The 121421-nt window shown below is 40.1% G+C and overlaps 2 protein-coding genes and 1 pseudogene across 5 annotated transcripts; 1 reads left to right on the forward strand and 2 right to left on the reverse strand.

Moving 5' to 3' along the window:
- The first annotated feature begins 1008 nt into the window (after positions 1-1008).
- METTL21C (methyltransferase 21C, AARS1 lysine) lies at positions 1009-11553 on the forward strand. Its single transcript, XM_077854785.1, has 5 exons — positions 1009-1069; positions 3203-3343; positions 6899-7050; positions 9732-9849; positions 10886-11553. Exons 2-5 carry the CDS (start codon positions 3214-3216, stop codon positions 11278-11280), a joined length of 795 nt encoding a protein of 264 aa, XP_077710911.1. The 5' UTR covers positions 1009-1069; positions 3203-3213; the 3' UTR covers positions 11281-11553.
- A 1387-nt stretch (positions 11554-12940) lies between these two features.
- Positions 12941-17031, reverse strand: LOC144287757 (short transmembrane mitochondrial protein 1 pseudogene; annotated as a pseudogene).
- A 153-nt stretch (positions 17032-17184) lies between these two features.
- Positions 17185-87647, reverse strand: TPP2 (tripeptidyl peptidase 2). 4 transcript variants are annotated; one of them, XM_077855034.1, is made up of 30 exons: positions 87398-87647; positions 79985-80113; positions 71408-71503; positions 69605-69709; positions 67084-67208; positions 62475-62638; positions 59404-59558; positions 58684-58760; positions 55325-55452; positions 53235-53334; positions 50097-50245; positions 48137-48252; positions 47422-47590; positions 46556-46713; positions 46180-46256; positions 44318-44424; positions 42425-42579; positions 41126-41242; positions 40784-40884; positions 40092-40188; positions 39127-39264; positions 37566-37810; positions 37230-37308; positions 35062-35100; positions 29611-29762; positions 27406-27502; positions 26571-26701; positions 21839-22046; positions 19850-19969; positions 17185-18180 (listed from the first exon to the last, which is right to left on the reverse strand). In XM_077855034.1, exons 1-30 carry the CDS (start codon positions 87560-87562, stop codon positions 18091-18093), a joined length of 3789 nt encoding a protein of 1262 aa, XP_077711160.1. In that variant the 5' UTR covers positions 87563-87647; the 3' UTR covers positions 17185-18090. The 4 variants fall into 4 exon arrangements, 3 of the variants coding, with proteins under 3 accessions (XP_077711160.1, XP_077711162.1, XP_077711163.1); XM_077855036.1 differs by lacking the exon at positions 35062-35100; XM_077855037.1 differs by lacking the exons at positions 17185-18180; positions 19850-19969 and having other exon boundaries at positions 21845-22046; positions 26560-26701.
- Positions 87648-121421: the final 33774 nt, after the last annotated feature.

Here is a 121421-nt window from a genome sequence, read left to right on the forward strand (position 1 = left end):
TGGACCACTCGGGGATATGTAAGCTTTGCAATGACAGATTTGGGCAAGGCTCCAGGTTGCCTCTCATTTAAGGGAGCGGGAAAGAAAACTCAATGGTCGTGGGATCACAGCACATCCAGATGCAGATCCTAACCCAAAAGAGATGCACACAAAGGAAAAAACAGTGACAGCAGAGAAGAGAGTACCAAGGTGGGGTAAAATGAAAAAAATAGGCTCTTGTATCCACTCAAGCTCAATTACTAGTCTCTTATCCCCTCATAAACGTGAGTGATAGTTTAAATCCCATCTGCCAAGGTTTTAATTTACATGCCCTATATTCTATTTTAAGGGTTTCCAGGCTTTCCAAATGAGTACACGATTTTCTTCCTTTTTAGCGGCCCCTTTTTCCCCCATTGAAATACATTGCAACGGCTTGCTTTTTTTTCTTGGAAGTTTTTCTGGTTTCCTATTCCCTGTTGCCCCAACAAAATACTCCTCAAGCAGCTTAAAAGCCGTTAACTCACATCCCTTCTAGTTAGATGTTCTCCTGCCTTCTCCCGGTAGAGTCCTGTGTTCTTTCTGGCTGCTGGAAGCAGAGTCCAGGACAGTCCACAGCAGGCACGAGTCCTCCCTTTGGCCACAGCAGGTTGGCTAATGAGCACAGAGAAAGTCTGCAGGTCTGTTCAAAACCCCAACCACCCCAACCCCCACTTCTTTTTAAAGCGAAATGTGTCTACATTTCAAACTCTATCATGGCAGCTGGATACCAGAGAGGAGAGCCTCTGTTCTGCTGGAGGCATTTTCTGGATCTTTTGAGGGTGATTCCATTTCACGTTGCAAGGATTACGTGTCAGTATGTAGGAAAGAGAGAGAGAGAGAGAGAACATTGAGAATTGGGAGAGGGAGAGAGAATGGATATTCTAGCAAAGTAATGTGTCTGAGTCCTGGTCGGTCATGCTACCCTAAATAACTTGGACTTGCACTGGCTGGCTTTTGTTCATAAAATGCTAATCCTTTCAGGTACAGATCTATATAAAACATTGTGGATTCAAGGGGGCACAGAAATCTCACATCTCTTCTGCTACGGAAGGTAATGTTTAAACTAACAGCTTGAAATTATTTTGAGGGGACTAACACGAACTCATTTGAAAAACTTCCCGAATCTTTAGCAAATACTGATGCACGCTATGTAGCAGACGCTACATCCCACTGACAGTACCAGGTAGAGCACTGTCGATACTTTCTAGATTGCCTTTCAACGCACAGATGGCAGGGGGGAAATTAATTTCTCGTGTCAACTATGGTGATGGGGGAGGGAGTCGTTTCCTTTCATAAGGAAAGGCACACTTAGGATTGGAAAATAATTCTCCTTTGCTTGCATGCAACGTGAGGAACTGCCTTAAATTTAATGCTCAGAGGCCCCTGGTGCTGCGTGAGCATGGTTTGCATGGCCACCCTCCTAGGTTCAGACAGAATGGTTGCTGCCCTATGTGAGATGCTGTGCATGGCTTACCTCTCTTAATTCCCACAACCACCATTGGAGTAGGTGTCCCCATTATCTTCCTCTCCAACGAGAGGCCTACCTGGCGGGGCGGGGTGTGCTGAGATTCAGAGGCAGGCTCCTCACCCAGCGTGGAGGCTTGCCCACTGAAGACGCCGTGCGTACTCATAAACAACCAGGCTGCATCTCTTAGGGGAACAGTTCATTTCCTGGAGTTGGGGAAACTTGAAAGGAATGAACAATTATCTGCAAGAGAAAGAACTTCTGCTCGGAGGCACAGACCCGCAGAGCACTCCGGCTGGTTTGGTTAGCTGGAGAAGTGGGGCAAACATTGGATCGTTGGGTCCTAAAATGTTAAATCACTTTCACAGGGATCTCATTTGTTTGTCGATGCTGCTGCGCATTAACGCATTAACGGGAGGGACACTCGACCTGCCCAGGTGCAGAGCGGAATGACATTTGCCTCAGGGGCTGTGCTTTCTTGCATTTTGTCATTTTGTCTGTTTGCTCACGGATCAAGCCAATTCCCCGGGGGCTTCTGGTCAGCTAGTCGGGAATGGTACTGCCCGTGTGTCTGGTTGCTATCCCCAGGTGGCGGGGGTGTGGAGACTAACTCAGGAAGGTAAACACAGGCGAGGAAAATCATTCATATTTTGTGGGGAAAAAAAAAAGACTAGAAAATATCCCTGTGGCAGCTAAGCATTATGAGTAATTTCAGGGCAAAGTAGGCAAGGGCAGCCCAGGCTGAACAAGCCCACCCAAGGTGCACCTGCCGGGTGGTTTAGGACGGAGATTCTGCAGCTGACCCTCCTGGGTTGGATTCTGGGCTTCGCCACTGCTCTTGGGCTGCTTTTCAAGCTCTCTGTGCCTGGATTGCTCGCATCTGAGAAAAGGCATAAGAATAGCATCTACTTCATAGGGGCTATTGCTAGGACTAGACGAATCGATACACTTAAAGCACCGGGCCGGGCCGGGCACCAGCACACGCCCTGCAGTGATGTCATGGGTTACTATTTTGATGCCGATCAGTGATCCCCACAGCCAGGTCTCCTCTCCTAAATCAAGTGCTTTTCATCTCTGTACGCATCACTTTCCCCCTGCTGTTTCCCAGCACAGCCCTAGGAGGCCCTAAGAAGTCGCAGCAGACACTTATTATCCCGTGTTCGCTGATGAGGAAATGTCTCAGGAGGGGATTAAGTGAGCTGCCAAGTGCCCGAGTGGGGAACCGGGCCAGGCTCCTGGCTCAACCCCCAGCGCTTTCTTGCAATATAGCCTCAGATGAGAAGGGAGCAGCCCTGTGTTTGGTTCAAATCCTGCCTTCTCATCCACGATGTCATTAACCCCTCAATCCACACGGTAGCCCCGATGGCAGATGCGCTGCTGGATCAGAGTTTCTTCATTAAGATTCAGTTCCAAAGGCTACTGGAAATACATTTTAGACCCCAGCGACGTCGCGCCTGTCCTCCGGCGACACTTGCTCTGTTTTTGCATTTCTTGGTGCACAGAACAGGTGCGGTGATGTTTAATGGTCCCCCTCTCCTTTGCTCTGCAAAACGAGGGTGGCAGCTCCTTGGGTAGCTGCTTTGCTCACCCGGGGATCTAAGCTGAAAAGCAGGGGTTCTTTTCGGCTCAGCAGATGCTAAGGCGATAAGCTGCACCTTTTAGAGCCTCTGGGAGGCTCAGCCAGCCGGGGCTGAGCCTATCCGGTTCTCTGCTCTCCAGCGGCTGCAGGTATGGACGTGTGTCTGAGCCCCGAGCAGCAGCCCGGGCGCCTGCGGGAAGCACCATGCACCCCAGATGGCTGCTTGGAGCCGGCAGTGGAGGGGTCTCTCCAGGAGGATGGCACCGGGGGACACCCAGGAGGTAACATCCTTCCTCTGTTGCTTTCCTGGCCATGATATTTTCCAATTAACTTCAGTGATAAGAATCCCCATCTCCTTTTAACTCTAGATTGTTCCTGTAGTGAAGCTTAGTAGAAAAGTGCCTTATGCAAGCATAAGCACGGCATTAAAAGTAATCCCTATTTTTTCATTATTTTCTTATCTAAGTCCACAAATTTGTCTTAGCCTGTGTGTAAATCTCAGATAGTTATATTTTTGTAACGAGCCCTTTAAAAAAAAAAAAAGACTTTATTTACTTATTGATGAGAGACAGAGAGAGAGGCAGAGGGAGAAGCAGGCTCCCTGCAGGGAGCCCGATGTGGGACTCATCCCAGGACCCCAGGATCATGACATGAGGCAGATGCTCAATCACTGAGCCACCCAGGTGTCCCTGTAACAAGCACTTTTAAAAAGCAACAAAATCTTGAGTCATGTCTGCTTTTCGCCAAAATTCTCCTGGCAGATGGGTTGCATTTCTGGACAGGGACTCAGTAGTAACAAATAATAGACATAACAAATAACGTCAGAAAAGCCCAGATATGGTATTTTAAACATGTATAATCATTTAACATGGTAAAATTATGTTCCAACTCAACTAAGACAGGCTTTTACTAAACTAATTTTCGTAAAAAAAGGCAACTCTATCTCTAACGACTGATCTAAAACTCTCAGACTAACATCGATACAATAAATTAAAACATTTAACGTGCAATAAACATGAATTTATTTTTGTTGAACATAGAAGGGTCTTAAGGGAGAATATTTATGCACCTGCGATTCTTTACAATGTTGACTGGGGACATATATCTACTAGCCCAGTCACCTGTGAAATGATGAGCCGTTCCAAATCAACCATTGACTTTTTCTGTCATCTTGAGAGAAAAATAGGTCCCCAGCTGGTGAGACGTGGGAGGAAGGACCTGTCTGAGCCATAGTGGGGGAGGCAAGTCTGCAGGAGCTGGCCTGAGTCCTGGCTGGTCTGGCTGCTCCGAGTCACCTACCCCAGTGACAAAACCTCAGAGGGAAAGGAACAGCCCTGTCCCGACTCCTTGCACTGTGACAGCCTATCCCAGCTCTTGAATTTCAGGGCTTTTTTTTTTTTTTTTTAGGGTTGTCGTTAATCATGGCCATTATTTTTTTTTAATTTTTATTTATTTATGATAGTCACAGAGAGAGAGAGAGGCAGAGACATAGGCAGAGGGAGAAGCAGGCTCCATGCACCGGGAGCCTGATGTGGGATTCGATCCCGGGTCTCCAGGATCGCGCCCTGGGCCAAAGGCAGGCACCAAACCGCTGCGCCACCCAGGGATCCCAATCATGGCCATTATTGAAATGTAATGTAAGTTATGAAAATGTACCACTAAATATATTACATAAAAGCCAGAGGTATATTAAAAAACCAAGGTAATAAATACAACTCATTGTGACTTACTTTAATACATTTTAAGATTATCTTTAAGATTGTCTATGCTCTGGAGCTCACTGGTGTCCGTTGCACTGCCTGGTGGAGAGCACTCGTGATGGTGTGCACACCTCTTCCTGGGGGCGTTGGCTGGTGGCTGGAAATCACCATGGTGGGAGCATTCACACCATGGTAATCCTCGAACCCTACAAAACAGGGCATCTTCTTTTTTTTTTTTTTTTTTTTTTAAGATTCTATTTATTTATTCATGAGAGACACAGAGAGAGAGAGAAGCAGGCTCCATGCAAGGAGCCTGACGTTGGACTCGATCCCAGGACTCCAAGATCACGCCCTGGGCAGGCGCCAAACCACTGAGCCACCCGGGCGTCCCTCCTCGACCCCCTATAAGACAGGGCTTCTTTCCTGGCAGGCCCCGGTCTCTTCCTCTGCCTTTTTATCTTCTCTCCAATGGTTCAATCGGCCTCTCCGCTCGCGGGAAGAAGCGAGAGCCTCTTGGGTCATTCCCAGATAATGCGTAGGGGGTGTTCGATGCCAGGAGTCAGGAGCGGCCGAGGCAGAGCTGGCCGAGGGTCAGCGGCCTCCTTCCCGCCCCTGCAGCCTCCCACAGCCCCTACCGGGACGCCGGCCCGCAGCTGCCTCGGTCACTATTATTAGCAGGTTCCTGCAAGCTCGTGAAGGCCCGGGTCTCTGGAAGCTCAGCATTTAGGTCAGGGCACAGACCTCTCCCCCAGGGGTGCAGCTCACACCGCATCACGACCGGGGAGCCAAGAGCAGCGCTGCTCCGCGGGGCTGTGGACGTCCGTGATGCTTGATGACAAACCAGCCACTGCGCTCCACGGCGCTCAAAGGCCGCTCCTCAATCTACTGCACGCCGATCCTTTTTTGCTAACATACAACCAAAATTCAATCCTAGGAAAAGCAAAATGCAAATGCATGCGAGGACAAAATGCAAGCCCTGTTTTTTGTTGTTGTTGTTTTGTTTTGTTTTGTTTTTTGTTCTTATTTGGTAATTGGACATGGTCAAATTGAACTAGAACTGCTCTAGCTAGCACGTGTGCTAATCAGGGACACCCGAAATCGCCTGCCTCCGAGGGGCAGACTCCTGATTCGGTTTCTCCAAAGACCCCCTACCGTTCACCCTGTATTCGCACCCCGCCTCCTCCTCTTCCACCTGGAGGGTACTCTGGTTAGAGCGCCTCAGATGTTCACTGGCCACTCCTTTTAGCTATTTTCCAAAGCATCCCCCAGGGGTGCCACCTGCGGTTAAAAATGTCCCAGGCGGATCTCAGGGAGCAAAGGCAAGTTTCGTGCAGGTTTCCCTCCAGCTCCTTGCTGCTAATGCCTCCTCAGTGCTGGTACCACAGCCGCTGGGCTCGGCCGGCCCCCCGTGTGCATGTGCTCAGCATCCCCACTTCTGACATTTCCACGCAGCACAGCTCTTTTTATTCTCAAACACTCAGCAAAATCTGCACAATCTCTGCTCCCATGATGTCAGCCCCGATCAGGTGCTCTTTTCCTCTCATTTTATATGATATTTGAGAGCCGCTCATGAGTTCAAAGGGTATTTAAAGCAATTGTAACTTAATAGTCAGAGCTCATCTGACAACCTCCCCCAGCACTGTGGAGCTGGCTCGTCTTTGGGTGACCTGTACCTTTTGAGGAGCTGTTGTAGGAAGGACTTAAGGAACATGCTCCAGCCAACATGCCGGAATGTTACTTCACTTCAAGACCTAAAAATAGTCAGGTCTGTGTTTGCTTAGGTCCTCATCCAGACAGCTCACTCCTGCCATTCTGTTGGCAAGCTAGCTTTCCCCTGCCATCAAAACACGGGGGTGAGGATGGAGCCACACCTCTCTGTCCTCTGCTACATAGCGGAACGGACCCAGGGCATCCTCTGGCATTTCGTCATCTCACGAAAACATCGCATCTGAACTTCACGTCCCTATCACCCCATATCACTCAGGTTCGTGTTAGTTTGTGGCCACTGTCCTTGCCAGCATCACCTCCTCTCTGTGGGAAAACCACCCACTCCATTCCCATCTTACCAGTTGTAACTCATGTGTACTTGCACTCGATCAACAAATCGTGGAACCTATTTTATTTTCTGCCCCACAGATTCTAACGAGATAGAACCATCTCTTCATAGCCTCCAGAAATTTGTTCCTACAGATTATGCCAGCTACACTCAGGAACAATACCTGTTTGCAGGCACGAAGATTGTTATCCAAGAATCAATAGAGAGCTACGGAGCCGTGGTGTGGCCAGGGGTGAGACAATCATTACATCTGGCATGTCGGGGCTTCTGGGGGCACATTTCCACACTTTGGGGTTGCCTTGGACAGTTGGCCAAGTGCTTTCACGTTCTGGGCTTCTCCGGGGCGGGGGTGAGGGTGAGCGGGCGCTTGGCCTTGCAAAAGCAACGACATCTCCCCAGGAAGCCATCCTTCCTCTCCGTGCCATGTTTTCTGAAACACTATTTACATTAAGATAAACCTGAATATATCGGGAAGGAAGATGAGGAATTCATACGAATTTTGGGAATAAAGCCAATCGGAGCCAGTGTTCGTTTCCCGTCCATGCTGTGGGTGTTCCCAAGGAAGCGGGTAGGGAGCCGCCTCCCGGGCTCCCCGCGGCAGCCCCCAAGGGGCGCATGGACATGGGGGAGGCGCCCTGAATCTCCAGTGGGTCCGCTGGCCCCTGGCTTGTGGTCCTGGCTGCTGGCTCCGCTTCTCCCAGCTCCGGTCTGTCCTGGGACGCGGCCGTGTGCTGTCACCCCAGCATGACCCGAGCACCGGCCGGAGCGCTGCGGGTGGGCGCCCCCCCCCACCCCCACCCCCTGGGGTTACTCACCGACGCCGCGCGGGCCAGATGGGGGCTCAGGTTGGTTCGCCTGGGAGGCGGTGCCACTGACCGGGGACAGCGGCCCTCCGGTGCCAGTTTGCTCTGTGAGAGGCTCCGGGTCCGAGCTGCTCCGCGGTTGCTGGGCAGTGGCCCGGGGTGTGGGTGCAAACGCAGACGGAGGCCTCGGAGGTGCGGGGGCTGTGCCTCTGCCCGGGGTGCTGCTGGCAGGTGGGACGACGGGGGCGAGCGGCGAGGGTGGAGGTGCCAGGGAGCTCCCCGGGCGGGTGGCCTGGGCGCCAGTGGAGGTGATGGTGGGTGACGGCAGGTGAGGACAAGGAGGAGGGACAACAAAGGGCTCCAGGCTCCTAGAGCTGCCCCCCGCCCCCCAGCTCAGGAAGCTCCGTGTTGGCCCCCGCGTGGCGAGCGTGATTCCCTCATGCGGAGTCCTCTTGTTTGGCGCCCCGCGGGGCTACTAGTGTATCCCGCGAATGGGCAGCCGCGCCGAAGGACACGGGGGGGGGGGTGCTCCTGGCACCTGCTCCCCCGCCAAGGGCGGCTTGTGCGGGTGGGGACACGCCTCCCCGCGTGAGCGCAAGGCCCCGGGGGCAGCTGGGGAAGCCGTCGAGGCTCCACGTCCGGCGGCCCCGGGGGACACTCCTCCTGCCGCCGCCTTCCCTGCCCGCCTGGGCCTTGGGGGCTCTTGGCCGCCAACCTGTGTCACCGCAGGGGCAGAGCAGCCGCACGGAGGCGCGACGCCGGGAAAACACCCCCCGCAGACCCGCGATCGTCTGCTTCGCATCTCAGGATGCAAGTGGCCACCCCGGGGCGCGTCCTCTCGCGGAGCCCTGCCCGGCCTCCCTGCCCCGCGGCGCAGACCCCGCCCTTGGTGCCCCCGTGGGGGGTCGAGGGAACCTTGGAGCTTCTCTCTCTCTTTTTTTTTATAAATTTATTTTTTATTGGTGTTCAATTTGCCAACATACAGAATAACACCCAGTGCTCATCCCGTCAAGGGCCCCCCCAGTGCCCGTCACCCACTCACCCCCACCCCCGCGCTCCTCCCCTTCCACCACCCCTAGTTCGTTTCCCAGAGGTAGGGGTCTTCATGCTCTGTCTCCCTTTCTGATATTTCCCACTCATTTTTCTCCTTTCCCCTTTATTCCCTTTCACTATTTTTTATATTCCCCAAATGAATGAGACCATAGAATGTGTGTCCTTCTCCGACTGACTTACTTCACTCAGCATCATCCCCTCCAGGTCCATCCACGTCGAAGCAAATGGGGGGTATTTGTCGTTTCTGATGGCTGAGGAATAGTCCACTGTGTACATAGACCACAGCTTCTTTATCCATTCATCTTTCGATGGACACCGAGGCTCCTTCCACAGTTTGGCTACTGTGGCCATTGCTGCTAGAAACATCGGGGCGCAGGTGTCCCGGCCTTTCACTGCATCTGCATCTTTCTCTATGAAAAGTCCTCTGAACTCATTCGCCTGCTGTTTAGCATCTCGCTGCTCCTCAGGGTGTGGTCCGTGGGCCGCGACCCTGCTGTCGCCCAGCGGCTCCCGGAGCCCCCGCACCCCGCACCCCGCGCCCCGCCCCGCACCCCACGCCCCCCGCGGGCGCTGCAGCCTGCGCAGCGGGGCGCGGACCGTCTGGTCTGCTTCTTACCCGACCGCTTAAAAAGACGGGCCGCCGGGCGGTCGAGGCAGCCGACCAAGTTCCAGCCGACCCGAGCTTGAGGAAGGGAGTCAGGAGGGACGCGGTGAAGACGCCCGGCACCGTCCAGGAGCGGGGGTGCGGGCGGCGAGGCGGCGCCGAGGCAGAGGTGGCCGCCCCCGGCCTCCTCCGGGACCTGCAGGAGCCCCGCGGACCGTCCTCTCCGCGGCCCGCTCCCAGCCTCGGGCAGAGGTGGCTTGGCCAGGCCGGGTGTCCAGCCCGGGCCCAAATAGGGCGTGGAGGGCCTGTTGGGATTCTCATGAGCCCCTCAACACGCTGCAACCATTACTAGCATCTCTTGTGGTGTTTCGCGTGGGGAACTGGAAGGGGGGTCCGGTGGCCACTGCTTTCCCGTATTCCGATGCTCAAGTGACAACTGCAAATTTTTTTTAGGCTATGGCTTTGTGTCAGTATTTGGAGGAACACACAGAAGAACTCAATCTCCAAGATGCTAAAATACTTGAAATCGGTGCTGGACCAGGCCTTGTGTCCATCGTGGCCAGTATTTTAGGTTTGTCAGTTTCCTCCTGACTTTGTCTCAGAGCACCTGGACTTTGACAGCAGTGATAGCAGCGCTTTCCGCGTGGCCAAGTGTGACTCAGGTGCTTGGCCATGATTTCACTTACTGAATCCCCCAAAATGTCATGAACTAGGAATTAGTACTGTGAACCCAGAATTAAGATAATCGCACATTAGAGAGAGGTCGGGGGACTTGCCCACCTCACCAATGACTGTGTGAGGAAGTGGAGATTCTGGGGCTGTGACTCCCCCACCCCCTGTTGTAAACAGCTGTGTTAGGCTGTCTCCTGTTTTTCCTTGCAAATATTGTAACTAACATTTTGAAGAAAAATAAGTGGGTTAATCCAAGGTGGAGGCAGATTGATGACCCAAATGCAGGTTGTGAGTTCCTGGGTGCTAAGCAAGAGGTGGGTACAGATGTGGTGTACTTTTGCCTGCGCTACTACAGATCCTCTTCTATTAAAATCAATCTGGAAATGGGGTGGTCCACTTAGTGAACTATTGTCACTAGCTTTAAAACATCTAGCAATTAATTTAACAAATTTATGTTGGAGACAGTCATACACAATAGATGAAATCTTCAGGTAAGGAGAGTTTTACAAGGGAAAACATGATAGATTATTATATTAAGCAGCTAATTATCCTGAAATCTCTCAACACCGCACCACTGTTTTATTCTATGTCAGTGGTTCACAACCAAATGTGATTTAGCCCAGAAGGACATTTGCCCACGTCTAGAGAAGACATTTTTGATCTTCATGACCTGGGGGTGGAGTCGGTGGGGGGCGGGGGGCAGTGGTGGGAGTGGGGTAGCGACCCCAGACTCTGCATCGGACAGTGCACAGGGCAGAGCTATCGCAGGAAAGAATTACCCAACGGGATTGGGTCAAAATGTCCTGCCCACCTGTCAAAGGGGACAAAGCTGAGAAAGCGCAGCTCCATTTCTTGTGTTCTCTCTGAGTGCATCTGTCCACTGTGGTGGCCTGAGTGTCTCCTGGTAATTATTAGTTTCTCTCTTTATCTCTTAGGGGCTCAAGTCACAGCAACGGATTTGCCTGATGTCCTAGGAAACCTTCAGTATAATCTTTTGAAGAACACAGTAAAGCGTACGGCACATCTGCCGGAAGTGAGAGAACTGGTTTGGGGAGAGAGCCTGGAGCAGCACTTCCCCAAGTCAACGTTTCATTACGACTACGTTCTGGCCTCGGATGTGGTTTACCACCACTACTTCCTGGACAAGCTGCTCACCACCATGGTGTACCTTTGTCAGCCAGGCACGGTGTTGCTTTGGGCAAACAAATTCAGGTTCAGCACCGATTACGAATTCTTAGATAAATTCAAGCAAGTTTTTGATACAACACTCTTGGCTGAATTTCCAGAGTCATCAGTCAAAGTTTTCAAAGGAATACTAAAATGGGATTAAATTAAACAAAATGCCTTTCAAAACATTCAGTGTCTTTTGAGCAGTGTTGGAAACTGTACTGTCAACAAAAGACTGTGAGATCGAGAAGGTAGTGCATACCTAGAATAAGCATAGTTTAATATTCTGGCATCTTTCTAAAATAACCCATTTAAGATTATTTTAGGCCAATCTAAATATCTACAATGAATAATATGAGAACATAAAAGTAGCTGTGCTGGTTTCCAAAAACTCTCAATTGTTCAATAAACTTTACATGTATAAATTTGTAAACAAGTGGATTTCCCCCGTTATTTCCACTGTGAATTTGTTAACACACGTTTGTCACAGGCTTTTAAAACTGAGGCTGATAGGATCCTTCTATCTGTTTTATACAGATTTTAGCTGTAGCAAAAGGAATGGCTACTGAGTGATGAAACCAGTAACAGGCTTACCATTGATTAAAAGTGAAAAATACGGGAATGGAACCGGAATAAGGAAATGGATACTGTCTTAGGAACTTCCTGAGAATCCACTCTATGGATACTCTGCTTCTGTGCCAATGAATTGGCCGGACCATTTCAAGTTAGATGTCTGGATTGTCTGTTTCCCACACACACAAATTTACGATTAGTTTCTAGAAAAGTAGGAAAGAATCAAATTTTTGTCCCGATAAAAGAAGGCTACAAAAAAAATCTAAAACAAACATCACGATTATAAAATGTTAAAAGCTTCTTCTCTGATAAGGGAAAAAAATTAAAAATCCAGCTACCACCGTTTCTCATGCTAGAGGCTTTGGGCAATGTAGGAAAGCAGAGGAAGAACACGCACATTTAGAACGGAAGGGATGCTATTTGTGGATGATGCAATTGTTTACGTAAGCCAGGGTCAGCAAACCTTTTCTGTAAAGGGCCAGCCAATAAATATCTTCAGGCCACATACCCTCTCTACAGAATATGTGTATATGTGTGTGTGTATATATATATATATATATATATATATATATATATATATATATATATTTACAGCCATTAAAAAAAATTCAAGACCCACTCTTAGCTTGCAGACACTGTGAAAAGCAGGCTACAGATCAGATTAAACGCGTAGGCCCTGGTTTGCTGACCCTGGGGCTGTGGATCATCTACAGTGGAATTCCTGGGACTCATATAAGTTGATCAAGGTTGCCAAGTGTCAATATAGAAAGCTCAGCAGTATTACAGCATGGGACCTGATGCCTAAATCTCTTCTTAGACTTCTAAGTGGATTTCTTTCACATTTCCAGGACAAAAAGAGATGATGATCATATGCTTATTCCATTATGTTCTAAATGGATAGAAGTCTACCCTTTTAGAAAAGCCAGACTACAATTATAAAGACTCTTTCTTCAAGCTTTTATAGAAAAACTTAAATATATTGAAAGTTTGAATCATACACTTTAAATCATACACTTTAAATGTGTGCAGTTCATTGGTATGGCAACTATAACAATAATGCTGCGTAAGGAAGTAGGTGAAAGAATCATGGCCCCCCACCCTCACCCCATATGGATTTTTAATTCCCGGCAAATCTCCTTTTATGTGTACCTCCACCTACTTCTCCAGTTCTGTATTAATTTGACAGAAATAATAGATATCCTTTCTTCTGTATATTTGGTTCACATACATAGGACACATAACCATAATGGTTTATCACATTTAAAAATATATTTTATTTAATATAAAATTTTATACTAAGTATTTTGGTATTACATAGTAATATGTTGAAAAATGCAGTGTTCCAACTTCCATGTGTTTCTTAAATGTCATGATATTTATTTTTGGGGTTCGTCTGAATCGAGACCCAGATGAGGTCCATGTCTGACTCACTGACTGGCTGGCATGTATCTGAAATCTCTTTTGACCTGCGGCTTCTCCCTCCCTCTTGCTTTTTCCTCTGGCAACTTATCTGCTGAAGAATACGAGTTGTCTGTCCTGCAGCATTTCTACCCGCTGCATTTTGCTGGCTGCATCACCAGGGTATATTTCAGAATGTCCCTCCACCATCCTGTCCTTCCTGTAAATTGTACATTTTATTTTATTTTTATTTTTATTTTTATTTTTATTTTTTTTAATTTATGATAGTCACACACACAAAGAGAGAGAGGCAGAGACACAGGCAGAGGGAGAAGCAGGCTCCGTGCACCGGGAGCCCGACGTGGGACTCGATCCTGGGTCTCCAGGATCGCGCCCTGGGCCAAAGGCAGGCACCAAACCGCTGCGCCACCCAGGGATCCCTAAATTGTACATTTTAATGACAGTTTTGGGACTACCCATGCCAAGCTCAGCTTGGACCAAACTCCAGCCAAGTTATACTGAGTGAAAGAAATGATTGTTTTTGGAAGCCATGGAGTTTTGAAGTTTGGAAGTAGCTCGGTAGACAGATCATTGAGGCACATAGGTTAGTGACTTTTAAAATCACACATGAGAGGAGAATTATAGAAGACATTTCCAGCTGTCTACTCACATTTTGGATATGATGTGGCATCATAGTTGGAGTCTACAAGAACTTTCATTTCATGACTGGAAATGCAGGCAGTCTCCTAACCGCAGAGTGGAAACAGACATCTGGCTTTGATACTGCAACTGTAATTATTCATGTTTCACCCTTGAGAGGATGTGGCTTCAGTAAATTATGCACTTGCTTGTTGATTCTTTGAAATCCTCTCACAAAAGCAGGGGTTCTAAGTGACACTAACACGGTACCTTTGCGGGAGGGGTGCGGCTGGCCTGTTGTCGGGTGCTGTGCAGTGAGCCTTGGCCCTCCCACTGCCTGCGCGCTCTGGGAAGGCTGCTACTGCAGGTGAGACACCCTGGGCCCTTCCCCAGAGAGCAGTGCTTACACCTCCTGCTTCTTTCCAGCTTCCTCATTCAATTATTGCTAATATAGTTTTTTCCTCTTGTTAACTATGTTCATACTAATGAATTTTGGAGCTTATTCTTCCTTTCTTATTCCTTAAGGAAGTCTCTGTTCAAGGGTTTTTTGGTTTTGTTTTCTTTTTTAAGATGGGGAAATCAAAAGCATTTCTCCTTTCCATCTCTATGCATATACTTCTCTGACCTAATTCCTACAGAGAAAGACAAAAACATACCTTTTAATGCTGGGCCACTGAGAATACAGAGAAAGAAACACTGCAGAAGAAGACTCAATTTAATTCAGATTCAATAAATTTTGAGTTGGAACAGACACACTGAATATATTGCCTGAATTTTCTGGATGACACCCATGGAGGTCAAGTGATGTGGCTCATCAGGGCCTGAGCCAGGACTAGAGAGCAGAGACCTGGGCTGGGACTCCAGCCATGTGGTCTAGACATCTCATCATCAGAGGAGAGAAGGAGGGGACCAGGCCATGCTCTTCCAGGGCCAGACAAGATACCTGCAGGGGTGAGAAATCCCACGATGGCAAAGCTCCTACATATGACAACTGGAAACCCGTCACTGGAAAAGGGCCAGAGACCTGTACTGAGCACACACTCTGGACCATCTCTAATGTTTAAGAAGTACCTGGCCCCTAGAGTTGTCTTTAGTGGACGTGGTGCAAAAATTGGCTACCATTACCAGAAACAGGAAAACTGTCCCTGGCTTTTTAAATTACTATTTCATATCCACATCCTGTTAATTAACGGTAGTGATTTTACTGAGGACACATTCTTCTAGAGCTTATTTGGATCCAGCTGCTACCCCAGAGGTAGTGTGTTCAGAACAGAAACCAGAGGCAGACAGGAAAGCTTTGTTGAACTGCCACGAGGTCACAGCCTCTAACCACGGGTTCCCCTTATGCAGCTGATCTTTCTAGAAATCACAGTTCAAAGCAGATTTTGCCAGTCTGTGGATGTACCTCCAATTTCCATAGCAAACCAATCTTCATTCTAAAATTTTACCACCTGTAGAAGGCTTTAGCCCCAATAGAAGAGATAAGTAGTAATTAGAGAAGTTTTTGTTACAGCTGAAAACCAGGAAGTGGCTTATTGAGCCTTAAACAAAACAAAGCAAAACAAAACAAAAAACAAAACAAAACTTGCCTGAAAATATTCATGCTTTACTGAACGTACTAAAAAGTTTCATTATTTCACTACCTCCTTCTGAAAACACACAGGTCAATTGTTTGTTTTTTAGTACTAAACAGAGGGAGGCTGGGAGGCCACCGATTCACAGCATCACACACAGGTCGCCACTAACTGAACCTGTTGAGAGGGCCCAACTGCTCCCTGTACCTGAAGTGCCACATTGTTCTTGAGTATATCCAAAAGCCACCAGGGGCTGAATTCTTTTTCAGGAGGGATGAGGTGAGGAAGGTGGAAAGGGTGGTTCTTAACTTCTGGCCCCATCTGAGCTCTCAGGCAAGACAGGATCTAGCAGAGAGGAAAATGGTTGAGGCTGGAATTTAAAACAAAAGTTTTTGGTTCAGATGGTAAGGAGGCCCTCAATAACAGCAGAATCAGTGTATCCAGAAGGCAGTGCTGGAATTCGCCTCATGAACTAGGGAGTTTCTTCTTGGCATCCAAGTCCTTTTTAATTTCTTTTAGTTTTTTAGCCACGTTTGGTATGTCATAGTTCTGAGCCAGATACATTCCAACCACATTGCCAAAAGTAAATACAAACAGGAACTGGAGCATGGTGTTGGCGCAGAGGGCGCAAAGTGTGGCAGCAGCTCCGTGGGCCGGTCCAAGCCTGCCGCTCCCCGAACGAGGGGCGGAACCCGCCCTAACCTTAAATTTATATTAAAATTGGACATAGATTCATGTGGTTAAAAAAAAAAGAGTAATGTCCATGATCATGGGGGATGTGATGTTTCAAACTGCCCTGTTCCTATCCCATCTCTAGCTCCGCGTTTGCCTGGAAAGCCAGCAGCCCGGCAATCACCGGAGAGAGCTGAACAGGGGTGAGAGCTCCTCCCAAGCTTTACTTGTCTCTCCCTAGAAAACCCCATGTGCAAGGCCATTTTTATTTACCTAGATTCAGCTCTCCTTGGGCTGAGAGGCCTTTACCCGAGGGGGTGTTTGTCTTGATAATTATAGGCAACTGTGTAATTTTGTGGCTGCCTGAGATGGTGAAAAGTTGGGGTTAATCAAAAGGCTTAAAAAGAAAAGCTAGGAAATAAGATGTTCATAGAGGATTTGAAATCTGGGTATCTACATCCTAGGGCTGCACACATCCGATGAAGAACCTGAGAGGACTTAAGCTTCCACTTCTGGCTGCCCCTGGGGCTCTGTGCAAATGGGCAGTACTTACTAGGAATGGTGAAACCTGAATTATAAAACAAACTGAATGAAGCAGTCACCCTACCTTTCTGTGCCTCTCAACTTCCTCATTGGACTGAACATATATACACGGGAACCTGTATAATTGGGGATGAAAGTATTGTGTGTTTGTGAGAAAATACGCATGTGGTTGTTCATGGACAGACTTTAAATTCTAGATGGCTCAGAAACTGTTTGCAAAATATTTGCATGCATATTTGCATTTGCTCATAAAGCTCTGATGTTTTTACCATATAAGGGGGTCAAAATTACCCCAAAACCAGTTGTGAGACTGGATGATTAACTGAGAGGTCTTTCATAATAGCAAATTCTACAGGAATAAGATTTAAAAACCATACACACACACAAACACATTTGCTGTGAGTAGAGGCTTTTCAATTATTGTCTACGTGTGTCTTTTTTATTATATAGGAAGGATGAGAGAAGTATAGTAGCCAGAAAGATAAAAATAATAAAAAGCCAAAAACTTTCACAAAAGTTAATCACATAAGAATTGGCAATATATTCAAATAACTGCAAGCCTATAGGAAATATAAAATAAATTACCTCATGTTGAGAATTTGTCTATTGATTTAATATATTATTTCTGTTCTAACCCCAAATTTTATTTATGAAAAATTAAGACCAACTTTAAGAAGCTTTAATATTCACTTTTATTATTTATAAAAAAAATTAAGGTATCAGAATGCATATGGTATATACTGTGATCTTGGTTTTGCACATTTATTCACGTGTTTACATTATTTCAACTTTAATAAACATACCATATGTGTGTCTTTACAATACCTGATAAAGATTTAGCTGTCTGGCACTTATACATGTATTATTAATTCATTCTGATGCTCTGCATGTCAAGAGGATGTTAAAAATGATTGACCTGAAATAACTCCAAGATGAAGATTTAGATTTAGTGAAGCAGTTATGCTCCAGCAACTGCTACACATTTATTTGTGTCGGTTTTATTTTTCCCCCTTAATTGAATGTAAACTTTTGCAAAAAAAAAAAAAAAAAAAAAAAAAAGAAAGAAAGAAAAAAGAAAAAGAAAAAGAAAAAGAAAAAAATTTCTGGAAATGAGGTTCTGTTACTTTTAGTCTGATAAATAATTTGAGCTACGCTTAATGTAGCTTTTTAAGGCCTTCATACAATTGAAAAAATTAAAGTTGAGCATGTTAAAACCCTGTTCATTTATAAAATAAAAAATAGAATTTTACAGGTTTGCAGTTAAAAGTCACTGTTCAAAACCTATCATGCATGTAATAGCTGCAACCCAAATGAAAGTCCTTGGTGCTGGCAGTCAGGGCACAGCCCGTCGCCAGCAATGTGAGGCATTAAAAAAACACCATGATGTCAGAGGTCTAGGTTACATGTATTAAGCCACACGCCAGCAAATTCTCTGATAAATACACATCATTTTAATAATCAGTATTTGATAGCGGATGAAAACATGCATTAAGACTAAAAATGCCACAAATTTGTTTTTATATCCATTCACTATAAAACTTTCTTTTTTAAAATTTAAAGTCTTAGTTCCTATTTTAGAATACACAATAATCAGGAGGATACATGATGGGGAGCCAGTTTTCAGTAAAAGATGCACAATGGGTCCATCCAAGTAACTTCATCAGCTATAACAAAACACAAAAGCGTAGTATTATAGAACAGTTTTTAAGATCAATATTCAAAAAAGTCTGTATCTAACAATAATAGAGTACTAGCACGTAGAACTTTCCATCCCAGCCACCCACCAACCATCAACGGGTCTTCCTTACTGTCAGCTCACCACTTTCCTACCAGCCAACATCTACAGGCAACTATGACCATCCTGGCCAACCTCCCTTCTTTCCTGTCTTTCTACTAACCTTCCCGTCTTCCTTTCTTCATTCCAAATTCCTTGTTCCCTTCTACCATACTAGTTGCCTTTCTTTCTTTTTCATTCTGACTGTAAGTCACACACTGTGCTAGACATGGGGAAAACAGCACTATACAAACTCACTTCCCACTTTCAGGAAAGTTATGTTCCATTCAGGAGAACCAAAGATAAATAAGCAAATCAATGAACAAATGAGTACATAATTAAGCTGTGTATTTCAAGTACACACTACAATCTGATGAGATAACAGGGTGACTGGGAAATGAGATGGGTCAAGAATGGGATCTCTGAGAAGAGGATATTTAAGGAAAAATTTGAAGCAGAAGTAACTTGCTCTGAAAACCTGGGAAGAGCTCTCCATACAGCTGGACTAGTGAGGTCCCCTGGTGAGAGGGGGCTGGGGAGGAAGGCAGGAGCCAGATCACATGGAGTGTTGAGGGCCACAAAAAGGAGTTTGGATTTTATCCTAAATGTGATGGGGCTTTACCAGGAGGTGTCTAAAGCCTTTCTTTTCCAGCTGTGCTGTGGAGAACAGACAGTACAGGAACAGAGTGGCTGGGACACTCGTTATAGAACATCCCCTGATGTGAACATCTGGGTGAGTCACTGCCTTTACCGACATAAGAGCTTACAGATTACAGCTGACATAATGAGAATCACACTACACTCATTAATGATTAGTTTCAGCAAGAGTTCTCTTAAGCTATTCAAAGACCTGAAGATGCTAATTTAAAATGTCTTACAATCTGGACTCACCAGTGAAGGTACATAGAAAAGGTCTAAGAGGGAAGATAACTTGTAGTTTAATTATAAAAAGCTTCCCCAGGAACTTACATCCAAAGAATACCTTAGAGAGACCAGACCCTTGCAACATTTGGCATAGGACTAAGGTGCCCAAACCCATTATGCCTTGTAGGCACAAACCACCTGTGTGTGTCCAGAGACAAGATAAGGCTAGGATGATTTCTGTGGAGTTCAGTAAGTTTTTACACTTGACAGTTAACTAGTACAGAAGACGGTATGTGGTAAAATCATAAAATGGTCTATCACTTCAAATGAGTAAGATCAAATATAAACTCTAGAAGCTCAACCATTTTAGAACTGAGCCAATATGTATTTAAAGGGAATGATTTTTGCCTCCTTCATAGAGAAAACTCAGTCTTCTGACTATACATCGAAACTTCCTAATGCACTTTGCGTATGTTAAAAATATTTGAGGCTAAATATAAATATTTAATAAGAAAAGTTAAAAAATGTCAATAGCTTACTGGCTAGCTCTCATGCTTTTACTTTATAGTTCACATTACACATGTAGTAGTCATGAAAGAGTCAGCATCACTAAATCACTGTAAGTCTTCTAGCTATCTTGTCACATGATGAGATAGTGACGGGACACTTAACAGTGACAATTTAGTATCACTTACTTGAATACAATTTTTCCAGTTTTCTTTTGTTGGCTTTTCTTCCACAAGTTTAGTTGCAAATTTAAGGCTTCTCCCATACAATTTATGTACTAATGCATGTTTGTATGCAAATGTTAAAACCTATAATATAAAACAAAATAAAGCTTATCTATGAAATGCTTATATTTTATAGCTTATAGCTTTAATAATGAAAACAAGGCCTTAACAGAAGTTCAGCTTTTAAAATAAACATTTTTACATCAAGCAAATTTCAAAAATGTTTCTGAAAGAACAAAAGTTGAATATTCCACAAAATAACTTATTTGGGGGAAAAAAAATAAAACTGTGATAAACCACTAGCTCTTGGAATCTATACCAAAACACCTCTTTATGCAAAGGGGAGCTAAACATAAATGATTGCAAAAAACACAAATAAAGATAGAAGTACAAAACTATAAGGAGTCATTATGAATGACCAAAACTACAAAAGGGTATAAAGTTAAAAAAAAAAAAAAAAAGGTATCATATTGTATAAACATATTCTTACTTTCAATTTATTCCTTTTGTATAAGTTTGTACCTTTAATTATTCCATCTGTCAAATATACTTGTAACCATTTATTCATATTTTTGCCCTCCACTTTTAGAATGTAGAGAACAATCTCAAAGAAAGGAATCCTATCACTTTTATTTGTATTCTAGAGCCAAGCAAAGTGTTCAATTCTTTTCAGTGTAATAAACAGACACATAATACAATGCATCGCCCCTAATACAGTAGTAGTATTATGGCAAACAGGCTCATTGATAAGTTTTTCTACGCTGTTCATCCAGTGTTTGGCCTGCAGGCTCATTCATCTTTCTCCAGCAGCAAGCACAGCAGGGAGCATGAGGCAGACACGCAACAGTCCTATGTCAGCAATGGCAGCAAACACTGCTCAGGGCCCTGCCTGTTCTTAACACTCACTCATTAGGAACTCTGTGTCCTGTCACCACTCCCATTTGACAGGTAAGAAACCGAGGCATCAGAATTCAGTAACTTGCCCAGGGTCATACAGATCAAGGTGGCAGAAGCAAGATGTGAACTCCAGGGTCCGGTTTCAGATCCAAATTCTTAACCTCTGGTGCCGCACTGAATCCTTCAGTTTCCTGACTCTAACCCCATTTCCCCAGAATGAGCACAGCTGCCATAAAACTAGGCCTATCTCCATTCTACTTCTGAGTTAAAATAAAACATTTAGTTAAATTATAAAAGTACTGTGGTGGGAAAAACTCAGGCATAGAGGAAACTTCTCCTATCTCAGGTCTTTATTATAAATTATCAGTTAATCTAGAAAACAAAAACAGTGGCTTGTGCTGGGTTAGGAGAACTCCACCGATTTCATTTACTTTATTTTTCTTTATCTTCAGAAGAAAGGAAGACTGATAAAAACTTATACTTACAGAATCCCTACTGTAAGAATTATGGTAGAAAGCTTAAAGAGATTTAAAATGTTTTTATAGCCCAAATCCAAAAACTTTATCAATGCTACTTCTAAACTGGGTTTTAAAACTGATGAGCTATAAATCCAGATGATAATTACTTAAAAGTCAAAGGGTTTTGAGAAAAAGAGCATCTAAAGTAACTGGAATGCTGCCCTCTCCATCCCTGATGAATCAGCACAGACGTGGGAAGGCACAAACACAATTTCTAGATGTTCTTCTTTCTAGCTTCAGAGAGAACGGATTTAACTGAAAGGCCACTACACACACATTCTCAAGCTGTTTTCCGAATTAGTTCGGCTAAAGAGCCACTGTGCAGATAGAGAAAAATCTGGTAAAATGGTTCTGAAACAGGGAAGATGAAGGTCTCTCTAAACAATGCCTTCTTCAGATCCCAGCACAGCCCCACTCCATAGATTTTCTTCCTCTTCTGACCAGGGAGCTGGGAAACCTGAGAGGAGCCAATGGGGCACCAGGAAGGTTTGTAAGTGACCCCCAAGAACTGTGCCAAAACAAGAAGCACAAAGATTACCTTATTGTCAAAAAGATCAGTCCATTTTGTAGTTTCCCAAAAAGTTAACATCACAGAATCCAGAGTATTTTCTCTTTCCTCCTTTCTCCCTTCAGTATCACTGGAAACAGCCCCATCTTGATCTTGTGCATGAAGCAGATGATCAGCTAGGGCACATCCTTTCCGACAGAGGGCATCCACGAGGGTAGATTTTTGTTTGTCCATATCACTGGGCACCAAATCAAAAAACAATTCATAGATCAGTAAAAGTCCTTGAAAAGTGCAGACTTATCTGAAACTATAAACTCATGCATTCTTTCCCTGAGATTGACAATGCAGGAATGTTGGATAGCTAGGTATATCCATCTGTATCGTACATCAAACAAGATGCCTTAGTTGTAATGCCACACTAGCTGCTACATTATACATACAGATTAAACAGTTAGGACAGCTGTGTTTGGTTGAAACAGGATGCCACAAAGTAACAGAAGTGAAAGTCTGTTCAGCTCTAAATTCTGTCAGCTAGATAACTTCATCAGAACAGTATCTTTTAGATAGATTTCTTATAAAGAGCAATTATTACATATTTTTGAATTGATGTTAGAAGTTCTTTCAGCAGTGAACCTTCATTCATAAGCAGAGCAAACACTAAAATGCTTACTCTGAATGTGCCAGCAACTATTTTAGCACTTTTACATATTAATTCATTTACAGTCAAAACAATTCTGAGTAAGATACTATTAATGATCCCTATTTTGCAAAGGAGGCGGTTGAGGCACACAGATTTGTTCAAGGTCCAACAGTTAGGAAGCAGTAGATCCAGCATTTGAAACTACACAGTGTCTGCTTCTGAAACCCTGCTCTTAATCACGATGGGATGGTAAAACTGCCTTGCTGCAAGGCAGGAATCTGTGCTCTTCTGATGTATCCCAAGTGCCCAGACAATGCCTGGCACAGAACAGAAACTCAATAAACCCTTGCTGAGTGAAATACAGTAACAACCTACACTCCAGGGGATAGTGTTCTTCTTGAGGATACTTGCTTATCTGAGGAATTTTGTCCAACTCATGTCAGACATGCGTAAAAGACAATGAGGATTAAAAGTGATGAGAGCCCACGGAGCGCTCGGACATGGACACACAAACTAACAGTGGGAATGATTCTGAAGGACTCGGAGTGTAATGTGCAACACATGAAATCTTCTGGCACTACAAAATCAACAATTAGTACAAAGGAATTAAAATGAGAAAACAACTTGTTACAAGCCAACAAAGTTACCCACCTTAATAAGTTTGTAATGTAGATAAAATGAAGCCAAAAAAAAGATGCCTGGGATGAAATTTCAGCAAAGTTTCAAAGCTTGAAAGAACCAACTTTCGCTCTTTTTGGGGAAAGGTGCCAGGGAACTGCTTGGTTTACTTTGGACTCAGGAACAAAAGGATTTCTGAGGTGAAGGGCAAGGCTTCTCACTTACTGAGCATCCCCCTCACTGCCCCACCTTTAAGATGCCGGCCACCATCTGAAACATCTTGCCAGTACTTCATTTATACTTTAAAGCAACCCTAGGAGCAGGATACAATTATTGTCCCCATTCCGTGAAGGAGGGAGAGCCTTGGAACGGAACTGGATTGGCAAGGCAGATTTGATCACCCATGGCAGTCTGACTGCTTGGTCCTAGCTGCCCAGAGAAGGGTTTGAGGATGCAGAACATAGAGGGTGACAGAGGTGTGCTGTACTTGTCAGTCCTGGACCATATTACCTGCAAGACCTCTTTCTATTTTAGCATTCTCTGATCCAAGAACCTAATATTCCACATATTTGGAATATTCCTTCTCTACCCTCACGTAACTTAGAACTTACTGGCTCAGATCAAATACCTTATTAATCTACGAGGCTTTCTCCACTCAAATGAAACCAGCTCTCTTTCCTACAGGCTCTCACAATGTAAAATACTGTAACTCTTAATCACATCCTAGCTAGCAACTTCATTTTCAGCATCAGAGCATATGCTTTCTAGGAGTAAAGAGTATCCTGTTCTTTTTATGTTCCTCTCAGTGATGCTTTGCCTACAGTGTTTGCTCAATAAACATCTCTGAATCAAATCTAGTTAGTGGTTCTGATCAATGTGGTACTGCTATATTTTAGGAAGAGCTTCAATCAGATACTTTAATGGCCTAAATAAACCGCAGCTTAATTTAACTAAAACTTGAAAATGGAGCGCCTACAAAAAGCTACTATCATTTTTAAGATTAAAAAAGGGCTATCATAATTTCTGATGCATGGGACTGAAGTAAAAGCAGCTTTGCATGAAAATGAGGAATAAATGCTCCACTGCTACTCCGTCTCCAACAAATGCAAACCCTCCCGAGGTTTGCCCAGAAAAGGAACACCTGGACAGGGTACTGTGCGCAGCACAGTATACCTGAGGCCCATGCTGGTTTGGCCAAAGCAAGGCCTGGGGAAAACACCTACATTGTGAGTCAGATAAACCGATCTAGTGTTGCCAAAAACAAACTAGCGTCTCAGCATTTTCACAACGTTCGATGGTTCCTTTCTGGTTTTATTCCACCATCTCTGAAAGTCTTTATAATCTTTAAAGCCAGGACCCTAAGTTCCTGTTATTTTTTGACAGCCACTGGAGTCAGGGTCTGAAATTAAAACTCTGAAAAAAGGGACTAATAAGATTGAAAATACAACTAATCTGGGCAGCCCAGGTGGCTCAGTGGTTTAGCACCGCCTTCAGCCCAGAGCCTGATCCTGGAGACCCCGGATTGAGTCCCATGTCAGGCTCCCTGCATGGAGCCTGCTTCTCCCTCTGCCTGTGTCTTTGCCCCTCTTTCTCTCTGTCTCTTGTGATTAAATAAATCTTAAAAAAAAAAAAAAGAAAAGAAAATACAACTAATCTTGGTTCGTGGCTCACTTTAATCTGGAATTAAGAGTTTCCTCTGTGGACAGTAAGATTCAGGAAAGACAGGCCATAGTATCAGCAGTGCTAAATGGACCTTCATATTTACTGAAATTTCAAACGTGATTTCCTACACACATGAGAGTCCATTTTCTATTTTCACAAACTAAGAAATAGCAGATGCTGGAAGGGATGGGGCAGCTGATAGCAGGGGCCACAGTGAGGTCAACGTAGCCTTAGAGGGGCCAATGTTTCTGCAATGAGCTTCTCACAGGTGATAAAGCCTAGACTCTCCCTCCTGCAATGGGATTAACATGGAATGGAATTGAGGAAGTGCAATGTAGATGACTCCAGTGAGAAGCCAGGAGCCCCACAGGGGACAGGAGACATACGGATATGGCTGTGGGCTGAGGCATACACACCTGAAGACCAGGAGAAAGGGGCTTGTCAGCAGAGGGCAGTTATGAAAGAAATGGAGAGGGTATTCAGACCTAGAGCAAGAGGTCAGGCTCAGAGAGGGCTCTCTACCTCCTCCCACCACCACCACCCAACACAGAAAGGACAGCCAGAAGATGGGTAAGTGCAAGGCAGAGCTGATGCTCTCTTTTTTACTATCAGAAAGAAATGAGGCCTATGAATCCTCTCAAGACAGGTAGGAATGCAAGGGTATCAGAATATGAAAGGACACGGGCCTGCATGTATCCGGTGTGAATCCGGAATCCGGAATCCGGCTCTCCCATCTCCAGCACTGGCCCCCTAGGCTGGTCATGTATCCTCTGAGCCTTTTTGCTTTTCTGCAGATGCCCCTACGAGGCATGTTATTTAGAAGATTAAGTTTAAATGAGGTATTTAACAGGCCCCAAATAATTCCTTGTACATAACTGGCACTTTACAAATGGACAACAAAACAGCAACATTTGAGATTACTCCTTTAGAAGGTGGGAAAGGACGCACACCATGCCAACAATCTAATCTGAAGAAATTTTATTCTGCTTGAAAACTACTGCTTGTAGATTCGTAACAGCTGTAATATTAGTATAAATAATGTAATACCAAGAGTTCTAGAAGTTTAGAATCAGGAACTTGATAGAGAAAGAAGTATTGACTGAAGAAGCTGAAGGAATCACTTTAATAGCTCTAGGAGGAGGCAAGATTTCCACCCTCGCAGGTGATGACCCTTGGGTGAAACTAAACCAAAGTGACAAAGGGAAAGCTGGTATCAGGAGAACTTCACAAGATGGTCCTGAGAATTAAGGAAGGTGAAAGGGAGGTTGAGGGACCGTCACAGACCGTGTGGGAGCCATGCGTTCAACTACCACCACCCAGCGATGCCTCTTGCTTTACAGGTCACACTAGGTTTTTTTAAAGCTAAGCCATAAACTTCCCTCCCTTCACCCCAAATGATACGGTAACAACAGTTCCTAACTCAAGTTGCTAGGTGATGGTTTCAACCTAACTTTGTTTGTGTTACCAGGCATTACAAACTAAATCTGGGCTTTTCCTGGTTTTAATCAACGAAGAGTTTAGAAAGTAATCTTATAGAATGTTATGTGTTTGCCTTCTCCAGATGTCCAGTTCCCACAAATCCCCAGGGGCAGGACTGTTTGATCACAGATACTCAAGTCTCTCCACCACAACAGCACCTAATGGTAGAGAAAACAAACTCCTTTTCTTTTGCTTAATCTCAAATGACTGAAGAAAATTATTACAAAATATCTTAAGGGTGGAGTATCCAAATACTGATAGTTCTAGGGACGTAACACATATCAAAAAAGAAGAATATTCTCAACGATTTTAAAAAGTAACTAAGAAATGAGATGCAAGAAAGATTATTTACTGGTTAGGTACTTTTTTATAGTAGCTGCATCGGGCCTGGGGTCAGTCTTCATTGCCATATAAACCGCTAGGGCTGTTTGATCTATATGAGAAATAACAGCGTCTGCAGCTTCAACAATTTCATTAAGTCTTTTCATCCGCTCCTAGGGAGAAAAAAAAGAATAAATAAGAAACAGGTGTACCAATGAGTACACCAAATTACCTTTGCTTCCTCTGTCTCAACCACGAGAATCCCAAGTCCAGAGTGAGAGGGCTGGGCAATCTACCCGCAGAGTCTAGCTACAATCACCACAGTCAGTGCTCATGTGCTCTCAGCAATTTGCTCCTCACTTGTGAGTCTCAGAGGTCTCCTTTCAACACCTTCAGGTTCACTCTGAACCCTGGAGAATTTTTAATTGATTATAGCTAGCACCTTCCTACTGGTCAACAAGAGCTGGCCCACGTTAAGACAGTTTGGAACTACGGCCAATTCTTAAAAATTAGCATCAGTAACAAAGTTGATGCACAGTAGGAGTTCTTAGTTTGCTGCATGTGTTTAGAATTACAGGAGGCCAGGACTGCTGCCTTGAGGTGAATGTCAGAAAAGCAATCCTAGGATATCTTACCTATTCCTCCTCCCAATGACAAAAATGTGAGCAGGAATACTATACTGAACCCACAGTAATGGCTAAGTGTCCTGTCATTACCTTAGTGAAAATAGTTAATAGAACACTCAATCTGAAGAAACATGTTTTCATCTGGCAAGAACACAAGACAAATATAAGGCTGCATTTTTATTCAACGTATATACCTTATCTAATGTTACAAACAAAATGAAATACTCATATTAAGAATGAACACGTCCAACCTTTTCAGCATCCAACTGATGAAGTCTTGCAACATACAGAGGAAGATAATTAGGATATGTTTCTTTCAATTCATTATAAATGTCACTAGAATCCAACCTATGTATATAAGAAAGAGATAAACATTGTATTTCATTTCTTTTAGAAAGAAAACAATTTTTGTCTTCCCTATTATTTAACATTGCTTTGAAGTTCCAGTCTATAACATAAGGCATCAACCTGAGATAAAATTACTGACAATGACTATCATTATTTGCAGGTATTAACTATGCTTAACCTAGAAAAAAAAATCAAATTGTTAAGCATCAAGTTTTCACACATACCAGGTATAGACGCATAAAGAGGAGGAAAAAACATTCAAATAAGCAAGAGAGATGAAAAGACCTAGAAATGTCTAAAATGTATTAGAAATACGTAAACTTTTCTGAAAAATCTCAAGTCTTAGTTGAATGAAGACACATTCCATGTCCCTGTATGGGGAGTTGAATAAAGCTGTGAATTCTTCTGATAAAATAGGTGAGGGGGTGTAGTGGCCAGGGGTTTCTTCCTGGCTTGCCTTGCCTGCCATGAAACCACTGCTTCCTGGGCTGCGCTGGGGTGGAAGGGGCCCCAGTGCTCTCAGCAGCAGCATGTCCAAGGCAGGCCCTCTGCTCCACCCTTTCTCCCCCCTACATTCGCTCATAACTCAGCCTTAGCACCAGGTAGCTGAGTCATACATGAGCACCAGCTCCTCCCAGGAGGAGAGTCCTCTGGGAGCTGAGGGGTGAGGGAGTGGCCTTGGCACAGATAACAAAGATTCTCACTTTTCTTCCTGAACTTTAGATATTCTTGAATAGATGTTTCTTCATCATTTGCTGTATGCCCTTACTACTATCTCCAAAGGTTTGAAGACTGATTTTTAAAAAAAGGATTTTCACTAGTTTCCAGGGGATACTAGTATTTTCAACTGTTTACAATATCCTATAATCAGACTTACAGACTTTGACTTCTGGTGGAGATACAGGCAGGTTTTAAGTGAAAAGGTAAGTTTGAATGTAGACAGACACTGTAACTTCAATCCTTGGGAATTATTTTTACAATATGATGTCTGTTCTCTATAAGACTGCAGGACTGCAAGGGTGCATACATATTTAGCTAATGAGGACTCTCATAGGAAAGCAGTGGTCAGAGAGATACTACATAACACAAATGGAAAAAGCAATCCATTTAACAGGAGAATAAATTCCTATTATGTAAAAAGTAAGCTACAAGTCAAAAAATAAGCTGGGGGAAAATGTGTCCAAGTACAGCAAAGCATTAATATCTTTTATGTTAAAAAGTTAAAAGAAAAATCTGATATCCCAACAGAAAAAGAGTACAGAACATGTTCAACTGACAGAAGCTTCACAAAAAACGCAATAATAGCATTTAAAAAGCTCAAATTTCATAACTTAGGATATGCAATTTAAGACTATGACCATGGCATTTTCTTTTTTCACCCTCTAGAAGCAAGGCTTTATTTTCAATTCCATGGCTCAGCTTGGGCAAAGGTATAGTGAACAAAACAGGCTCCACCATAAACTACTGAAGGGAGTTGAAATTGTGACATTCCCTCTAGAAAGCAATCTGGTAAAACATATTAAGGCAATTTTTAGTATTAATAATACTGATTCAATAATTATACTTTCAAGATGCAATCTGATGGATATTTAAAGAAACTACATGTATAAAAATGTGCATCACAGCACCACAGAGAAAAGCTATAAATACCATACACCAAAGAGAGTATTTAAGTGGGTTATATTTCATTAATAGGACCACATAATAGTCATTAAAATGGTACTTTAAAGGACTATTAAATGACCCAAGAAATGCTCATCATCAAATAGTAATTGGAAAACTAGGACACGATGTAATTCACACTGCTACATGCAGAGAAAATAACAATAGGATAATGATTTCTCTGTATTTTACAGAGAAAATAACAGGACAATGATTACCTTTGCAGAGTAGGAAAAAGGTGATCTTTATTTTCTTCTTTATACTTTCCAATAAAATTCTCTTCCAAGAGCAAATCAGAATTAAGTAGTTAAAATAAAAGCGCCTGTAGCCCTACCACCCATTGTTAATATTCTGAATAGAGCCCATGCACATACACATCTCACTTCTCATTGTAAATGGGAAAATAAAAGTAAACACTTAGAGGATTAAAATCCACTAAAACTTACTTTGTCATCCACTGAATTTTAAGGTCTCGTAATGCTTCAGTGAACTCCTCTTTCAAATCTTTCTCTTTTTCTGCGTCTTTTTCTTTATCTTTGCTGCCGTTCTTCGTCTTTGTTGGTGGAGGTATTAAGTAGTAATGAACGGGGATCACATCCTATGAACGTGGAGAGTCTCAGATTAACATGCTTCAACATATTTTAAATCATCTTCAGTACCTGAATATCCCAAAACAGAGGCTGCACTCAGTTGTATTACATCATATTCCAGATCCCAAGGGCCACAATACATAAAAAATTCCAATGTGTGATCAAAGGACTTTTCTCCCAAACTTTTAAAGTATTGATGCTTCTAAATCTCCTTTAAAATAAAGGAAGCAAGGGATGCCTGGCTGCCTCAGTGGGTGGAACATGTGCCTCTTGATCTTGGGGTTGTGGGTTTGATCCCCACACTGGGTGTAGAGATTACTTAAAAATAAAATCTTAAAAAAGAATAAAATAGAGGAAGAAAAAACTTTCCTCCATATGAGTGTAGCTGGTATTCTTAGTTTTACTTGATAGACTGGATTACAGAAAGTACTAATTACCAAAGTCTACTGAGCTTTCCCATCTTCTACTTGAGAAGGGAAGGAAAGAACTTAGAATTTTAAACTTAGAATTTAAAAAGAGGAAAGAACCTCTTTTTAAAGTAAATTTAAAGAGAAATGTCTTCAATCAAGAGGACTTCTTGAGGCCTTGTGATGTGCCAGGTAACGTGCTAGGAGGTAAGCAACAAAGCAGACAATGCTCCTGCCCTCTAGGAGCATAGCGTGGTGGGGATGCAGACAACATACAGGTAGCAAACAGCTTCAGAAACCACCACAGGATATGAAGATGAAGAAACAATGCAGGGACAGAACAGCTGCTAGGTGAAGTGAGGAAAACAGTGAGGAAGGGGTGCTGAAAAGCCACTCTGAAACAGGGAACATCCCATCAAAGTGAACCTCCATGACCTAAGCACAGGAACATCAATCGACCTAAGTGACCAGAATGAGGAGAGGAAGAAATATCTGGAGACAAAAGACGAGCACATGCAAAACCCTGAGCCCGAGTTAGAGGCAAGCACAGCTGGGTGCACTGAGCAAGTAGGCAGCGATCACAGGAAGTAGGGCTGATAAAACAGTACAGAAATACAGATGTTATTCTAAATGCACCAGGAAGCCTACCAGGAGAGTTGTAGGCAAGGCAGTGATAGGATTCAGGATTTCTGCTTTTTATTTAATGTCTTTGGATCCTTATCTGGATGAAAAATATTGGTTTGTTTTTAATAACTTTTCCTGCTGCTTGGAGAATGGACGATAGAGGGCAGAAGTTGAAAGGAGAGAGACAAGTTAGGAAGTGAGCCCAGACTCCCAACACTGCTCTGATCTAAAGAATGGGCTGTACAAGAGGAAGATGTGGACGGATTTAGAATCTGTGAAGGCAGAACAGACAGTGCTTGCTGACGGTGTTTAAAACTAGGGGACAAATGAATCTGGGCAGGACTGGCGGTGGGGTGGGGAAGGAAGTCCAGGCCTTGACCCAAAGCGTTCTACTGTCTCAAAGATGTTCAGGAGTGAGGGAGACAAACACCAGAGGGGCTCTGCAGATGAACCGGCAGAAAGAAAGAGTGGTCAGCCAGTGACAGTGGAGGTGGTGCCAGTAGGGAGAAGGACACGGCTGCAGAACTGGGCAGCAGTGGCTGGTCACCACAAGAGACACGCAATCTCTGTGGACAGTGGGGGTAAGGGCTGACCGAGAAAGAGATGCAGGGAAAACAGGAGGTAAAATAAGCATAGTAGTTCCTTTGAGAAGCTTTGCTTTGAAAAGAGTAATGTGTTGTTATATCTAATTACACCTGTTTCCATCTATTCTGTTAAAGCACATTAAGTCTCCACTTGTGAAAACTAAGGGTGTCTGGGAAATGAAATCCCCTATTAGACTCGGTAGATCTGATCTGGTATAATAACCAGGTGTCCTTAATTAAATCATTAAGTCAATTTCTCCAATTCTGTCTTCAAGTTTATATTAACAACACTAAATTAAAACCTTTTTTGTTTTAATTAACAAAATTTCTAAAATAGGAAAAAATGATGTTACCAAGACTTTTACTCCCCTAATCACAGTAATTTCAGAAAAAAACTCAAGTTGAGACAAAAAAATAGTATTGCAAGTCCCACCTTGTCCCAAATAGGATTCTCAGGTGTAAATACAATGTACATATGCCCATGTTAGCAATGTTCACCATTAAATTTTATTTGGGGGTATAATTATAATAGCAGATATAAGGAACTACTGTTACAGTAGTTCTAATAGCATTCCAACGTAAAACAGAAACTATTACTTCAATATGACTCATTTAAAGCACATAAAACCAACTCATGTGACATGACCACACAAATCCACTTTCAGCCATTTCAGTGCCATGCTGTCTGAGGTCAGGAGCCAGCGCCTGCAAGCCAAGGTCGCATGTGCAGTGTGGGGGCTGGGGAAAAGAAACGGGTTCTGCTTGGGCAAGCTCCTCAGGACTTTGCTACTCATTTTTCTTCCCTCCTCTTGAGTTCACTTTCCTCAGTGGGCACTGCCTGGGCAAAAAGTGTAAAATCTGAGTTGCTAATTAACCCTAAGTTCTTAGGGGAACAGGTCATATCAGTGTCATCTGTACAGCATGAACAATATACTGAAGAAACTGAGGGGCAGAGACAGCCCCCAACATCTACCCTCTGTTCATGTAGTCCTGCTCTCTCTGGAATCCTGCTTGTGTACTTCCACCGCACTAGAACATAGACAACACCTGCCCAGAGAAAGGCACTGCCCAGAGGAGGGCACCTGCTTGGAGGAAGACACCTGGCCGTGTTGATGCTAATCTAACCTGAGCCTCCCTTACTCCCCACTCCTCTTTGCCTGATTAGAGAGAGGGGCAACTTTTAGGATGGGAAGGAAATCTCCGTTGTGAGGCAATTCTCCTCTGAGGCTCAAAGGTAAGGCATTTGCTATTATGTTTTAGTACAGAAGAGAGAAAACAGAATTGAATTTAAAATGAGCAATGCATTAACTTATGATTAACAATAAACTCTAAAAAAGATCTATAAATAGAAACCCTGTACTATGGCAACCATAAACTACCACTAAAAGCACAAGAGACAGGGAGTTTGTGATGAATGGCCTGGGGTGGGTGGGTGGGAATCAAAGTTTTCTGATCAGCATTTTATATATTAAATATATCAAATTAGCAATTATAAGTGTTAATATAATCCTATATTTCAGGACAGTAATTTTTATTATTAAAAATTATGAACATGGCAGCTTTAATTCCTAATCAAGAGAAAAAATGGAGTTATTTTTTGTTTTATCATGTTTACCTGTTTTTTTTTGTCAGTATTTTTTCAACTCACTTCTCAAGGACTTACTATGGGGTCAATTTAATAGAAATTGTTTTCTACCATTTTAAGTCTTGAGAAACCTTGATTATGATTTAAAAAGATAGTCAAGAGGAATCTTCAGAGAAGAGATGCTTAAGTTCTCTATAGTAGATACTTCACACTAAGTTTTTTAAAAAAACATATTATTTCTGCTATTTACCATATATTTTGACAGTGTTGAATAATATCCCTTAGAAAGTCAAATCTACCTGCAAAAACAGTAATTATTCTTTGGGTAACATAACATACTGCCATTTAAATTTTGGTTCAAAATTATAATTTCCTTAGTTCTTAAATTATTAATAGCTAAATTCAAAACTTGAATACCTTTATGCAAAACTGAGATAGTTATTTTAAAGATTAAAATCATACTGGAATGCTATTTAACATCTGTTAAAAGTAAGCACTCTCTTTTATATGACAATGAACTTAAAAAAGATAACCCGCATTTTCCAAATCAAAAGTCACTGAGACCCAAAAGGACAAATCCATTGAGGATTATGCACCAAAAGCTAGTTGGTATTTTGTTCAGGCAATAAATTAATATATGGGTCTTTTTCATAATGAGACTACAAAACAGGGTGAAATGGGAAGAGGTAACTTAAGTTGCCAAGCTCTTTATATAAAGCTTTCCTAACTATCAAGTAATAAGAACCTTCCTGGTCATTTGAGAGTTTCCTATTTTATACAACTTTATCCAAACAAAATCCACCAAAACTCCCAAAAAAACCAACCAAAATATACAATAGGAGGAGAAAATCCCAGCTCTGCCTTTGTGATAAGCACCTTCTATTTTTAATGGGCTCCTAGAAGACCTTTTCCTCATTTTCTAAAGCAGTGGCTCTCAAGCTATTTTCAGGATGACCCAAAGATAAGCAATCTATAAATAAAAAGACATTAGTTTTATGAGTCTGATGAATGACATTTTTCTACTTTATTCTGTTTTCATTTTAAAGCTAGTTATATCTCATTAAATGAATGTACATGGCCCACAAATGGGTCATAGTTCTCAGCTGAGAAATGCTGGTCTGTAGTGAAGCAGATACTCCTTTAACTGGAAACATGTTTCCCAGTGGGCATTTTGTTTCAACAAAGTGTTTACTATTACATAATAATATAGACATTACTGAAGTCTCTTTAATAAAGGAACTTCATGTATTCTAAAATAGGGATCCCCAGGTTCATGTCACTATGAATTAAAAAACAGAGTTATCTTTTATTTATACTTTAAAATACAAGTTCTCCTTGGCAATGCTTCCCACTTGAACATGAGAAATCATTAAAATGATAAATGGTGCAGCAGGTCTTCACCAGAGAGCTCACTGAATACATCTATCCCTTTCTCTAAGTACACCTGAAGTAGAATTTTGTTTTTTTTTAATTTAAACTTGGCTCTAGCAGTAAATCAGAGATTGTCTAATAAGCTGGGGAAGTGATTGATGGTCTTAAAGTTGCTTGTGTTCTTAGTGTAAATTCTAATGTGGGGTCAGTAGTCCTTATTTCTGTTCCTCCTGTCCACTGCTCTGTCTCTTCTCTTCCAGTACTTTGATGACACAAGAGCAGGGAATAAACTTTTTTTTCAAATATCTTAATAATAATATTTTAATAATCAAATCATCCAATTTAAAATGGTTTTTTGACTTTAAAAATAATTGTTTTGGCTTATATAGCTAGGAAAAAAAACATATTCATTCACAAAGTAGGATTTTAGATATGCAAAATTTCAAATATTACTATTTGGCAGCATATGTGCAGTTAAGAAATGAATAGTATTAAATTTCTTTTTTAGACACATAAAACAGGGATCTTCCATCAATTTATGGCAGGAAAAAAAAAACACTTCAGGAAAGCAGTATGTCAACACTGACAAGCTAAAAGCACTATACTGCAGAACTTAAAGAAAGGAAACTAAGGGAGAGATTTTTTAAAAAGATTTATAATAGGTTACAGAAAAAAAAGTTAACTAATATGCAAATAAGGCTTTAAGACATCTTTTTTAAGAACTGACAATCAGTACCTTTTTAAATTTTCCTTGTCGTTTTGCTGCAGACTGCCCCTGGGAGTTAGAACGACATTCTGTAAGAAAACATGCACAATCTACACAGGATGGAGACACCACCTCTTTCTAATTGTCTTCCAGTTTACGTCCCACCTGCATGTGTCTCGGTACTTAGAGGGGTCAGGTCTATGATCAAAGTGGCAGGCTTTTAAAGAAAGCAACACTGCCACTTCCATTTTAATAAAAAGGCAATCGAATATGTTATTCTTAAGGGCAAGTGTTTTTCAACTCTGTATTTGAAAAATTTAGTACAGCAAACCATTAGTTATCAACACACTTTTGAAAACATTAAATTTAGCTGACAGTCCAGAGTCTGATTTCAAGGACATCACAACCACCGCACACACCTAGGCATCATCATTCAAGGTGACCATGAAAGTCAGAAGTAAAACAACAGTCACCTTCTCAGCTACCAAACCAGTGAGAAATGCCAAACTATGGAGGGAAGATTACACAAACAAGATGCTGGTGTAATGAACTCTGTACCTTTAGGTTTTTGCTCCCTCAAGTAATCTACCCCATAAGTAATTACCTAGTAAGTAGTATCTACAGTTAATCTCACACTCCTATAATTTATGCCTCTGAAAGAACATTGGTAGGAAGTAGTAACTATCTCTGAACTGCTAAAAAGGGCACTTTGAATAACAATGCTTTTCTGTCATAATCATCACAAGTAAGCAGACACCTGAGAAGAATTATCTGGGTGAGAACCCCATAGTGGAAGCAGCCCTGCTGCCCAGGAAATGAAGCCTACAAAAAAGACCAGGACTTCTTAAATCAGCGCATCAATGAATTCCAATGTCACTGAGTACTGATTCACTTCAAATAATACTATATCTATAAATATGTACAGTTGACCCTTGGACAACATGGGGGCTGGGGATACCATTCCCACCTCCAGTCGAAAATCCTTGTGTAACTTTTGATTCCCCCAAAACATAACTAATGAACAGCCTACTGCTGACTGGAAGCCATAATAACAACAACATAAACAGTCAAAGAACATATTAATTTGTATATATTCTTACATTAAGCTACAGAAAACAGTATGTTACTGAGAGAATCACAAGGAAAATATATTTACAGTACTGTACTGTATTTACTGGGGGGGGGGGGGACCCACATAGAAGTTGACCACACAGTTCACATCCATGTTGTTCAGGGTCAATTGCAGTATCAATCAAAATGAGACTCAAGAAATGTCAGGGTAAACAATTTTTTTCAAAGCACAGAATTCCTAAGTGATGCTTCCAAGACAGCAGTAAGTGACCTCTGGTTCAACAGTGGCAAGAAGTAAGTATACTTGTTAAGATGCAAGAAATCTATTCATCTGGATAATAGCCTTTATGATTCCAGCATCACGTTGCAGACCACTATTTAAGAACTGATTCTAAGAAGAAATGCAAAACTGTAAGAATGACAACCTTTTGTTGGCATTGAGCTAATATGTGACAGATCCACATAAGTATTATTCTCATATTAAATTTATAATAAAAACAGATGGAAAAGTTAAAATAAGTACCTATCCAGTTTTAATATTTATCTTTAAAACGTAACAACCAGAAACAAGTTTTTCATAGTATAATTTTGAACTATAAAAGGTAAATGCCAAAGGAAGTATCTCGTAATTATCTACACAATTAGGCAAAATTTCAACAAGAGAAAGGTCCGTACAAGTGAGAAAAATACTGTTAGAAATAATTGTTCTGATTTTCTAGAAGTGGCCCAAGAAGACCTGACTTATTTTTATATCCACAATATTAATTTGATTAAAATCCTATAAAATGTTCCAATTTTAAACATCTCATTCACTTAAGCCAAGTTTAATCTGGACCTATACATTTTCAGGGAAATTCAAGTATATTAGTCATGCAAGGTACAACCTGTTCAGGGCCCGAGTACTTAGGCTTGAGAAAAAGAATATTAAATATTTTAAAATATAGTCAAAATATTAATTGACTTTACTAGTAATTTGAAAAATACTAATATTTTCTTTCCTCCCAGGGAGATCTCATTCTTAGAATCTCATTCTAAAGTGTGGGATTAATTCCCAACTTTTAAAAGAAAGAGAATTTTGGAATAGGTAATTTCAGTGTAAAAGGAAAAAAAAAAAAAAGCATACTTACAGCTTTCTTTCCAAGTTCAGTCTTTGACAATGTTAAGGATCCTGCAAGGTAGCATCCAGGTCCTGCCCCTTTAGGTATTCTAATAAGAAAGTTCAAAAGAGAAAAAAATGGAACTAAAGAGAAAGTCTCAGAAAGATAACCAGGGATCAAAAACATCAAAACAATCATATTCTGAAATAATTCCCATAGCTTAGATTTCAAAAATCAAAGGAAATCATCTTAGTCTGAAATAAAATGGTAAGTGACAACATTCCATCAATCTAACCCAATGTAATGAGCTCGAGTGAAAAGATTACAGTATTTAAGACACACAGTGTAAGCAACACTGTCACTTACTTGTCATCAGGTAAGGAAGTTACAAAGAATGGTTGGTTATATTTGGGTGGTAATGTCAAATTACTTGATTTCTTCTTTCCTAGAAGTGCAAGGCTATGGTTTTCATGAATATCTAAGCTCAAGGTATTTGACAACCTATGAGAAACAATGAATGGAAGATCTTTAAGACGTTCCAAATCACTGATCTGCTCATGACGAATCTGTAGTCGAATTGTGTAATCTCCTTTCTCCAGTTTCAAAGAATACTAAAAAATACAAAGAACATTTGGAAAAAGTAAAGTTTAGTCAAGTAAACAGAAATCATAGTAAGAGGATAAACAGGAACAGTTACCACGTACAAAGCACTTACACTATGTGAGGAACAGTGTGCGTGAAAGCACTTACAGTATGTGAGGAACAGCGTGCGTGCATGCTCAAGACAAATATACACACAAGTGTGTATACACAACTGGTAGTCTTTATATCACCAAAATGCCACACACCTCTTTATCACAGACAGGAAAAACGGAGCCAGCAGAGATCGAGGAATACAAACCCATTTGTGCTCCATCTAGTTAATTAACCTGCTCAGGAGCTTGGCACACTGTTTCTTCTGAGATTTTAAAAGTAACAAAGTAATGGCACTGGAATAATCCAGTCTGTACTGAGGAGATGTGGCTTGGCTTGCTTTGAGAAAAAAAGAAATCATTCCCTGAGGAGTTAACTGGAAAATACTTGCACAAATTATTTTCATTATTTGCATAAAATTATAGATGTTATAGGAAATACCTCATTTCTTTGTAACAATATTTTAATCAGGGATGAAATTTCTATAAAATATAAGATGAAAAGTTTTTCTATCTTTAAAACATTAGTGCGAAGCACAGTGCTTGGCATACACTAAGTGTTGAATACATCACTGTCTCACGAAGAAATAAATTTGAAAGTTCTAGTAAACACTTGGCACTGCTATAGTGCTTTTCATCCAATTTAGACCTGGATCATTTCAAGATACTCAAATTGTCTTGGAAGATTTGCTGTCAGCCTTCAGAAAGGTGGAAGCAGTGGGCAGGAAGGACAAATACTTAAAAGGCTATGCTGAGGGTGCCTGGGTAACACAGGCAGTTGAGCATCCGACTCTTGGTTTTAGCTCGGGCTTGAGCTTCAAGTCATGTCAGCAGGCTCCACGCTCACTGTGGAGTCAGCCTGAGTTTCTCTTTCTCCCTCTGCTCTATTTCCCCTGGTCTCTCTAATAAATTTTAAAACAAAACATAACAAAAACAAAACAACAACAAAAACCTACCTTGGGCTAGCGTTTGCAAGCATCATACTCGCCCTTTTCTACCCCAAAACTTGAGTTAGCTGATCTACATGGCTGAGAGGCTGTCACAGTCTGTTTTGTAAGACAACTAACTAAGCTTCTAGTGGTAGGTCAAGGACTAAATACAAAACTATAGGATTAAAACAAACAAACAAACAAAACAAAACAGAAAAACAAATATTACCATAAACAAGAAATCAGGGATTTATTAGTTCAGGAAACAGCCCGTGTTAATTCCAAAAATCACTGCCAATTTTATACCTGATGTGGATAGGCATCTCCTGAACCCATTTGTCTTTTGTTCTGGTCAAATATAATCCACAATTGGCTGTCAAATTCTGATTCATACAATAGTTCACAGAGTAGTGGGCAACTTGGAGTTACTTCCCCACTCTTGGGCTATAAAAAAAAAATAAGAATAAGTACTTGATATGATTTATATATGATTTCTAACATAGATCAGTAATACTGTTACTGGTAAGATTTTTACATTACAAGTATTAAAAATATTTTCTTCTGGTAACCAATATTAAAAATGCAGAATATCCAATACTTTGGCACTAATTAAAGGCATTTTTCTTTTATAAGCTTTCAAGAATACAAACCTAGCTATCTGTATGCATTGAGTATAACATACATTCTTCAGGACCTCTAATTAGAAAATTGAAAATGACAATTCATTGAAACAATCATCTAAACATTAAAACCAGATTTGTATTATGCTTCAATAAGAGTTTGGCTGAAATCTTACTGATCCTATATAAACTCTTAGAACCAACGTTTACACTAGTCTCAACTATCTTTACCACTCATTCAACCAAGAGTTATTCTGATTTTTCATTGTTTTAACAGCTACTTCAGAGAAAGCAATCAGACCCGGTACCATAATCAGAAGGCATCTGGCATTGATGAGACATCTAGCCACTGGACAGTTAGCACCGAATGGGTACCACTGAATAGGTATCAATGAATAAAAAAACTAAGGCTCAAAGGTCAGGTCACCACTAATTTAGAGTTTATGACTTCAGACCTGAATAGCACTTAGACCATTACAAATTATAATTTCCAAAAGGATAATTCCAAATTAACCAGTGTTATTTACTTGACTCTATTTCATACATATACATATAAATTAAATTACTTGTCCTGCCATTTGTGACTTCATATTTCATGAACAAAACACAAAAGTTCATTTTAAGGTTATACTTTATTATAAAAACACTTACCTGGTGAAAGTTATATGTCAGGATCATCTCATAAAGCTGACGATTATTTGGCAAAACATCTCTTGATCCTAAAGGTTTTGTTTTTGCACTCAATGGGCTGTAATTAGAAAAACATGTAAGTAATTTGATGCAAGAATTCATTTACTGAGAGAAATGAAACTAACCAACAAAATCTATAACACAGCACAGTAAGTGACAATGAGCATTCCTAAACTCTGTCCTTTTCAGTATATAATATTTTAATCATCAGCTTACAGAATTCTTTATTGGCTGAACCATAGCAACATATACAGTTTAAATTTTGCAACATTACAGAAACATTTTCAAATGTCAACAAATAGTTCTTAACCAGATCCCAATAGTAGGACAACTGCTAAGAGTGTTAAGGACAGACAGGTTTTGACTCGCATCCTTCTGTCCAAACTGCAGATAGCAATATACCCCCATCAAAGGATGGGTCCTGTAGGTGCCACACTGAGAGCTTTATACACGTTATTAAGGCTAGAAGCTACTGCTGAGGCTGCTTCTTAGAAAGCTGCTGGGACTCCTAGGCTGCAAAGTCAGAAACTACATTTTCATCTTTAGCACTCAGATGATTTAAAAAGATGACTCTTTTCAAAGAGTAGAAGAGATATCCCCACTCCTATCACACCAATGCTCAACATCTGTAGTCTTAAAACACTTAATGATACCGTAGTGTCTGGACCCAGCTCTTCAAAGTTATGCAGGGAGCCAGATCTTCATACTTCAGAGAGGACTGAACATCAAAACGATTGATTCCTTCCGATGCATGCTACAAAGGATATTTATCAAATTAGGTTCTCAAACTTTATTGATAATAAATTGTATTCTTAAACATTTGAACCTAAAATAAACATGCATAATGCAAAGTTTATAAGCACCCATGAACAAATACTACTGTTATTTTCAGAACTACAGGTAATCTGCCCGTTAATGTTTAAGTCCAACCAGTGAGGTTATTTTTCAATAACACAAATAACTGACATTAAAAATGATGGAAATGTGGAACTTACAATGTTTAACTGAGGAGCAGTACACACTATTCCATGGAAAGAAATGGTATAATCGATATTGACATCACTAAGACTTGCCCACCAACGAGCAATGCAAAACTCAATTGCTTTCCCACCCTGTAAAGAATAAAAATTACAAACTTGTAAATCTCTTTTCTCATTTTCCTTCAAATTACAGAATATAAATAGGTGTTTTACAGCAATTCTAGCTTTCAAACCTTTCCTATCTGTACACCTGTGGGTGGAATTAGTTGCAAAGATAGAGTATAGAGAGTAAAGATACACAGTTATCTACTCTGAGTATAGAGAGTAAAGATACAGTCATCTACTCAGACTCCTACGGCCCTTGTCATAGAAGATTGGAGGCAGCTTTTGAGAACATATACAACAAAATAATGGTGAAAACAAACTGGAATAAAAACTTCAGACCAAAGGAAAACTTATAAAAACCATGATAAGAAAAGGTAAGTATTACAGCTCTGTAAGGCATAGTCAATACCCACAGCTGAATTTCAGGCTCAGAGCTGCCTGGTAATCAAAGCAAAATGATATCATGGTCCCTTACATCTTTCTCCCTATTAAAAAAAATTAAAAACAAAAACTATTTTTAGCACTGAGTTTTAAATTAGTTTTTCTAGTAATCAGTATACATTAGCAAGTTTGAAGATGGGTCATGTGATACTAACATTTACAAGAACACAAGAAGCTGTAATGAGAAACCTAAGGAAAGATGATAGAACTAAGGAAAGATGATAGAACTCTGTGAAAACACTAGGCAGCAGGTTCAAGAAAGAACACAGTTTTGCTCCGCTTCTACAGAGGAAGAACAGCAGCCCAGAAGGATGGGGACCTGGCACACTTGAGGTCATTCAGGTGGGAAGCAGTAGTGGCTTCACATATAGAGCAAAACAGCCTCCTGGAGTCTTAACAACTGGGTATTAATAAAATAACAAGTAGAAAACATGTAGAAAAATCTTAAATAAGGAAATAATCTCCTGTGTGATGAGGCAACATTCCCAACTGGGCTCTATGGTGCAAGCCGTCAGAATCCAGCAGACCAGCATTTTCCTCTCATTACATTTCTTAAAGATTTCAGATGATTAATATTTATCTCCAACTTAGTCTCAAGTATCCCACTGAGACTACCTACCTTCCCACTTTATTTGGCATCAATAAAATATGCAGCCCCCAGTCTGAATACAAACTATAAAATCAAATTCAAATACACAGTCTTAGCCCCATACCAAAAATAAAAAAGAAATTATTTCATAGGATTTCAAACTGGTAATGAAAACTTACTAAGACAGGAAAAGCTTCAGTTAGTGTTCCTTTTTCTGGAAGCGAACAAAACTTATAGAATTCATGACTTCGATACGCTCTTTGCTTCACAAGCTGTACTGCATGAAGAACAAACTTGGCTGACACCTCAGAAGAACAGGAGCACACGGTAACTTCTAAAATGAGAAGAGAAGCAGCAAAGTTTTAAACTGATGGGATTTAAAACAGAGGTAGGATTGTTTTAATAATATCAACTTTTTAGAAAATAATGTATCAAGAATAAAATGATACATTCAAAGGAAAACTACATATTTCCTTAACAAAGAATCGACAGAATATTAATAAAGATGAAAGGGTAGGAAAATAAACAAATCAGTAACACAATTAACAACCACTATGCTGCAAACACCATGAACAGCGAGCTGCCCACGGATGGACACAGTTGTCCTAATCAAGTTATTTTCAAAACCCTTTCTCCCTCTGCTCCTGTGAGGAAACCTGCTCTAGCTAAAAACCAACCAATTCCTGATAAAGAGAATTTTAATTTTAGAATGCTCTATTTGTTATCACAGCTAAATTCCATTAGTGTCTATTTATTCAAATTCATTGATAACTTTTCCTAGTCTCTCCCTCCTGTCAGCTTCTAGAAAAGTATGATTATCAGACCTACACATCCTAGGTTTTATTCTGAGGCTGAGCTAGAGGCAAAACCAAAATCACTGTGAAGCAGAATCAGCATCCTGTCTAATGCACACTCACTCTAATACAGGAAGCTTAAAGCAAGGCTTATGTTTCTGGTTCACAAGGTCAAGTGGTTAGAGAACTCTGTGAACCTCATCAATTGCTAAGGATAAAAAATCCAGTGTTAGGACAGTATTTCTAGTTATCTGAAACAGGACCCATCTGTAGTATATTTATTTCTTTTCTTTCTTTTCTTTTCTTTTCTTTTCTCTTTCTTTCTTTCTTTCTTTCTTTCTTTCTTTCTTTTCTTTTCTTTTCTTTTCTTTTCTTTTCTTTTCTTTTCTTTCCCATTTTACTGAGATACAATTGACAACATTGCATAGGTGTTTACGGTATACACCGTGAGGATATGATATACATGTATATGTTTTAAAATGATTATTACAGGGAGGTTATTAACACATCCATCACTTTACATACATACACCAATTTTTTTGGTGGTGAGACTATTTCAAATCTGACTTTTAGCAAATTTCAAGTACATAACACAGAATAGACAATATAGTCACCATGCTGGACATTAGAGTGCTTGCACCTATTCACCGAATAAGTGAAATTCTGTACCCTCTGACCACCATCTTCCCATTTCCTTCCCCACTCAAAGCACATTTCTAATCTAAGACTGCTAAATGGTCTGAGCTACTTCTATTCTGGATCATTCAATAAATTCTTATTAAAAAAACTAATTATATTCAATGCCAACCAAGACAAATCATAATTTGAACATTATAATTACTGGCATTTACCATTGAAAAAATATCAGATTCAGCATTAATTAATCATAGATTTTCCTTTATTATAATTAGTGTATATTTTATCAGGGCTCACTGTTAGATAAGTCCATGGGGACCTATATGAATGGTAGCCTAGAGCTGTTCAACAATACAACTCTGACTCTAATCACTAACAGATAAGGTATTCTAAACTAAGTTAAAATCCTGAATGTTAAAACATCTTAAATAGCCTAGATGATTTGATGTATGAGCCAGTGTAAAATAGTATGAGATCTTCATAATATTTTAAACCTAACAGCCAATGTAGGGTGTCAGATGTAGTATTGTTATGACAAAAGCACATGTTAGAGATATATGAACTACTTTCTATGGTCACAATCCTAGCAGAGATAGAAGTACATAAAGATAAGTGGTCAGGACAGACTCAAATGTTACTTACCAGCCCATGTCGCACCCTCAGGAACCTCAATAAAATGCCTTCGAATTTGACCAGGCTTAAAATGTACATCTGTCAAGGCTAGATCATAATGTGATGATTCATTTACTCTAAAAATAAAAATAAATGGCTAAATGTGATGCTGTCACAAAAAAGGCTTTTATACTATAAGCCCACTGGTACTCTAGATTTTAAGAGTTCATTAGAAACGAGCATGGGGATTTAAAGGTTGGTAATAGAACAGTGTGCACAATACTATCTCATTTTTGCAACATGTTAGCAGTGATAAATTCTGGATAGCCCAGTGTAGATGATTTTTCTCCTTTTTACTGGCCTATGCTACAATTTGTCTATAAGACATACATACACAGCTCCCTCATTCATAGGCTTTCCCAACTACTAGAATCTGAACTATGATGAATCCTAAATAATAAAACCACAGGTAATGTTTTGTGTGACTGATACTACCTTACAGCTCTGAGAATGGTATTAAACCCCTTATATAGCTCCAAAATACCCCACACCATAATGACACAGTAAAGAAGAAAAGTACTTTTATAGCATTTTGGTAAGAAACCAATGATACGTAAAGGTCAAATGTATAATTTTCTACTATGGAAACCTAAAGAATATGCAAAGGACAAATTTTAGTCAGTGTGACAAACATTTAATGAGCGCCTACTATATATATGAGGCACTGCTGTTAAGAGCTACAAATACAACACTGAATATATTTTCCTTTGCCCTGGCCAATCTCATGAAGACAGAACTACCAGAAACATTTAACAGAATATGCTCTGGGTAGATAGGAAGTGTTAATGGAAAAGATTCCTGAAGGAGATAATGTCTCGGCTGATTCCTGAATCTTATAAATTATCTTGTCTAATTTTCTATACTGGACTTTGAGGGAAAATCTGCCTGAGGATTTAAGTGCTCTGCAATTTCTCCATGTGTGTGTCACTTTTGTGTGTGTGTGTGTGTGTGTGTGTGTGTGTCACTTTTTATCTCCTGATTTTCATCCTATGTTTCTTACAGGCTGAGAACTACTGCACATTTAATATTTACCAGTTAACTAACTCAGTAGAAACTGTTAACCGAATGTTCTGAAGATACTGTGTAACGGGGCTCCACAGAGTAACTCGTAGGATATAGTCCCTGTGTCTTCAATCAAATGTGGTGAGCTAAAAGAGATGACGTCTTGACTGACACGTGTACCACAGCATGTACAAAGCACCACGAAGGAGCAAGAAGGAACTTCTTTCACCCTGGGGATGACTAGGAATGAGCCAGTCTGAGGAAGCCTGAATGCCGACACCAGTGAGGAGTACGAATGTCGGGTGGATGGGGTGACAGGAAACGCTAGTTTTAAAGGACCACTGTTTGCTATTTTAAAGAGCATGATCCTGGGGAGCACCACTGATCTACCTTAAACAGAAAGCAGTATGACAGATTGGAGCTTCTCGGTTTTGGGGTAAAAGATATGATGGGAAAGAAGAGTCTGGAAACAGGAGAAGTGGGAGAGCCAGAGAAAACAGCAATCCCACAGAGTAGAGGTATAATGGTGGGGAGAGGGGGTGGGAGTGGAGGAGGGATGAAGTAATACTGTGAAATGCTCCAGATGGATCAGGGAGTTAGGAGGGTGGAGTTTTGGCACAGAGGGCAGGGCACAGGAGATGCCACTGGGTATTCTCACAGTCAAAAGGCAATAGAAAAACCACGTGCCACTTTCGACTCTGAGCAAGAGGCAGAACTAAAAGCCAGTTACCTGATTCTGGTCTCCCATCTTTTAAAAGTTCATACTATTTCCATAAATAGCCATTAAAAAATCCCATGTAACAGTAAGCTGTTGGCAACTTGTTACTTACTTGGCTGCTATAACTGCAGTGATTGGAACTCTGAACAGAGGCCCTGCATTGGGGGATGCTATATCATAGCCACATACCTTGAAAAAAAGAGTAAGTTTCAGTATCCACAAACTTTTAAAAGATGAGAAAAAAAGAAAAAAAGGTGAAATCTATTCATAGAGTAAGTTAATTTAACATTAAAATTTAAAGGTCTTAAGCACAAGTTGACACCAATTTTCTGATGTTGGGTCGCATAAATAATGGCAAACAGCCTAAATAAATGCATGTATAACCACCCTTGACCAATTCAGACCAAAGGGCAGACAGACTGCCACACAAGGTATTTTTACATGTCTTAAAGAGTACTTAGAAAGTTACAATGAAGATGAACCAATACCTCTGTATAATGCAATCCTTCCCTTAAGCCCCTCGGATCCACACGTATGTTTATGTGTCTACATTGATTCATGAGTTCCAAATGGCTGGGACACTGAACCCAAGACGAATTTGAAGTTAAAGCTAAATGAAGCTGAAGGGATATTTTTTCAGCGTTTTCTAGCATTAAAAAGACCAAAAATGAAAGATTAGTACTTTTTTCCTTTTCTTCCATTTTAAAAAGTTTTATCTTCTCATAAAATCTAGCAGATGAACTTAATCAGTTATAAAATGTACTAGGGCATGTGCTTCCAAAACACAGTTCAAATAAAGCAGTCACAGAATCTTCCCTACATTTTAGTGCACTTGTGATCCAGTCACATTTTATCCAACATGGCTGTAATCTTAAAATAAGGGGTTTCCCTGAGCATCTGTCATTACTGCATGCAGAGAGCAGCACCTGCCTGAAAGGAAGATGCCAAGTACATGGTGGTGACCCCTCCTTGGAGCGACAGTTCTCTCTGGCTGCTTCTGCTTCCCACCCTCCAACTAAAACTCTGTTTACACCCAAGTAGTAAGAGTGCTAAACAAAAGAAACTGGATGCTTCATTATCCACAATTCAATAATACTCTGGGACACTGAAGACCCAGGCTACAGGCTACTGTTTTCCTCAGTGGTTACCAGGCTGACTGAATTGCCACAATGCTGGGATTTCTGCTTGCCATTACCCCCCCAACCCTGCCTTAAACCATGTAACATTTAAAATAATATTGTCAACTCATCTTTTTTCTTTAGGACATTAACCCAAATGGCATTGCTCTCATATGATACTATTCATTCAAGCTATAAATGTGAGCACTTTGGCTTACTGTCCTTTTATTTCTTACCGGTATTTTCTGGAAACACAGGTTCAATGCCAACGCCATGATCTGAAGGTGCAGCCACCTGAACAGGGTCTCGGAGGTAGATGCCACGGTTATTTCCAACAGTAACAGTGAAACCTAATTTATTAGCAAACGATGTATTCTGAACGAGGTAGTCATAGGCTTTATCAACCTAATTAAAAGAACACAAAAGGTAAAATATCAATGGTTGGGTCAAGAAAATATTTTGCTGTAAATTACCAATTTGATTTCAGTCATAAAAAGGTACAGGTAAAAAGCTAGTTTCTATGTTCACCTCTCTCAACTACATAGTGACCCCAAATAAAGACGGTAAGTCTACCTACTTTTCAGACAAGACATCAGTCTGACCACTCACCTCCAGCTCCAGTCTCTAGATTCACACCACTAGTCCCAAGTGACTAAAGTCAGAACTCCTCCATACACCACTAAATTCACAAGTTTTGCCCTCGACATCTTCGCTTTGAATTTCTACCCTCCATGTGTCTTATGTCTACTGTATTTCTCTCTTACTGCAACAAATTCGTCTTAACTACAAAATCTGTTTTCATATCCTCTTTGCTTATTAGTTCAGAACCTATTATGAACATATAATGTAGAATCAGATAAACTCAATCACTGTTACAACAGGAAATACCATCCAGTAACAACTAAAACAGTATCTTGATGACTATTAAGCCATTTTTCATACAAACACTACCTGAATAATACCATGTCCTTGGGCAAATACTTCTATATTGTCAGCCTTCACTGCAGTGTTTTCTAGAGCTCTTCTGACTGAATGAACCGTGTAGTTAACGTTATTTGCTTTCAGACCTGAAATTAAAAAGCAAAGCAAGAATGAAGTATTACAGAGTGTACTACTTGAAACTTCTCTTCCCCTCACCAGTAGAGATAATGTGTACATTTTCTGGCTTTAATGTCTGGTGTTTCAACACTCAATTTCTTTTCTTTTTCTTTTTTTTTTGGAAGATTTGTTTATTTATTCATGAGAGATAGAGACAGAGGCAGAGACATAGGCAGACGGAGAAGCAGGCTCTCTCTGGGGAGCCTGATGCAGGACCCAATTCTAGGACCCCAGGATTACGACCTGAGCCACAGGCAGATGCTCAACCACTGAGCCACCTCAGTGTCAACACTCAATTTCTTAATCTTTTCTAGAAAGCTGAACTACAACAGTCTGACTCAAAACTGCTGGCATTGTGTAAACACTTCATTCAACAAAAAATCACTGTGTGTCCATTACACAATGGCATTAGTGTGCACTCTGCAAAGGTGATGCAAACATTTAAAGCAGGTAGAGGCATTCGAATGACATTTTCTTTAAAATACTGCTGGTCATAGGGGTACCTGGCTGGCTCAGCTGCTAGAACATGGGCTGGTAGAACATGGGACCCTCGGTCTTGAGGTTGTAAGGTTAAGCCCCACGTTGGCTGTGGGGATCACTTAAAAATAAAATCTTAAAACACTGCTGGTCAAATGATATGGTTGCTGGAGATATTAATCAACTTGGCTGTGTTACAGACACCAAGAAAACTTAAAACAAACCAGCAGAAAAGATGCTGAAGCTTGACCACAGCTCAATTAATTCAGTATTTTTGAGACTGGATCCTAGATACTGATACCGATTAAAAGCTTCCTGGGTGATGGCAGAAGCAGCCAGGCTGGGAATGACTGTTCTGTTGGAAGATATGTAAGCCACCAATTTGTTAACTTTGTGTTGAACACTGTTGTGAAAGATAAAAGATGAGAAATACCGCATTCCTGTCCATTCCAGAGTTCATCAAACATGTGTGCACTTACGATGTTGAAAGAAATGAACAAAACAGAAATATGCTGCTTTAAGAGTGAATCAAGAAAGTAGCCTATTTTGTCAGTAAGAATCCAAAAGAAGGTTATGCTCTATCAGAGGAAAGAATATGAGAATCTTCTTGCCAGGATGTACAAGAGTTTGCAAGACCAAAAAATGGCACAAAAGGATTCTAGGCAGAGAGAGTAAGATGTGCAAAGACCAGAGACGTGGAGCAATCCTGAAATCTGATGAGATGGAAAAGGGCTAGAAATGAGGGCAGAGTCTTGGGATCTCATAGAGGAACACTCCTGAGGTGGAATCTTTGCGACGACCTGGTGACCATAACTGGATCCCAGTCAATGCCAATGCCATCCAATTAATACCGTGAGCCTCTGACACATCACCCCAGAAACTCTTATCTCCTTTTCCATTTTAGTTATCCCCACAGCAATATTCATGATCTTTTAACATGTAATATAAACTAACTTTAAATTCTGCTTACAGTCTCTCTCCCACAGCTATGATACAAATTCCACATGGGCAGGTAATTTTGATCCAAAGTAATGCTTGATAGCCATTAGTAGCAAATAAATTTATTTGTTGGATGAATGAATACAATTCAAATCCTTATTATCATATAGTTATTTTCTATCTTAAACTTTACTTTGAGCCAGGGCATTTTCTCACCATGAGAACTTCAGAAAACAAGTATCTGTCTGCAATAAGGTGAGAGAAATTTATACAATTATTCTTTATGACTACTGCCTGACTTTAAATTATGCTATCAACTGGTAATTCACCACCTATTCCCTGGAATTTAGAAACAGTACTGAGTTAGACCAAGTAGAGCACTAAGCAGTGTCCCTACCTGAAAGTATCAGGGCGATGCCTCCACACGCATTGGGAGAAGACATAGACGTCCCATTCATTAGCTGAGTTCCTCTCAATGTCCAGTTGGGAACAGAAGCAATGGCTCCTCCTGGTGCACTGATACTTACTCCAAGGGCTCCATCAGCACTGAAGGAAAAGCCATTAAAGTTTGCTTACAATGGTGAGAATTGGATCAACATGGGCATTCATAACAAGGCCACTGGTCAAATAGATCAGAGTACAATACCATGCATAATTTGCAGTACTGGAATCAGTTGGAAAAAAATACCCAGCACAGCTATTTTCCCATTATGTATCTTAAAAGTGGGCAAAATCTTATTAAGTGTGTCTGTATGTATCTGGGATTATGTGCAAAGGGTGTCAGGTATATTTATGGAGAGAAAATAAATGTCACTGCTCAGATTCCTTAATGAATGCATTTTTTTCCTGTCTTTAGTAAGTAGAAGCCTTTCCTTTTTTAAAGTTTAATACAGCCACTGTCCAACAGACATGTAGGACACAGAGGACATTTATTTATTTTTAAAAGATTTATTTATTTGAGAGCACTTGTGCATGTGCGTGCTCAGTGGAGGTGGGGGGAGGGGCAGAGGGACAAGCCGACTACCCACTGAATGCAGAGCCCAACATGGGGCTCAATCCCTTCTTGATCCTGGGAACCCTGAGATCATGACCTGAGCCAAAGGCAGATGCCACCCAGGCGCCCCCAGAAGGCATTTAAAACTTTCCAAAAGATGTATTTAAAAAGAACTCGTGAGAAACTGGTGAAATTTCTTTTAATAATGTATTTTACTTAACTCAACATATCCAAAATGTAATTTCAATATATAATTAGTGTAAAAAATGAGTTAATTTATGTTTTTTATACTAGTCTTAAATAAATATCTAATGTACATTTCACACTTTAGCACATCTCAATGCAGACTAGCCTCACATGACTCATGGCTGTCATACTGGATGGCTCAAGGCTGCAAGGCCTCTAGTTGAGGGCTCTGACTACACAGGGCTAACGAGATAAAGCCCATGGAGCTCATCACTGTGTCGTCACTAAAAACAAGCTCTGGCCCTCTGCCTCAAGTAAAGGAATAACATGACGACACACTTCTTCCTCCCTGGAGGAGTGGTTGGTAAGTTCCCCATAAAAGCTGTTGGCCTCTCCCTTTTACTACTCTTCCTCCAACTGGTAGGACTATTTTTATTACTGGCTAAGGATAATAGTGCAATTTGGTTTCAAATTTTCACAGAGAGCTGAAAGCAATACAAATAAGATCCTCCTCCTAAAGTGGGTTGGTGGCACCTTGTTTAGTGATCTTAAAGAGAACATTGTTAAGTAAAGATCGGTTGACCTGTACAGATTTTCATATGGTATTATTGATTGACAAATTGTTGCACAGGCACCAGAAACAGTGTGATCTCTCAGTTATTTACAGGAGAATTACTAAAAGGATGTACACCACAATGTCACCCAAACACATCACAGTGTGATTTAGGGTGATTTTTACTTTCTTCTTTGCACCATCTGTATCGTCTATCAATGTTCACAATGAGCATGCAGTGTCTTATAACTGGAAAAAGTAACTAGAAGAGTCATAAATTCTAACTACCTCCTATTGCTCTCTATTCATTTTACACTACACTGTTAAAGTGATTAATCATAAAACACTTAATAAGTGCTCTAAAAAGGGTTATGGAAATATAATATTATTAAAATAAAATTTTGGGCTGCCTGGTTGGCTCAGTCGGTAGAGCTGTGACTCAACCTTGGGGCTGTTAGCTCATGTCCTATGTTGGGCATATATATACATATATATGAAGTAAAGTTTTCTTTATAGAATTCTTACATATTCCTTATTTTAGAACTTTACATAATTGTAGAAGTTTCTTTAAAAAAAACTAGTGATGTTTTTCTTCTAAAATGCAGTATGTAATGAAATTCAAAATGTGCTTATGTGGACATTATTGGGTAATCAGTCTTTAAGAAATATGCAATACTTGCAAATACCAGGAAATCAAGTAAATTCTGTGTCTTTCTTGACAAAGAGGATTTTTCAAATAGTATATAGAATATGCTCCATTCTGTGATCACTAATGTTTCATACCTTATTAACCATAATAATCAAACCATATATTTGTAGTAATATTCCATTTTCATAGCACAGTGAACATGAACAAATTCTCTCATTCCTAAAATAACTGGTTTGTGAGCCAGTATCTCCTTAATCCAGGCTTCCCTCACAATTCGTGAACTTGTTTTTCTTGAAATAAATCTTTAAATGTCCTACAGGCAAATAAAACTAACAGAGGCTGGTTTACACGTTCTCTGATACTTTGTGTTTATACTGACTGTAAGATAAAACATTTCAAAATCAATTTTAGAAGAGAATCAACAAGTTTAATAATTAGCACTTTTATTAAATGAACATAAAACATGTAAACCTTTGCCAACTTAATCTTTGATTCTTAACCCTGGCCCCTCTTACTCAGTGATGTGGTGTTTTAGGCCAATTAGTTGGGCTGATGTGGGCAATATGTGGTGATGATACAGGCAAGGCTTGCTGTCCACACAGAGATCTATAGCCTGATTGCTTTCAGTAACAATGATAGTAAACTACTGAAATCAGTTTGTTTTTTAAGAAGAAATTATTTAGAAAATAGTAGGAAGATACCTGTAACTGAGAGATTTAAATTTGGCATTACCATCATGATTCCAACCAGTTCTTCTCATCATTTTATTTTTATTTTATTTATTTGACAGAGCAAGCACAAGCAGGGGAAGTAGCAGGCAGAGAGAGAGGGAGAAGCAGACTCCCCGCTGAGCAGGGAGGGCAATGTGGGGTTTGAACCCAGGACCCTGGGATCATGACTTGGGCTGAAGGCAGATGTTCAACCAAGACACCCAGGTGTCCCCCAGTTTTTCTAATCTTATACTCAGAACAGTTATGTCACACTCTAACAATAAAATATCTAAAATTTATTCCTTTAATTATGTTTCCTTGAGACTGTTCCTCAAAATATGAATGCTGAAAAAGTAAAAACTAAAATGTACCTGGTAAAATTACCACTTGTCTCTCCCCACCATGTAGTTTAACAAAGTATTTGTAATAGACCCATGTCCTACCTGGGGCCTCTAGAAGACCACGTGTATTGATTTGCCGGTAACTTCTCTCTCAGAGAATACTCAGCAACCATCATATCGGGAGAAACATAAGCACCAACGCCTGTCGGGTGAATATCATCATTAATGAAAGGACATAAAGTTTGATCCGAATTCTAAACCCACTATTCAATCAGCTGTGACCTTGGGTAAATACTTAATCACCCTATATCACAGTCCTTGCTCATAAATAGAAAAGAAAGAAAATTTAATGAGCAAGGAAAGTTAACCATGTACCAGATGTTATACTAGGTGCTTTGGTTTTGAATATAAAAATATCCCCCAGGATTATCATGTGGATTAAATATTAAAATATACCTAAAACTGTCTGTGTAAAAGAAAATGAGAAATGTGTCTTAAACTATAAAATATTAACTTTAGGAAAATAAGGGAATTAGTTTGCCTTCATTTTCAAGCAACCACGGTATCCACAATTCTACCCATAAGGTTAGCAGTATCCCTCTTCCCCAAAATGGCTGTAAAAAACAAGCAAGCAGCACAGATACTTAACATGCTGCAGTCTTCCAGATAAATATGTAAAGGCAGAATAGTCAGAAAGGCTCTTAATTCACAGACTCTCAGGGATCAAACTCAAGTTTCTTCATTCTAGAAATCTAGAAACAGTCTAGAGAGGGTCTAGAGAAGGCTGAAAATACTAAGTGTATAATGATAGTTGGAGAAAAGGTTTAGAATCCAGGTCTACCAGCGCCTAATTCTTCTTTGCAACATATACACATGCAGAGTAGAAGACTGAATAAAATATGTGAGTTAAGAGGATTTACGTTAACAGTGCTGCCACATAAAACGGTAATCACTTTATGAAATTTAGTTTAAAATTATCAATGAGTCTGGGGATAAGAAAATGACAAAATACTGGGTACTGCGGCAGAGTGGTATATTTTGATCTTTAGGTACCTTTCAGTTCTATTTTGTTTCATTTTAATTTATGTATCTAAAATATCTAGAGAACTGAAATACAAAGGACAGATCACAGGTAGGCACTATTGTCTCAATACAGGATTTAACAGAATCTATAAATAAAAGCATGTCCTAATAAGCTAAGATCACTGTTATTTAAAAAAAAATTTAAAGGACCAGTTTCTAAAATTGGATACTTAAATGCTATTATGTATCTATATCATCTACAGTAACTGAATGCCTTTAATAATAACTATAATATGTATACATTCAAGCAGTTATTTATGTATACACTAGAAAAATTATTTGGGACCAAAGAGCTTTCATTGTCATGCATCCAATTATAAATGTTAAAATATTTTAGACTTATATTGCTCTCGAATTTAAAAATAAAGTAAAAAATTCTAGACATCAATTACTATCTATTTGTTCTCTCAGTTCATCCTCCTCCTCATTCTTGCCTCATGTTAAGAAAAACAGAAGGTGGGTGTTACGTTTTGTGGGCGTTTTCACACAAGTTGGCAGCTACAGCTAATCTTATCATTTTCCTATTATGAATGCAACTCATTTTGATTCCCCCAAACTCCTGCTGACAGGCATTTTCCTCATTGAGTACAGTGGAAACGGCAACACAGCATCGCATCCTGTAGACCAAACAGTGGAAGAGAAGCCACGTTCTCATGAATAAAACTTCTCCTTCTCGGCATCTGATTCTTTCTGCATGTCCCAAGAGAAATTAGAGGAAACTATACTGTAAATAAGCAGTCATATACTATAAATAAAAAGTGAAGCAAGTATCTGTGTTTATGTCATTCACTTGGTCTGGAAAACCCTTTCCTTGCTCATTTCTACCTATCGAAATCCTCACAGCCACACTTCTTTCCGAGAGCCTCACCTGAATTCTTGAATCAGAAGTAACTGCACTTTTGCAAACCCAGATTGTACCTGTCCTTCCCTCAAATCACTTACTGCAGTCTACTTCAGATCAGCAGTTCTCTACTAGCTTTCAGGTCCTGAGGGTGTACACTCAACTTCATGGGGACTTGCATACAGTAGAGATACAATTAACATCAGATTCACTGAGTTTTTTGCTTGCTTGTTTTTAAATAAGTCTCTTTCTAAAACAGGAAACTAACCTATTACACTTGACGTAGTTCCACCTGGACAACCGACCGTAGAAAGGCATGGACCGTTATTTCCAGCACTTGAAACATAAATTATATTATGCTTCCAAACTGCTTCACTGATTACTTCACAAATTCTCCTGAAAGAGAGTATTCCTTTGAACATAGAAAACTGTCCCATTTTTCAAAAAATGTATTATTATACTGCGAAGAGATTTTCAAATACGGTTTTCACAAAACCAAATGAAAATAAGGATTCTAAGTAGTAGCACTAAAACAGTGGCTACAAGTAGGAAGGTATGCATTTGAATCAGGTAACATTTTCAAACTACACGCTTAACCTTATTCCCAGCATTTACAATACCAAGATGACATTCAAATGCCTGGCTAAGTAAATTCTGGCACCTCCACCATGGGTGGAACAGGATACAGCCAGTCCAAGTGATACACCTCAGCTGGATTTTATTTTTTTATTTTTTTTTATTTTTATTTATTTTTTTTTATTATAAATGTTAACAGTATAAATATTAAGTTTAAAATTTTTAATTAAAACTTAAAACTTGTTTTTCAACAAAAAGTTATACTGTTATTTTCAAGGGAGCAATTAATTATGCACAATTTTGCTCCTAAATATCTTAAGTGGTAATTTCCTAATTTTTTTTTATTTTTTAATTTATTTTTTATTGGTGTTCAATTTACCAACATACAGAATAACCCCCAGTGCCCGTCACCCATTCACTCCCACCCCCCGCCCTTCTCCCCTTCCACCACCCCTAGTTCGTTTCCCAGAGTTAGCAGTCTTTACGTTCTGTCTCCCTTTCTGATATTTCCCACACTTCTTCTCCCTTCCCTTATATTCCCTTTCACTATTATTTATATTCCCCAAATGAATGAGAACATATAATGTTTGTCCTCCTCCAATTGACTTTCTTCACTCAGCATAATACCCTCCAGTTCCATCCACGTTGAAGCAAATGGTGGCTATTTGTCATTTCTAATAGCTGAGTAATATTTCATTGTATACATAAACCACATCTTCTTTATCCATTCATCTTTCGATGGACACCGAGGCTCCTTCCACAGCTTGGCTATTGTGGCCATTGCTGCTATAAACATCGGGGTGCAGGTGTTCCTGGGTTTCATTGCATTTTAGTGTAAGGAAGGAGTCATGAGACCAAGGTAAATGTGGGAAGAATGCTAGATTCAATGCTGAACATATGTAGGCAAAATAAACTACAAAAGGATCAAAAACAAATACTGAAATATTAGCAGGGATCGGATTAGACGGTGGGGCAACAAGTAGTTTGATTTCCACCCTCCCCTGCAATACTGTCTTCTGAAATGAGTCCTCAGGGGATTCCTATAGATATTTATGATCAGTACCAAAGGTGAAGGGGAACAAAGGCGACAGACAGGAAGGACTTCAGAGTTAGATCTAAAATACAGAGTCTGGCTAGAACCTGATAGCAAAGAAGAAATGTACTGGTATTAAATAAAAGAGATGACGTTAGGCCACTGAGGAAATGCAGTCAATAGAAAAAAAGGTCTAAGGCCACGAACACCACAGTCCTGAGAGCAAAGGGAAGAATACTAGGGAAAGGTAACCCTAAAGGATGATTGTCAAAGGAAGAGAGAAAGAAAGGCACTTAGGTAAAGCAGGCACCGAAGCAAGAGAAGGGGGCAACATTATGGTCACGAAAGAAATGAGTGAGGATGAGAGAGTGATTGTCATAAGGGCAGTAAAGGGATGTGTCACAGGAAACCTAGTATTGGTTAGCTGAGAAAACTTAGTTATTTGTTAACAGCAAACTATAGGGTCTGGCTTGGTAAAATTTTCATTTTGGCCGGCCTTTATCAAAGAACTTCAGAGACCGGGTGATAGGTAGAGATGGATGGCCTGGTGGGAATGGGGGACAGGTGATCACTAAGTAGGTAAACACTATAAACGAAGTGATTTCAAGTTATTACCATGAAAGAAGAAAAGGTGAGGTGACAGGAGTTCAAGGCTGAGCTACTGAATTTAGGGGCAGGAGGACACCATGACACAGAAAGGTAGGGAGTCGTGTAACACATCAAAATGCACTGAGGAGCCTCGGAAATTATGAATATACCAACCAACTGAGCTTTGCTGGAAAAGTGAGGGAAAGCAGTATGAAATGAAGAGATCTGTTTGTTTCAAAGCCAGCGGATTCTAAAGCATGCCTGTGGAGTAATATTAATTCAGGAAAGGAGAGAGGGAACATGAGAGCAGTTTTTAAGTAAAGGAAATGGGAACCAGATAGCAAATGCTTGAGTAACTTTTAACCCTGAGCACTTCACTTATTTAACATTTTTTGGGGGGGGGGGGGTGTGGAGTACCTGGGTGGCTCAATGGTTGAGCATCTGCCTTCAACTCAGGGCATGATCCCAGAGTCCTGGGAGGGAGTCTCAGGGAGCCTGCTTCTCCCTCTGCCTATGTCTCTGCCTCTCTATGTCTCTCATGAATAAATAAAATCTTAAAAAGTAAATTTTAAATGAATTTTTAAAGATATCTATTTACTTATTTGAAAAAGAGAGTAAGAGAGCATGTGTATGTATGAGCAGGGGGTGGAGGGTAGGAGTGGGAGTTAGGCAGAGGGAGAAGAAGAGGGGAAGAATTTCAAGCAGACTCTGTGCTGAGTGCAGAGCCCAATTGAGAGAGCTCAATCTCATGACCTGAGCTAAAACCAAGTATGATGCCTAACCAACTGAGCCACTCAGGCAACTCTGAGCCCAGCACTTCATTCATTACACAAGAAGGTGAGGCAGAGAAGGTGGGGTCAGGTATAGGAAGGGCAAAAGTCCCCTCTGAAGGCTTGTATCTCCTCTGGGAAAGGAAGAGTTAAGAACATCAGCTGAGGGAAGAAAGGAACATCACTGAAGGTCTTTCAGGAGAAAAGAAGATATAAATGATCATAGAGGAGTGAAAGAGTAAATGCAGGTAATTGAAGGCAATGCTGAGTGACCATCTGAGATTCTTGGTCACGAACTTAAAGTCAGTATCAGTGTTCGTGTCCACCAAGTTCAGCAGGTCGGGTGGGCTCACTGAAGAGATCAGCAGGTTTCAGCAAGTCTAGCATTCTATCAGGTCAGTGCCCCTAGAAGAGTTCAGGCTGCTTGTAAATGAGGAACTGTAATGATGGATGGGCCGGCGAGTCTATCTGGCTAGGAGGGAATCACAACATCACAGACAGGATCAGGATTGTGGGGACGGAGGCTAGGGGCCCACGAAATACACACTTATCATCTTACATGGGACTGCTTGTTTTCATAGTGTATAATCCAGTTATAAAAACATTTAATACTCTCCATCAGCTAAAGTCTGTGGCTCACAAATATCTGAGTACACTCACCCAGAATTTGGCCAGTGAGTTGCTTCTCCATAGCTGTAGTTGACAAGATCACACTTATGATTTATGACTTCTATCATCTATTAAAAAGATGAAGCATCTAGTTTAGGCAGCAATTTATAAAAAGATTAGCCAGTAAAATAAAGGCATGGAATCCCAGTTTCTTACCAATCATATTCTATTTCAAATCCAAATATATACTTACTTCCAACTTTTAGGTTGAAAAACAAACAAAAAAAGGCAGAGACAGAGTACAGTAAGTAGTCAATAAAAAATATAACTAGCATGTACAGAATGGAATGGTTCTTACTAAATTCTAAAATCACTGAAGTTAAGGTAAAATCTAATTCATACATAAAAATGAAATTCAGACTTAAGTTAAATTCCTCAAAAAAAAAAAAAAAATTCCTCCTAGAATGATGGAGCAAGCTGGCTAAAAGATTGGTTTGGGGTTTTTAAAGTATCTCAAAATAGTGTGCTAGGGGACTTAGCAGAAATGAGAAGTATAATATATTTTCATATTTTCCAAAAAACTTTATCCTAATAATTTTTAATAAAAATAATTTAAAACTGAATTAAGCATTTTTGCTTCTTAGGACAAAGTCCTGAATACCAAATACAGTTCAACATTTTCTTAGTAAACTCAAGAACACTTTATAAACCTAAAAATATCCAAGATTATCCATCACTGATCTTCTAGATCAATACTTCACAAATACTCACAGCTCGTATCAGGCCTGTGCCAGTTTCCATTGTGCTTAGTCGTGTATCACCGATCTTGATGGAAAGAATCTGAGCCCCGGGCGCTACACCATTCCGCTCCGGTTCTTCTGGAAAATGCCCAGCAGCTATACTTGCTACGTGTGTCCCATGAGCTCCTTGAGCAAAAAGAGAGGAAAATGATAAAATATTTTCAGATTCCAAGTTTTAACCGTTCAACGTATTATTAAGCGTGATAAAAATAATCTATTAAAAACATACTCTTGCTTTAACATCTAACTATGTATTATTATCTTAAACCTCATCAATAATTTATAAAAAATGAAACTTTCTGAACTACATACACTACTCTGCTACCTTGGATTCTATCCTGTTCACTGAAAGCAAAAGGCAAGTCACAAAGGAGAGAAAGTATCAGCAACATACACAACTGACAAAGAGCTTATTTCCAGAATAAGCTTTCCAATCCTAAAGAGAGAACCCAGAAGAAAAATGGGCAAAACTTCAAAGGCATTTCACAGAAGGGGATAACCAAATGGTTAAACATATGAAAAGATGTTCAACTTTGTGACTCACCCAGGGAACACAAATCAATCACAATGAGACAGCTCAGTATGCCACTCAGCTGACAAGAGCAACTGTGGAGGAAGATCTGCACTCACTCCTATGCTACTGGTGGGAGGGCAGACCAGCATTTTGGAACGCTGCACACAGGTATACCCTATGATCCAGCAATTCCACTTCCAGAAATGCACCCAACAGAAATGTGTGCACATATACACAGATGCATGCAAAAACATTTGTGGCAGCATTGCTTGCAAATTTCAAAAACTTGAAACAACCCTATGATCCATCAATAGTAAATGGATACACGGTGCATTCATGGACTGAATATTATACAGCAAAAAATATGAACTACTTCTAAACATTATGAGATGAAGCACACAAAAATAAGGTTGATCTTAGAATTCACACACAAAAGGATATATACTGAATAATCCATTTATATATATTTATATATAATATTATATATATATATTTATATATTCCATTTATAAATGGAAACATATCACCTTGGGTTGAATTATGTGAAAGTGCCACTATTTAATCATCTCTGACCTATAAAAATAGCAATATTATTGGATGGTTCAAACTAATGCAGTGATTGAAATCACGACCATAATTAGCTCTGGGAAGATGGAAGGTAGGTTAGTGTTTAGGAAGAGACATGATGGGGCTTTGACAATGTTTTATTTCTTGACTTGTTTAAACAGAAGTGTCTACTTTGTGAGAATGCAACGTGTATATAATTTGTGATTTGCATACTTTTCTATAGTATGTTATATATCAATAAAGCCAAGCAAAACAATACAAAGCAGCTAGGGCTTCTTCTTTTTTTTTTTTTTTTTTAAGTGAAAAAGTTTTTGTTTTTTTTTTTTAATTTATTATTTATTTATTTATTTATTTTTGTGAAAAAGTTTCTTAAAAGACATGGGTAGAGAGAAATATCCCACCAATGTCAGATAAAAAATAATACAAACACAATGATAAATGCCTACTGGTACTGGGCCTAATGTTTGGGTGACGACAGAGTCGTCATAGCTCCAGAAGAAATGGGAGTCCATGACCCTTCTGTCTGCTGCAGTGCTTAGAGTCCTGTGCTCTAGACAACTCCTGTCACACAAGAATATGGAACTAATGTCACCAATTCTTCCTTTCCTGTTTCTTTCCAATTAAAAATAGGGAAACTACCAGTCAGAGTGGCTATATGTCAGCAGGCTGACCACACCACATGTGGACAAGAACATGGAGTTCTGAAGTGCTTGCAGTCTGCTGGTCATGTGTAAAAGGATGCAGCCACTGTTTCTTAAAAGGTTAAATACGTACCTATCAAATCCAACCAGATTATGATTTGGACTGGACCAGATATAATTTGGACTGGACAGATATCAGTCCAAATTAACAAAAACATATTTGCACACAGAGACTTATACATAAATGTTAAAACAATCCAAATGTCCACCAGTAGGTGAATGTATAAATAAACCACAGTGTATCCACACTATGAAATACTACTTAGCAGTAAGGAACAATTTATAAACATAATATAGGCGAATTCTATACCATAACTATTCTACTTAATACAAAATTCTAGAAAATGCAGGGTCTAGACTGACAGAGAGCAGTTCAGGGGCTACCTGGGGCTGTGGCTGAAGGCACACAGCTGGATTACAAAGACGACAAGAAGACTTGTAGGGGTGATGGATATGCTCATATCTTGACTGTAATGATGGTTTCTTGGGTGTACATATCTATCATAACTTAATTATGATAAATTATGTATATATACCTGCAGTTTACTGTACTTCAATTATGACTCAGTAATATTGCGGAGGGGGTGATAAGAATTAAAGCTGTCCTTGCTTCCTCCCTAGATAATCACTATCCAGAAGCTGATCCTTCCCATCTATATTTTTATCATACACATATATCCATGAATATTGTGTAGTATTATTTGGCATGTTTTACAATATTACATGTTTTATCGACATATTTTTCATTAAAATTTATGTATCTGAGACTTATGAATACAGGTATATGTATGTAGATTTATTCGTTTTGTTTTCTATATAATATCCCACAATGAATAACACAGTTTTAAATTAACCTGTTCTTTTGCTAATGGGTATGTGAATAGTTCCCAACTTTTTTGAAATTACAGAGAATGCCATATGAGGATCTTTTTACCTGACTTTGTACTTGTAGGTGAACTGCTTAAGAGGCAGTATGTGGAAGTAAAATTCCTCCCAGAGGAATTTTCATAAGATGAATTATGTTGATGGTTTTTTTGTGGCTGGACCATGCTTGTACTCTTGCAATGGATCCTATGTGGTTATGACTTTAAAGAATACAATACCTTGCCAAGGGGGCCAAATCCCATTTATTATCCCATACCTAGTTCTTTAGGTGGAATTGCTAAGTTAAATGCTCTAGAAGACTGCCTTATGGCTATAGTAATTTATCACCCTACCGCACCAAGTTTCTCTATAATTAGCAGATCTGAAACAGAATACCTCCACTGGTCACAATGGAGAGCAGGTTTCCATCATCATATATATTAACAGAGTAATTCAGCATCTCAGCTGTGCCAAAAGAACCATATTCTTGGGCCTCTTTGTAGTTTCTCAATACGGTAGATGTACTCAAATCCCCATCTTCATTTGAATCAATGCAGGCTCTGGAAATTGAGAATAGATAGTGAAATTTATTTTCTTGGCTTTCTAAAAATAATGCAGTATGCTTTATTAGGTACCTTCTTACTGTCCTATTTTATCACAACACACACAGTAACTGTCAGGTCTATAGTCCTCTGTTTTAGAGAGTCACCAGTAAAGATTAGGTAAGAAGCTTAAAGGAACCAGCCTTTATATGAAGGCATGTATAAAGGACTTTAGGAACACTGTCCATTACAAAATTCCAGCCACTTAAGAAATTAGACCAAAGCTTAGTCTAGAGCTTTAGACTAGTTCAGGATGATTATGACACATAGCCTAGGCCTTATGCTCCCTTCTGCTTCTTTTATAATTGGTTTTATAAATCTAACAGTGTGTGCAGGCTCCTTGAAATTAGATGAACTATATAATGTGCCTCATCCCCATTATAGCTATGGGGATGAGGCAAACATTTATTTATTTTTTTTAAATTAATTTATTTATTTATGATAGTCACACAGAGAGAGAGAGAGAGAGAGAGAGAGAGGCAGAGACATAGGCAGAGGGAGAAACAGGCTCCATGCACCGGGAGCTCGACGTGGGATTCGATCCCGGGTCTCCAGGATCGCGCCCTGGGCCAAAGGCAGGCGCTAAACTGCTGTGCCACCCAGGGATCCCGGCAAACATTTATCTTTACAAAAAGCTCTTTATGCATAGTTTTATTTTTTTTTTATTTATTATTTATTTTTTTATAAATTTTTATTTATTTATGATAGTCACACACAGAGAGAGAGAGAGGCAGAGACACAGGCAGAGGGAGAAGCAGGCTCCATGCACCGGGAGCCCGACGTGGGAGTCAATCCCAGGTCTCCAGGATCGCGCCCTGGGCCAAAGGCAGGCGCCAAACCGCTGCGCCACCGAGGGATCCCTAGTTTTATGTTGTCCTCCTGTTTGCTCTTTATTCATTTTATTACTGCTGTAATTTTTAAAATATATATTCCCAATACTAGAAGAGTCTCATTAAAGCTAAATTAATCTAAAATAAAAGTCATAAATGGAATGCACATCATTTCAAGATCAATATTATGTTTTTAGCTTTTAGGTCTTTGTGCAGATTTGCTAGATAAGAAGAACTGTGTTTTAATAAGCTAAAGTCAATCACAATTGCTACAGTGAATTAAGGGAAGAAGCCCACTAGTATAGAGAGGGCATTTATTATAAAGACTAAAGCATGCATTTCATTAACAAACTGTGATAGTTTAGACAGAAGGATCTCCAAAACTGTCTGTTTTTATGTGTACACCAATCAAGAGTGTGGCCAAAATGATTTAGGGCATTCCAAAAAAAGACATACAATATAGGAGATTGAACACTCATGGGGAAAGTGAGTCAAACAGAAAACAAGGAGCTTATCAAATGGAATAAGGAGTGAGGTTAACAGGTAAAGTGTACTTCACCAAATCCTCCCCATTTGCAGAACAGAGTAACACTTTTGGTTCCTAAGAGCATGTAACTGGCCAGTATCCATCCTGGCAACCATCTGTGACATCCTCCTCTTTATCCTGCCCATTAGACACTCTAAATTCCTAGCAGTTCCTCCATCATCCTTTTGACTTTCCCCTTTACCTTCAATCCCTGTCCCTACCCTCTCTGCTAACTTGAGCTGATCTCTCAATGAAATCTTTCTTGATGCTTCTGAGATGGGCTCAGATATTCTCACACTGGCTTCCACAGAATCTAGAGTCCGTGGAATAGCTTCTCTAAAGTCTACCTGGTACAAAGTTGGTACTCAAATATTTGCCAAATGATGAAAGAACAAAGGAATCAACACCTTTAACAACATTCTCACAGCAAACACAGTGACATATTCCACAAATCAGTTTCCTGTAACCATCATGAGTATGAAGTGACTCAACACTCAAGCACTATATCAAAATGTCAATATAAAATTGAGTGACTTCACTCAAATAATTCCACAGAGAGCACGTATGCATATGGTGCAAGGGTACAACTTTCTGAAGGTGGCTGGCTTAGTTCAGGAACAGCTGTCAGAATACCAGAGAGAGAACATGGAAATGAGGTTCATGGGTAGGATGAGAGTATATGTGTGCGGGGGGCCGGACAGAGGGGTTATAAATTCCCGAACATTTGTAATACATTTCTATGTCTAATTTTCTATGAAAAAAATCCACAGCTTTCATCAAACTCAAAGGAAATCTGAGATAACAAGGTCAGAAACTGCTGAAAAGAAACCAATTAATGGTCTTTCCTTCATGTAATCCTTTATAAAGAGTTTTCTCAACCAGTATTTTACTCCCTATTGAGTTTGACCCTATACATCCTGACAAACACTTAAGAGTACGCTTATATTAGGTTAACAGGCTATGTACAAAGATATGGGTTTAATGGTGGAAGTGTAGCCGGAGGGCAAAATCAACAGTCTTTGCAAAAACAAAAGTCAAGGCACCTGAGGTCACTTTACCTCCTCTCAGAAATGGCTGGGATTTCTGAAATGATAGTGCCTACCTTCGTCTTAGGTAATTTGGGATCTCTAAGATTCTCCTCAAAAGATTCTGGATCTAACTCTGAGATGGGGTAGGAGAATCAAAGCCCCATATGGTATACAGTATCATGCAAACAAAAGTTATTTCCAGTAGCACCTGAAAGCATAATTCTGCTGCATGGTTCATGGATTAATAACATTTTCTAAAATGTTACTCCAGTGACTTCAGCTTTTATTTCCTTTATTGTTTAAGTTTCATTTCCAGTACAAAAATTCCAAAAGCTATCTTAGAATCCTATTGACAAACTGTTGCAGTATATCCCTTGCTTTGTCAACTGCCTTAAAGATCTTGGAAACATATACTGGCACCCTGGACATCCTGACCCAAATTTCTTTTCCTTAGGACAAAGTTAGTAATGTTTTCAACACATGTAGGAAAGATTTTAAATGCAACCATCTATTGCCCCAGTGCCTCAATTCCTGCTAATATTAGATTATCTTATCTCCTTAAGTCCTTGTGGTACATTCTCCTACTTACACTCACTTTTGTATCTAGTATTTAGCCCTAACTTTGCCTCCTCTCTCACACTAAAACTCGTCTAAGGCTTATTACTGGGAATGACTATATCATGTGGTAGATATATCAAATTTGTTACATCATACATCTGAACGCTTTTTAATATTATAAAAATATATGATCCAAACATTCTGCAAAGTTTTCAAAGAAAAAAACTGTTCACAAATGTGTGCAAACCTGCATCTACACACGCAAACAACATACCTGAATACGTGCAACAAACTGCATTAGTATTTGGTATCATATGGATTGGAATGTTGCTATATGCAAATATCTTATTAACATTTTCAGTTCCAAATAGGGCAAGAATTTCTCATTCAGTTGAAAATGTTATATGCTCATCATCAGAGATGAGTTAGTACCTACATCCATGGGAAGAAAGCTCTCCTTAAGAATGGTGCACTGCAATGTACACAACCTGAAAAAAATAACCAAGTCACTGCATCTTGCTCTCTATTTGCCACATCCTGGGAAATAATCCTCTACATATGAGCAGGGACTCAAGCTACAAACAAACTGCTTGTTGATTTCAATTTTCAGGGAGGAGTCTCTGACTTATAGCAGATACCCTTTTTAAACATGTGTATGCTGAAAGATCTGCATTAAGGACATATTCTTGTTTCCAGGCAGATGGTAATGCAAGAAAACACTAGCCAACTCCCAGAAACACACCTGCAGTGTAAAATTCACTGAGAAAGAAACTGACAAACTTATGTGACAGGTAACCTGGTATAAACTATCATTATTATTAGTAACAGTAGCAGCAGCAGCAGGAAGAGCTTACATTTATCAAGTGCATACCATGTCTAGAAACATCAAATTTAATTTTCCCAAAACCCTCTAGGAAGGTGCTATTATTATCCCAAATAATGGACAAGGAAACAGGCTTAGAGGTGTAGATGATGTTCAAGGTCACATAGCTAGGATTCCATCTCAGAGACAGAGTTCTGTCCAACTCTATTATATTGCCTCACTTCAATTTACCTACATCATCTCGATATGAGAAATCTTCACTCAACTGTACTCATTTGTCCTTAAAACATTAATAGCAAATGCTCTGCAGCATTCTCTTGCAGTTACTTTCCAAACTGCCCAGCCCCAATCAGAACATTTCTATGTCTACCGATGATTAACCTCCTAATATCTGGTTAACAGTTACTTTCTGATTAATGAAACAAGCTTCTTTAAAACATGCAATGGTCAGGTTTAATATCGAAGATACTAAGAAGTTCACAGGGCTTATCCAGAACTACTCAAAGCCAATATGGCTCTCAAATAGTTCTGCTTAGCGTTATTAATGTCACTTAAAAAAATCTCTAGACAGTTCTGGGAGTTCAGTGTTCTTCAGTAGATAAAAATAATTTTTTAAGTGAAGAATACATGAAGTTTACCTCCAGGCTTCACCATCATGCCACACCAAACAGTCATATACAGGGCCAGGATCACTGTATTTTTTCTCAAAAGAATTGAGCAATTCCACTTGACTTTGAAGTTCCTCCTTGATTAGTTTATTTGCCTAATCAATTAGAACATATATTAATATTAGTCCATTTTGCGCTCTTGAAAAGTTCATTAACATACAACCAAAGACACAATGTGACCAATGGTAAAGCCATTTTACACTAGAAAAATGTAAGGAAATTTTCTTTTTATACCTATGCAACTTGTAGTTCAATTTAACGATGCAGATATTAATACAGTAAACATTTAAAAAATACTACTACGTTTACTCAGTCTCTCATTCACCTATTTATTCTACCCACTTTGGGAAAGACATTGTGCTACATGTTTGATGATATCATTTAGGCAAGACATGTTAGTCACACATCTATAATCTGTAACTAATCTTCAAAAATAACTCTAAAGTTACTACAAAGTAGGTTATCTACTGACTTGTAGATTTTTTTTATAAGGACTGTTTCCATTTAAATCTGTTTAACAATCTAAATTAATAAGAGAAATAATGAATTATCTTCTGTCCTTTAGAAGTGGTAAGTTAAATACACACTATATTTGTGACCTGCATAGATAAGCTGCTATTTAACCACTTTGGTCCATAAAAATGAGAACTGTATACACTCCAACCTGATTTTTTTAAAATAACATAAATTAGGCTGCTCTACAGTCACCTGAAGAGTCCTACTGAAATACAATTTAATCTCCACATGTTCCAAAAATCTTGTTACACTTCATTTTTAGTTATTTAACATGTTCAATATTTACTCTTCCTTAAAGGAAAAAACAATTATATAGACGTTTTTGGTAAACAAAATAAAATGGCTAATAAAATCCAGATCTCTTTTTATAAAATTGGCTATATATATGTAGTACATAAAATACTACACTTAATGTGTCTAGTAAGAGAATGAAGGACAGTGATTTAACAGAAAATACCACAGCTAAAGAGGAAGCTCTACCCAGAGTAAGTGCAAGTTAAATGTGTATATAGACTTATTCAGGCCAGGAGTCCTCAATCCTAACTGTGCATTAATTAAAGCTCCTGGGAGCACTTAAAAATGCCAGCCTTCCTGCAAGGCCTTGATTTAATTCCTCTCCAGGGCACAAGCATTGGCAGTTTAAAGCTCTTCATGGGATTATAATATGCAGCCAGGGTTGAGAATCACCAATACCATTCTACTTTTGATTAAAACAAAGTACATGTATGCATTAAAAGAAAGATTCAGGGATGCCTGAGTGGCTCAGTGGTTGAGCGCCTGCCTTTGGCTCAGGGTGTCATCCCAGGGTCCTGGGATCGAGTCCCACATCAGGCTCCACACAGGGAGCCTGCTTCTCCCTCTCCCTGTGTCTCTGCCTCTCTCTGTCTCTCATGAATAAATAAATAAAATTAAAAAAAAAAAAAAAAAAAGATTCAGAAGGATAAACAGCAAGCTGTTGATACCATCCCTGGGGGCACTGGCATTTTGGAGGCTCTCACTTGTTACTTTGTACACACCCATGTGATCCAAAGTTTCTACAACAAGCATGTACTATTTTCATAATAAACCAAGACATTATCTTCATTTTATTAACTAATTAAAAAAAAACCCATAATGGCCATGGTACCTGGGTGGCTCATTTGGTTAAGCACCTGACTCCTGATTTCGGCTCAGGTCATGATGTCAGGGCCTTGAGATCGAGCCCTATGTAGGGCTCTGCATTCAGCAAGGAGTCTGCTTGAGAGTCTCTCCCTCTCCCTCTGCCCCTGCTCCTACTCCCTCACACTTTCACTCTCAAATAAATAAATAAATATTTAAAAAAATATATATATATAACAGCTATTTAAGGATATGGAACAATGGAGCTCTTCTTGTGGGAATATGAAGTTTTACTACCACTCTGTAACCCACCCAAGACTTGCATGACACCATCAAAATATCTTCCGTAAGAGCCAAGAACTGAAAACAAAGCAAATATTGATCTGCAGAATGGACGGACATGTGAATTGTGGTGCATCCATCATACAGCAACAAAAGTGAAATACTATGACACCCACACATGAATGACTCTTGCAAACATAATACTGAGTGAAAACAGCTACTCCTAAAAGAACACACTGTATGATTCCATTTTACAAATTCCAAGTAGGCAAAAATCTATCAACAATGTTAAAAGGATGGTGGTTACTTTTGGAGGAGGCAGAAAGCAATGATAAGGAAGAGGTACCAGAAAAAGTATTCATTTTGTAGTAATTCATGACTATATACTCAGGATTTATGCACTTTTAATGTGTATTATATGCATGTTCATTAAGAAGTTTTGAAAAATAAATATGTAAATTGATTTCAGAATAAAAGTAAAATTAGTAAAATTAAATAACTTAAAACTTGTAAAAAAATAGTCTATTAAATCTCTAAGAACTCTGTGAGAATATGATCTTATGGTAATGTTTAAATAAAAGCGACTAGCACCAACTTGAGAAGGGCAATTGCTGGCAACATCAAATTCTTCTTGTTTTCTACAGGCTTCTGCAAGGGCCACCCTATGAACAGGATCCCAGATTTTTTCCTTCCGTTCTTTCTGAAAAAAAAAAAAAAAGAAAAAGGAAAATTACCTTATGGTGAGGTCAACAAATATTCAGGTAAACCCAGAGAGTCATTTATATACAGACCTAGTTATCAGTTGTGAGGCCACACAATTTTCACACAGGGACTAAAACACCATTTATAATCAAGTTGGTAAAGCAATGGATCAATTATTAACAACTAGTTAACTCACTGCACCTGGGTTTTAAGGGAACACATTTACCAGGAATATCCAAATGTATTTTGATCCAATTTTAATCCATCTGAGAATAAATAATAGCATGTCAGGTTACAGACTCAACTCCCAGTCATTTACAATAAAAGCCACGACTGTGTTCTGGGCCTTCCGGAACTGAAAACTGCCCTAAGCCACAAGTAAGGAGAGGGCAAGGATTTTATTTTATTTTTACCCTATCCTCTCTGATTTGACAGGGTTCTATTGTTACTGAAATTGGTCTTCCCCCTTCATCGCTGCTGTCTTTAGCTCACAGCGCCACCCAGTGGGAGTCGGCTAGTCTTAAAAAATCCTTTCCAGTAAAATAATCAACTCCACTGAGCTAAAAAGGCTGACATTAGCTTACTTTCTCTATGTTTGCATGTTAATTTGCACTTTATCATACAGTTGATGAAATTTTACATATTGCATAAAAAATACTGTTATGTGTATTCCAGCCTGACATTTTAAAATAAAACAGTATCCAACAAGTTATATACATTTTTTTTTATAATTTTATTTTTTGCAGAATGATTAGAATCTGACTAATAAAGGTTATAACATGCAATATGCTGAGTAGCTCTTATGGTTCAGGCCCCTGGGGAAGTAAATAGTAGTATTATAATGAGATGAAAGCACCCACAGACCTTACCCATAAGGCTCATTTTCAAGGATCACATTATCTTTTATAGTTGAAACTCTGAACCTCTACCCGCTACTGATGTTACAGCAATCCTCTAAAGTGGTAGTGGCAAATATGGGAGCCATGGGTTGCAATTTAGATTTAAATTTTAAAATATTACATAAAATTAAAATTTCACACTAGTCACATTTCAAGTTCTCAACAGCTACTTCTGGCCAGTGGCTACCATAATGGACAATGAACAGTTGCACCATCACTGAAAGGTCGATTCAGCAGCACTGTTTTAAAGGAAGCTCCTTCTTCCTCAATTTGCAACTCTTATTTCTCTAATGATAGATCTGTGTTTCCTATACTTCAGCTGCTTTAGGTCTGAGTAACTCTTTCCTTAGTACAGAATGATGACTAGCCAGAGTCAAAAGCCTGGTTAAACAGTAAGAAAAATGGGACAAAATGTCATAGAAGCTACAGGACCAGGAATAAGTAAGTTAGCCAGGACTTTAAATAGTCTTTAGCCTTTTACAGGTTAAAAAAAAAAGGGGGGGGGGCGGGCCTTCAAAAATCCAATGAAAGCTATATCCCAACTCCCAGAAAAACACAAACATACAAAAACTTGAATATAATTTCAATGTATTCACAATTCTCTAAACGTATCCAAGTATCCAAAATTAAGTACCATGACTTGCAATGGGTAACATCCTACTGAACAGAAGCTTGAAGCCTGAAAGCCTCCCAGCCTCCAAAATAATTAAGAGTTAGTGGGAACCTACGAACAATGCTTTTCTTCAGCAGAAAAAAAATTTTGAGGAAGAAGTCATCGATCCTAGATTGTACATTACCTGTATCCTTTCCTTGAGCGCCTTTGGATAGAAGTCATAGCCATTTTTAATGCCAATATGATATTTGCCTGAGGGATTTGTCCAGCTCACAGGAATCTGTAGAAAAAAAAGTAAATTGTTAACTCACTAAATGCTTCCCAATTCCAATGATTTACTACTAAAGAAAAAGGTTATTTCATTTCTCTTCTGATGGCTCAACTTGGATGGGCAAGGTTGCATATTACAGCAGGATTTCTAATATTCTAAGGTGCCACTTAGTATCTATCTGGCTTTTCTACACATCCATACATAAGATGGTTCACCTAAGATATGTTTCATTTATACAATGCTTCATAGTTTATGAATTGCTTTCAACATAGGCTACTTCATTAAACTGCTATAATCTTTAGTTCTCAAGGATCAAGGACATATCACCTCTCCCTTCTCAGAGCTACTTGCCAAACTAGTTGGGAGGAGAAGCAGTTTTTAGACCCTCTCAACAAGACTCAGATTTCCTTTTTTTTAAAATACTTATTTATTTATTTATTATTTATGATAGACATAGAGAGATAGAGAGGCAGAGACACAGGAGGAGGGAGAAGCAGGCTCCATGCCAGGAGCCCGACGTGGGACTCGATCCCGGGACTCCGGGATCGCACCCTGGGCCAAAGGCAGGCACTAAACCACTGAGCCACCCAGGGATCCCAAGACTCAGATTTCCTGTTAAGAAATGCATTCTCTATAATCAACATGGATAATGCCTAGATACTTAAAATAGCTTTTAAGAAAAAGGTTCTATAAAATCATGTTAATTATATATAACATCTTATAATAGTCTTTCTCAATATCTCAAAAGCATTCAAAAGTTTCTAATTAACAGAATGATGTAAAGAGCATGCCCAGTGTACAAATGGAAAAAACAAAGCAATAAAAAGAAATCAAATTGCTTGCCCAAATCACAGGAAGGGTGAAAAGAAAGGTAGAATCTAACTCTATCATGGAGACCAAAAAATTCAGCATAAAGGAAGTGTGACTTAGGTAAGCCTGGCTGTGAATTCAAACTCTGCCACTAACCAGAGGGGACACCCACAGATTCGTATTTCCTCGTGTGTAAAAGGAAGAAAACAATCCTTCCCTACATTATGCTTTGTACAAATGCCCTGAATATCAATCAACTTCACAAATGTCTATCAAGAAAATGTGGAATATTCACACTCTTTGTAATCCCAGGGCCCATAATCATTAAAAACATCTTTCAAATGTGTACAAAGCATAAGGTTGAACTATCAAAAGCCTGCATGTGTCAGTAATCATTTCTGAATCAAATGGACGTCTGGAGTATGCAAAATTTCAAATATGTTGGCATATAAACTAGTACTTTTCATTCAAAACTTACCAACCTCTTTTAGAGAACAGAAATTCTTTTTTTTTTTTTTTTTTGAGAACAGAAATTCTTAACTCTAATGTCCCTGCTATAGCCTGTGACATAACAACAATATGGCACTGCAACAACAAAAAAGTAAGCAGTCACTAGCTGGCAAATTCAAAGACTATTTCATCACAGACATCCTACTACATAGGTTTTGTAACCCTAGGCTAGTGGCAACTTCTTTGTACAGGGAGATTATACAAGGCTGTGAAATGCCAAAGGATTAAATGGAATAACTGATTAACTGCAAGCTAAACAGGTGCTAACATATATTTAACCACAATTCCTTACAGTATATATAACACAATGAAAATAATCCACGAGACATAATTTACATTTAATTATACATGAGATCAAAATCTGCAGGGTCCCCACAACCAGATACTTCTCATATCATCACTACTTATTTTCCTCACAGTAAAGGCAGACTGGTTACAAAAAATTAAACTAAAAAAAAAAAAAACATAAAATAACTGTTTTAATCATGGGTCTCTTATGTAGCGTTAACCAAATTTGAGTAAAGGTAACTTTATGAGGCAGCTGTGGGATATGTCATTTTGCCTATTTGAGTATTTCATACACATGAACTTATTTGTAGTCTCTTTTATGAATCAAAGCTTTATATTTTGACCATTTTAAGTGGTTACCTTTAAAACTGTTTTATTACATGGGAACTACTGTGAAAATTAATAAAAAAGGAATCTTGGTTTGAATGGAGTCTGGAGGCCAGCAGGGGGTGCTCTCACACCCTAGCGCTCATCAGTTGCAGACCCAGGAAGAGAGGGATCTCACTGATGGATACTAATTTACCACCTGAGCAGCAGGCAGTTTACTCCAAGGGACTTTCTGTTTGTAACAGCCCCCCATCTTCCACCCTTTCCTCTATAGAAAACAGTGGTCCTCTCCTTTGTTCTGGGTGGGGACTTGCCTATAATTTTGCCACAGGCTGTTTGTATCAGACTGCAATTCTCTGCTATTCCTGAATAAATCCACTTTTGCTGGTAAAATAACTGGCAGTTTTATTTTTAAGATTAATACTACAATGGAATAAGGCTGATTTTCTTGGAGAAAGAGAATCTCTTTCATTACTAATTACATCTCTTTTCCCTAACTCTTTTAAAAAGGGGATGCCTAACGAATTGAACATTTTCTTAAGCCAAATGTCATCATGAGTATTAATGTTCCATTGCAGTAAATTTTTTTTTCCTCTATGTTTCAGCCTTGTCAGCCTCGTGGTACTGCCAGTACACTCCTTTAGCTACCACTGCACCTAAATATAGGGCCAAATTTGGCCAAGTCATTCACTATGCCTGGACTTTTTTTTTTTTTTTTATATGTAAGAATACTGATGATGTTAAAACCAAAGTCAAGTTGAATGTGGTAGAATTTTATAAAGCACCAAGCTCCCTTCCAAATGGCTACTAAAATTAGAATAAAGGAGAAAAAAATACCCAAAGGACACAGAGAACTGGAAATGATACTCTAAAGTTGTATCACCCCTATTTTAAAGGTTGCAAAGTAAAAGGAGGCACTGAAAATTTGTAGGGAGATTAGAGAATTTTAATACATGGTGTTGGGGCAACTGGTTTTCGGATGGAAAAGAGAATCCAGGATCCTCTTAGGTTTCAAACCAAGCCTAATCAATTCTGGTGAATTCTAAAACATGAAAAGAAATATGGTAAAAGTTCTTAGAAAATGATAGAGGAACAACAAAAAAATATACAAAAAACAAAACAAAACAAAAGAAAATGAGAGAGGAGAGTATCTTCATGGTCTTGGGGTCAGAAAGGAAGTCTTAAGACATGAAAAGCCCTAATCAAAAAGGCAAAGTCTAATACCCAAACACATTAAATTTAAGGACTTCTACTTATCAAGACACCACAAGTGAAGATAGATGTACAGAATGGGAAAAGACACCTGACACATCTCATCAGAGGACAGGTACTTAGAATGTGTAACGGATACCTACAAATTAGTGAGACACAAGACAACTCAGTAGTGGGACGAAGAGGGCAGACTTGAACAGGCACTTCACAAAAGAGGAAATCCAAATGTCTAACAATATAGAAAAAGCTGCTCAATGGCATTAATAATTTAAAAAACGCAAATTAAAACCACAACGTGATATATCTAGATTCCCACCATACTTGCAAAGATTAAAAAGCCTAAAAATATCAAGTGTTACCCATGCGACTATTACGATTCTTACACACTGCTAGTGGAAATGCATTTTAGTGCAAATAGTTGGCAAATGTTTAGTGTAAATACTGTTTGGTATCACCTGGTCACGCTGTATCTCTATGACTCAGCAATTCCACTCCCAGGTACACATCCTGGAATTATCTATACATATGTGCACAAGATATGGACAAAAGGATGTTCTCTAAAGAGCTGTTAGTGACTCCCAAACTGGAAACAACTGTTCATCAGCAGAACGGACAGAATGTGGTACATACGAACCATGGCATCTTGCATAGCAATGAAATTAAACAAGTCATTACTACATGCAACATCATGGCTGAATGGTAGGAATCTTGCAAGCACCTCATGTAAAATGATACATAAATGAGATCAAATAAAGTTCTCAAATAGGCAAAACTGCACAATATTTTTCATGTATCCACACAGAGGTGGTAAAACCTATAAAGCAAAGCACAGAAGTGACTATCACAAACGTCAAAGTAGGTTGTGATCTGGGAGAACAGGAAACTTCGGAGGTACGACAATATTCTTGGTCTCATCTGGGCAGTGGGTAAAATGGCATTCACTTTATTCATCAAGCTGTACATATGTTTTATGCTCTTTCCTTTATGTCTATACGTTTCACCATAAAAGATTTTGAACTTCTGTTCACTTTTTTGCTTCTATCTGTTCATGGGAGTGTCACCGGGCAAAGTAACTGAACAGCCTAGGAATAGCCTCCTTAGAGAAGGAGATTACTGGAATGTTCAAAGCACTTAATTAGCAGTTCATCTTAAACTGGGAGAAGAGTAAGACATTAACCATTAACAGTTTATAGGCTATTTTGAAGAAGCTGAAATACAGATGTTTAATTCACCATAAAGCATGGTTAAGTCAAAGAAATCTGAACACCTCAGTATGTTGCTGTCCAAAAACTGTGTGCTCAACAGTTCTGAGAGATCCAGCTAGCCAAATTCCAGCAACTAATAACATCTTTCTTTTTAATGAGCGCTGTAAAATTTCTGAACATTGGTACATCCTTGAAAAAAAATCAGCTGAACATGTATGCGGTTATGTCCCATGTACAGATGGAGAAGGAAGCTAACATCAAAGACTGGTGGAAAATCTGTAAAATCCTGACCCCCATCCCACATTCTGCCCAAACCTGACCAGCCAGGCAACTAGACGTTGAAACAGAGGGATGTTGAAATGTTAGCTTTCTAGAGAGGTTCACATAGTAGAGGGGAGGGGTGAGACATAGAGAAGAGTCTGCAAAAGATCCCCCCAGGCACTAGGTGTAAGCCCCTGAACATGGACAGGTTTCTCTTTCTCTCGCCTCAAAGCCCAGGTCAAATACGCTAAGATCCTCTTGGAGGTAACTGAGCATCCCTATGGGAAAAGGTATGCCATACACTGACACCTTTGAGTCTGCCATGACAGCATCATTGCCCTCACTCCAAGACCCTGCCCAAGCAGAGAACACTTCCATCACCTTTATGTGCCTTCCTAAACAAAGGACAGCCAAGACAGCTAGATACCTTGCGGAAAACTCTCAAGTAGAAAGCAGAGCAGAAGGAAGGGAGAAAAGAGGAAGAGAAAGGGAAGAGGGAGGAGGTAAAGAAAAAAGGAAGAGAAGGGAAAGGGGAAGGGAGAATGGGAGGAAGAAGAAGGTGAGTAAAAAGAAGAAACTAGAAAAATTTTAGACAATATCCTCACAGATAAAATGTTGTACACATGACACAAAAATATGCTGAGTCAACACGAACAGAACTGCATTTAAAAAATAATAGGCAAAATGTAACATTCAAGACAAGGGCTAGAAAAGAATATTGAGAAATCTTACAAATCTTTCAGAAAGGAAAAAAACAAAAGCAACAAAGAAAAGGTGGAAAAACAAAAGAAAATTGGAAGATTGGGGCACATGGGTAGCTCAGGCGGTTAAGCCTCTGCCTTCGGCCCAGGTCATGATCAAAGGGTCCTAGGATCGAGCCCAGCATCAGGCTCCCTGCTCAGCGAGAAGCCTGCTTCTTCCCCCCACTCTGCTCCTCCACTCACGCTCTCTATCTCAAATAAATAAGAAAGAAAGAAAGAAAGAAAGAAAGAAAGAAAGAAAGAAAGAAAGAAAGAAAGAAAGGGAAAAGAAAGAAAAGAAAGAAAGAAAAGAAAGAAAAGAAAGAAAAGAAAGAAAAGAAAGAAAAGAAAGAAAAGAAAGAAAGAAAGAAAGATTGAAGATCAACTCAAGAGGTCCACTGTCCAATGAACAGGAGTTCCAGATAAAAGAACAGCAAAAACAGTGGGAGGAAGTAACCTGAAACAATACCAGACAACTCAGATGAAGGACATGAAAGGTAAACCCTCTTCTTCCACAGTGCTAATTCTACAGATAAACTCTCAAATCACATAAAAGTTCAAGAAAAAAAATAATAGGATGTTACTTAAAACTTCGAAGATACTGTAATATCAAAGACTAATCTTTTGGTGAGTGGGAATTGGTGGCAAAAGGGAGAGGTAGGACAAGCGACTTAGTTTTTCCTGTTAGAAGCCTTGAAGAAGTATTTGTCTTTTTAAACTATGAAGACATATTGTATACAATTAAAAATAAAATTAAAACCCCCCACTATATTGATGGGTAGAGAATATTTTAGAGCTAAAGAAGTATGTTACCAAATTGAGAAAAGATTTAAATATCAAACTATTAATTTTCTGATCTCATTTCACAGCATATATATGGTATATGTAATTCTATCTTTGAGCACCAGTGATATTATCAGTCCATGTGGTTTATCTAGCGGGGGCTACTATAGCTGCTTAACATAAACAATTGAGGACAATACTTTACAGGATTCTAAATCTGCAGGACTTAGTAGGAGTGTTCCCTAGTTTCCCAGAACAATGTAACTCATAGGAACCCCATGTGTCTCTCTGAAATATACTCTAAATAACAAGGTGTCAACTTGGGGAAGATAGGCAAAACCTTAGAGTAATTCAAATGTACAGAAAACTCATTTCCCTCCAGCCAGTTTACAACCTTTTTTTTTTTTTTTTAAAGACACAGAGTGTCTTAGCTTAGGCCCCGTAAGAAAATAAAATAAACTGGGTGGAAAATACCACAAACATCAGAAATTTATTTTCTCACAAAGTTTTGAAGGCTGGGCATGAGACTAGGGTACCAGCATGGTCAGGTTCCAGGGAGACTCTTCCTAACTTGTAGGTGCAGCTTTCTCACTGCATCCTCCCAAGGCAGAAAGAAAGCATAGACTAATCCCATCATGAGGGTCTTCGGGCTTCAACATGTGATTTTTGGGTCAAACAATTCAGTCCCTAACACATGGAAAAGGAAGCAAAACCTGGATGATAATGCCTCCTGTCTGCCTGTATGTAGGCAGATTCTAAGGATGACCCAGGCCATTGTATATTCTTCTCCCCTTATTGAAGGCAGGGCCTCTGACTATTGCCCCTGTGATCGTGATACGGTGAGTAATATAAGAAAGGTGAAGGGATTTTACAGGTACAATTAAGGTCTCTAATCTATGTTTTTAATAAAAAAGGACATTACCCTTGTGACATAATCAAGTGAGCTCCTTAAAAGAGAGACTGGGGCCATCCCAAAGGTCAAAGAGATTCTCCTGCTGGCCTAGAAGCAAGCTGCTGTGAGCTGTACAGTTGCAAGAAAAATGAGTCCTTCCAACAACCATGTGAACTTGGAAGAGGATACCAAGCCTCAGATGAGACCACAGCTCCAACCAACGCCTGATTACAGTCTCATGAGATACTGAACAGAGAGCCACCAAAAGCCATGTCAGATTCCTGACCTATGGAAACAGTAAGATAAAAAACACAGGAATCTATGTGGTTTTAAGCTGCTAATTTTGTTTAACTCATTACGTAGCAGAGAAAACTAATACAATGCCACAACAATCTTAGCCAGAAGATAATACCTAAACATGATTCAGACTGAAGATGGGTAGAGTTCAATACAGCTTTTTAGACATAAACATAAATTCATCTTCCAAACTAATTCTGCTTATTAGTTTAAAAGATAAAGAGTACTAAATCACAATCAAGTTCTTGCCATTGTAAGAAGCCAATTAGCTAACACCTCACCAACTGCTTTTAGTATTCTTATCATTTTTCACGTTAGTTTAACTTTCTACCAAGGTCTTTCTACCAACACAGAGTAACACAAAGCCAGTCACTTAAGTCCAAATTATTAAAGCCTAAATGTTTCATGTTACAAGTTCCCAAAGGGACAGGGAAAGATGAAGACAAAACTACAGTCTGGTCACTTTCCCTGCCTTTCTATCCAAAACTTGAAATTTTTAGAATTTGAAACCACATTGAAAAATACATCCCAATTTTAAGCTCACTATCAAACAAACAAACACCACCGCTGAATTCTTCTAAGACGGCCCCTAATGACCCCCACCCTCCTGGTATTCCTGATATTAGTAAAATCCCGTTTCTCTTAAGCATGTGCTGGATTTCATGGTTCATTTCAACTGAAAACAAAATGGCAGAAGTGATGGGATGTCAATTCCAAGATTAATTTGTACAAAGACCATGGTCTCCACCTTGGGTACTCTCTCTTGGATTAGTCACCTGGAGGGAACACAGGGATACAGTGGGACACAGTCCCATGGAGAAGCACTGAAGCCTATCAATAACCAATTGAGCAAGTTAGCTGAGAACAGACTCCCCTTCCTCACTCAGACTGAGCCTTTGGATGAAACCACAGCCCTGGCCAACAGCAAGATCAGGAGAGCTCTTAAACAGAGGCACCCAGCTAAGTCACACCCAGATTATAGACTCACCAAAACTGTGAGATATTAAATGTTTGTTATTTTAAAACATGAAGTTTCGAGGGTAATCTGTTAAAGAGCAACAGGTAATGAATAACCTACCACCAAATGTAACAAACATTAGGTGCTTTGAGGCAACCAGTATAAAAAAAGGAAAAAAAAAATTGATAAAAAGATAAAAGTTCTAACCTTGAGCACTCTTCCTGAAAGACCGACGATCTCACCATCTTTGGGCTCAACTACTGTAGCAGTATTCACATCACCACTTCCTGTTGTATCAATGATATCAATGATTTTTGGTTTTCCATCAGTTGTAACCTAAAAGTAAGAGATAATTAAAATATAAATCACAGATTTAATTTTTTAGTCCTTAGAAAAGCAATGCCAACCTCCATCTATGTGTACACACATATACCTACCTAAAATATCCTATAAAATCTGCATTCATTTTAAAAAGAAAATTGAATTGTTTTAAGCCAAAAAGAGAGACAGATACATACGAAAAATTTAGTCATGGAAAACACCACAAAATCCTTCAAGTGATCTTATATATTCAGTTAATAAATATTTACTAAGCATTTACTATAGGCCACTCTGTTTTAGGTACTGGGAACACACATAATGATGATCAAGACACAGAAGTCCCTGATCTCATAGATCTTCTGTTCTACTCAGTGAATAAACTATAACATGCCAGATGGTGATAATTACCATGGAGAAAAATTAAGCAGAAGAAAGAGGTAGTGTGGGGGTTTCAACTTTAACTAGGTTGGTCAAGAAAGATTTCACTGAGGGTAACATCTGAGAAAAGATCTGAAGAAGGTGAACTTTGGGCTGGACAAGCACAAAACCTGAGGGAGGAAGCATGCAGTACCATGTAATTATAGGATGCCACACTAGCACTCACATTCAGTGAGTCCAAAGTTCAAACTTAACATTCAAACTTAGTTCTCTCTAGGCTTTGCCATCTCAGGAACTGATACATACCCAGTTGCTCAAAACAGGTTAAAAGTCCTTCTCTGATTCTTTAATTCTAGTTTACTCCTTGCATCGATTCCTTGCATCAAATCTGTCAGGAAGTTGTCTTCATTCTACCTCTAAAATGCAGTTCAAGTCCATCTTCTCCCCTTGATTTTCACCACCACTATGCTGACTCTCCTTCCACCAGCGTCCCTTGCCTTCCTAATGCTGATGCTCCTATCAGGTCTCCCAGGGCCCATTCTTGGCCCCCACCAAAAGAATAAAACAAGCTGTAGTATGCGCCAGTTTTCCATGTGGCACCGTGCAACGGATCCCAACGCACTTGCTACAAACGCCTTTGCGTGACCCGGCACTGCCACATACGGTCCTGTACCACACTGGCCTCCTTTCAATTTCTGCCATGTGTCTAACTTTTCCCTGCCTCACAACATTGTATACAGTCCTCCCGCTTGGAATCATCTTTCAGCTGTTTCATCGACATCCCAATCTCATCTTTCAGTTTTCTACTAAAATGTCACCTCTTCAGAAAGGTCTCCCTAATGACCTCTTCTATGGTCCTAAACCTGAACCTTATTCTTCCTCACTGTACCTTGTTTCTTTCCTTCACAGAATTTGTAATTACACAGTTAGCTGATTCTTGATCTATTTCCATTATTAGAAGATAAGCACCATTATTAAAGGGAAGGGCTATGTCTATTTAACTCACCAAATTCCCCCAAACCTAGCTGTGTCTGGGTGGTACTCAACACATATTTAACGACTGAATAACCTGAGACTAAGTTACTTACTTAGCATTAAGAATGATTTTTCCTAAGGCATGGTTTTTGGGCCAGACCACACATTTTCATTTGGGCCATGCTGATAGCTACAGGTAACAGCAGTATTGTATTTTCACACTGCTTTTGTTGGAAAAACCATTTATAGGATCTTTCTAGGCTAGCTTTGCAAAGGGAATCTCTAGCATTCAAGATATATGTACTGAATTATTAGCAAGAAATCAGGCACAGAGACACAAAGACGACTGAAAAAAAGAAGACCCCTCCCATCAAGGGAAAAAAAATGTAATATAAGAAATACCAACAGTGTCACAAAAGCACAAGGTCTTCCAACTCCTGTTCCATCTGGAGAACTCACACTCTAAGATCAAGCTTAGTGTCCCTTTCTGTGTCTTCTCAGGCATAGCTTCCCCTACCCATCCCCAACTGCATGCAGTGTCCTCAAAGCTCCACAGTTAAGTTACCAAAGTGGGGGAGAGGGAAAGTCACCATGTGGAGGAAACAAAGGTGCACATGTTCTTCTTTAAGAGGCAGAAGCAAGAGGGTTCTTGATGGACCCAAAATCTTCCTCCAGTTTAACGTTGCCATAGGAGCACCAGGGGCCAGAAAGGTCTTCCAGGCACAGCTGTTTGGTTTTTCTTTAATGTACAGTAATTTTTAAGCTAGATGCCTACACTAGTAATTAAGTAATATATTCAGGAGACTCAAAATCAAGGTCAAAAAAAAATTACGGTAGAAGTCGTACCAAACTCTGATAAGACTATGATAAAACTTAAATCAGTTACTGATTTTGAAGGGATTGGCTAATTCAGTACATATGTCTTTTATTTTTAGAAATAAAATCATGAAGGAAAATGTAAGAAAATCCAAAATAAACAATGGAAATAAGGGATCCCTGGGTGGCGCAGTGGTTTGGCGCCTGCCTTTGGCCCAGGGCGCGATCCTGGAGACCCGGGATCGAATCCCACATCGGGCTCCCGGTGCATGGAGCCTGCTTCTCCCTCTGCCTATGTCTCTGCCTCTCTCTCTCTCTCTCTGTGACTATCATAAATAAATAAAAAATTAAAAAAAAAAAGAAAAAAAAAATGGAAATAAGAGGAAGCTAATACTCCCCTATAAAATTAAAACTAGCTAAACCATGTACTAAAAATTTAAGAAAATAACATTTAAAAAAATCAACCCAAATAAGCATGTAATTTGAAAAGCTAGGCCACAGCACTAAGAGCACAATCATGTATCTTTACCTTCTTATTCAATAAGCAAACAACTTCAGTGACTTGAGATCAAGAATCACGAGAGATCACTAACAAGCCAGACATAGATCCCTCATTAAAAACCTCATTATCAGTGTGTGAGCAAAGGAAGAAAGCCTAACGGGATTTAGTGACTTATTTACATCTACTATTGCCACAAGCTTTACTTATTAGTATCTCTCCTACATTAAAAATTCGTATATATGCAGTTTTCTATCTCTGTACCTCTTTCTTCACCATTAGGTAAAGGCAACCACTCCACAGGAGACAGTAAGACAGAAGAGGGAGTTTGGGATTAGGAAGAAGAGGTTTAAAGAAGGCAAACCAGCTGAGGATTTTGCAGTGGAGCTTTGGGAGAAGGAAACTGAACTGCTACCATCAGAATGAAATCCCTCACCTTTGCGGGGGATGAGAGGGCGAGTATATTACATGGCAAAGAGGGACTGAGCCACCGCCAGAGTTGTTAGTACAGCTAAGGTAATGAACCCTGTGTATCGCGGTGGGGCACGGAGAAGTGCTTACAGGGCCAGGCTGGCTGGACAAAACAGAAATTTCCCAAAAGTTTTCTCCAAATGCAAGAATCTGAATTACTTTGTGTTTCCACTGAATTGATTATGGTTGGGGAGCTGGTGAGGGCAGTGAGCTAGTCATTAAACATTAGAGGATCAGAAGAAAGTGGGGAGGGGAATTTTAAATTATCCTAAACAAAACAAAGTGAATAGTATAAGTATTTGCTTGAAAGTATTCTTTTAAGCAAGGGAAGATATTTCATAAGCAAATACTATTAAGTGACTATTACCCTCAGAATAGTCTGCCATCAGAACCTGACGAACAAATCAGGCTGTGCTTTCAGGAAGCTTACAATCTAACTGGAAAACAAGTTAGTAAAGCGGTAACTGCAACATAGGACGATAAATAAAAAAGGTCAGGACAGTTATCTATGAAATCATATAGAACATAAAACCCAGCTTGGGGGAATCCAGGAAGACTAGCCAAGAGGAAGGTAATAAAAGTCACAATCAACTCCACAGCACCTAATATTACCAACCAATTACATATATATATGATAATTTACTTATTGTACTTATTATTTTAGTAAATGTAAAAATAGAAAAATTTTTATAGAACCGCTTGTAACCTTCCCAAAACCATTTTTTCTCCACGAGGAAATTACATACATTGTACACACATATACACTTTTTTCCACTCCGCAAAAATATTTAATGTTATGAGCATATCTCGTACAAAATCAATCTGGATACATGCTGTCAAAGAATTTCAACTTTGACAGAAAAAAAAGGTTATGTAACAGAAATATTGAAATGAAACATTTTAGGTGCGATGGGGGATCTGAACACATTGCTATGAGAGCAAAAAGGAAAAAAAGCACCCAATAATTGTTGGTAAGAATTGGGCCTTATTCATCTTGAACCCTCAGATCCTAATACAATGGCAGGCACCCACATGTAAATATATGCTGGGGGTCTCAATTAAATCAGCAGATATCCCAAAAGCTAACAGGGTCAAGACCCAGGTGGGTCTTAAAGGATTAACCAGGAGTTTACAGGTGATGGTGGAAGGCTTGCAGGCAGATTAACTTATGTGTTGAGGAAAGGCCTCAAATGTAGATGAGTGGAAAGGGCAGAATGTTCAAGGAGGAAGCAAAGGGTTAACAGTGGGGTGGACAGAAGTGATGAGGGGACAGTGAGAACCAAGGCACCACGTAGAGGTCAAGCTGGATGTGCAGGGCCACACAAAATTCAAATTTCAGAATTTTTATACAAAGGCAACTAGGACATCAACATTTTTAAAAGTTTTGTTTTGTATTAAACAAGGGTGTTATAGGTGTTTGCTTTCTTCTTTTTTTTTTTAATTTTTATTTATTTATGATAGTCACAGAGAGAGAAAGAGAGAGAGGCAGAGACATAGGCAGAGAGAGAAGCAGGCTCCAAGCACCGGGAGCCCGATGTGGGATTCGATCCCGGGTCTCCAGGATCGCGCCCTGGGCCAAAGGCAGGCGCCAAACTGCTGCGCCACCCAGGGATCCCAGGTGTTTGCTTTCTTTCTTGCTTTAAGGAAAATAACTGGACAATGTGCAGGATGGAGCAAAAGGAAGATTGGTGGCAGGGAACCAACTGGCTACTGCATATTCTTTCCAGGTCCAGTGCAAAAGTTCCATCTAGGCCCTGAGGCCAGGTCTCACTGACTGCTCCCCCCATACTACCCCCCCCCCGCCCCCCAAACGGTGTTGACATTTGCAGATGGACATCTTTTACTCAACCTTAGGCATCTGGTAGGTGCCTGGATATTTGCTGAGGAAAGACACAATCATTATGTACTTATTACTCCTCTCATCTGCCCACCCTCTACTTATAATAATCCCAGGCAGCTGTCACCAAAGAGCACTGGGCCCAAAGCAATCACAGAATGACACTCTACTGCCTTCTCCCAAGTGTTCATTTGTGCCTTTGCAGACCCCCACTGGCTTTCCAAATGTCCACTTTGGCCTCCTTTTTTCATTCTTTCCTTCCCTTCTATTTCTATCTACCTTCTTATCTTAATGATGTATACACAGATCCACAAAGTTATTTGCTAAAGCAGGAAATGTCTAATGTGGGAAGCCTGGGTGGCTCAGCGGTTGAGCCTTATGCCCAGGGTGTGATCCTGGAGTCCTGGGATCGAGTCCCACATCGGGCTCCCCACACAAAGCCTGCTTCCCTCTCTGCGTCTCTTGTGAATAAATACATAAAATCTTAAACAAAAAACCCCAAATATCTAACACGTATTTATCCTTCATTTGATTTAAATCCCAGCATAAACTTCTAAATAAACCTGCTCAAAAAAAAAAAAAAATTAGTGTTTACTTACCACTTTTCTTGAGCCCTTTAAAAAGTCACATGTAAATAATTTTCTCAATTTTCCTAGCAACACTGTGGCATAACTGCTGTTACTTTGCAGAGAGAAATGGAACAATAAGTGAAGCGGACTGGGAAGTTCTACAAAAGCATTTTTACTGAGACGGTACTCCTCCAAACCCTCCTGATCCTTTTATTATCCTGACAAAAAAGGAGCCAGTAAACACTTACCCCAGCTGTTCTCCTCCCACTTATCCCTATAAAAAGTAAACATACACTACAACAGCATGGAAACGATTACTACTGTGTAATAAAGCCTCAATGAGGTGATAGCTGTCACTGTTGTAAGTCTTCAGAGTTATTAATACAACAGCCAGTTACCACTAGAGGTACCAGGAAGGGACACATCACTTGCTATTCTGATTCACCAAGGCTGTCTGGCTCTGCCAGCCTGAGGTGTGTTGTACTCCAAAGTGCTGCTGAAGAATTCACAGGGGGAAGCGAGCCTCCCGGAGGGATGCAGCACAGTGAGACAGACCGGGTCCCTTTTTGGCCCCCAAGACATCCTAACCCCGGAGAGCGCCACCTCAATTAAGAGAGCAAGCGGACAATAAAAGATCCAAAGGCCAGAGGGTGCTTGGGGGAGGAAGAGAATCATTCAACTCCAGCATCTGGTGTAGGAAGGAGGGTAAGACACACAGCGGAGGGGCTCACAAAAGGAAGACAGCGGCGGACGACAGGATTAGCCAGATTAGGTTTTTTAAGGGACGCATCCTCAACAAATGGTGACATTTTAGGACTGTATTTCGGTAACAGGCTAAGGCGGAATTTACAAAAGTCAGACTCTGAAGACTTGGAATACTTTTAAGCGAGAGACACACACCTTCTAAAGTCACCTTTGGGTACAGTACTTTAAAGATTTCGAAGGTGCCTATGGCAAAATCAATGCATTTTTTTTTTTAAACTCGTAATTAAAATACGTCGCCTTACACCTTGAGGCTAAAAAAAAAAAAAAAAAAAAAAAAAAACGAACAACAACAAAACCACAGAAGCCTTCAGGTCATAAAGCCTGAAGAGTTCGCCGAAAACAAACTAAATTGGGTTCTTGTGTAAATCTAAGACGAAACCAAGCGTTTCAATGACCCTAAACAAGTCACACTGCAGAAGATGGTCTAAAAATAGAACACGTAAAAACTAGCAGAGGAAACAATTCCGGAAGTTGACCGAGTTATCTTCTTGAAACCCGGCTTTCATGTTAAGGACGGATTCTCCCCCAAAACCAAGCCTCCCGGGCGACAGCGACCGAAACGAAGTTCCGAGAGGTCATTGGCCCCTTCCCTGCCTCCTCCCCACCCCCACCCCCACCCCCACCCCCACCCGCAATCAAAAATGTAAGAATCCGCGCTTGAAAATCGCAGGCAGGGGCCGGTGCCCGGGCCACGAGGGAGCTGCGGGGGGAAGGGGCCCGAGGGCCCGGGCCCGGCCGCAGCGGGGCAGGAAGGGGATTCGGGGCCAGAGGCGGACCCAGGCGGCCCGGCCGGCCGCGCCAGGCCACCCGCTTTTGTCTGGGCCGGGAGGGCTGCCCTCCAGCCGGAGCCGGCCCCCGCTCGGCCGCACCGCGGGCTTCGGCCTGCGGGGCTCGGCGGCCGCGTCCCCTCCGCGCCCCCGGCCGGCCCAGCCCGCGCCCCGCGCCCCGCGCCCCGCGCCCCGCGCCCGGGCCCTCGGCGGCCGCCGCACCTGCATGCCCGGAGCCCCGGGGTCGACCCCCGTGTCCAGGACTGCGACGAGCACCCCCCGCCCGTCATACTCCGGGTAGCGACAGAGGAAGGAGGCAGCCCCGGTCTCTTTCTTGGGCAGAAGGCCGTGGAAGGGGAAGGGCTCCTCGGCCGCGGCGGTGGCCATGGGCGCAGGCTGGAGGACGAGGAAGAGGCAAACTGCCAGGCTGCGCGCGGACGGGCGGCGCGAGGACACCCCGGCGGCCGCGGGCCTGGGCGGGGGCGGGGGGCGGGGCCGGCCGCCGGCCAATCGCGGCCCGCCAGGGGGCGGCGGCCAATCACGTGCCGCGACGTCAGCCAAAGGCGCCGCTCTCCGGGGCCGGCCCGCAGTGTTGCCCGGGCCGCAAGGAAGGGGGCGGAGCCTGAGTGCGCGGGGCCGGGTTCGGTGCTCCAGCCTGGGGTCTTCGGGTCTTCGGGAGGCCGGCGCTGGGCGTTGCTTTCAGGTAGAGCACCGGGCTCCGGGCGTGTCCCGGGCGAAGCGCTCCCCGACGGGCGGGGAAGGAAATGTGCCGCCAGCCCGGCGTAGCTGGAGCCCGCGCGGGGCGAGTGATGGTTTCCGCGCTTGGAGCCTTGGACCAAAATTTTCGGGGTCCCGGGGAAGGGGGCCGAGCCTCGAGCCCCAAGCCCCTGGAGTCGTGGCCTGTCGGCGATGGGCCCGGACGCAGAGTTTTGAAAGACGGTTTTTTGAGTCAGTGCCGTGGGGTTGGTGTCTCCCTGGGCACCCCTTAGGCGCGGCCAGGCCTGGGGGGCAGAGGGTGGGCACAGGCCGGAGCCTCGGGCCGCAGGAAGCGGACTCCGAGGCCCGCCCCTCCCGTCCTCATCGCGAACTTACCTTTAGCTTCCCAGATCTCTGCAAACCACCGTTTGGCCCTTTAAATCCAGGTTCCCTCGTTGTTCCTTAAGGTTCACTCCATTATCGAGCCACAACTGGCGGTTTTGCAGATTCACGGTAACTAGCGGCGGCTGCACGCCGCGCTCGTGGCTCTTTAGTGATCTGTGTGTCTATATGCACAGCTGGGTAATCGGAGCCTATTTGTGCCAGAGGTTACTTTGGCAACCTGGCGAGGCTTAGAGGCCCCTTCTCGGCAATGCTCTTATTTTTAAAATGTTTTTAAAAGATTTTCGGGGATCCCTGGGTGGCGCAGCGGTTTGGCGCCTGCCTTTGGCCCAGGGCGCGATCCTGGAGACCCGGGATCGAATCCCACGTCGGGCTCCCGGTGCATGGAGCCTGCTTCTCCCTCTGCCTGTGTCTCTGCCTCTCTCTCTCTCTGTGACTATCATAAATAAATAAATAAATAAATAAAAAAAAAAAAAGATTTTCTTTATGCGTGAGAGACACACAGAGAGAGAGGCAGAGACACAGGCAGAGGGAGAAGCAGGCTCCCTGCAGGGAGCCAGGCGTGGGACTCGGCCCCAGGACCCTGGCATCACCCCTGAGCCGAAGGCAGGCGCCCCTGCATCACCGTGATCATCATCATCATCAGCATGTCCAGTTGAATGTTACTCTTTGATACCTAGTAGTGTCTGTTTATAAAATATCTGAACATATTCAAAGTCATATTCAAAACACGTATTTACCTAAGTTGTACACCCAACATGGGGCTTGAATGCACCACCCCAACAGCAAAAGTCAGTGGCAGGGTCTACGGGCTGAGCCAGCCAGGTACCCCCAAAATACATCTAAAACCAGTCATTTTACATCACTATTTCTCTATAATTTTTTTTTCATTCTATGGTGTTTTCTCCTAATGAAATCCACGTTTATAATGGAAAGTCAGTGACCACTTATGATCTAAAAGGTGTGTGTTAAAATTTAATTTTAAACGTTTTCCTGGAATGAAAGTATGAATCTTTTTCTTTTGGATTAAGTTATCTTTTAATAACTAGAAAGTTGATCAAATCACTGTGGATAAATCTTAAACTTTGATGACAAATTGCTGAACAAAAGTCATTTAAAATGTACCTTTCAAAAAGACGCGTGAGATGCATGTTACTGGGCTGTGTGATTATAAAGATGGTTTTGCTGCCAATGTTCCAAATCGTCCCTTTGTTTGATGCCCCAAAGGCTACTTCGCCTGGAGACACTGCACAATAGTAAGATGATTTTTGCACCAAAAAGTGGTAGACCCAGATGTGACAGGTTGCAAAGGAGAGTAAGTATATCCTTGCACCATATGCACATCTTCAAGCAGATACACTTAGAAAAGAGTAGATATGGGATGCCTGGGTGACTCAGCGGTTGAGCGGCTGCCTATGGCTCAGTGGGTGATCCCAGGGTCCTTGATCGCGTCCAACATCGGACTCCTTGTAGGGAGCCTGCCTCTCCCTCTGCCTACGTCTCTGTCTCTCTCGGTGTGTCTCTCATGAATAAATTTTTAAAAAAATTTAAAGAGTAGATATGACATTAAATGTCTAGATATTGATCGTGTTGAAATTATGACATTTGTACCACAGTAATAATCACTATTTCATATAACCCCTAAAATCACTTTAACTCAAAATGGAGTCCTTTATTCTTTGTTTTCAAACCATAGTGTCCACGCTCTGTGTTTACATTCTTTCCTCCTTTGCTCTAAGGACCTTCTCAGCTAAGAGGAATCTTTCAATGCTGAGTCAGTCTGCAAAACTTGACAAACAGCTTGACAGTTCTTTGGATATGGGAAGGAAATAAGTAGAGGATACTAGAGGGAACAATGAAGGTACAGATAAATAAAACAAGGACTGAGGAATGAGAGGAGGAGGAAGAGGCAGGGGAGGAGGGGACACAATAGAGTCAGACAAAGGTGTCACTTACCCTATCTGGGGCAGATTAATAGGCTGGACCCATGAAACCCTCCCACATAGCATTGTTCGTAGCAGGATGTGCAGAGCCAGGTGCTCTTGACGCACCTCCCTTCCGCATCCCCTGCCCATTTGAGCCTGCAAGTCAGTGCAAAGGGGCCGCGAGAGGCAATAAGCTTCCCACGAGTCACCTTTTTGCAGCGATTGTGGTGCCACCTCATTTAGACAATATTTGTTAGTCAAGTTTCCAAAGCCGTGTAGAGATTTTGGAAGCATCCACCTTGTCCTGGCTGCTGGGTTTTGAAATCCTGTGCAGCATTTGCCATGAGGCTGCTCCTCCCAGGGCCCCAAACTTGGGGTGCCAGAAAAACATGTTTGACTTAGGATTCCAATTAAAGGCTGATCCTAATGATGATCCTGAATATCCTGACTTGAGCAAGAGAGGCAGATAATATTCTAGTAAAAGCACTTAGAAGTTAAGGGACTCTAGGACTAGTTCTGCTACTAATCAGCTTCATGACTACCAAGACCTCAAGGTCCTCAACTATCAATCTGAGGGTTTTATCAGAACGAAATGTGAAAAAGTATCTCCCACAGTGGCAATAAATAAATGCTGTTAGTACAGTGTTGCTGGTATGCAGTAAAGATTCAGTGTACTAGGCCTGATCATCTCATTTGACATCCTACTTGATAGATTCGGACTTAGATAAGGTAGACAAAGTGATTTTTCCCCCAAAGGATTAGCTTTCAAGAACTTGTTTTTAAAAATCAATTTAGCATATAGTAAAACCTTAAAGCCTGTTTCCTTGAGATAAAGAGATCGGTTTGTGAAATTGTGAAACATAATATGGACAGATAGGTTTTTACTATTTCTAGGACTTAATTTTTTTTTTTTTTAAGAAAACATATCTCCAGGGATGCCTGGGTGGCTCGGTGGTTGAGCATCTGCCTTCGGCCTCAGGTCATGATCCCGGGGTCCTCGGATCGAGTTCTGCATCGGGCTCCCCACATGGACCCTCCTTCTCCCTCTGCCTATATCTCTGCCTCTCTCTCTGTGTGTCTCTCATGAATAAGTAAATAAAAAATCTTTAAAAAGAAAATATATCTCTAATCTTATTGAACTATTCCTTTTTCTTTAATAAGAGAATAAAAATGGAGAACAGCTTATAATAATCTGTGTGTATGTGTGTATGCCTGTGCACCCACATATACCGGGGTGGTAGCATTTTGAGGGCCAAACTGATAATTCTCTGAACAGTCTTCTGAAACTGACTAAAATATTCTGGGAAAAAAAAAAGATTTTCAATGAATCATAAAGCGTGTTTAGCTCTTCTGGGCTAGCTTTGGGGAATATAAAAGGCATCAAGAAGAAAGTAAGAAGGAAGAGACTTTAAAAAAATTAAAGTCTTTGTTAATTAACTGAGTCCCTAAAGCTTTTGAACACATATTTGTTAGGTTAAGACAAAGAGTTGAACAGAAGTACATCATATGGATAATACTTACATACTCAAAGTCAGGAAGCAGTTACCACAGGAAGTTGAAAGAAAAGTTTCCTCAACAGGTGTCTCCAAACTGATCTGAATCATCCAGTGCTCTTGTTTTTTTTTTTTTAATTTTTTTTTTAATTTTTATTTTTTCAGTGCTCTTATTAAAAATGACAATTACCTGGCATCTACCTCCAACTCATTGAGTCAGAATGTTTAGCAGGGGATACCCATGAGAATTTGTGTTTTTAACAAAGATCCAGGTAATTCTTTTTTATCAGGGATGTTTGGGAAACTACTCCTCTGTACGGACTTGCCTACACTGCTCTAAGATAGCTCTGTAGTACAGAGAATTAAAACAGAAAAGTTTCTTTAAGATGTTTTATTCGACTAGGTAGAGTGCTAATCATCAATGTATTGCTTCTCAGGTTCAAACCCACCCTGCTCTGCTTTGCTTTGTGATACAGTAGCTGGGCCCCAGAAGTAAGTATCGCATACTGATTGCCATAGTTTTGAGCTTGGCCAGATTTCTGTGTTTCTGGTCTCCGTGCTAAGTCCTCCCATCTTCTTAACCCATTAGGATTAGGATTTTTCCCCCCACCTTTCAAAAGGTACATTCAAGGACCTCCACACTGCTAACCTATCTTTTTACTTGACAATTATCAGCAGTATTCAACACAGCTGAATGCTGCTTCCTCCTTGACAGACTGGTTTTCAAAACAAAACTTTGGTTTTATCCCCCTTGTTTTCTGGTTTCTCTGTGTGTCTCCTTTGTTGGTTCCTCTTTTTCTCCTGACCTCTGGTTTAAAGACACCCGACAACTCAGTCCATGGACTTCTCTTTTTCTATCTACCCTGTACTCCCTTGATGATAAAATCTTGGGGCGTCGGTTTCAATATTATCTATTCACTGAAGATTCCAAAATTTGAGTTGCCAGCCTGGCTCTTTCTCCTGGATTCCATCTGCCTGTTTGATATCTAACATCTAATACCTACTTGGTTATGGAGTAGAAACATCAAAACTTTACCTGTCTCAAAACCTAATTGCTGGTCTTCCCAGATTTGTTCTTCTCCCAGTGATCCTCTTCTCATTATGGGAAGTGTCATGCTTCTAGCTGTTTAGGTCAAAAGTCTTGGAATCTTCCTCGTCTCCTCACTCTTCATCTCACATCCAGTTCAACAGCAAACTCTATTGGCTTTATCTTCCAAATGTATCCAGAATTTGATCCCTCTCATCACTTCCACAGCTGACTCCTTCATCCAAGCCCAGGTTATACAATAGTCTTCTTTATCATGATAAGCTAGGTTATGCTATTGTCATTCTGTCTTAGTCTGCTTAGGATGCTATGACAAAATAACAGAATACCATAGACTTGGTGGCAAAGGAATGGCTTTTGTACTGGCAGTGGTTGCAATGCTGGGGCAGTGGCATCACGCTTATTGTGTCCTTAGAGCACAGAGGAGAATGTGCCACTATTACCAGTGTGACTCTCCTCTAACCTGGCAACCTAGCCGTCCACAGTAAATGCTTTACCCCAAGTAAGATGCTGCTTGTAAAGCAAGACAACAGTCCCCGGTACGTAGGAGGTGCTCTGCATACGGTGGTTATTGCTAACGACGAAGTTAGAACTGAAACCTAGACCCTGCTCCCTGTTATCACTCCACATGGGGCATCCTAAACATCTCATTTAGAGCTGTTTAGAGAGCCAGACCTTTCAACAAATACAGAGCATCCTACCCTACGCAAACGTTCCATTAGCCACAGCAAGGAATACAACAGTCCCTGTCCTCAAGAAATTTCAGTTTCATGTTTATTGCTTTGCAATGTGAGGAATCCCGGGCTGTGAACCAAATACACTGTTCAGCAAGGCAGAGGACTTTTCTTTTCTTTTGTCTCAGCCATTAGAAGGTTCTTGGTGAAATAGCTCTAGGAAGCTGCTCTAGACAAGCTCCAGAGCCTGGCTGAACTGTCTTAACAAATCTATGAGTGCACAGTGCCGTATGGTTAACCCTAAGAGTGATGTTGCACAGCGCCTCCCTGGAAGCATTCCTCTTGGATAGCTGTAACTTTGTATCTATGGAACAATAGCTTCTCACATCCTCCCACCACCATTCTACTGCTTACTTCTCTACCTTTGACTATTTTAGGTGCCTCACGTAAAAGAACTCCTGTGCCCACTTGTGCAATATTTGTCTTTCTGTGGTTGACTTCTTTCCCTTGGCATATATGGGATCTTCCAGGTCCAACCAGGCAAGTGGCAGAATTTCCTTCTTTTTGGCTGAACGATGCTGCATCGTATGTATATAACACATTTTCTTTACCCACTCACCTGTCAAGGGACATTTTGGTTATTTCCATATCTCAGCTGTGGAAAATAATACCACCATGAACATGGGAGTGTGGATATCTCTTGAAGAACCTGATCTTAGTTCTTTTGGATATATATCCAGAAGTGGGATTGCTGGCATATGGTAATTCTATTTTTAATTTTTTTTGAAGAACCTGTGTACTGTTTTCCACTGTGGCTGCACCATTTAACATCCCCATCAAGAGTGTACACGGGTTGCACCCTCATGCACTGTTGGTAGGAATGCAAACTGATGCAGGCCCTGTGGAAGACGGTGTGGAGGTCCCTCAAAAAATTAAAAATAGAACTTCCATATCCTCCTGTAATTCCACTACTGGGTGCTTACCAAAGAACACAAAAACACTAATTTGAAAAGAGATGTGCACTCCTATATTTATTGCAGCATTGTTTATTATAGCCAAAATATGGAAGCAATTCAAGTGCCCATTGATAGATGATTGGATAAAGTGGTATGCATATAAGAATGGAATATTACTCGGCCATAAAAGAGTGAAATAATCTTGCCATTTGCAACAACATGGATAGATCTAGAGGGTATAGTGCTAAGTGAAATAAGTCAGAAAAAGACAAACACCATCTGATTTCACTCATATATGGAATTTAAGAAACAAAGAAAAAAGAGACAAAAAAACAAAACAAACTACAGAAGAACAAACTGATGGCTCCCAGGGAGAGGGCCGTGAGGGGGGATGAATAAAACAGGTGCAGGGGACTAAGAGTGTACTTGTCCTGATGAGCACTGAATAACAGAATTGTTGAATCATTATATTGTACACTTGAAACTAATATAACACTGTACATTAATTATGCTAAATTTAGAAGAACAAAAAAATCTGAGAAATAAAAGAGTATACTCTGGTTTCAACTTCTCAACATCCTTGCCAACACTTATCTTTTTAAAAAATATCCCAACAGGTGCATGGTGATACTTCATTTTTTATTATAATGAAAGAATCCTAATTCTATTTATCTGAAATAGAACCCAATGACCAAAATTAGACTTCTGTTTTCAGAATTTCATATACAAAGCTTTCATTTAACATATTATTCACATTTTCAGTGTTTAAATACTTATTTATAAATGAGATTTGTACATAGCTCAATGAATATACCAAAAAAAAATTTAACCATTTCCCAAAATTTGAATACTCAAATTGTTTCTAAGATTTTGCTTTTGTAAGTAATGCTATAACAAACATCCTTACAAAACCAGAATCTTGATTGCATCTCTGATGATTTTCTTGGAAAAAGTCCCAGAATTTGGAATTTATCCAAGTGCATAAACATTTGCAAGTTTCTTAGTCAAAATGGATACAAAGATTTTCAGACTTGAATTCTGAAAACCTGAACTTGTGGGGGGAAAATGTGTGTGAATCAACAAGAAATGAATACGCAAGCAAGCAGATTCTAGTTAGGTGACTCTATTCGAATAACCTGAGCAGCCAGCTTTTTTGAAAGAATTTCAAGCCAAATGGACCAAGGTCATTTTTAGATGCTAGAATATGGCTGAGCAGGTACAGCGGAGCACTTGGTAGAAAACACCCAGAGAATATCCTCACTCAAGGCCTCTGAAAAAGTGTCCTTAGCAGGACCTAATCTTTAGGTCCATCCTAAAGATTAATTAACATTGTATGAGATGCTTAGAACTATTCCTGGGTCATAGTGAAAGATAGAAAAGTATTTGCTGCTTTGCTTAAATGACTGTCATATTTACAACTGAAAATTGGCTGCAGTGGAAAGTAAACCGCAAATCTATATATTGTAGGAAAACATGCCGTTAGCGTCATAAACTATGTGTTGAGTTTTACGATTATAATTCCATCATAATTATCCTTAACCAGAGTGAAATTTTGTTTTCTTATCCATATAAACTTTGATTCAGTATCTATTTGTGTGACCATTTGAGTAGCTTCTAGAAAAATACTGTGTATCAAACAATTCTTTCATGCTTTTGCTACTTTGCATCGGTTTTGCAATAGCGCCACCTCCTGGTCAGAGTTTGCTTTTGCAAGAAGGCATCTTGTCCAGACTCGCTGGGCTGTTGCCTGTTACATTGTGATTTTGTTCCAGGGGATCACTTGAGTGAGCAAGGGTAAATCAATCCCAGCAGACTGCTCGCTAAAGATGCTGGCCTGATGGGTGCTATAGGATGAAAAAGCATTCGGAATACAGGAAACTAAGAAGTTATGTTAAGCATATAAATAGACCACTACAGTGTCTAAACTTGGAATGCTTCTTTGCTTCTGATGGAATGATTCTCCTTTCGAAAGATACAATGGAAGTGATTAAGTTGCAGAAAAGGCCGGATGAAGTGATTGTATCCAAAACTATCTCTCTCTCTGTCTCAAAACTTGGTGTGTACATAGGTCAGGACCCGAGATGGGTCTTTGGGTTACTGGGGTACCTACTTGGCTTTCACATAAGCATTTGAATGTGGCCATGTGAGTCCATCTACAGCGATGGTTCTTAAACCTAATGCCTCACCCTTTCCCCTTTTATTTTTAAAAATACTTTATTTATTTATTCATGACACACACACACACACACAGAGGCAGAGACACGGAGAAGCGGGCTCCGTGCAGGGAGCCCGACCTGGGACTCGATCCCAGGACTCCAGGATCACGCCCCAGGGCTGAAGGCGCTAAACTGCTGAGCCACTCAGGGGTCCCACCCTTTCCCCTTTTAAAATATGAAGTTAAAATCTGAGACAACTGCCAATAAGCACATCTAGAGTTTCACAAAAGCTCCTCCCAGTTTTATGTTGGTAAAAATAATGCATCACAGCAATTTGTATTCAACACAACTATTCAGATTGAATAGTAAAGATCACTTACTGCTAAATTCAGGTACAAGATATATATAGTTCCCCACCTTTCTCACTCTTGTTCACTTTCTCATTCATAGAAGCTTGTAGAATGAATGAGAGTCTCTTTGTTATAGGAAAGCCCTTGAATTCCCTCCAAGGTGTAAAACTCTAGGACACTTTCAACCACTACATTTGTTCTTGGATCCAGTCTCAGCGTAAGGATAAAAAAAAAAAAAAATCCCCAGCTATCAAGCAGTTCCTGGTTAACACAAAATTGACAATTTGTTAGCAGCAATAATTTACTTGAGACAAACTTCACACATGATCAAGACAACTTAGGCTGAGCCTCTCAGACTAAGAATCTCCTATCTCCACGTCCCAAATTCAAAGACTACATGTACGTACACTATATATTCCTGTTTATTCAACCTTTCACAACGTATAGTAAGTCCGCAAACAGCTTACTGAACTCATCTCTGGGTATGTGAAATCCTTTGTCATATTGTGATACTTTTAAGCAAAAGACATGTATTAATTCTCAATTATAGAAAATAATTCAGGGTTCCTGGGTGGCTTGGATGGTTGAGCATCTGCCTTCTGCTCAGGTCATGATCCCGGGTCCTGGAATTGAGCCCTACAGTGCATCTGGTTCCCTGCTCAGTGGGGAGTCGGCCTCTCCCTCTGCAGCTCCCCCTGTTGGTGTTCTCTCTTGGTATCTCTCTGTCTCAAGTGAATAAACAAAATCTTAAAAAAAATAATTCAGAGGCCTTTTCTGAGATAAAAATGACAACTAAAAGAGCTAACTGGCTTTTTTGTTTGTTTGTTTTTGTTTCTAAACTTGTTAAACTTCTCAACAGGAACTAAAGCTGACTTAAAGGGTCTATTGATTTCATTCGAGGCACACAAACCAAAATTTAGTCCTCATTTGAAACATGAAAATTAAGAAATTGATAACGATTACTTCCCTTTATTCCTTCTCTGAATCTCTTAAATCTCTCCATCTCTCTCTCACTCCCTCTCCCCCCACCCTCTCTCTCTCTCTCTCTTACACACACACAATCTCTTGTGAAAACTGTTCATGTTATCTGAATCTCAGTCACCCCAACTAAAAGTAGATTTGACAGACTAGATCTGGTGGTTTGTGAATATTGGTTTCCCACAAAGAACTAGGACTTGAGTGGTATTCCAAACAAGGAAGAACCTATAGACATCTCCGGTTCACCTGCTATATTTGGATTTGTGAGATCATTAGTCAGAGGCTTACTTATCTCCTACACAAAAGTATTTCAGGGTCTGTAGGAGTATTCCCCAGTCAAGGTTGATCAATCTTTATTACTTTCAATTTATAGCTTCCCAGATGCTCAAGTTGGCAAAGACATTTTTTTTTAATTTTAGAAAAGCAAGTTCCTTGACTGTAGTTAATAGTACTGTATTTTATACTTGAAAGTTGCTGAGAGAGTAGATCTTCAATGTTCTCACCACAAAAAAAGAAATGGTAATTATGTGATATGATGCAAGTGTTAGCTCATCCTAGGGTGGTAATCATTTTGCAATATATAAGTGTATCACATCAACACCTTTAAGTTACACAATGTTATAAGCCAATTAGAACAAAGAAAGGACAAGTAAGTTCCTTATCTGCCCCCCTTTAACCATTTTCAGTGACCTCAATTCATGTGGCTATTACAATTAATAACAGAGAGACTTAAAAAGATTTCCTTTGAGAGTCTTGGAGAACATCTACAGTATAGCATGGTAAAATAAGAGAAGGCAGAGGAGAGGGGGCAGAGGGGATGGGCAAGATGTGAAGGGGATGGGGAGGTACAGACTTCCAGTTATGGAAGGAATATGTCACAAGGGTAAAACCTACAGCACGGGGAATATAATCAATGGTCCTGCAATAGGATTGTGTGGTGAGGGATGGTAGCATCCCTGTGTTGAGCATAATGTATAGACTTATTGAATCAGTATGTTGTACACCTAAAACTAATGTACCATTGTGTGTTAATGCTACTTCAATAAAAAATGGAAAAAAAGAATGAGGATCCAGTGTTAACAGGTGTAGGCTTTTGAGCTCAAGATGGCTGCCCAGGACATTTTTTAAAAAGATTCTATTTATTTATTTGAGAGAGAGATTGAATACAAGCAGGGGAGGGGCGGAGGGAGAAGCAGACTCCCCACCAAGCAGGAACTCTGACGTGGGGTTCAACTCCAGGACCATGGGATCATGACCTGACCTGACCTGAGTGAACCAAAGGCAGACACTTAACCAATTGAGCTACCCAGGTGCCCTATGCCCTGAACCTTTTGAAAACCCGTAAACTCTGTATGTTTAAATAGAGCTTAACTACAATTTAATTTGTTCAGCTAAATAAATCATTTATACAGGAGGAGAGATTTGGTGCTTAAGACCTAATTGACCATAAAACAAAGAGCTAGATTTAATATAATTGTGTTTCTTCTTATAATAAAATCTCTCTATAAATGTTATCCTAAAAATGAATTATTAAATATGTCCCTGGGCTTCAGTGTGACTCTGGCTTGTTGTTCCCCAAATGCTCCATACCACCAAATTGGATTGCTTTTCTGTAACTGCAAATCTGTTTTCCCTACCTTGCATTGTTACCCTCAAGTACTGCCTCTGCCAACATTTTCCACCCATAAATGTTGCAAATGTATATGATCCATGATTTCTCCAGCAGGGAACCATTCTATCTGTGGTTCTTTGCCTGGTCCTCCAGCAACTCCTAGGGCATCGTGGCTTCTGTTGGTTGGTTTCCTTCTCCATCTCTGGCTGTTGGGTTCTGGTCTCTGGCTCTGCCAGTAGCAATACTATCTTGTCTTCTCCTCTTCCCCTTCCTGTCCCCAATCTTGTTTCCAGCGGGTCCCTCTCAGGACCCTTTCTTTGTTATCAGCCAGACAGCAGCAGAGGAATATCAATTTTTATATCTATGCCTGCACCCTAATTCCAGTTTGCAGCCATTCGTGGTGTTCAGCTTAATATAATCTCTATATTAACCTGCTTAAAGTTTTTCCAAAAGTTACTACTTGCATTTACATCATTCTGCCAATCAACAAATACCCCACAAATTCGGCACTTAAAACCTCCTGCAAATGCAACTCAAAGAGTTTGATTTAGAAAAATCAACACACCATCTCCAGAGACCAGTGGTCAACTCTAGTAGAACAGACATCCATGCAGTCCATAGTAACATCTCCCTACTATGAAGACTATCCAACATCATTAGATTGAAAAAAAAAATACTGTATGTGTAGAATGATTCCTTTGCATGACTGTCAAGGACAAAGGAATGGCTAATATTTCTGGAGAAACTAGCTCCAACTCTCAATAAGTGTGAAAATTGGAGGAGATACTTTCTTCCAAAACAGTAAGTAGACTGGAAAAGTGTTATCTGTTGGGACTTTTCTTTCCTTTTAAAAATAAGGCACGCAGATGCTTGTAAAGCAGGTACAGATGTAGGTGTGAGTTAAGGGCTGAGAGTTGGGGAGGAATAATGAAAGCAGCAGGTAGAGCCACTCTATTTTCATTTTAGTATTTAACAAGTATGGGTGCCCCAGCATGACTGCACTGGGTGAGGCCAGCATCAGAGGGAGGTGCTCAGTGTCAGGAACAGCTGGGATCAACAGTCCTTGAACCAGAGAGGGACGACTGTGTGTGAGACTTGCACGTGTAGCTTCTGCACATGCTCCTTTGTAGATTGTCATCCAGAGTTCCAATGTCTTTTCTGTCACTTATAGCCCTGCACTGTTGGGGGATTTCCCTCCTTCTCCCAAATTTTATCATTTCATTGAATTTCCAGGGATGTAGAGGCTCCTTAGTTGAGGACTGAGGAATATGTCCATACAGGGGGACATGTCTTCCATGGAGGTGACATGCACAGGAAAGAGTTGCCTTTACTGTTAAGCAAAACCGCACACTCTAGTAAGAGTGTCTATGTGTCATAAGATGTCTTTTATATAATAGACACTTAGATTTTCTGAGCAAAGTGACTTGAGCACAATAGGTACCTCATAAATATTTATGATTCATTGCTTCTAGGACTTACATTATCAATACAAGCTCACTATTCTGTCTGGGGTAATGGACATTCTAAGGAAACAAGCCAACTTAGTATTTCTAAGCATGAAAAAACCTAAGGAAACAATCTAATATCATACATTTCCTACCAGACTGCAATTTCCCAATTGTTTATGCTGAATTCTGTTGAGCATACATATGTGACGACTGCTCAGACGATTCCCCATGACACCCCCTCAAATGGGAAGGCATCTGTTTGGTCTCAGTTGGGAAAGCATGCTAAAAATGTCTTCACTTTGGCATTAAATCAGCTTATTGGAACAGGGTATACTCCAAAGTAAATGTTTCTTACTTTTCTTTTTTAGTAAAGTATTTCACATTTATGATCTATCTCTGGAGGATTCAGGGGCTTTACACATTGCATTTTTTAATATGAAGGTGAGGACATATTTTCGGTCACTAAAAATAGTAAATTGTGTTAGTTATCAGAGATGAGAATGTAACTAAATATTTTAAAAAGTGTATCTATTCCTGAGATCATGAAGACACATGGATTTATTAGTTGAACAGAAAAATCAACTCCCACCCTAAGCCAAAAATATGCCATCTAACAAAGTTTACTCCAAAAGGAGGATTTTCATAGTTGGTTTGGTAATAAACTAAAATTATACGTTTAAACAATAGAGAATGATTCAAGCTCTTCATGTCTTCAAAAGGTAACAAGTTCACTTACTTAGAGTTTGTAACACTCCTTGATAAGGGAGCATTAACAGGTCACTTTTCAATGCTTTAGTGACACGTGAGAACTCACTCCAAACTAGTATCTGCAATAATAACGCTGGAACTTAGTGCCAGATGAGAGTTATTCTGTAGCAAGGAAAATGAGCTAGTCACTGGGGTAGTCACTGGGGACATCATAGGTATAAATAGTGGCTAAAATAATAGTGTTGGAGTAATAGAAACCTTCATAGTGGAAGGTCTCTCTCCAAGATAGTCCTGGTAGTATACTTTAGTTTGCTATCATGAGAAAATACTCACTGACATAGAACGGTGACTTACATTTCATAACTGAGCAGGTAATCTCACACCTTTCTGGTGTTTCTACCAGTTTGGGGCAGCTTTGATTCCTGCCATTGGGCAGCTATATTCCTTCAATAACAGGAAGTGTGTTCTGTTTACTAGGGTTGAGATGGAGAGACCATTTGCAGCAAGTGGGCAGGTCCAGGGCTAGAAGCAGAATATGATGGTGGGGGTAGGGGAGCATGTTAAGATGAGGGGAAGCAGGGGCTGGAGTTTATGGGAAGGAACCTGCAGAGGGAGGCCAACTTGTGTAGTATCATTGCAGTAGGGTACAAATAACCTTATGATTTGTGGTGCCTCCAGCCATACTTGATTTCCCCAGCCACTGTGGGTGTCACAACGATGGTGAGACACCCCAGACATGCCTCCCTTTACTGAGGTGTGCACAAGAGGACTCTGAGTCACTTAAGGCCTCTTCAGATTAAAGATGCAATGGTTTGCGATGGGCAGTTGAGGGCTGCAGGTCCCAGAGGAGTCTAAAGAAGTGTCAACCATACAAAACTCTGAAAAGGAAGAGATGTGGTGGAACCTGAGGCCTAACTGGAACCAGGAACACAAATGCCACCAAACCCCTTTCTTCCAGCTCTTGACTCTGTTTTATTCAGTGTGTTGGCTTCATTCTTTTACTTCATACACTTCTTGCATTTGATGGACACATGGCCACTGAGTTTAATGCCCCATATTTCCACTAAGGAAAGGTTACCCTTAATCTTTCTTCAGTATTGAGTTCAATGTCTTTGGATAATATGGCTGACAGAATGGGAAGGTGGCACTTATTTCGTATTTCTGAGTTAGACGGTCAAAAATCCCAAGGAAGGGATTCCTGGGTGGCTCAGTGGTTTAGGGCCTGCCTTTGGCCCAGGGCGCGATCCCGGAGTCCTGGGATCGAGTCCCACATCAGGCTCCCTGCATGGATCCTGCTTCTTCCTCTGCCTCTCTCTCTCTCTCTCATGAATAAATAAATAAATAAATCTTTAAAAAAAATCCCAAGGAAATGCCACTGAAACAGCTTAGTTTGCAGACCCATCCTTGCAGGCATCAGTTGGGGTCAGATGGTGGGGCCGCTGAGAACATGGAACTGCCAGTCCAGCTGAGTGGATGGAGCAGGCCAGCTCACAGGAAGAGGGACACATGCTCAGAGGACACAGTGTGGATTTTGAGCACAGGAGTAGGATTGTTCCATCTAGTTGTGAGTCAGGAAGTCAATTCCTTTCATTATGCTGTCTGAATGTCCCCAATTTTATTTCACTGAATTCCAAGTTTTGTTTTTTGTTTCTCTTGTTCTTACCAAAAGTCATAGTGCATAATAGATGCTTGAAAAGGGGTGATGGGTGGCTCAATCTGTTAGGCATCTGTATTCAGCTCAGGTCATGATCCTGGGGTCCTGGGATTGAGCCCCACATTGGGCTCCCTGCTCAGCGGGGAGGCTGCTTCTCTCTCTCCCTCTGCCCCTCCTTCTGTTTGTGCTCTCTCTCTCAAATAAATAAATAAAATCTTTAAAAAAAGATGCTTGCAAAGATTTTTGCTCAGTTGAATGAGGTTTTTTTTTTTATGTGAATTATGGCATAGCAAATACATTTTACAATCTTCAAATACATAGTTGGGAATTCCAGAAATTAGTATTCCAAATTTCCTTTCCACATCTATCACAAATATTTCATTTGTAAGGAGCCATAGTCACTACCCTTGGCTCTTCCTTTATGTACCCAGTGAAGTTCAGAGATTAAGGAGAGTATCTACCTACTTTTTTTTCCCCCTGAAATCCACAGTAAAGTGGTTGTACAAAGTGCAAAGTAGCTAAGGTCATGTCCCATATTGGGTGTCACTGTCATACAACAGGGATCATAATGAATTATGTGTTACCACTTCAAATGGAATAGGATTTATTAAAGAAAATAAAGCAGAATCATCATGAAGACAAAGCATTAGTCTCTCATTCTTATTTTTTCCAATTATCTCAGGAGTCCATTGGGTACATACTGTGGATCTGAAGTTCAGTGGAGAGACCACCTTACCAGGGATTTCATGAAGCCAGAGTAAAAGTAACCATGTTAATGAGGAACACCACATATGTTTGGAAGCCAAGCAGGCTGGAATCGGGTGCCAACTGATTAGAAGAGTTTTCTGAGATTCAAGTTGCTCAGAATCTGATAACTTTGGAGGAATGGAGGAATGGAGCCACCAGAACTCTGGGAAAATGTACTTAGAAACAGCTCTTCCTGTTGGAAGAAGGGGGCCTTCTTGCTGCTGGTTGAAGCTGGCTTATTACACTTGGAGTCATTTTGGGGGGTAGGGAATATAGGGGTACATAGAAGAAAGATTGCTTTTAAACTGAGGGATCAATATGCACTGGATATTTTTCATTTACTCCTACAAGTCTACTTTCCATCTTCATCCTTCTCTGTGCTCCAGGAGACAGAATTTATCATCCGCGTGCCCTTACCTCTTTCTTTTGGCCAGTGGGAGACCTCGGCAGGATGGATTGGGGAGAGGGGAGAAAGGCCAGGGTGTCTACTTCCACAGCTTCAGCCTTTCTTTGAGTTGTCCTTGTCCCTCAACAGAAGGCTATAGCCCCTGCTTGTTGTCACTCTTCTATTGTAAGCTACTCTCCCTGGTTCCAGTACACACTCCCTGACCTTGCGCCTTTGACTACGGTGATAACCACTCCTAAAATGTAACAGCCTTGCCATTGCCAGGGCTACAGTCTCTTCACTGAAATGGGACTTTGGCGGTACATTACTGTGTTCACCACAACCCTTATGGCTTCTACATCTATATTCAACTCCCCGTATCCCCTGCCCCTGGTCTTCCAAGTCTTTTCCAAATTAGAATTTTATTGGTTCTGATTTTAACTTTTTATTCATATTTAATAATCTGAACTTCTACCTAAACAAATTTAACACTTACGAAGGCCATCTATGAATCTAATACTATATTAGACATTTTCATGAATTGTCTTTTTTTTCCCCACAATAACTATGGAAGATATATTATGCATCTCATTTTGAGCCTCAGAAAGGTTAAGCTTAAGACATCATGTGTGTTTGGTGTGGATGTCTACATCATAACCACTACACCACACTTCCTATATCCTTCATGTAACAAGGCAGAAATAGTTGACTAATTCAAGTAGAAGCAAGAACATACCCCATTCTATTCTTTGTCAGTTCTGTCCATAAGATGAAGTTAGGACCAAACAACCATGTTAGAATCAGTCAGTTGTAAGCTACCACTTTAAAAATGCTAATTTTTTCTTAAATTCATTTTGAGTTTTTTCCTAGAGAGTCTTCAGCTTTTGCTTCTGCCTATCTTTGCTCCATCCTGACCATCTACTTACATGTCTTAAAATCAGTTCACCATGGCTTCTGGACTTCTTGGATCTTCTTTTTTCATCATAAGCCTCCATCTGTTTGCTGTTAATTACAACCCCTCTCCCTTGGCTCCTCTCTGCTTTTTAAAATTTAATTTAAATTCAATTTAGTTAATGTAGTATTAGTTTCACAGGTAGAATTTAGTGATTCATCAGTTGCATATAACACCCAGTGCTCATTACATCATGTGCCCTCCTTAATTACCCATTCCCCAGTTACCCCATCCCCTCTCTCCAGAAACTTTCAGTTTGTTTCCTAGAGTTACAAGTCTCTTATGATTTGCTTGTTTTTGTCTTATTTTATTTTTCCTTCCCTTCACCTATGTTCATCTTTTTTGTTTCTTGAATTCCACATGTGAGTGAAATCATGTGGTATTTGTCTTTCTCTGACTTATTTCACTTAACATAATACCCTCTAGTTCCATCCACATCTTTGCAAATGGCAAGATCTCATCCTTTTTGGTGGCTGAGTGATATCCCTGTGTGTGTGTGTGTGTGTGTGTGTGTGTGTGTGTACACCACATCTTCTTTATTCATCTGTTGATGGGTATCTGGTATCTTTCCATATTTTGGCTGTTGTGGATATTGCTGCTACAAACAAGAGGCAGGTGCACTTGCCTCTTTGAATCACTAAGTTTGTATCCTTTGGATAAATACCTAGTAGTGCAATTGTTGGGTCATAGGGTAGTTCTATTTTTAACTTTTTGAGGAACCTCCATACTGTTTTCCAAAGTGGCTGCACCAGTTTGTATTCCCACCAACAGTGTAAGAGGGGTTCCTTTTCTCTGCCTCCTCATCAATATCTATTATTTCTTGAGTTGTTAATTTTAGCCATTCTGACAGGTATGAGGTGGTATCTCATTGTGGTTTTGATTTGTATTTCCCTGATGCCGAGTGACTGAACAGTTGTCCACATATCTGTTAGCCATTTTTATGTCTTCTTTGGAGAAATGTCTGTTTGTGTCTTTTACCCATTTCTTGACTGGATTTTTTGTTTTTTGGGTGTTGAATTTGATAAGTTCTTTATAGGTTTTGGACAGTAGCCCTTTATCTGATAAGTCATTTGCAAATATCTTTTCCCATTCTGTAGGTTGCCTTTTAGTTTTACTGACTGTTTCCTTTGCTGTGCAAAAGCTTTTTATCCTGTTGAAGTCCCAATAGTCATTTTTGCTTTTGTTTCCCTTGTCTTTGGAGAGGTGTCTAATAAGAAGTTTCTGCAGCTGAGGTCAAAGAAATTGCTGCCTATGTTCTTCTCTAGGATTTTGATGGATTCCTGTCTCACATTTAGGGCTTTCATCCATTTTGAATTTATTTTTGTGTATGGTGTAAGAAAGTGCTCCAGTTTCATTCTTCTGCACATGGCTGTTCAACTTTCCTAACACCGTTTATTGAAGAGACTGTCTTTTTTCCATTGGATATTCTTTCCTGCTTTGTCAAAGATTAGTTGATCATAGAGTTGAGGGTCCATTTCTGGGTTCTCTATTCTGTTCCATTGATCTATGTGTCTGTTTTTGTGCCAGTACCACACTGTCTTGATGATTACAGCTTTGTAATAGAGCTTGAAGTCTGGAATTGTGATGCCTCCAGCTTTGGTTTTCTTTTTCAGCATGACTTTGGCTTTTAGGGGTCTTTTCTGGTTCCATACAAATTTTAGGATTGTTTGTTCCAGTTATGTGAAAAATGTGGGTAGTATTTTGATAGAAATTGCATTGAATGTGTGGATTGCTTTGGGTAGCATAGACATTTTAACAATATTGGTTCCTCCAATCCATGAGCATGAAATGTTTTTCCATTTCTTTTTACCTTCCTCAATTTCTTTCATGAGTGTTCTATAACTTTCAGAGTACATCCCTTACGTCTTTGGCTAGGTTTATTCTTAGGTATCTTATGGTTTTGGGTACAATTGTAAATGGGATTGACTCCTTGATTACTCTTCATTCAGCTTTATTGTTAGTGTATAGAAATGCAACTGACTTCTGTATATTGATTTTATATCCTGTGCCTGCTGAATTCCTGTATCAGTTCTAGCAGTTTTTTGGTGGAGTCTTGCTCTGTTTTTGCAGTCTTGGATTTTCAGGTCTCACATCATAGCTAGTTTGGCCCTTCTTCAAGCTTTGGAGGGAAAGAAGACACCTCACTGGGGTAGATGCAGGCCCTTGGCACTGGGCTTGGCTAGTGGATGTTGCCTTTGTGCAAATAAGATACAGTCTTGAGCTTGGATGGCACATAGATTGGCTGGAGAAGCATGAGAGAAACATTGGTATCTTTGTGGAAAGGCAAATAATTTAATGTGACTAGAGTCTACAATGTGGGATTGTGGGGATGGGGCATCAGGGCAGGCAGAAAGAACCATAGGTAAACCATGATTAAGGTAAAATCATTTGTAATAAAGTGCTTAAGTTGGCAGGGATATGGATCATTAAGCATAAATCCCAAATACATTTGATTAAGTTGATGAAGGTTATTGCTTGTGTTCTAGCCCCTTCCACCCACTTGTGTTTATGCATGCTTTTCTAATCAAATATTAGAAGTCCTAGTTAATAGGAGGAGTTTCTGATTCCTACACAGATAACAGTTTGCTATTTTTTTAGGCTTCAGCAAAATAAACATTCAAGGTTTTGAGAAGGCTATGTAAATAAAAGCAATATGCCAAGGTTCACTAGAAATGACTTGTAGTGGGTTGAATGATGTCCTCCTAAAAGATATGCCCAAGTAGTAGTAACCCCTAGGACCTGTGAATTTAACCATATTTAGAAAAGAGTCTTTGCAGGTGTAACTTAGTTAAGGATCCGGGAATGAGGTCATCCTAGGTTTGCGGGGAGGGGGGAGGGCATAATTCCAATGGCAGATGTCTTTTTGAGTGAATGGAGAAGGAGCTCTGACATGGAGGAACACCATGGGTATGACGAAAGAGACTGAAGTTACATAGCTACAAGCCAATGAAAATCAAGGAATGCTGGGGACCACTAGAAATTGGAAGGTGCAAGGAGTGACTTTCCTCCAGTCTTCAAAGAGAATGTGGCCTATGGACACTTTGATTTTAGACTTCAGATTTCTTCAGACCTAGGAGAGAATACATTTCTGTTATTTTCAGCCACCAAGTTTGTAGTGATTTGTTACAGCAGCTCCAGGAAAGTAATGTATATAGCTGCTAATTGAATAGGGATAGAGTCTTATCCATAATCATATGTCTCTCTAAAATAGAGTACTGTTTTCAGAATATATGGACTTGTCATCATCATGACCATATTTAGAAAGTATAATCTCATAATTAAAGTCATTTTCTTGATATGGTCAACAAGACTTTTGTAATGGTCTAATCTTTAGCTAAGTTTGGATGCATATTAGACATTTTATGTCTTTGATCTCTGCAAAGATTTCAAGGTGGCAGTGACATTTTTTTCAAATGAACTATACAGTTTTGATCAGGTTTCATCTCAGGTCTTCATAAAGTCTACTCAAATTTCCAGCCAACATTGATCTCTGCTTCCTAGTGGCCAGTAGCCTTGCAGCGTCTCTACGAAATATTTTGGTGTATCAGTTAAATTTGATTCTACGTTATATAACCTGGTACAGGTTAATCCTGATTGTATAACAATGGATAGCATTTTTGAGCACATAGTTTTTGTGTACATATTGCTTGTAAATCCTTCAGCAATGCTTAAGGTAAGTATCAACTATATTTTATAAAGGAGAAAGCTGAAGTTCAGAGAATGTACGTGACAGTTAATACAGGGCAGAGTTGCAGTTGGAATTTGTTGTCTTTTTGACTCCAAAGCCTAAAGGCTTTCTACTGGGTTATTCTCTTTTTTCAGAAATTCCTATAAGTCAACAAGTTGAAATTAAATTTCTTCCCAGAGAAACAATATGTCCCATATATTTATTTAACCTACATTGTATCTGTTCAACAATCTATCCAGCTGTAAGTGAATGCTCACAGATGAATTCCAGTTGGAGATAGTTTGAATATATCCTTTCCAGTTGGAACAACAGAATTTGGCAACTTGAACCCTGGATTACTGGAAGCCATCTGAGAGCTTGGTAGGATTGGTTTAGTAGGATTTCTGATGAGGTAGGGGCTTAAAAATGAGATGAAAGAGATCCAAGGATTTGGGGAGCAAAATGCTTTGGTGGGGCACTCCAAGTTCTTTTGCTAGATTGGACAACTAGGGACCCAGACTTTTTCCCTTCTGCCTCTCACTTTAAGAAGAGTTTCTCATGGTGCAGAGGTTTTGTCTGCAGGCTTTCATTTCCACTGCACGCAACAGTTGATTTTGTTGGGGGTTTCTCTCATTGAGCCTACTGCTGAGTAGAACAAAAGCTCGCAGCTTTTCTTAAATAATTGAAATAAGCACAGAGCCCTTTAGGTATGCCTAATGGTTGCTAACCACTAGCATCTGTGGAGAAATATGAAGCAGTAAGAAAGTAAAAATTTTCAAGCTAACAAATCTCCCCCCTAAAAGTTGCCCCTGTTCATTGGATACAATGAGCAAAAACTTTCTCTTATTTTTCATTTGCTATAAACGCTTTTTCATTCTTTTTAAGATTTTATTTATTTATTCATGAGAGACACACAGAGAGGCAGAGACAGAAGCAGGCTCCATGTGGGGAGCCTGACATGGGACTTGATCCCGAGTCTCTAGGATCAGTCCCCAGGCTGAAGGTGGCGCTAAACCGCTGGGTCACCCGGGCTGCCCACACTTCTCTATTCTTAAGAACACTGGACAACCTTCTCTTCCTTTTTTTTTTTTTCTTCCAGAATTAGTGGGCTTAGGTCTCCTTAATAAAACAATGTTCCATCTTATGTCTTTCCTTTTCACTTGCTTGGCTCTTGAAAGGTCATCCTTTTTTTAATTTTGGAGTTTTTTGATTAACCTCTTGGGGGCAGCAACTCCTTAGTACTTAGTATTTTCCCAGCTAGGATGATGTAAATTTCCAGTGAATCCATGTTGACTTATTTATTCTGTCTTCTCTACTGAAGTGTGTTATGATGTCACTCTCTTAATTCTACGCTTCCTTCCATTAACTAAAATAGTAAACATATGAATCAAAGTCATATGTCTTTGTAAATTAAAAGAGGACAAATTTGCATGTTCAATGAAAGAAGCAGTTGATAAATTGGCTCACAGCTTAATTTAGCTCACTTTCATTTTTCTGAAAATCATGATGAAAAATTCATTTTTTCCTACTAAATCACTCCCCAAAATTGGATTGTTCTTTTTTTAAACTTTTAATTTAAATTCCAGTTAGTTAACATACAGTGTAATACTAATTTCAGGAGTAGAATACAGTGATTCAACCCTTCCATATATTACCCAGTGCTCATCACAACAAGTGCACTCTTGAATCCCCCATCACCTACTTCACCCATCCCCCCGCCACTTCCCCTCTGGGAACCACCAGTTTTTTCTCTCGAGTTAAGAGTCTGTTTCTTGGTTTGCCTCTCTCTTTTCTCCCCACTTTGTTCATTTGTTTTGTTTCTTAAATGCCACATCTGAGTGAAATCATATGGTATTTTTCTTTCTCTGATTGATTACACTTAGCACGATACACTCTCTCTCCATCTACATCATTGCAAATGGCAAGATTTCATTCTTTCTTATGGCTGAATAATATTCTATTGCATATATATATATATATATATATATATATATATATACCACATCTTCTCTATCCATTCATCAACCAATGGACACTTGGGCTGTTTCCATAATTTGGCTATTGTAGGTAATGCTGCTATAAACATTGGAGCGCATGTTATCTCTCTGAATTCATATTTTTGCATTCTTTGGGTAAATAAAAGTTGGATTGTTCTTTTTTTAAAGATTTTTAATTTATTTATGAGAGAGAGAGAGAGAGGCAGAGACACAGGCAGAGGGAGAAGCAGGCTCCATGCAGGGAGCCTGACGTGAGACTTGATCCTGGGTCTCCAGGATCACACCCTGGGCTGAAGGCGGCGCTAAACCGCTGAGCCACCCAGGCTGCCCAGTTAGATTGTTCTTTAACTGTTTTATGTATTTGTTTCCGTACTTGACTGTAGCTTCCATTTGTAGGTCAAAGTCTACAAATTATACTTCATTTATTTTTTAATTAGTTCAGTGCTTGTGAATGTATTTTTGTAAGTACTTAATAGTATGAAAGCTATTGGCTTGAATGAAATTATTTTGGTAAATATCTAAGTGTCTGTTTTAGAGAAGGCATAATTCTAGATAATTAGGACACAAAGACAAATAAGATATAATCCTTTTATCTTCAAGGACCTCACATATCTTTTAAAAAATCTTTATGTCTAAGTTTTTGTGTATTGAAGAGGTAGTAGAGACTCGTGGTTCCAAGTTAAAGCAATGTGTTGAAGACTGACATTGAGAAGTGTAGTTCCTATTTATGTCTCTGCCCTTCCCCGCTCCAAGTCCAATCAATCCCCCATTGGTAATAATTTTCACTAATCCCATGGGTCCTTTTAATGTTTCTTTATGTAGATACAAGCAAATACACACTTACATATATTTTCTTATTTTCTTTCTTAAAGAAAGTTAGCCCATAGCCACTCTTACCTTGCTTTTTCCGCTTAATGTCTTCCAAAGATCTTTTTATTTTTGTACATAGTGTTCTTACCCTATTAAAAAAATTACTGCTTCTAGCTGATTGTTAGTATCCAAAGTATATAAAGAACTTATATAGCTCAACACCCAAAAAACAAATAATCCAATTAAAAATGGGCAGAAGACATGAATAGTCGTTTCTCCAAAGAAGACATACAAGTGGCCAACAGACACACGAAAAGATGCTCAACATCACTCATCATCAAGGAAATGTAAATCAAAACCACAATGAGATATCACCTCACACCTATCAGAATGGCTAAAATAAAAACACAAGAAACGTGTTGGTACGAATGTGGAGAAAAAGGAACCCTCGTGCACTGTTGGTGGAAATGCATATGGGGGAACCATTCTGGAAAACAGTATGGAGGTTCTCCAAAAAATTAAAAATAGAATTACCATATGATCCAGTAATTCCACTGATAAGTATTTACTCAAAATGTATGCACTCTTATGTTTATTGAAGCATTTTTTATAATAGCCAATATATGGAAGCAACTCAAGTGTCTATTGATAAAGAAGATGATATATATATAATATAATTCATTATATATGTAATGAAATATTAGTTAGCCATAAAAAAGAATGAAATCTTGCCATTTGTAACAACATAGATGAAGCTAGAGAGTACAATCCTAAGTGAAAAAGTCACTCAGAGAAAGATAAATACCATACAATCTCACTCACATGTGGATTTCAGAAATAAAGCAAATGAATGAAAAAAAAGAGACAAAGACTCAGCCCTAACTCTAGAGAATGAATTGATCAGAGGGGAAATGGGGGGAAGGGTGGGAAATGGGTGAAATAGGTGGAGGGGATTGAGTACACTTATTGTGATGAGGACTGGGTGATATATGGGAGAGCTGAAGCACTATACTGTGCACCTAAAAACTAATATTACACTGTATGTTAACTGTACTGGAATTATGGGCAGCCTGGGTGGCTCAGCGGTTTAGCACCACCTTCTGCTAAGGGCCTGATCCTGGAGACCTGGGATCGAGTCCCACGTCGGGCTCCCTGTGGGGAGCCTGCTTCTCCCTCTGCCTGTGTCTCTGCCTCTCTCTCTCTCTCTGTGTCTCTCATGAATAAATAAATTAAAAAAAAAACTATACTGGAATTAAATTTTTTTAAAAATGGCTGCATAATATTCATTATGTGTATGATTGTTCAACCCAGGATTTTCACCCTTGACACTACTGAAATTTGGGGCAGGATAATTTTTTGTTATGGAGGTTGTCCCTTGTAATGTAGAATCCTCGGCAACATTCCTGCCCACTAGATGCCAGGACCATGGCATTCCTGCCCACTAGATCCTCGGCAACATTCTTTGCCCACTAGGTGCCAGGACCATGCTTCCCCCGATGTGATGGCCAAAAATAAATCATCCTAGTTGAGAATCACTAGTTTAAACAATCTTCTAATGAGGAATATTTAGGTTGCTTCCAATCTTTTATTTCACAAATCATGCAGGAATGAGTAATTTTATACATATGTTATTTTGCATTTGTGCAGGACATAAATTACTAGCCATGAGATTTCTGGTTAAAGTGAAAGCAACTTTGTATATTTGGAAATATTGCATAATTTCTCCCTCTGGGGCCATGCCATTTTTGGAGACCCAACAGCAGTGTATGAGATGGTGACTGTCTTTCTGTGTAACAAACTACAACATGAAGAAACATGAAAAATCATGACAGGCCTGGTAGACTCAGAGATTCAGTGAGAGATTCTCTCTCATAGAGAGAGTATAGACTGGGAATGGTCTCCTATGAGAAAGAGGAAGGTAGGATTTTATGAGCTAGAACATGGAGCACACCGCAGCTGGTTAGCAGAAGAGTGGGGATGGGACAGAGTTTGGTCTGTATTAAGACAAAGCTTGGAGCACATGAGAAACTCACTGGAGCTGGTAAGGATTTGTGCCTGGATCTCAAAATCCACTGTTGCAGTCATCCAGAGAGATGGTGGGGGATGGGGTGGCTTAGGGGCAGAGACCACATGAAGGAGGCTCCCCTAGCTATCCACACCCTTCACTGGCTCTCCCTTCATCTGAGGTCACCTCTCTTCTCTGCTTACACCCTCTGGTGGCCCCCAGCACATTCTGAACAAACACTTAATTTCTTAGAATGGCGCACAAGGCCCTATGTGATCTGTTAGGCTGTGACCCTCGGGGAAACTCAGGCTTTTCATGAACTGGGGATGCACACAGGCTCAACTTCTCTTCCTCCCTTGGCTTCTCTTCCCTTCTATCCTTTATTTTTCAGGACTGGCAAGCACCAGGGGTGGCTAGTTTCTGGGCTAGTCAGGGAAGAGGCCACTTCTCAGAAAGGATGGTGTATGGGAATTTGGTGTATGGGAATCTATAGTTCCTACCCTAGCCTTTAATGTAAGTAGCATTGATAAATGTAGTGACTAGAAGTAAGCAAATTAATTCTGCCTCTGTAATTGTTGAGTTTCTTGGTGTGTTATGGCAGCTAACATAATATATTTTCTTCAGCCCTTGATTGCTTCTAAGTCACCAATATACATAGGTTTATTTGTAGCAAGCTTCTTATCCAGGTTCCTTTAATGTTTAGCTTCTTTCATTCTCATGGTTTGTGATCTCTTTAATCTTTATTGTCCTTTTGTGGTAGGCTGAATAATGGCTACCAAAGATGTCCATCTAATGCTTGGAACCTGTGAATGTTACTCTACCTGACAAAAGGGACTTTGCAGATGTCATTAAACTAAGGATGCTGAGATGGGGATTGTCCTGGATTATTTCCATGGCCCCAGTGTAATCCCAGGGTCTTTACGAGTTGGATGAAGGAAGAGCCAGAGTTGGAGAGAAGATGATGTGACCATAGCATCAGAGGTGGGAGTGCTGCATTCTGGTGAGGAAGAGGCCATGAGCCAAGGAACACAGGTAGCCTCCAGAGGCTGGAAAAGGAGAAGAAAGGGAATCCCCCCCCCCACCCCACCCCGGCTGACATCTCCAGAAGAAGTCATCCCTTTTGACCCCTCGACTGTAGCCTAGTGAAACTGACTTCAGATTCCTGGGCATCTGAATGTAAGATAATAAATATATTGTTTCAAGCCTACCTTTGTGGTAATTTGTTACGGTAGCAACAAGGAACTAGTAACTATTAAAACATCTTTCATTATTATCAATCTCAGAAAAGATAGTCTGGTGATCAAATGGCTTTGAGAGTCAGCTCCCAGCTTTATTATTTAATCTCTGTGTAGACTATTCAACTGATTAAATCCAACCAAGCTTCATTTTCCTCACCTACAAAATGGGCATATTTATTCTTACTCTTCAGATATTGTGTGAAGGTTTTGTTAGGACATGTGTAAAAGCACTTAAGCCAGTGTCTGATATAGAGGAGGATTTTAATAAATGTTCAAATATAAGCCCTGGAGGAATAACGACTAAGTACCCTAAGTAGCTCGCATCCTGCCTGCTATGCATTCAAAATAAGGTTTCATTTATTAAAAGTCCATTTGCTTCTATGTTTACAGGAACCCAAATAACCTGCAGGTGTGATATGTTATCAACCTGGTATTTCATTGTGTCTTCTTTTCTCCTTCCCTTAATTATGAAAATGGAACACTTAAAGTTACAAATTATTTTGGGAAAGCTGTATTCTCTTGTCTCTGTCCAAGATGGGGGTCTTACAAACAACAAACAACCACTGATTTCTCACAGTTCTGGAGGTGGGAAAGGCCAGGATTGCGGTGCCAGCAGTTTTAGTGCCTGGTGAGGACCTGCTTCCTGGTTCATAGATGGATGTCTTTTCTCTGCGTTCTCATGTGGCAGAAGGGACAAAAGTCTTTCCGAGGTCTCTTTTATAAAGGCTCCACAGTCATGACCTGGGAGACTTGGGAGATGATTATCTCCCAAACCCCCATCTCTTGGTACCCTTACATTGGGGTTAGGTTTCAACATTTGAGCTCTAGGGGGACACAAATATATTAAGTCTATAGCACTGCTTTGCTATGTCTTTATTAATGGCTTTAGTGTCACTTACAAAATCCTTTATTTAGAAAACAAAAAACATTCAATGGGCCCAAATAATTTGAACCTAATTTAAATGAAACCATAATAATTTCTGTATCTTTTAGCACTCTTTATGCATCAAATAACAGAAATGTAATTCAAACAGTATGTATGGAAATGTATGATCTGCCCATGACAGAATGTCCAGAGGCAAGATGGCTTTCAAGAGTTGGCTCAGTGGTTCTGAAATCACCAGCCTGGTGGCATGGTGGCCACTACAAACTTCCCCCTAGCCACCCGAAGGTCAGAATCCTGAGCCAATTGCTGGCAAAGAGAATGAGATGGTATTGGAAGAGGGGTGGAGTCAGCTCCTCTGGAGGCCCCTGGTGATGGGAGGATGGCATAGGTAGGAATTACTGTGGGGGGTCTATCAGGGAGGAAGAATGGGGAGCGACTGCTGCCTAGGCAACAATGGTCATTATAGAGTTGACTTTCTTTTTCTCAAATTAAATGCCTCTAGAAACTGCATCAAGGTTTTCTTAGACTATCACCCATAGGTCAAAAATGAGATAGTTCTACTTAGATATTTAAAAAACGCAAAGCATGCAACTTCTGAAGTCAAAGTTTTAATCTTCAAGCTTTTTTTCTTAGTGAAAAAAGACAATCATATTTTCTAAAATTAAAAATAAATTTAATTTGTTTAAAATTTAATTTAAATTTATTTAATCTCAATTCTCTGGGTTGAGATATACTGTAGAAAGTTTCATGTGAGCATGTGATTTAAAAATATTTAAGAGTTTGTTGAGCAACTTCTTATTACTGGAGTCACAAGTCTTTGATAGGCATTGCATTGCATTAAAAGAATCCCACTTTTTTTAAAAAAAAGATATTTATTTATTTATTTGAGAGATAGAGAACAAGAGCACAAGAATGAGTTGGGGAGGGGCAGAGGGAGAAGCAGACTTCCTGATGAGCAGGGAGCCCCATGCAGGGCTTGATCCCAGGACCCCGAGATCATGATCTGAGTCGAAGACAGAAGCTTAACTGGCTGAGCCACCCAGGCACCTCAAGAATTCCACTGTGTAATTAAAAAATCTGTGAAATTTTCTCTGTGTAACTGGTAAGTGACATGATAGTGAGATATGTGTATATATACACACATATATTATATATAATGTATATATACCATGTATACAATGTATATGTGTGCATATGTATAGGTTGTAACATAATGTAGATAAGTGTGTATCTGTGTATATACGTATATTTGGTTATCTATCCATGTATGTGTATTTTTGTAGAGAGAGTGTATTTGTATATGTATGTTTGTATCACTATTGTCCCATTAGAATGTCAATAGTACTCTATTTTCTCATGTTGATAGAATCATATTTATTCTCTCACAAAGCTCTCATACTGACTGGCAAGTTTTAATTTTCTACTTTGTGATTTTTTTTTTCCTGGAATTGTTCCTATTGCTTCTGGTCCTACTTGCCTCTATCCCAATGCTTGCTCCCTTTGGACTGTGTCCTAAGGCTCTTGTGGTCCTTGTTGCTCCATTTATTTTAAAAGAGACAAAGTGGCTATATTTCACTCAGAAAAATTGTGTTAAAATGCCAGGAAATATTAATGGGAATTGAAAAGATTAAAAAAAAATGTCAAAAAAAAAAAAAAACATGTCTGGGATATTGTTTTGCTTAAATTTGCTCTCAGCCACAAATCATTCTTCATTTTTCTGTAGAGGGATTATTTAACCAGGATAATTGAGATTTTTTCATTTCTAGGGCAATTTAAAGTGTTTTGTGAAGGTTTCACATCGACTCATTATTATTAACCTCAGGGAGCAGAGGCATGAAGAGAAACAATGTGTGAAGGTAGAGAGCTCTTTAGAGACAGAGAGACTTACACATAAGAGAATACCAACTGTTCCAAAAATAAAGTGTTTAATATAAACATCCTCGGGAGATTAATAAGCGCAGAAACGTGACACATAATAAGACTCATTCAGGCTTTAAATATTAAAAGGGTAAAAGTAACATATTTAAACACCCCTCAGGTTCAAAGATGTCTTTAAATTACTTTGCATGTACTTTCCCTTCTTAAAATGAATTAGCGATGTCAATATATATATATGACACTCCTTCACGGTCACTACTGTTAAAGCCTCAAGTCTAATTACATTTTTTCATATCTTGCCATCTTGAAGCTCTTTCCCTCCTTCTCTACCCAAACCTTATTTTCCTCAAGTGTCCCCTGCGCAGAGCACTTTAGGGATCTCCAACTCTACTCCTAAAGCTCTCTGGGAATTTTCATGGATAGTTGTAGTCAATATCTACAATGATTGTCCGTTGTCTTGTCCATTTTTCTACTAGAGCATGAACTACTAGAAGGCAAAGGCTGTACCTTAGTTTTGTGTCCATCATCATGGGCACGGTTTGTGACATGTCACATTCAACACAAGTATTAACAACACAGAATAAAGAAAGGCATGATATATTTTCCCTAGTTCAGTTTTCCTTTAAAAATTTCCATGGTTATCTTTGAAATATTTACATGTTAAATAGCAGCAAGATTTCCAAGTCACTTTAGTCTGTGCTAACAATGTAGCTGTTGCTTTTAAATTCCTGTAATGGAAGGAGACTGATGGAATGTGATGCCTCTCCCAGGTGATCCATGGTCCCTGCGGGAAGTAGACAAGGAAGGAGAATTGTGTAGATGGTTTACACAGAACCAATCTCCCTCAAGTATTCAGACCATAATGGAGTCTGAGTATATACAAGATGTCGTGGAGAGATGTAGATTAAGCATTATTTAATTTAGATCGAATAGACAGCACAAATGGCTAATTCAAATAAAATCCACTTTGGGCATTGTAATGCCCAAATTTCGTACTTTATTTTGTTATCACAAAATCACCAATTCTGGTTTCTTTTCTATTAGGTGAATAGCTAAGCATTTGTTTGTTTGAGTCAAATAGGTAATTGGCTTCGGGTTCCTTTTCCTGGTCAGTAAGTTTCAGGGACATTAGATGGACTTTGCATGACCAAAGGATAACAAGCCAATTGGTCAATTGGTAAGAAGGTAAGGGGAGAAGGCTACAATAGACATTTCAGGAGAAAAAGAAGCAGTTGAACTATTTGTGCAGAAATAAGGGTTGTGAGACGGGTCTTCATGCTATTATTGAGAACCTCATAGTCACAGGGGTTTAGGTGCCACTTTGTCTGAAGTGGCCTGAGGCTTAGGTCTGTAGAGATAATGGCCCAAGGAAAAAGCCAAGGAGAACCAGGGCTGGAAGTATTTCCTTTAGTGCAGACCATTGAGGACTGCTTTGAGAATGCAATCATTTTGGAGAGCAAGCATCAGTGTGCAGTAGTGTATCAGATACTTTCGGTGGGTTAGCTAGCTGACAGGAGGGTGGGTGCAGTCACTTGGTGTCCCCCGGCATTTGGAGATGAACACCTGAAGGAGATGAAAAATTGTGAAACAAATGTTAAAAATAAATTTTGCCTTAAAAAAAAAAATCTGTTTTTAAATCTTTAGATCAGCCTTGTTATACCCACAATGGCAAAGGTAGCTCTTCTCTTGAATGAATAAGCCAAACAATATTCGCTTGAATTACCCATTTTGCATTTATAACCGTATTACATTTATATAGTTAAATGGAATATACAGTGAATTTATTTAAAAGAAAAAAAATAAAAAAGAAAAGAAAAGAAAAGAAAAAAAATTGCCATTTCTCTTTGGAGCGCCTGAGTGGCTCAGCTGTTCAAGCGTCTGCCTTTGGCTCAGATCATGATCCCAGGGTCCTGGGATTGAGCTCCACATCATTATGTCATGTTGGGCTCCCTGCTCAGCAGGAATTCTGCTTATCTCTCTCCTCTCCCCCCCTCAGCCCTGGCTCATGCTCTCTCAAGCTCTCTCTTTCTCTCTCTCCCTCTCAAATAAATAAATAAAAATCTTAAAAAAAAAAAAAAAGAGAGAAAGAAAAAAAATTGCAAATTTTCCTTATTTGCTTTGAGTCATTTTGCTATTTTTTTCATATAAAACATTCAATTAATTAAAAGACATTTGTCCTGTGCCATTACCCTTTCAATCATATATATAAACATGCAAAGACTATAATTACACGATTACTGGTTGTTAAAATGTGAATGCTTAGCTTTTAACATGTTAAATTAGATCCCAAAAGCAAGATATGCAAGAGAAATGTATTTGTTATATTTAAATTAGCACCATCAAAGTAAAATAATTTCTAATCATGCTACACAAACCTCACTTTTTTTTTCTCTTTGAAGGTGGAACAAATAAAGCAACTGTTTCAATTATTCTTCTCATAACTTCAACATGTTTCAAAATCTGTGACTGACCTATGTGAATATCACTTTAAAAATAAAAAAGGAGAAAAAAAAGAAAAAAGAAAAAGGGAGGAAAAAATCTAGTAAAATAATATTTTAACAAAAAATAAAAGTTAAATTGCCAGCTTGCCTATGTAATGAATCTAGTTAATTAGCTATTCAGACAAAATTGAATCGGAAAAATCTTCTAGACTCAAATTCTAAAGCAAATTTTGTCCAAAATAAGATCAGTTCTTGGGGACCCCTTGGTGGCTCAGCAGTTTAGCGCCTGCTTTCCGCCCAGGGCGTGATCCTGGAGGCCCGGGATCGAGTCCCACATCGGGCTCCCTGCATGGAGCCTGCTTCTCTCTCTGCCTGTGTCTCTGCCTCTTTTTCTCTGTGTCTCTCATGAATAAATAAATAAAATCTTTAAAAAATATCAGTTCTTAATAATTCTCTTAACTATGATATTTTCTACTTTGAACGTTAGGTATAGCTTTGTATATTTTGTATTAAAAAGGAGTACACATGTAAAGAAAAGGTAGCATTTCCTTACAGGTCACCCTCAATATCAATCATTTTGTTTCTAAAAATTCAGAAAAGTTTTACATGCGCCTCATATCTTCAATGAACAGGTTTGAATTGGAGCTGAACATCTGTGAGCTTCTTAAATAGGGCTGGTTTTCTTTGGTTTTTAAAAGAAATTATTCTGGCCTTTTCTGTTCTCTAATTTTTTTCCATTTAATAACTCTATTTTGAAGAATTGCCAGCTTCATCCAGGCCATGCTTTTCAGATTTTAATGGATGTGACTCCCCTGGGAATCTTGGTAAAAGACCAAATAGATTCAGTAGGTCAGGGTTGGGACCAAGGCTCTGCATTTCTAACAAACTCCCAGGTGATGCTGTTGCTGTAGGACCATGCTTTAAGCAGCAAAGACTTAGAGAAATGTTTTATTTTCAAACCTTCTGTTGTCTCAGTACTCCTTGAAACCTTGCTTGCAGGGCACAATTGGGGTCTGTCTTTGAGACTGGCTATTATATGCACATACTAGGGGATAATTCTCCTTGGGTGATCTTCCTACTGCTTTAAAAGTATTTACTATGGACCCTTTTAAAAATTATTTATTAGAGAGAAATAGAAAGAAA

Source organism: Canis aureus, chromosome 17 (assembly GCF_053574225.1).
Source record: "Canis aureus isolate CA01 chromosome 17, VMU_Caureus_v.1.0, whole genome shotgun sequence".
Lineage (NCBI taxonomy): Eukaryota > Metazoa > Chordata > Mammalia > Carnivora > Canidae > Canis > Canis aureus.

What these genes read in the sequence shown, in the direction of transcription:
- METTL21C (XM_077854785.1), top strand. Translation starts at nt 3,214, where the DNA reads ATGGACGTGTGTCTGAGCCCCGAGCAGCAGCCCGGGCGCCTGCGGGAA. An exon ending in CACCGGGGGACACCCAGGAG is followed by an intron (nt 3,344 to 6,898) that starts GTAACATCCTTC and finishes TCTGCCCCACAG; the next exon opens with ATTCTAACGAGATAGAACCA. An exon ending in CATCGTGGCCAGTATTTTAG is followed by an intron (nt 9,850 to 10,885) that starts GTTTGTCAGTTT and finishes TTTATCTCTTAG; the next exon opens with GGGCTCAAGTCACAGCAACG.
- TPP2 (XM_077855034.1), bottom strand. Translation starts at nt 87,562, where the DNA reads ATGGCCACCGCCGCGGCCGAGGAGCCCTTCCCCTTCCACGGCCTTCTG. An exon ending in TGGTCTTCTAGAGGCCCCAG is followed by an intron (nt 50,246 to 53,234) that starts GTAGGACATGGG and finishes CTTTTCCTTCAG; the next exon opens with TGCTGATGGAGCCCTTGGAG. An exon ending in AAGGATTGCATTATACAGAG is followed by an intron (nt 46,257 to 46,555) that starts GTATTGGTTCAT and finishes CTTTTTTTCAAG; the next exon opens with GTATGTGGCTATGATATAGC.